General features: G+C 44.7%; 3 protein-coding genes and 1 long non-coding RNA gene across 4 annotated transcripts; 2 read left to right on the forward strand and 2 right to left on the reverse strand.

The window, feature by feature from the left end:
* Positions 1 to 786: 786 nt before the first annotated feature.
* On the reverse strand, positions 787 to 46677 carry USP10 (ubiquitin specific peptidase 10). The gene is made up of 14 exons (XM_064386318.1): positions 46513 to 46677; positions 27873 to 27941; positions 24790 to 24835; positions 19317 to 20342; positions 13895 to 13986; positions 12271 to 12380; positions 11773 to 11828; positions 10505 to 10608; positions 9699 to 9798; positions 8350 to 8530; positions 5744 to 5909; positions 4002 to 4146; positions 2870 to 2935; positions 787 to 1888 (listed from the first exon to the last, which is right to left on the reverse strand). The coding sequence occupies exons 1-14, from the start codon at positions 46666 to 46668 to the stop codon at positions 1701 to 1703; spliced, it is 2505 nt and encodes an 834-aa protein (XP_064242388.1). The 5' UTR covers positions 46669 to 46677; the 3' UTR covers positions 787 to 1700.
* Positions 46678 to 46724: 47 nt separating this feature from the next.
* Positions 46725 to 52007, forward strand: LOC135279540 (uncharacterized). Its single transcript, XR_010346761.1, has 4 exons — positions 46725 to 46829; positions 47892 to 48338; positions 50721 to 50850; positions 51147 to 52007. It is a non-coding gene; the product is annotated as an uncharacterized LOC135279540 (long non-coding RNA).
* A 532-nt stretch (positions 52008 to 52539) lies between these two features.
* Positions 52540 to 70820, reverse strand: KLHL36 (kelch like family member 36). Its single transcript, XM_064387166.1, has 5 exons — positions 70568 to 70820; positions 66414 to 66495; positions 61814 to 62887; positions 60794 to 60951; positions 52540 to 54540 (listed from the first exon to the last, which is right to left on the reverse strand). Exons 2-5 carry the CDS (start codon positions 66471 to 66473, stop codon positions 53985 to 53987), a joined length of 1848 nt encoding a protein of 615 aa, XP_064243236.1. The 5' UTR covers positions 66474 to 66495; positions 70568 to 70820; the 3' UTR covers positions 52540 to 53984.
* An 84-nt stretch (positions 70821 to 70904) lies between these two features.
* COTL1 (coactosin like F-actin binding protein 1) lies at positions 70905 to 91162 on the forward strand. The gene is made up of 4 exons (XM_064387167.1): positions 70905 to 71106; positions 71686 to 71768; positions 81518 to 81675; positions 89835 to 91162. Exons 1-4 carry the CDS (start codon positions 71030 to 71032, stop codon positions 89943 to 89945), a joined length of 429 nt encoding a protein of 142 aa, XP_064243237.1. The 5' UTR covers positions 70905 to 71029; the 3' UTR covers positions 89946 to 91162.
* Positions 91163 to 119440: the final 28278 nt, after the last annotated feature.

The following is a 119440-nucleotide window of genomic DNA, read 5'->3' on the forward strand; positions in this document are numbered from 1 at the left end:
CAGGCTCAGCTCCAGGAGCTGAGGCTCTCCCTGCAAACAGCCACAATGCAAGTGAGCTTTGCACAGAAAATTGTTTTGGAATTGGTGGAATGACACCAAAATCACAAGCAATCACCATCTGTAAATCAGAAAATCCTAATCAAGCATAAGCAGCAAAACCGTAACAATACATTTGGACATCCAAAACAATGCCAGAGCATCATTACACTAATTCAGCAGAGCAGGAGCAGCCCAAAGAGCCTCGGGGTTGGGATGCTCCCTCCTACAGCAGGAGCTCTGGGCAGGAGAGTCAGGACAAGCCAGGGAGCTTCCACCATCCCATGATGGAATAAGGACATAACACCACTATCAGCAAAGAATTAAATAATCTATAGGAGTTTTTAGAGAAAGCATCAGGAAGCTGATCAAGGAAATATTTTTACCAGAAGTTCTCCAGGGTAATGTCAGCTGGCTGAAAAAAAGACAAACAAAACATCATCTGCTGCAGAAACAACAGTGCAGGAGTTTCTAGGACACAGAAGGAATTCCATCCCCTCTCCTGGCTGCTCAGTGCTCAGCCCTGGGACCACCACATCCCTTCACCTCTCCCCTCCCATGTTCAGTTCCACCTGAATGCAAAACAGGAACACTTCTGAAGTTTCAGAAAGTTGTAAAAGCAAAGAAAAACCATCTCCACGTGATTTAGGGAAGGCTCCCTACACCTTGAGAAGTGCTACACAGAAACCTCTGGAGTTTCCAAGGGCAGGATTCACACCTGAGGAAAAACAAAACCCACACACACACACCTTAAACCAACTTTGTGACTTTTATTGATGGGCGACAACTTTATACTTCTAGGTATCACTAAACTGTGTACAATTAGGAACTCAACATTATAGGAGAGCAGACAGCAAAATTAAACAAAGCAGACTTAAAGAAATATCAATCTTAATTATTTTGCCCATTTTCTTAATTTCATGTACACAGAAGCATAAATGCAGTTTGAAATTTCTTAATAGCAATAAAGTTACAATCACCCATCTATATAGACTAACATCTCAACTCCAAATATTTGATCTGCAATGTGTACTTAAGCAGTTTCTCATCGCACAATTATTAAAATGTGTCTTCCTATCAGGAACCAGCAACTCTGCAGTTTGTACATGTTTTGAAGCACAAAGGACCATTTCCATCTCATACACATCGGCTCATATTTTACCACTTATCAAAAAACTATTGGGGAAGCAGAGAGAGCTTTTTATTTTTTTTTTAATTTTTTTTTCTTTTTTTACTGAAGTAAAGATAAAACATTTTCACAGAAATCTACAAGTTCTGTTGCTGGTGCAGGGTTTTCTTCTACTACGCAATTAGAAAGTGGGAATTCAACGCAAATCCCCTTTTTTATTATCTTAGGATTCAGCATTAACTCGGATGAACTTTATTTCTTTTTAATATTTTTTTTTTTGTGTGATTCACGAGGCTTCCAACCGAGCCACTTCATTCTGCAAAGTCAAAACTCAACACAAACTATGTTGTGCACAAACGACAGCTTCCTTTACCACTCCATCCCACAGTTGCAAGGGGACAAAAAAAAAAATTAATAAAAAGGAGGAGGAAAAAAAAATGAAAAAAAAAAAACAAAACAAAAAAAAAATTCACTCAGAAGAGCATTTACAGGAAAAAAAGTTAGTGATGTTGGCGTTCTACGGGGCGGGGCGGGGTCACAGCAGGTCCACCTGGCGGTAGTACAGGAGGTAGGCTGTGCGCTCCAGGGCCGCCTTGACCACCTGCGAGTGGTGGATGACCCTGACGGCCTGGTCGTCGATGCGCAGCCACCCGTTCAGCCCGATCTGGAACACGTCCGTCGTGTAGTGCCCGCCCGTCGCGCTGTTGCCGTGGTGGTACACAACTGTGGGGACACGCGGGGGGTCAGTGGGACATGGAGAGGGCAGCCACGGTGCTGCTGGGATGGGAGGACTCGGGGTTTAAGGGTTTTGCTGGATTTGGGGTGGGAGGTTCGTGCGCTGCCTTGGGACACCCCCAGCTCAAAGTCAAGGGAGCACGGAGCTCTCTAATCTATACAGCTCAATCTGCACACATCCATAGGTGGGACAGACACAGAATCATGGAATGGTCTGGGATTGTAAAGGATCTTAAAGCTCATCCCACCCCACCCTCTGCCATAGGACACCTGGCACTGTCCCAGGTTGTCCAAGCTCTGTCCAATCCGGCCTTGGACACTTTCAGCTTCTCTGGGAATCTGTGCCAGGGTCTCCCCAAGTCTCCATGTGTCCTAGGAGACAAATCTTCATCCCAGATATCCCCCCCCCTGGTGGTATTTCTGATGGTGACAGGGACTGGTTTGCCCATGGGGAAATGGAAAATGGGATTTTCCAGCTGCCTGCAGTCAAGGCCCATGTCAATCCCAATGGGATGACATCCAGAGGCAGGGGTGGGATGAACATCTTCGCTTTGTATGGCTCAATTCATGTTTAGATCTGGAAAAAGTGAAGGAAACTGGGACAGTGCCCTGGGATTTGGCTGTAAAACCAAGGAGGTGCTTTAGGTCCCTGTGTCCCACACCATCCTTATGGCAGGCAGCCCCCCATGCTCACAGGGAAGGATTTTTTCCAATATGCCACCTAACCCTGCCCTCTGGCACTGCTAAGTCATTCCCCTTGGCCTGGCACTCCCACCCCACGTCCAAATCAGTGCTTCTCCACCACACCAAATCTCCCAGTTCTAAACAAACCCCACTAAACACAAGAATTTCACACCCACGAGATACTTCAGGGCAATTTAAAAGAAAACACTTAATGTGCCCCAGTGTTTCTGTAATTCCATATGCAGAGTCTGCACTTGCAATAGAGGGACCACACAGATAAAATACCTGCAAAGAGCCGGTAGGTTCTTTGGCCTTTTGAAATTTTACTTTTCACACCAGGAGATAGTAGCTCTGGAGGAGGAAAAACAGCCACATATTAGAAATTCCATATCAAGAGGATCAATTATTTTTCAGAGAAATCAACACTATCACAAGGGAGAACATTTAATTGAAATTTCTTCTGCAGCATTTAAAGAATGGATCTTGGTTCTAATAACTGTTAATCAAGGGAGTGAATTTGCAGGTTTGCTGAACATTGTGGTTTAAGGAAGGTTTAAAAATACCACCAAAAATGAGAGGAAAAAAAGACATAGTAAAAGATCAGACTATTCCATTTTCCCCTTTCATTCCTGCTTTCAGAATGACAACATCAATTATCATTTTGAATTTGTCAATGAATGACAGACTCAATTTCAGATTCCAAGTCATGCTTACATTCCTAAAAGACAATTGCAAAATAAAATATTAAGTAAAACAAAAGGGCAATGCCTGCCAGATCTCAGTTGAGATATGAGTATACACTGATTTTATTTATTCCTATTTGAGTTACTGGCTGGCTAATAGTCCATTTGTCAGCTCAAAACAAAAGACATTCTTTTGGCAAGCTTCAGATGCTGGACAGTTTCCAATCTCACACTATTTCAAGTCAGTATCTCCTAGGATACTTGTTAAATAAAGGATCCTTGTTTAACCTCTGCACTATGGATTGTCTACCTTCAGGCTGCATTATCAATAAAACACCAGTTTCCTTCCACCTGCTACTCATTAATTAAATAATCTGACACTTCTGAATTAAATTTCTGGTAAAAATGTCCAATACTGGCAACAGTCTTGAACAGACAGGGACACAGATCCAAGGGGATCACTTCCCATATTTGCCCTCAGCTGCCTATATCCTTACTCTATAAATCCACAAGAAGTCCTCATTTGGCCAATCCATTGCCTAGGAAGTGCCAAAGACTTTAAGATCTTGCATCCTAAAAAAATCCCCACAAAATATTCACCCAAGTGACCAAACTTTCATACAACGATGAGGACAAAATCTTGTGTGGGAGAAAATTAAACCACAGACACTCGTAGGAAATACAACATGCTCTTTCCCATGAGGAGAGGGGAATTGTGTTCCTAAATCTTTTACCTTTGCTGATTTCCAGATCAACAGTGTACTCAATATTCTTGATCAGCTTCTGGCATCCTCCAGTCTTCTCATACACGAAGCGTTTGAGGTGTAAAACAAGAACAGGGGGCAGCTTTTCTAAGGTGAGTCTTCTACTGATCTCCACCTGAGAGCATTTAATTTTAAGTATTAAAATTAATAATAATTTTAAATTTAAGTATTGAATTTTAAATACACTAGCAGCAAACCCTCCAGATTTTTTATTATTGCAGTATTAATTTATGATAAACGCTCATTTGTGACTTAAAGCCCACTGGATCTTCAATCCTAACATTATTTCAAAGGAGAACTCAGTATTTCAAAGGAGAAGTCGAACATGTGAGTTATGACCAAAGTTTTCTTTACTAAATGTTGATTTTTATATAATTATAACCAAACAATCCACAAAATTTCTGCCTGGAAACCAGAAGCCAAGCTCAGAATCGTAGAACAAAAATGTTTTGCCTTCCTAGAAATGAAATATTTCTCAAAATAACTGCTTAAGGTTTTTTGCCATTTTTTAATCGAGAAAAATCTCTTTACTGGTAACCATGAGCATATTATTTTGCAATACATGGCTTGATTTCACTACAATTTTAATACAAAAACCAACTATTTCAATTTGAATTTCTTTTGAAAAAAGATTTGGAAGACACTGTGGGTGCCTGTATTTCCATCCAAATTCTGAAATATCATGAAGCACCTAACTCATTTCTTCCAACCTAGCACTGGGCTGTCAGTCAAAAATTTTAAAGCATTTGCAGGAAAAAAACAAAGAAAAGAATGGCAAGCAAAACAAGATCTTTGAGGTAAATCATAATCAGCTTGCAAATGTTTTCTTCACATGGCAAACAACTGGAGAAATATATGCTCTCAATATTCAAGGTAAACAAATTTCTGCTACTCATCTTTAGCTTTCCAAGGGAAATAAACCTTTCTTTATCTAATCCTGTTCTCACTTGGAGGATTTTGAAACCTTACAGACATAAATGCCAGAGGAACATCTACAATTCCAGAGTTACCAACAGTGCCCAGGTGATAATCCTGCACACCAGAGATGCCTTTAGTGCCCACCACAGGAAAAAAGGCAAGGCCTCAGTGAGGGAAATTTAATTATTATCCTCCATCACAAGTTCTCACACTGCCAAACCAAAGGCATGTTTTTCCTCGCTGTAAGTACTTTTCTACTGCAGTTATTACTATAATGCATTACAAGTAAAATATAAAGTATGTACTCTGAAGGACTGCTCCTTTACTAACAGGATCTGGCAATCCCCTGGAATTGGTAAATTATGATATTGAACATAACATTATGTATCTTTACCACAGGTCAGCCTATTAATAGTTACATTATTAATAGTAATGCTAATATTACTATATATATATAATCTATATAGTAATATATATTATATATATTATAATATAATATATATTATTTTATATATACTATATATTATAATATATATACTATAATATTAATATGGGGAATAGTATATTCTCCCTTAATATCCCAAACAAATGATTCCATTAATCAAACTCCAACTATTTACAGGCCTGGCTTTGTTTTAGAGCTGACATCCCACTGCTCCAGGACACTCTGAAAAGATTTGTACCTCTTTTGTTAAAGCGTGCTCCAACAACTCTGTAAAGCCAGAGCTCCATGAAAACCCTTTTAAATACAAAGTTTAGCAGCTGGCTGTGAAGAAGGGGTGAGCAGAACACACCTCTTGCTTGGTTTTTGTGGTGTAGCCCTGCACAGACTCCCTTGCCACCAAGCTTTCCAAGGCATCCTGCACGGTGCGGATCTTGTCCGACTGGATGTCCAGCTGCAGGGTGAAGAAAAGCTGCAGCGTGGCAGACTCCTTGGAGCTCTGCTGGTAAACAACAGATCTGTGGAGAAAAAAAGAAATCAAAATGAAATAAAGAGTGGTTTTTAACCAGACAGAACCTCCAAGGAAGAACAACTCGCTTAAGTAACTCAATTTATATTTAATTCAAGGCAACACATACAAATATAAAGGTTAAACATAAAGTTTTAACAACTTACCCCAATTTAAATGATTTCCATCTGAGTATTTTCAATGGGATTGTAACTGAATTATTTATGCAAAGTTATTGGATCCAAAGTTTAAAGAAAGACTGAAAATTTTGATAAGCATTTAAAAAAAATTCACCTCCTGGCTCTTTTTTTTAGTTTAATTTTCCATCAGCTCTTCACAAGTGCAAAGTGCCAGTGTTTATTTGTGTTCTACTGTAAAAAACACAGCTGATTCCAGATTCTCCAATAAAAATACACCATTTTTTCAGTCACTTCTCTAAGACCAATTTTATAGTGATTTTCAATGTTTGCTTAAATCTTGCCATAGAAAATATAAACTATGCTCCACTGAGGACTGGCCATTCATTTTCTTTCCATTATTTTCTGTATCCAGACTTTGTCCATGTATATCAATTATTCTGTTGTTACATATTGAAAGCAGAATTATAATTAACACAGCTCTGACCCATTTGGCCATACTGGAATATTTCCAGGTCAGGTAGGAAATGTTAATATTCAGATTAATTTTAATGCTCAGGATAATAAAAGAGCTCTTTTTTACTCAGGCAAAGCCCTGAAGCACCAACACAAAGCCAGTGCAGCTTAATACTGGCAAATATATATCCTTTAGAGGGAGAGAATGCATGAACCTTTGCAGCACCTTTGTTTTAAAAACCAGAAATTATATTGTAACACCTCTGCAGGATATTTTCTTCACAAGATATGCAGAAATTGATTTGACAGCAAAGCCTTCACTGAGCTATGATTTCTCTGTAACCATTCCCCTAATTAGAATAATTACAAATCTCAGATGGACATGGGAAAATGCATCATTTTCAATGAAAAATTACTCAAGCACTGCAAGAATTCCCAGGAAAACTTTGCACTTTCCCACTTAAGCTTGATGTTGCTTAGAAAGGCTTTATAGGCTGGGGTTTTTAAGTAATTAAGCCTAAATAGACATTTAATAGACTCAACCCTCTCAAGGACAGCGTAAAAACTCCCAAGCCTGAAGCTTCCTCAGCCCAAAGATGCCAATTTAAATCATCTTTTCCTCACTGCTTTTCCCATTGGATTTTTCCAGTTTCTGGAGCTTTCATTTAGTGGAATTCTACTGGCAGTTTTATATTCAGTCCTTCCTATCTCCACCCCTGAGGATGAAGTTTTCCAACATCCCAGGAGATGCTGTTTCTGTGGTGAGTTGTGCCCTGGTGTGAAGGATAAATAAAGTGGATGTGGTGCCAGATGTTGGATTGGATCCTGTGGATCTGCTGCTCTGTGAAAGGTTTTCCCTTTTTCCAGTGTTACCAGTGCTTTATATAATTTTTTGTGGACTTCTACAGAAAACTGCTATCTTCTCAGTATTTTTAATATAAAAACTGATGGAATAATGTAGATATCTAAACAATAGTGGCAAATTCTGGTAAATATACCTGGGGTATTAACAGCACCTTGGGTATGTGAACCATTGATGCAGGACTCCATCAATACCTACAAACATCTGTCTGCCAAATTCTATGGAAAATATCATTTTATTTACCAGCTGTCTGGCTCAAAACCCAGAAGAATAAATAATTTTAGAGCATTTCCAAGGCAGAAGGCACTAGCCCACATTATTCACACTTCCAGACTCAATATCTGGCAACACAGAGAGTCAAACACCAGCAATTAAGTGTCTGTCTCCAATTTAAAAATAATTCTTCGAGTCTAGCAGTTTTGTTTTGCTGTATGTTTTTAGCAAGTGTTTACTTTGCTTTCATTTTAAATTATACATCTCTCCAAACAAGTCAGGAGGCTTCCTTTCAAAAAAATATTCAGATTCTCCTTTCTGCCTTTGTCTGGTATCAAACCTGCATAGAAGTGATATGCCACATTCCTTTCATTCCAGTAACATCTTGTAGCAATTTACATTTTTCCAGACTTCTTTTGCCTTTAACGTTTCTTTACTATTAGACACAGCTTTCTCTGGGAAGCATGAAGGGTCTGAATAAGCTAAAATTCACAGTTTTATGTTTTAGTTCATTGTTTTACTGTCAAGATTCAACTCCGTGAATCTCATTCTCTCTCAGTATCCTTATTTATAACATGAGATAAGACTCCTCAGAGGTCATAAAAATTAGGCAGCTCTAAAATGCCTTGGAATTCTTAAGACAATATTCAAAGCATAAATATTCCAAACTCCTTTTGCATGTGCAATTCAGACCTTGGGATCTCAGAACAGTGAGTTCATTTAAGACATTTAAAAACATTCAACCACTGCAAGTCAAGAACTTGTAGGAAAAAGTACTGTACCTTATGTGACCACCAAAAATATCAGTGATTGGAGTCTGGACAAAGTCAGCCTGGCGAGTGACCGAGGATTTGTTGCGGGGTCCCACCTGCTCCCACTCATCCTCGCTGCCTTCCCCCTGCTCCTCCTGCTCCTCCTCCTTGGGAACACTCTGAGCCTCGGGGCCGTTGGACACCGACACTTCTTCAAGGGACCAAGGGAAAAAACATGTAAAACATCCAGCCAGACAAAGGATTTGAAAGGCAAAAAACCCAATAGAAATGACAAAAACCCCAATACAAAGAATTTTTTTCAGGATTTTCATGCATCATTTTTTTTAATTAATAAAATATTTTTTTTAATTTAAAAAAGAATATTCCAGGTTAGCTCCCTGCATGACACATCCATGTATTAACAGAAGGCAGCTCACTGATGACTGTATGTAAATAGCAAAGTTTGATATATTTTTAGCAGTAAATTTATGGGGTAGAAAATTAGAAAGTGAAGTGTTATTCTGGCAACAGAATTATGCCATTATTAAATACAACTCCTTTTCTGCACAGGTATTTTACAGGGAACCCAAGGCTTAGCAAATATTTTCCCAGCCTGTGCCAAATTCAGGTTATAAACTGCACACAGCTAAGAAACAAAATATGGTATGACTTTATATCCCAAAAACTTTACCCTACCGAAGAGAAATTGGGTAACTAGTGATCTGAATTCTTACTTGACTAAGGCTTGCAGGATTTTATTTATAAAGGGGTTCAAGCTAAAGATTCTATAAACTAAAATGACATTTTACTCTGCACACAAATTCTAGTAATTCTTTCAAAGCAAATTCTCCTCCAACTTTGTCAGTAAGATTTTCATATAATTTAGTATCTTGGTTTGTATTAGATAGAAAAAGAAAGATCTTAAGAGCTGGTTTACAGATCAGTGAAAAAGACACTGATGTACTTTTGAACTCCCATGGAGTCAAAAACCACTAACATTGCATGTGTTATAAATGACAAACAAGACTGATGAACTGGAGTTGGCCCCAAATAATGCTCAGTTGGCTCAAAAAAATGTGAATATTGAGTTTTGTTGTTTAGGAGAACCAGGGCTGTGATTTACTGTCATTCAGAGTACTGACAGAGCCATGAGGCCTTTCCAGAAACTCTTCAGCTCATTCATAAACTGGACAGAATGGACTCACTGTATCCAGATTTTACCAAAATATTATCTGCTTATGTCCCAGTCCCCTAAAACATGGCATTCTGTCCCTATCTCAACCTCCATTCTAAGCATTACTCTGTATTACGGAATCACCACACAAAAACAGTATTTGAAATTAATTGTCTGCAGTAAAAAAAAAAAAAAATCCACGAACTTTCATTATGTGGAGAGAGAAGTTTCTTGAGGGTCAGCATTTCTTCATGTAGTCCATTGAGGATAAATCCCAAGTATTCTTCAGCATCCTCTTGCCTGCCCTGAACAAAATTTTTTTTTTAATTAATTCTCTGATATTTTCATGGTTTCCTTTCAACAGAAGGTTCAAGACACTGAACAAATCCAGCATTCTCCTATTAATTTAGCAACTACTCAGTCTAAAGTTATGTCAAATAAAGTTTAAATTTTACTAGAAGACAAACTTTTTTAACCAGTTAAACCCATAGTGTTCTAAGCAGCATTAGCTCCACAAATGGCTACAAGAATTCTACATTTTTCTCAATACAATTTCCATTTTAATGTATGAGTTGGAATTTTTTTCTCCCAATTTCTTTTACAGCCACTATTAAAAGTTGCTGTCAAGCCAAGGCCAAATCAAAGGATGGTTTGAATTATTATCTTTTCTTTATATTGATATTAAACCTGACCTTTAATCAGTCTTAGCTGAATTCCTCATAAAAATGAACAACTGCTCATTTCTTAAATGTAAATCAATTGGTAACTCCATTATAAAAAGAGATGTTCCATTCCAACAGTAATTTTTCCATTATTCTGACATATCAAACTGCCAAACCTGTAATTAAGATTTTCCTGTAATTCAGGTCCCAAGACAGTCAAGCCTCATCACCATGAGCTCTCACTGAGCTGATTTTAGTGGCATTTGAGCAGAGCCTGAGGTTTGGCTTTGCAGAGTTTTAAGGAGTGCCCTGCAATGCAGCTGCACAAGTCAAGGATTTGAAGTCCCACCTTTTCTGACAGACTTGACTTTATAACCGTCAAGAGCCTGTAAATGTAGGTTGGTTCAAAGGCAGCTCCTGGTCGGATGTCTCTCACTATTTTATCACCTAAAGCTGCAGGGTGAAAGAGAATTAATGTAAGTAATAAGCAATAAAAGGGGTTTTTTTACAGTATACCTTAAAAGTCTCTTCACACATCACTAGTTTTGGAGTCCAGCACTTTTTTACTAATAGTTTAATTGTAATTTTGGGGTCTTGAGCTCAGAAGTTATAAGACACAACTCTTATTGCTTTAAAACGTATCACCCTGCATAAACTCACAGACAGTCAGGAAAAGTTCTAAGAAGATTAACAAGAATATCAACAGCCATCACAAAAGAACACTTTTAGTGGTATTTGCATTTTTGCATTCCTTTTGTACTCGAAGAAAACATCCTTAAACCTTCTGTGTATCTGCATTTCTAACAGATCACTTTTGCTTACTGCAGAATAAAAACTCTAAGAACAGCCTGACAAAATGTTCCACCTAATGGCAATACAAGGCCTCAGAACTGTACTTGAAAACTACACAAGGAAATGACCTACAAGTAAAATAAGTTGCATAAGCCAGTAGGATCTGTTTCACAGAAAGAAACCACAGAAATGTCTGAGCTGTTTGGAAATCACTGGAACAACCAGTCCTCCTGATATTTCCTTATCATGTTACATAAAGAATAGTTTCAGGAATGTGCTTGTTTCTACAAGTTTGCAATACAACAGACTAGGCTTAAAATTAAGATTAAACAACTGAAACCTTTAAGATCATTTATTTGCATCAATCATTCCATAATCATCACTGAGCCTAAATATGTATTGGGAGAAATCAGATATGTCTGAAGTTTTCCCACTGGAATCAGAAGCCAGGATAATACTCCTGCAGGCAATCTCCAACTGCTTAAGGGACCTGGCTTGGCCCCATTTTGTTCCAAATCAGTGAGTGTTCAGGATTTAAGGAGCAGAATTGAGCAATCTGATAAACAAACAGCTGGAACTAAGTAAGGCAGGAAGTGGAGGAAAAACAGGGAGTGTATCAACTGATTTTCTTAGAAAGGGCACATTCTTAGAAGGCATCTTCACAATTAAGTGAACCTTCAACAAAAACTGTTCTTATTGCACTTCTACACTTGGTCCACCAAACAGAAGGAAAAAATCCAAGGTGCAACACCTCTCCCCATGCAGATCTTTACCCCAAGGGCTCCTCCCCATCATTTTCTGCTTTGTGCCCCTGCTCCCACTCACCTTGCTTTGCTTTAGGAGGTACAGGCATATTAGTGAACTCATTCATTAAACGAACACTGAAACAGAAGGGAAGCAACTGGACATGAGCAGCAATTTAACACTTAGAAGAACAAATAATAAAATTAGAGCATTGTCATTCTGACTGCCAAAACAAAACAAAATCAAAGAATATCACAGAAATCTGGGTGAAGTTCAGACATAAAAATCCACCTGATCATTGCAGTGAAGCCCAGGTGTCGGGCTGGTCCTTGCACCTCTCACAGTTCATTTTTGCACATAAAATGCTACACAAAACAGATACTCCAAAAGCAAGAGGAATTATCTTCTTTGACCATCCAAGCACTTGTAAAACACCAAATTCATGACAAAAGTGTCACCCAAAAACACAGGAAAAACTTCTGGACACATATCAGCTTCTACCAACAGCCATTGTGAGGTATTTCTGTATGAGTTTAGCCAGATCCCAGAGTTTGATTCCTTTTTTCCCAAGCTACTTACAAACTGTCTAGCATTGGTGTGGAGGTGCACGGCCTCTGCGATTTGGAATACATTGGAATGGACTTCATTAAATGATACATTGGAGGGCAAGCAACCAAGGCTTGCAGGGTCTAGGCAGTGGCATTAAGGAAATTTGCAGAAAGTGGCATCTGTGTATTAACCAAATATTCAATCATATGCAAAACTATATTTAAAACAGAGCTGCATTTTTATGAGGTAGATCAATCCAAGAATTTAACTGGAAAAGAGGATGAAGCTTTATCACAATATTAACCAATAATGTACAGAAGTTGTATTAAAAAAAAAAAAAAACAAACAGCATCTTGTAACATGCAGTGATTTCACTGACATTTTAATCATGGCAAAAACTTTCATTCATGGGTAAGGAAACATTTTATCCAGAAGCTGGATGAAATGAACTTTCATAGGAAAAGAACTTTCATAGGAAAGACTTTAGAGAATCAACCATTTGACAACTGGCAGGAGATAACCTGGAACACATTTTCTGAGAAGAATGGAAGAAACCAGCTGAAACTTAAAGGTGCTGAGTCACCCCTGCAACCAAAGCAAAACCCGCTGAGATGTGAGATATTCTGCACTGCAAAGGGGCAGGAGCAACCTGGAAACTCCAGAGTACGCTGGAAGAATAATACTCTAAAAACATCACAGCTTGGTGAGAGCAGTGAACAGAAGAAATGCACTTAAAAACTGGAGGGAAAGGGAAATGACAAAATAAGGCATTGATCTCAACAGCTGAAGAGAGATTTGATCCCAACAGTGTGCAAAAACTGAGTCATAAATTCCAATGTAAAACTCCAAGATGAAAAAAATGGGAGCTAAGACATACAGTGTATATAACCAAATGAGTACAGAACTGGTTATATACAATAAAATCTTAATTTAAAGCACAATCATTGGCCTAGAAATAAGTTTATCAGGACCTGCCATGATCTGTCTTGAAATTGGTGTGAACATTTTTCACTAGCAGTACCAGCAGAAGCATCCCAAGTGTCACCTTGCTGACATGGGAGACAATTTTTATTAATTATTAATATTTTTATTAGGGGAGGCGCTTTCTGCTTCTCAGGGTAAAAGTTATTTTTGCAGGGAAATACAAATCCAATTCATTAAGAGTAAGCTCATCTTCCATATGTAAGATTGTAGCAGGATTAATTTAAATTAAATGCTACCTTACACAGATGAGACAACAGTGACAACCTGCTCAGCACAAACCCAAATGTTGCACTTAAAACTGCAAAACAAAGCCCAAGTGTGAGAACAGTTACTTCAAGTGCAAAAGAGAAATAACCATTTAAATGGATGGACAGAGTCATGGGGAAACACTGCTAGAAATCACAAGGGTTTCAGGCAGAAGTCACAGTTCTGAAATATTCTGACACAGGTAACAAACAGGACTGCAGGGGAACCCTGCACACCAGGTTCAATGATCCAAAATCCCCTGGATTTCTGGCTGCTACACTTCAACATTTTAACCACAGGAGCAGGATCTGGGAAAACAAAACACTTTTATAAAATACTTACCAGAACAATCCAAAAAAACTCTGACAGATATAATATAAAAATATCAACTTAAGAGCATTAATTTTTTCCCAGGGAAGGATACAGCATTGATGTAGCACCAGTTTCCTTTGTTGATCAGCCCTCGGGGTTGCAAAGACACTGGTTTATGTATTAGTCTTACATTTTCCAGTATTTCTGCAGAATGAGAAACAGTAAATTGAGCATCAACAAAACTCTTGTGGCCATCAAACAAATATCTGCTGCAGCATTATACAGTAAGTCAAATCCACGAACAAGATTCCCAGAACCTTCAGCAGATGATTTCCCCTCCATTTACCCACTGCTCACATTCCAAACCAGATGTTTTTCTTCCACTGAAGATCCCAGGATTCAGATCAGGAGAAGCTGATACAAAACTGATCACTGTCATTCCAAAGCAAGGCCTATTGATTTGGGTGTTTGTTTTCCTAAATCCAGATATTTTATTTATATTACTACATAGATACATACACAGATATAAAATGCCATTAGCTGGAATCACTTGTCACCAGTTTTATGAAGTATTTCCCACATTCTTCTGCTTTGAAGAGGGATGAAGCCAGGGCAGCAGTCTCAGTTCAGAAGTTTCACCATCCATTATCTTACAACAAAATCACCTCAGTGCAAACACAGACTGATGTGCTCTGCTCCTCAGAACACACTGTTTTATTTAACACTTCCAAAATCTACGAGATAACAGCCTTACATAACATAATTCCTACTCTTTCCTGCTTTCAAAACCCAAGTTTAAAACTTAGAAACCACTGCACATTAGTCTGTCCCAGTTATGAAACCAAGAGCAACAAAGGGAGCTTTTCCAGGAATCCTGACCTGTTATTTAAAAACCTAAATAAGAACTGTTTATATTGGAGCTCATATACTTTAAACTTGAAAAATTAGGTGTATACAAGACAAAACACAAATTGCAAGTAAATATAGCAATTGTGTACCAGTTGAGTTATTTATTTTTATAATAAATGTGAGGGGCTCTGCTATAAACTGAAAGAATTTGAGCTGTTCACTACAGGACTAAAAGATAAAATAACATGACATAGGTACAAGAGCAGAGGAGATGGCAGAACTGCAAACAAAATCCACATCCTTCTACTGCCAAGCTATCTCCCAATCTATAAGATTGTATTTAGAACAGATAACATCAGTTCTAAGCAAACAAAATTGACAAAAAAAAAAGAAGAATGTTTAGTTCAGTTGTCTATTGCATAAAAAACATGCCACCTGAAAGAGCAGACAGCAAAGAAATGTAAAATGAAAGATGAGGTAGCACAGATGCAGAATGAGATTATTTTCTAGTGAAGGCTAAAAGATGTTATTAAATTACTGCTAAAGCACTTCAGAATGTATTGTTAGAGCAGCGACATTTGAACTGTGCTCACACACAGTATTTCTGTTAACATCATTTATCATTGTTGAAAATAAGGATAAAAGTAACAGAAAAAGTTCCTATTGTTTCTGTCTATCAATAACTTTATACATTAACTCTTTTCTTCCCTATTTTTGCATCGTGCTCAGTAAAGCTGTTAAGAGGACCTTTAGCATCCTCTTGTGGTCACAAAGCTGCTTTGTGAGCAGGCTCCAGTGCAACTCCTGGGAGTTTTGCTTCTGTTAACAAAGGCTTGGGTTTGTGTACAGCAATTACATCCAACAGCACACAGGAACTAAAGAACTTACAGCTTACATCAAACACACAGGAACTAAAGAACTTTTACAAGTGTATCAGAAGAAAAACAGACTTACAACCATGAGAAAATTTTAAAATTTCAAAACCTGTTGGAAGGCTCATGTCATCATCCAGAAAACTTATTTCTTTTGGAGGGTACTGATTAGTGAAATGAGGAAATGGTTAGATATTTCTGTTGGTAAACAGAAAGCATTTTGCTGAAGTTCATTCACTGGGTTTTGTTATTACAAATTTTTTGAACAATGTGATTCCTAACAAAGTAAATCCAGAATTTAAGGCAGGAGAAGCCCTGTGGATATGGTGTCCATGCTGAAGAGATAAAGGTGGTTACAAGGCAGGAACTGAACACTTGGCTTAAAGCCCTGAGAATATTGTCTCAGTCACTCTGATCTTTCCTCAAATCTGGACAATGCCTAAAAAAAATCTCAGGACAACACTGCTGGATGACCCTAAACAAAAACATTTCTGTAAGAATGCAGTTTGAATGCACAAAAGGTTGCATTTCTGAAGTTTATAAACCCCTCAGACCCTGGATGTCTCCACAATTCCTTGCTCTAGCATTCACTGACCTTTACAATGAGAATAAAATCATCTACCACACAACACTGGAACACCTTTCTTACAATCTGAATTAATTTCATTTTATCACTAGGCAGAACTGTGAATCGCCATCTTCTTTATGAATTTGTTTTGTAAATTTGGATTTACACCCATGGTTGTGCCAACAATATCATCTGAGACAAATTAACTCTGAATATTTCATGTTTGCCCACATGGTTTTTACATCTTATTTCCATTTTTGCTGCTGCACCATGAAATTTTGCTTCTGAAGGAATGCCCAAAGACTGCCACTGCATCAAGTCCTCAACAGCAACAGCAGAATTAGTTGTTTTCCATGTAAATTGTTATTAACATACACTGGGGAAAAAAAACTTTGTCTCCTTCAGCTGCACCAAAGACACTCCTCAATTCCCTGCAACTTCCAGATCCTTTCCTCTAATACATCTACCATTAGTTCTTTACATTGTTCTCTCATTGGGTTCCTGTTCTGGTGCTTTCCATACTTGCACTTATTGGATCCACTAATTTAAAAGCTTATTTCCAACTTTATTTTATATATATTTTATATGTATGTATGTACATATATATATATATATATATATATAATTAGAAATACAATAATTTATCTTACTAGTAAATTTTAATATTTAATGATATTGAATATTATAAGTTATTACAATTAATTATAGCCTGACATTATTAATTACCAGGTTATAATGGTAGGGAACCAACTGTGAAATGTGGCAAGTAAAGCCTTGAAGAGTCATATTTTTTACCAATATAATTTATGACCTTACTATCCCTTAGATATTAATTATTAAACTGTTTGTCCTAGCACCTAAATTAGGCTGTGGGACATAATTACTGCACTTGTCCCTTTCTACACACTCAAGTGCAGCACCTGCATAGCAGATATAGCTTGGACACTTGCTAAAATTACCTCTTCTGTATTTGTTTCTCATCAAGATTAACATGAAATGTGTCTGTTCTATTTACTTTCCAGTCCTGATCATCTCCTCACCTCATGCAGCTTCTGTCTTTGAGGCTAAAGCAACCACAGATCTCTGCAGGTTGAATTAAGCAGCATTAAATTATCTTCAGGGTGCCTGTGAATCATTAACCTCCCATGTAATAACTGCTGAAATTGAAGTACAAACCAAAAATTTGTCCCTGGAAAAGCAACTCCTCGTGTGCTGAGCACCTGTTCTAAATAAAAACTGTGTAGAAGGGCCCCAGCACTCCAGCACTGGATTGTTTGTTAATTTGATTTGTTAATTTTGCCTGTTGACTCAAGATACTCCAGGTGTAGAGTTAAACTGTGTGCAGCACCCCTTGGTACTTGTGGTCAAACCTTCACTCCCACTGGCACGAGCTGAAGCTGCTGAATTCCCAGCAAATCCAGCAGGAGGATCTCAACTCAGCCACAGGGAAAACAAGGAACACACCTGATAAACACACACAGACCCTCACACAGTGATGATCACCGAGGCAGGAGATTTGAAATGAAATATCTACAGAACAGAGCCTGGAAAGCATGAACTGGAATTCTTGTAACACATTTTTGAGTGTGGGTGGATGAACAAAGCACTCAGGCACCTGCTTTCCAAACAGGACAGAGAACACTCAAGTACATATATAGAAAATAAAGAAAAATAACCTTTTTCCACAGAGCAGAGCACTGATCACATGGCATTCAGATCTCCAAGTAAACATTTTACACTGAAACCAGCAGTATCTGAATTACAGGAATTGCAGCAATAACTCCTATCTAAATCAGCTACAATGAGCAGATTAATTCCTTTTATCTATACTCAGATTATTCCTCTGCCCAAAGAGCAAGCTAACAGTGAAGGTGCAGAAGAAAACTGGGTAGAAGTTACATTTGTGTTTCACTACAGTGAAGACAGAATAAAAAGCTCTGCTCCCACCTGGTGGCAAAAAATAGTACAGAAACAGTGAAAGTCTAGAAAGTTAACTTACAGCTTGGACAAGAGAAAAAACCTTTTCCATTTATGGCAAGCAATCCTAGCTTTATGATGGTCACAAAATAGCTTTAAGTTAAAAATCATTACCAAATGAAAGCTGGAGATTTTAAGACAACATTCTCCATATGGGTTCATACAGACTGTAATCACCTGCTTTTATATATATATATGTTGTTTTAATACAGTGTTTGTGACACCTAAGTGGAATATACACTGAAATATAAATTATTCTGACAGCTTTTCTCTCAACAGACAATTCTGAGTAATGAAACCATTGCTGAATAAGGAGGGGAGGAGAGGCAGCACTCAATTCTGGGCACCCTGAACATCATCTCCAGGTCAGCTTCTGTTCAGAGTGGAAACCTGACTTGAAGCTGTCACTTTCAAAACAGCATTGTACCTGTAAATTAGCTTGTAGCATAAACAGCAGGACTCTGCACAAAGCCATCTCACACACTGACCACTTCACAGATTTAAAATAATTACTTTGGTTCCAACACTGGTGACTCGGCGACACAAAATGCACCCAAGCTGGGAGAACTTCACCATTTCTGGCTGAATCTGCACAACCAGCCTCCAGCAGTTTCTAGCCCTTCCCATTAGGACCACAAATATGACAGGACCAAGAGTCAAAGCTTTTGTATGTCCCCTCTGGACAGCTCCTTGGCTAGCACTGGTTATGGATAAAGCAATACTGTTTATAATGGTTAAAATGGAAGGACAGACCCCTCAAGAAGCATATTAGTAAATATGACATTTCCTGAATTGAAATTTCTGAAGCAAGACCTATGTAGCCATTACACTTCCACTCTTGCTTGGTGCCCAGGAATTTCAGCCACTTTGGTATAAATACAGCAATACTCTTCTTGTAATGGAATACTACAGAAGTGTAAATACTGGAGAATATAACACACCGTTTTCTGAACAAACCTAACATATTCTCCTTTTTGTAACAGCACACAGCCTATGTGAAACACAGATCACTTCCACAGACTGTCTGACACGTTGTTTGACAAGCAGCAATAGTTTCCCCGTATCTGGGATAATGACATGGCAATGCCTGGCTGGAATGTTTACTCAGGGGGATACAAACTGGCTAATTCCAATGACATCCTTCATGCAGTGTTTGAACAGTCAGCTCATTACCAGAGGAATGTTCTCTATCAATATTCCACACTCCTGTTTACAAGCAGAGCTAATACCCTTGCAGTGTAACATCCACTCGTGTGTATTAACTATACCTGCAATCTTTATGGCTACGGGATCCTCTGAAACTGGAACAGGTCCCTCTTTGACTTCAACCTGTTTTTCAGGGACCAGAGGAGATGTGGCAGGAGGGGTATACTTAGTCTCAACATAGACCACAGATGTGGAAGCAGAGGGCTTGGAATTGTGAAAAAGACTAGCCCACGACTTTGCAGGCTGATTAACAGGGACTGATCCTGCAAGCGGGACCGTTGCCTCAGTAGTAGGTGAAGCTTCCTCAGGCTTAGCTTGGTCTGAGTCAGTGCTTTCCACAGTGTGCAATTCTACCCCATTGGCAGCTGTGTCCTCACCAGAGGATTCAAGTGTTTGTCCATTAGTAACGCCAAGAGTTTCAGTAGTATCAGTACCAGCATAAGCCTGTACAACAGCTGTCCTTAGGGGGCTCTCTCTGACGGCCTCCGAGGGGAGGCAGAACTGTTCAGAATGAGCAAGGCGGCATACCTCGGGCTGCCCGGCAGTCCTGCCGGGGGCTGCGGCGCCGGGGCCGGGCTCGGCACACGCAGCTCCGGCCAGGAAGTCCACGGAGCTGGCGGGGCTGCTGCAAGTCCTCGGCGTGGCCAGGGAGGGGAGGTCTCCGGCCAGCTCCGTGTCCTCCGCGCTCAGGCTGTTGAGCCCCGCGGCCGAGGCGTGGCCGTTCACCAGCGCCTCCGGGGCAGCCACGCCGTCAGGGACATCTTCCAGGTAACTGTAGTATCCAGGGGGTCTTTTTTTCTTTTTCTTCCGTTCCCTCTGCCCAAGGCCCCCAGCCAAGGCGTCGTTTTCGGCGTTGGAGCCGCTGTCCAGAGCCAGGGTGGGGTCACTGAACTGGCAGTCAATGGAGTTGTAGTTTGTGTCGCTGAGAGCATCATCCGGGGTTTTCTGAGCTGGTGCACAGCTGAGAATGAATTCTGGAGCCTGAGGATTCAGAGTACTCGAAATACTGTAGTCGGTGTTATTTAGGACAGATGACTGAGTCTCGATAACTTCATTAACACCAAATTCAATTCTCTGATACTCTTCCCCTGGATAATAAAAAGCAGATCTCAGTTAGAGAATCACACGGAATCAAAAAGCTACAAAAGCAAGAAAAACACTCCCCTATTTACCTGTAACTCAGAAAACAAAGTACGCTCCCCCAGACAAAAGGAATTCTCATTCTCAACCATGATGACTTTCAAAAGATCATTTTCTTAAAGATAGCAGAGCACAATTCAGGTTTTCTTAACCACAGTTATGTAATTTCCAAATCACTGCAGAATCCTGCACATAATCCCAATTAAATTCCCCTCATAAGAAAACTATTAAAGTCCAAGGTCTATAGGAATAATGTGTATTAAATTAATTACTGGATAATTGCCTATAAGATATGGTGTAATACTTAATTCCACACTTTTTTCAAGCCAGTCTGTTCCACTGACAAATACAAAATCCAAGCCTTTCCCTTTTTAACTTTTCCATATGTGAAGTTTGCTTTTGGAGGGGCTGGGTTTGGTTCTTCTGGTGTGATTTATCATAACCAAACATTTACCATAATCCTTAATAAGTGAAAAATATATTTATTAATTGCATGGAACACTACAATTAAAGCTTTTGAGCCTCCAAGCTCATTTATATCTTCTTTAATTTTATCACAATTAAATGCATTACTATGTGAGAGTAATGATAAATGTGAATCCAGCATTTTATGACATACAATACAACACATTCCTCAATATAAATCAGTGTTCATCTTGTATATAGGAGCTGTACTGAAAAGTTATGAATGGGTTTTTTCCTTTTATTGATTTATTTATTTGCCCTGGAATTAAATATTCTCATGGCAGGCTGCAGTATCACTAAATATTTTCAGTCACCAAATTCTGCAATTTCCTGGAATTTATTTATTGGTGTAATGTATATGTACTAAGTGGTAACACTGAATAGTTCAGCTACAATTTCTGTAACTAGTGAGTAAAGATATAAAATTAATGAAAGTTTCAGGAATTTTGAAGGCAAGCTGACATTTGAAAGCTCTGCAGGTCCTTATGATATGTATGCTACTGTTCCAAAGACATTACATTTTAATATTTTGTGTCTCCTCAACAACTGGGGCTCAAACACACATTTCCAATTTTTAAGACTTACTACAGAACCAAACAACATTAGGTATTAATTCCAAAGGAATTAAGTGGATACAGCACTAAACTTTAAAGATTTTGTGCAACTTACATTATGCATGACAACAACAAATACATATTTTCAAGTACATCACAGATTCACTAAAAATGAGGTGGATTTTTTTAAACACAACAAAAAGCAACCAACAGTTCCCAGAAAAGAAATTATTCACACACCTCAGGAAATAATCCTCTGGGAAAACAAATCTCGTAGGGAATATTTTGATATGTGACTGTCAATATAAAAGTTCTGCAGTTCTGGGTATTTTCTAGAAAAATCTGCTAACGATTATTTTAGCTTTAAAAATGTGAAAGGAACAAGAGTCTGCATTTTTTAATATCAAATGAAGAGTAACAAACATACAATGTATGTTGAGGTCTCACTTATCCATGCAATACCAACATATTATGATTTAATGGAGAAATTATAAAGATGTTAATTGCTTTTCTGCATTGATCTATTAATCTGACTAAATGAGAAGCAAAGGTCATATATCAACTTCAACCTTGCTGCCAGTCAGACTAAAGGAGACTTTTTAGGAATAAAAACGAATAAAAATTCCACACACATCTGGTTTCTCTAAATCATCTTAGAGAGTGAATTTCAAATTTCTAATTTCTAAATTTCTAATTTTTTCCCCCTCCCCCTGTGAGAAAGCATTTTTAACACCCTGTCTGCCATTCACCAACACTTCTGCCATCACTGATGAGCCATCAGCACCCAGAAGAGAGGGCTGAAGTTCCTTTTTTAAAAAATCAGCAGCCTGGGGCCAGGGAGGGGCAGCTGTGCCCGATGGGCACCGGGAGAGCTCCGGCAGCACCTCCTGCTCCAGGGCTGGCTGTGACACACAGCCCCAAACTGCTTCATCTCAGTGCAAATGCAAAGTTTGTGGGTCTTCAAGGGATATAAATGCACAACAAAACCATTCCTCATTAGTTCATCTGTCTATGGTTCTTTCTGCCCTTTGTTACAACAGCACAAAGCACAGGCAACAATTGGTAACACCAAATATTCCTCCAGCCTTGAAACACATGAATTACTGGGCACATTTCAAGTCCCTACCAGCTCAAATAATTCATGACTACTTCTTTTCCAAAAGCCAAGTTAAAGAAAACAGCAATTGCTTCAAAATAAAGAATGTGGTTTCCCTCCATGGGTGAGTCAAGTCTATCAGAGGCCAAGGTAAAAGCTGTCACCTCTGTACCCCTGTCCTGCTCCTCTGTCCCCAGCAGCTCCCAGCACTTGTGTGACCCAGAGCTAACCCAGCAAAAAACATCATCTAAGGGAGCTTTTTTTCTAGTTTTGATGAATTTATCACTTTACTCTACACTAAACAATCACAAGAGCCCACTCAGGGCTAGTGGGGAGCAGAAAACAGAACACATCCCTTACAGAACATCATAGGCTGAAACCTTGCCAAGAGCAGAACTGATGTTGTAGCATTGAACACACAAATTAGGAAGTTACAGCTGAGTAATTGATCTTTGTACCTTACAGCAGGATTAGAATAATAAATACCAGTAGCCACTGTACAGTTAGTCTATGGAATGACTGGCAGAAGCTCATCTGCTGTAAGATTGTGTTAAGTTCATTTCAGAAAAATCAGATGTAATTTTTTTTCTTATTTGTTTTGACTTTCCACTTTGCTTCAGGGCATCTTTGTTTCAATCTAGTTCACAGCTCTATTTCTAAATGGACTGAAACAGATCTCTGTGCCATGAACAACATGGCACACATATTGAAACAAGCACCAACAGATGCTCCAAGGACAGTCTGTGTACAACCCCAAAATCTGTGAGTGCACAGTACTAATTAGTGGGAACAGAGTTCTGCATATTAGAGCTTAAGCCATGATTTGATTACTCCTAGTAGGTGTTAACAGATATTCTGACTCTGTAATAAAGTTAAACACTGAAGAGAAGTACAGAAAAAAATGAAGACCATGGGGAATGGTGACATGGTAAGTGTGTGCCATCATATATAAATACAAATATTCTGCATAACCAAGCATTCCAGTTTAGTTTGCACAGCTTCCTATGCAGCCATCACAGTGATAATGTGCATGCACAGTACGGTGCAAGCTTGTTAAAGACATTTTTCAAGCAAAACCTAATTTGCTGTCATTACCTAATCTCAGGGCTGGGAGGGGATCTCTCAAGGTCTAGGAATGATCTGAAAGACATTTGTACAAACCATCTTTCTGTATGGCTTGTGAACATTAAAATCCCAGTCTGAAAGAACAAAACTTACATCTAGTTAGACAAAGAAATAGATGACTGGATGCCCCTGTCACCAACAGACAATTCACACCATATGGTCTTTTTAAAGAACCTTTCCAACTCCTATTTAGAGCTACTCAGGGTCCTAAAGCTGGTCCTGTACTAAATCAAACTCCTGAATTGTCACAAGTGCTGCTGATCTGCTCTCAAATGAGACCTGTGGTTCTTCTTTCTGACTGCCTATCTTATCTGTAAAAGGAAGGCCCAAGTCTGTAAGCACAATGATCTAATGTGTAGTCTGGTCCTCTTTTGAGCACTTTTGAGAAATGTTCAGTCAGATACTTCCATGATTTTCTAAGGAGATCTGGAGTCATTTTCATATATATCTAAGTCTCAGCTTCTTTGCTCTCTGGTTCAGGGAATAAACCAAAAACTAATTTACCTGCTGCTTAAAATTCTGTGGAAGTTTGGTTAAAACTATTTAGAGTGAGGATCCCTGGGCAGCTCCCACCTACCTGTGCACTTCTTGCAATTCAAAGTAAAGTCAGGTTTTAAGAGGGGTGGGTTGAGGCAGAGGAGACCTGTGAGTGTTACAGCTTTAAAAGGGGAACTCTGTAATTTATTTTTAAATCAAGTCACACTTTCATCAAGAGATTAAAAAAACCAAACCAGGATTCTCCAGAAAAATAGCCAAGCCAGGCAGAAATGAGAGCCAAAGGGAGCACAGACCAGAGCACTGCTTGCAGAGCAGTCTTGCTGTAACTGTTAGCAAATACTCATGCTGTGGCTCTCCAGCCCCCCTCATTTTCACAGCCACATCCCACAGTTTCCACAGGACTCTGTCTGACTGTGTGACAACAAAGTGAAGGAGGAATAAGATGCCCACTGTAATTAGCTGAAGTTCAATGCAGGATTTTCAAAACTATCACCCAGTAAAGTTTAAAATCCAACCTGCCTAATATATGCCTGTGTAGGTGCTGAGCAAGTTGTAACAATTGTATTTAAAGAGAGGTTACAGTAAATCTCAGGAAAGTGTCACAACCTCGAAGTTAAAAAAAAAAAAATCTTGATTTCTTACCATCATGAAACTTACCTGTGGATTTAATACCACATGAAACTGTTTCATTGTATGGGGGGAGCTGTACAAAAAAGAAATGAAACTTATTTAAAGGCAAAGCAAATCTATGAACACTTCATATCAGTTTCATATGAAACATCCAAATCCTTTAAAAATAACATCGTAACTGAGATTTGATTTTCGGAGGATGCCTTGAACTCTTGCTGCTATATTTACCAAATCCCACACTGCAGCTCCAGGCGTCCTTGCAGATTACCACAAGTACTGAGAGATAAAGATTATCTTGGTTACACACTGCAGGCTCCCCAGCCTCTCAAACAATTCACCTCCCAGCATCTTTCTTCATCACCTCATTTCAGGATGAGGAACATATTCTCTTTTTAGACAAAAGCTGCAGACAAACCAAATTGGGACAGGATGAAACAAACCTCTGCACAGCCAACAGTCACACCTAAACCTTCTGACTCTCAACCTGCTCCAGGGTGGTCCTTGGAATGTTGCAGCTAAGGTGGATCCTTGAACACACTGTGAATAACTCTTGTACAAACTGCCATCATTTCAGGGATGCAGGGCTGCCAGAACCCTTGCCATGGTGTAAGCACAGGTGGGCAATTCCTAACCCCCCTCACCTGCCCCTAAACCTCCTGGGCAGCTGAAAGCTTCTCCTGTGCCTGCAGAACTGGCAGCCACTGCCACTGCATTCCAGCAGCTCCTGGAGAACACGGAACTGGTTCTGCAGTGGGAGGCACAACACTGAGGGGACAGAGCAGCTTTACAGTGCTACTCTAAATAACTGCAATGGTGTAACAAATAAAAGACTTCTTTATTGAAGTTTTCAATTCCCTAAGCTACAGATACTCACATATCACCTTTTTAATGCACTGCAGACACCAGTGCATCAGAAACAGCAAGGAAGATATTCCTGAAATTCCACTGCAAAAATATATTTAAAAAACCACACACTGTAAATCCATATATGAATCTCAATACATCTTAATATATCATCTTTTCAAACCAAAAATGAGAATCAATGGGTCAAGCTCCATATTAATTTTGAACACAGGTTCAATGTAATTTTACTTAGAGCCAAAAAAATTACTCTAAATGTCTATAACAGTTTATGACACACCTTGCAATTTTTGTTTTTATCCAAAGCAAAGACCTTCAGAGAATAAGATTTTTAAAAAGTAGTCAGCCTCTTGGTCCCCAACGTGTCAGATTAATCAACAGCACTTCTGCAAAGCTGACTTGTTCCATACATGTGGGTCACGTGAACCATCCCAGCCAACACGTATGACACAGAACGTGTGTCAAAAATATCACATGTAAAAGGGACATTTTAGACAACAGAATCACAAGGCTGGAAGAGACCTTCAAGATCGAGTCCAGCCCAGCCCCAACACCTCAACTCCACCCTGGCCCCCAGTGCCACATCCAGGCTTTGTTACACACACCCAGGGATGGGGACTGCACCACCTCCCCGGGCAGCCATTCCAGAACTTTATCACTCTTCCTGCAAAAATCTTTTCCCTAACACCCAACCTGTATTTCCCTTTAGTTTTAACTACTCCCTTGCCAGAGTCCCCCTTGGGTCTGTGGTTAAGGGACCTCAGAGGGGCAGCAGCACACGTGGGGACTGTCCCCAGCACGAAGTGTGTCAAACATCACTGCAGCATTATCATCTCTGGCTCGTCCTTCTTGGATTTCACCCTGCCTTTTTCAGACCAAATTTTTACACCAATTAGTGTAAAACTAATAAGCATCATTTTTATTTCATCATCCAGGTAATTAAAACATTGAAGTGAACCAGATCAAGGACAAACTTAAGGAACATTGTTCAACAGCTCTTTATTTTGACAGCTAACCAGTAAGTGGCACACTGAGAAAATGAAGTCACACTGGTGCTGGTGCTGCAGGTTCATACTTTGAGAACAGCTTTGCACAAGTTATGACATTTTCATCATCCCCAACGTAAGTGTTCAAAAAGCTGATGGGGACACTTCAGGTGACATTACATGGGATGAAAATGTCCCACTGCTGTGACTGCAATTATGGTGGGAGAACAGCAGGATCATCAGAGCTAACAGGAATTACCTAAAGATCTCTTGTGCTTCCCACAGGCCAGACAGCTTTCTCCCAAAAAAGAAGAAATGCTCTTTTTCCTTTCTGAACTTCCCTCACTCCCCACCCCACCCCATTCCCCTTGTGCCCTTTCATTGTTCAGCAGTTTACTACACTAATTATCCCTGGAAAATTAAGCTACAGGAAAGTAAGTCACATTAACAATGGTTTGTAAACTGTGACAAAAGGATTTCCCCATCTACAGCTCGAGTGTTTGTTTCCTTTATGTTGAGAGGGCAGGATGGAAGCACGACTGAAATGTCTGAATGGAAATGTCTGGAGGAAATACATGGAAATGGACCCAGAGGAAAATTATTTTTCAAGTCTGGAGATGAGGACAATGGGCTAAAACTCCTCCCTATAAAGGAAAATGGTTTCATGATTTTCTACCAAGAACTACAGAGAATAAGAGCCTACAATACCATGTGAGTGTGTAATGAACTCCAACACACAAAGACAACTGTTCCCACTCTGTGGCTCTCTCTGTCACTAATTAGTTCATTATTAATGCATTTCTCAGACCTCACACACAGCCTTCTCTGTGAGCACAGAACTCTGTCAGCAGTGCTCCACCTGGCAAAAAATATTAACAATCCCTGTGCTTCAAAAGCCTCCCAAGACTTAGAAGCCCACTTTACAACCAAGAACTCTGCTGGGAAAGTTCTCAGTATGCACCTCTTTAAAAAAACCATCAAAACAGAGGTACAGGGCTGGAAAATTCATCATCAACATCCAACCACTACTGTCAGCTAGTCCAGCTCTGAAAGATGACAAGCAGAAAGTGGAATCATTCATTTATGTCTAAAAATTTACTTTATATCCACATACATGGAAAGAAGACGACTGAATAAAATTTTCAGTTTGTAAATTAGCAAGCCAAGAGAATGACAAATATTTGTATTGTTGTATTTCAAATTCACACAAAGAGATGGAGCTTTCAAATGTTATTTCTAAAACAAGTTTAAAGTAGATCTTACCTCAACAGAGCATCGTGGAGTCACAAAGAACTGATTAAATTCATCAGGGCTGAACTCCCCAAAAATATACTAAAAATAAAAGAGAAGGATCTTTGTTAAAGAACTATTTATATTCAATGCAATTCATAAATTCATATCAAAATCCATTAGGTACTAGAATTCAAAAAGACCCATGTGCTGGGAGTCAGAAACTCTACCATGCATCCCAACTCCCTCTTGGTCCTTCCTACATCTTTAAGAAAGAACTTTAAGCTCTGAAACTGTAACCAAAGCATTTTCCTTCCAATTCCCACTGGAGATGATCACAAACTGCTCCTCATCCTGTGAGCAGTTTAAAACCACATTTGGGGTGCAGCTGCATCAGTTCATGCAAGCCCCAGGCAAAGGCTGGTTTGCCTTCTGAACCCACCCCTCTCCACATGAGAAAAAACCAAGAATTACTTCTCCAGAGCTGTGCTAAACTGAGGAGTTACACAACACTAAGTGTACCTGACAACACAAAGAAATCAAAGTGCTCAGGTGTAGGAAAACACACAAAAATCATCAATGCTGTTATTCCTGTGCCTGAAACTCTCCACAACAAACCTAAGATAAAACATCTTTCCCCAACATTATCTTCCTGCAGCTTTTCAGATACTTTGCATCTAGATACTCTCTGGAAAAAAGTACCTAATAAGACCACAAAGAAACTTACACTAATGAGAAATTTAATTTACAGCAAACAAAAGATTCCAAATAAAAAGGCCTGAGCTGTTGGCATTTCACAGCACCTGGAAGTTTCCATAAACTTCCACTCCAGCTGGAGTGGAATAATATAATTGACTGAATAACACCCAAACATTCAGGACAGAGATATCAGGACAGAAAGGAGTTAAACAAGGAGCTGCATAAACTGACAAAACAGACAAAGAGGACTGAAAAACACCACTCTGGGCATAAAAGCAGGTCAGTCTGGCCCAGTGCCCCACAGCCCCCACTCCAATTCATCTCCATGTTCTCCCAGGGCCATTCTGGACAATTCCCTGCTCTCCTCCAGCCTCCCACCAGAAAAGCTTTTTCAGCAGTGTTGAGTCTTGCTCTTGGTAAATCCTTAGCTTGGCTCTGTTGAGACACAACAAACCAGAGTGGGAGCTGAGCCAGAGAAAAGAATTCCTAAATCTGGGAAATCCTCTCTTCTGAAGTGCAGGCTGCTGCCACACGCTGCACACACAATAACCCAATCACAGGATTTTATTCCAGACTTTAGGTGGTTTATTCCAATGGAACTTGCTGTTTACATGACTCACAGCCATCTACATCCATAAATCCCAAAACTTCACTGAAAGCCAAATTCCACAGCAATTACAAACCATCGTTTTCTTACACAAAAAGTGATTTATACACACACCACTTTCACGAGTGGCAGAGTGTGCCCATTTTAATGGCCTTCAGGATTTTTAAAAACCTGGTAATGTAATCTGGTTTAGACTACAAACAACTCAAACAGCCAAAACAGACTGGAACATCTGTGATTCAAAGGGTGAAACACAGTTAAACATTTAATGCTTCAAAAACTCTTCCCTCAGCCAACTGCTGCCCACCAAGGGAGAATCCAAAACCCACACCCAACAGATCCCTAAATTGTACCCGAGTGCCTCCACAGCTCCTGGCACAGGACTCAGGCTTGGTTTATACTTTCAGTATATAAGCAAGGCATTTTTATTCAGCACATATGAGCTAGAATTTATCATAATCTAAAAACAAACCTAAGAAAATCACTTACACTCATCACTAAAATTATGTTTTAGGATATATTTTTGATGCTGTCATGCAACAGAACAAAACAATCATCTCAAGTGCAGTCTCTTAAAAGTTACATAAATCCAACCCTAATTTCTCCATCTAATAATATAATACAGTCATTTCATTAACCAGCATTTTTAAGCAAAGTATCACAGGCCTGGTACTTCTTTCTGAGCTTCTTTTTTAATGAGGAAACACAAGACAAAAATTGAACAAAGTGATCATTAATACTGTATTAATTAACTGTTTTAATGGTGTATTCATATAGAGAAATTTGTGTCTATGCAACTCTTCCTGTGGAATTTAAAAGAGGATTTTAAATATTTACCAACATCTCATCCTAGTCAGACTAAAGCTTAAAAACCCACCCTGTTTGGGCTTGAAATAAACAGAAATTGATCTGATTTGGTTTTATTTACCAATGCTTCACAGCAGCATTGTCACCAGCTGAAAGATCCCTGCAGGATAACTGAAATAATGTTTCCAAATAAACCTTAAATAAACATTAAACCTGCCCAGTTTAACCAACCTCCTCTGCCTCCAGTCAGCCTCATCTCTCCAGAAATAACTTCTGCAAGCTGGACAGGATTTTCTACCCTTTTTCATACACAACTACGCACTTGAGTGAAAAAGAACCGTGATATCACATCCCTTGGTAAGTATAACAACCCCTACCAAAAAAAGACAGGATTCAGAGGGGGGAAAATGTATTTTAAGTAGTTTGAAAGATGCTGTAACTCCCTGCCTGCTGTCCATCCATCCATCCCAAGGAATCAGTGTACCTGGCACTCTACAAGCTACCCGTGTAAGAAATTACTTGTTTAGTTTTAAAACAGCATCAGCATTGCTGCAGTACTTACCCCGTACCATTAATTCAAATTTTGAATTTTTTACAGCATCTTAAATGCCCAAGTAAGAAGAAATTTTAAGCGAGAGCAGACTAAGATCTCATAAAAAGTAGCACACCCTTACAAGAATAACCTCATTATCAGCATGAGCTTTTGGGGTCCTAGCTTATTTGTACCCTCAAAACTACTCCACCTAACCTCAGAAGTCTCAAAGTTGCCTTCCTTTCCAAACTGACAAAATCTAAGGCTTGGAACATCAAACATTTAATTAAAGTACTTACACAAGCCACTCATGATCAGCATTAATTTCTCCCCCACTCTATAAATAACACTTTAACACATGCCAGAGATACATCAGCACATGTTAAAAGCTTGGCCAAACTCGTTTCAGATGGTTTCAATTCCAATTTTAGTATTTTCAAGCGTGTAAGAAACACACACCCATTACAGCTGCATCAGACTGATGCTTTAATGCCATTTAATGCTTTAATGGGGCAGCTAACCTGCCCTGTGCTGTCCCAGTCTCTGGTCCTGAATGTCACAACACTTCAAGGTCCTGGCTGGGGATAACAGTGGGAGGCAGACACAGACAGCTCAGGGTCAGCCCTGGAGCAGGTGAGAGATTGTGCTGTGCTGGAGATAAGCTGCTTGTGCTGCCCCATCACTGCTGTGCCACAGCAGCAGCACCTCTCACCTGCACCAAGAACTGCACAGCCCCGAGTGCAGCTCGGGCACTGCACGGAGCACCGAGCTCAGCTGGCCCAGGCAGCAACAGCCAGGCCTCTTCCCATCAGTGACACCAACTCGGGGGGGCTGGCAACATCAAAACCCAAAATATTTAAAAATATCACCCGTGAAAAGCTGAGGTTTAATTAATAGCTCTACACAGATTTTAAGACAAAAAAAAAAAATCTCTAACACTCTTTAGCATTCAATTCCTGATTTCAAAAACTGATTTATAGCCTCAGACAAAAATGCAGCTGCTTGAAAATCATGTTAAACAGCAGTCAGTGGTGTCAGCATTCACTCGCAGGAGCACATGGATAAAGTTTAGGAGTTCCAGTCTTACACCAAGACTGAATGTGGAACATAACAACCACACTGGGAGAAAGTTCTGAAAATTTCCAACTGTAACAATATCCCCAGACTTACTTTTAAAGATACCTAATCCCTAAGAGGCTTAATTCAGTCCCATCTGCCCTCCCTCTCCTTTCAAAGCCTCTCCACAGCCTCTCTCAGAGCTGTCTGTCTGTCCTGGCTCCTGGGAAGGACTCTCTGGTGCTTTTGGGAGCAGGAATTTCAGTGCTCCCTCTCCCTGGCTGACTGAACTCTGCAGAGCCACCACTGAGCCTGCACTGAGTGTGCCCAAGGGTCCCTCAGCCCGGGAACTTCATTGCTGCCACAGGTTAAAAGCAGTATCTAAACAGTATCAAACAGACCCCAGTGACCTTCCACTTGCAACTGTATAAAAAACCAGCTGGGAAATGAAAACCTCCTCTGGGGGGAGGCCGGGCTGTGTGGGAACAATGGGGCTCTGTGGAATTCCTGCAAAGAGGGGATGATAGAAACACAGGACAGCTCTACCTCTGCTGCCTTTCCAATTCCCCATCAAAGCTACCAAACGTCTCCTCTGGGATGGATGAACAATCTAAACCCAAAACATACTGCTGGATCTATTGCATTCTGCAATTCTCAGCAGTAACCCAATCTGACCATCTACCAGAAATGTACAGTGCTAAAAAACACACTGAACTGCCCACGATTTACCTAATGTGAGCAAACATTCACCAACATAAGAGAATGCTTTGCTTACACTGCACAATCAAGTATTTATGCATTTCTTAAAAGTGTAGCATTTTTGAAATATTTTTTTCTATAATACAAGTTAGGAACACTGAATGGATGAGACTATTAAAGCTGGAACAGTGTTTCCAGCTCACTCCTGAGCCTCTGGCACCAATTTCCATGCTCAGTCTGACATGCTGCAAGGAATCAAGTTGCCTGTTATTGAATCCCTGCCTCCCAACATTAATTCTCTTCAGAAAAATACTCATGTTAAACACCTTCCTTAGAGCAAATCCCAAATCCTGCTGATTGTCAGTCGCTGGTGTTTCCAGTCACAACAAAACTGGAATCAGTTTCTAACCTAATCTCTTCAATGTGATTACAGCAGTGTAACATCCAGCTGCACTCCAGGAGATTCTACAGCACTTGGAACAAATCATTTCATCAATAACATTCCCTTTACATCTTCAAGATATTATCTGCAGCTAGATTTTAACATAAATTACAAAAAAAATGAATTAAACAAATCTATCCAGGAAGATTTATTTTCTACCACTCAGGAATGAAAGTAATATATTTGGGTAATAACTCTGATCACCAGGCAACATCTCAACTATGCAGATAAAAGCAGCAGCAACAAAACTAATTCCAAGGAGTGGGGAAAAGACCCCAAAGGGTAAAATACCTGACCTGCAAGCTCTGCCCATGCTGACTGGTTTTTGCTGTGGTGCCCCAACCACTTGAAAAAGGAATGCTAATGTTAGCCCACTGCCTGTAATGAAATCTCCACTGGTGTTCCTGCCTAGCAGCACGAAGGCTGTCCTGGAGGAATAAAAGGAGGGTGAGTACGTGTTCCACAGCTGCTTGTCCTAGAAAAATAGGTAGAAATAGCACTGCTGCTGCATCATCATCCTGGGATCACCTGTGCTACAAGAAAGCCAGGGAAATGAAGTGTCAACTTTGGCTTTCAAAAAGCATTAACGCGGCTTTCATCTACCACCCAACAGCTTCAGATCTTCACTCAAATTAGTTTAAGCTGCAAATACTCCCACTTCAACTGCTTTTCCATAAAAGAGTTAAAAATACAGCTTTTACAGCTGGATTATTCCTTGCCACCACTAAATGTCTCAGCAGAAGGCCAAACAAGTCAAACTAGTTCACAATTGAACTGAAATGATGAAACAGCTGATGTACACCCAAAGCTGTACTTATATATACATTATATATCTAATCTTGGCCACCAAGTTACTCCTCCAAAGTGGATTTACTCTTACAGCTCTGGGATAGGCTGCAGCAGAGCAGGAAAAGGAAACATTCACAGAACTGTGTTTTCTGGCAAGGAAAAAAGGGCACATGCATATGACTGCACTTGGGGTTTATTAGCAGAGAAAACACTGTGCCATTAGTCATCCCTGCAGCAAACAAGGCTTTGCTTCCTCACCCTTTACTTCTCTCCCAATTTCTCAAGGCTTTTTTATGGAAAATGTAGGAAAAAGCAGCTTCCCCACAGGTTGTCCTTTCCTCTGAGCTGAAATTCATCAAGTCTTACTACACACACGATTACTTAACTGGAGACAAGGTTCTACAAACTAACAAATCTCAAGGAACTTATTGCCGAAATGCTTAAAAAAGCATGGACAAAATTGTGAAACTGAAAAACAGCTTTGCTGTTTGGGCTTTTTATTGATTTTAAATTTGCTCCCAGAATCCCATAACCAGGAGCTATGAAAACCACTGGCCATGTATTTACAGCTGTACCACAGCCTCAACAGCATTCCAGGCAAAGCATATGTCAATATTAAAAATAAAATCAACTTTTATAGACACAAACGTATGTAAATGAAGGCACACTTGAAGGTGGAGCAGTTGCATATTAAAACTTTTAACAGCTGAAAATGCAACAAATCACAAGCAAACTCTCAGTGAAGCCGCCAGTCCTTTATCATTAGCCTGCAGCTCAAAACTAGAACATTAACACGTCTCCATAGTGCCTGCAGAAAGATCAGAGCTAGGTAAATGTAGGTCACCTAAGCCCATGAGTCAGTGCAACTCCTGCCCACCATTTAAGCTATCAAAGGCTCAAAAATACAGTGCATGACAAAACCTTTCATTTTTTTTTTTTCTCCCCAATTCAGGGTTTTTTGGGATGCTATTATTGAATTCTTATACTGAAGAAAGTTACAGATTTTCTACACGTCTCACATTAAATAATCTAAAAGGTTTTATTCCTTCATTAAAAAAAGAATTATCATCCTCAAAAAGTCATTTTCTGGTCAGAGGAAAAGGCAGATCTCTGGCTTTTGTGACTGTCACATTACTGGAAGGACAGGTTTCATGACCAAATGACCCCTTTACAGCCTGATGTAATTAAGGGAGCACAATGTGGATCTCAGCAGTTTATCCTGAATATTGTAACTCAAATACTCACAAAAGCAGAGCAGGTTGTACTTTTTTTATCAATTATATAACGTACTTCAAATCAAAGCAACAAACTGAACAATAACCATAGAAAATGCTGCCAAAAGACCAGCCAATTTCTTACACCCAAACAAGTTCTGTTTATGCATGCTCCTCATTCTATTTCAAATAATGAGGTGCCTGTTGGCACTCCTCTATTTCAAACAGCAGCTGCCACAAAGTGCATCCAGCCCAAGGAAACTGTCTAAGAAGTGGTCAGTGTAGTGAGCAGGGGAGAGAAAAAGGGAGTGCAAGAATAAAAACCAACCCATGTCACACAGACACCACTGCATTTCTGAGAGAGCTGCTCCAAAAAGACTCCTTATCTTCCCCTGTCCAGGACTGCACCAGCAGAAAACCTCTGCTGCTTCACATTTCAGATTTGCCCCAGCTGATAGATTTGTGTTCCGCAAAACAACAAAGCAAAAGCCCACCAAAACAGGCGTGATCTTATTTTGTAAATAATGACAGTAGAAGGAGAGCAGTGCAACTGCAGCACTCGTACAAGACCACAGAGCAACGGCCCCTGACAGGGGAACTGCACCCACATTTTATACACAACTTTTAATCTGCATCCTGTGGCACACCGTGGAATATTCTTGATGAGAAAACACCTTCCCTGCACCTTCCCCTGGCACCCAGGAACACACGTTATAAACAAGAGCTGCCATGAAGAGCAGGCATTTGGGGGCAGCAATACCTGCAAAGGGCATTCCAGGCAAGAGAGAGGGAGGCAACTGAATTGTGAGAGGTGATTACATCAACTCTTGGCTCTTTGGAGAGCAAAAGAAGGAATTTCTGACACCTTTCCACCACCACTACAAACCCACAGAACATCTGCCTGTGATAAAGAGAAGTAGTAACATTTTCCTATCTGTTTTCTTGCTATGTTAAAACTAAATACAAGCCAAACAAAAATACTTTCCTATCATAATCTCCAAGCTGGCAGTCCTCACACATATCAAATGAAAAATAAATACTTCCCAAATGGGGAGACTGGTCCTTCCTCAGCTCTGAATTCAAGCACAGTGGTTGGTAAAAAACCTCTGGCCAAGGCTCTATCTCTTCACACCCTCTAAAAGTTTGGAAACACCAGCTCCAGGCTGGCTGCTCATAACTCAGCAAACACATTTACTTCAAGCTCTGCAGGCTCCTCTTGCACTGAACTAGCTATTGAGTCTATGTGCAAATTGGAAACTCTCCCTATAATGAAGAACAAAATAATTAAGACTTGCATTATTCTGATTTACCACTGCATGATAAGCTCTGAGGAGAGAGAAGCTGGAACACGAAGTTCCTCAAGAACACAGCCAGTTTAACTACTCTTTTATTACAGGTGGAGCAGGCAAAACAATCCCTTAGTAATTTCATCTAATACTTCCCAGCAGAAAACTCTTAGTGCTGGCCTTTTTTTTTTTTCTCTGCCAAACTAAAATGGTTAGAGCTGCAGCCTTCAGTGCCAGATAGCTTCAGTGGGATGAAGTTCTAAGAACACACTGATAAAATCAGTTCTGCATCTGGAGAACACTGCTTGGGCCACATTACATAGCAAAGTGCCTTGCAACACCTCACAGCTGTCCACTCAAGTTCCAGGCACGCCCCATAAATCCACCTTTTTCTGTGGTTTACAAAATCTTTATTTAGCAGCTAAGATCCTGAAGGATTGTTTTCCACAAGCTTCTCTCAGTTCCTCAGGGTGGAAAAGCAGCCCATGCATCTTCCCTGGCATCCCCAGAGCCTGCAGCACCCAGGAGCCAGCACATTCCTGCCCTGGGCAGGCAGGATGCTCCGGGCTGCAGGAACAAAGCCCGGCTTCCCTGGAATGGCTTCCAGCTCAGCAACTGCAGCGCTGCTTGGCACTGCCCTGCCACTGCAAAGCCTTTCTTCTCTTCTTACTGTGTCTGAGTTTACCTCACAGGCTGCTTTCATCCTTCAAATCCATGGTTTAAAGAAGTAAAACCAACAGATCTAGACTTGGATGAGGCTATTAACGAGAAAAAAATCAGAAGTAGAGCTTTAGGAGTAAAAAGTGCAAGAATGTGACTTTTGAGAAATGAAACAGATTAAATATGGGCACATTGTAAGTAGTTCAAAAATATTACAACTGCTTGATGAGGCCAAGGATGAGGAACAAGAGTTAGGTGAAGAGCTGACAGAGGATCTGAAGTTATTGGTAAAGACAGCAAAGGAGAAAAAAAAGAAATTGAGAATGAGTTTTGTGCTTGCCAGACCACTCTCCCTTCCAAAACCTGAACTATCACCCAAAATTTTGGAGTCACATAACCCCTCTGCTGTTGTGAGGAATCTCTTGAGTTCAGTTCCAGCAGTTTATCTCACAGTCCCTCTCTTGTGAGCTGCTCCATGTGCCTGGACAGCAGGTGCCCTCTCCATGCAGGTGAAGGTGCCAACCTTGCAGATACAGCAGCCAATACTCAGGATGGCACCTTGTTATTTTAAATATGGAAATTACACTAAAATTTATGCTGCTAAAATACAGCAATCAAAAGCAAAGCTGTAAAATTCAGACTGCTTGTATCTTCATTAGATTCCCACTAGTTTGTGTATGTTTGATATTTGCTTTGCTTATTTCCACTACTCTCAACGTCACAGAGGACAAACACCTCAAAGGATCTAAACAGACCCATCCAAGAGATCCATTCCACCCTGGGCAGTGGGGAGATTGCTGCTCCTGTTTGTCAAGCAAGCTGGAAAACACAGTGGAATATAAAGAAAATTGGGAAAAGAATGCATAGCCCCTGAACTACTGCAGCTAAATTCTGTGGAAAACTAAAATCTCTGTCAAACAGCCCCTCAGCAAACGAGTCACCCACACAATGCTTTTCACAAGCAATTACTCAGGGCAGGATTTAGGATGGCTAAGATTAGGTGAGGCAGAAATTAGCTATCTGGACTCCATCCTGACCAGGAACACAGATTAACACTTTTGGAAAGCAGCTAAGCCCACCTGCCCAGGACTCATATGCCTCTTTTGATGGCCTAACTTCACACCTCAACCATAAAGTTTTGAAGAGCTGAATGCTTAGAACCTTTTGCTGGATTGACAATCTCATCTCTTCTCTGCAGGCTGAATGATCAGCGAGGTGATTACGGTCAAATTGAGAAAAAATTATCCAGATGATCTTTTATTTCTTTTTTCCACTAGCGGAAGGAGCGTTAAGGAACTGAGGAGCCAGTGTCAAGCAGAATATACAAGTGGCCAGGAACAAGGAAGAATGACTTTCCCCTCTGCAAGTTGTGACCTGCCAAAAATGGGTTATCTCATAAAGAAACAGACAAAAATAAACCAGAGAATATGTGAAAAACACAATGGTTGGTAAATGACTCATGGGGATCACAGAAACAAAACACGACTACCACTACAGAATAAAGGCTCCAATATTTAAAGTTCTGTATCAGCTGAGTTTGAGTTCCAGCTCTGCTGAGGTTCTTGTGTTTTCTCCTGAAGGAACTCCAGCCCCTTCCAGGACTCCAGCAGATGACACACATGGATGTGGGATGTGCCATGAGGACACCATGCCATGTTCTGATTCCCAAGACATTCTCAGCCATCCACCTCCATCAGCCCAACACCTGGCAGGTGCAAACCTGCAAGGATCTGGCAAAGCCTGCGACAGCAACTTTGTATTTTGAAGGGGTTTGCAAGTTAAAATGAAAATTGGGACACCACACATATGCCATCGCCTCCTGAGACAGTTTTAGAGCTTAAGTATCTGCAACAATTTTATGTAGATGCAACATAGCTGTTAAAACAAATGCACAGATTAATACACTGCTGCCACCAAGCCCCAAACAGCAAGCAGACTAAACTCTCGTATTTTTAAGTGACAGCATTAAAAATTGGGTATGAATAAGGCAGTCTGTATACTGCAAGAAAGAAAAAGTCTTAAAATGGTCAAAGCTCATTTCAAAAGATTACCACTGATAATGCTGCTACTTTATGTCTTTCCTTGTACATCTTCTGTCAGCATTCAGAATTCTTTTGCACATATGAATGAACAGAATGCACAAAACAGCACTCCAGATATTTCCCAGCACATTTACACTCTCAAAGATATTGAAATTCTTTTGCTTTCTGAAGGTAAGAAAGTGATTAAACCAGAATATCCTGACAAACTGATGAAGCCCCCAGTGCTCAGAGAGCAGAGCACACTCACAGCTCCCTGTGCACCCTCCATGCAGGCAGTTGAGTCACCACTTGCCTGGCCTGCTCACCCAGGCAGCTCAGGAGGGAATGCGGACACCAGCAGGAGCACAGGCAGCTCTGCTCTGGCCTTCAGCTGCCCCCGCGCAGGGACAGAGGCAGGAGCAGCTCTGTCTGCAGCGTCCCTGCTCCCACCCACAGCTCCACCAGCTCATCTGCAGCTCCAGCACCTCCTGCTCTCCTCTCCCTCATCCATCCATGGCTTGGGAGACCCCACAGAAGTTCTATCAAATTGTCATCTGGCCCAATGCAAGCAAGGCTGAGCAAGGATGATGAAACCAGACCCTCAATCCTGACACTTCTGCACACCCTGAACCTGTGAGACTTTCCACTTTCAAACAACAGCAACTTAGAACATGCTTCTCATGGGTTTGTTCATTACCTCCGTTGGTCCCAAATCTAATTAAGAGATCTTGCAAATCATAATGACATTCGGTAAAGCAATAAGTTACACAATTTTTCAAAATTGCTGTTTTGCAAATAAGGCAGAAAACACAAACTGAACTAGCAAATACAAACTGATTTAAGTTTCGTATTAGTGATGTCCACCATTCTCAAATGCTGCTGGCTACTCAGTAAACACAGAGTGCTGGACACTCAGACCTGCCAATAAGCAGTTGTTCACTAATTATAAGCATTTTTTATTTCAAGCTGTCACAAAATAAATAAATTTAGAGCACACACACTTAAAATTGGTTTAGCAAACGGCTAAAAAACACCTTTGCTCTTAGCTTGTGTCTTTTCTAACTATAAAAATCCATGAGAAATTCAGACCAATTTTGAAGTCACACCACCAGGAAAACACAAAGGCTGCACAGCTCAGCCCCAGTGGAGCACTGCTGAGCCCTGGTACCCACCACTGCCAGCAGCACACAGCCAAGGGGGAAAATGTGCACAGCTGCCCTCCCACAGCACTGCAGGCTCCACGCTGATGAGAACTTGGGGAAATCTCTAATTCAAGGATGTGATCACATCAAATCAGAAAATCATACCAGCCTTCATGTGACAATCATTAGTGCCAAGTGTAATACACCTCCATTGCCCTTACTCTCTCCAAATCAGGAAACTCAGCTCTGGCAACACCTGGAACACCATGGCAGCATCTGCCACCTGCACTCACAGCAACAGCAATGACCACCACAACCCAGTGGCCACCACAACCCAGTGGCCACCTCAATTCTGCACTATGTCTGCACTACGGTGAAGTTCAAGAGACTGAGACCACAAACCTGTTGACAGGAACAAATTCAACAGCTTTATTTCTTCTGCTCTGAAAGCTGACTGCTCCTCTTTCACACTTCTGACTCTGCTGCACTTTCTGTCACTTGCAATGCCAGGATGACAATTCCATGTATCTCATTCTTGCCTGCTCTGAAAGCACACTAAATGCATAAACTCTTTTTTCATTGTTGTTGTTCCAAGTTCTGTTAGGGAGTTCTCACTTTGTGTGATGAAATGTGGAAGCCTAAACTTCTTAAGGGCAATGGTCTATGGTCACAGCCCTTAAGTGAGAAGAAAGTAATACTGCCTAAGTAAGTGGAAATTGCCTCAATAAGTTGTCTTCGACTTTTTTCCAACTTTGTATCAATTAAACACAGCGCTCCACAGACAATTTCAAACGGCTGTGGTTTTGGTTTTGTATCCCAAAGGCAGCAGCAGAACAGAGAGTGAGGTTTTCCATGCTGTAAGGACATCAGAGTGCTATTTCTTACTTTCTTTGGTCAGCCAGCTATTATTAGAACCCATAAGATTTAATGGATAGACTAAGTACAGTGGAACTCAAAAGAACTTGATTCTTTTTGCAATTCAGCTGTTACCTGTGCTGACAATGACTCTTTTCCTTTCTGCTTGACTTCCCTCTCCTTTTTACCCTATCTACTCATATTTAAAATGACAAGGCCACCCCACACTACGTACCAGCCTCATTTTGAATGAAATACCCTCCCTAAGTAACATGGTCCAAAACCATTATTTGATTACAACTAATCTAATTGTCTGCCTCTACCATTAAACAATTAACTGAACTTTTTCCACTTCCCTCTCCATCCAGCCTAATGCTTGCACCAAGAATTCAAGGGATTATCAGTATCTTACCTATTTTAACAGGTTGCTACAGTACCTAAAAGACATCCCACTCCAACAAGACAAAACATTCTCAGATCAGAAGCCTTCACTTCTTTGTATGAATGACACACGACTTCTGCATTTTGAGTTACAGTGGCAAATCCATTGCCAGCCTGCAACATTCACAGGGAAAACGAGGCAGGAAATCTGTGAACCATTACAGCAGGCTCTAAATGTTGTATGAAAACACACGCCCAGTGCACTGGGGGAATAACTCAGCTGTTTCTGCTGGTCTGCCCAGTGGGGTTCAAACAAAATAAGAAGTCTTTCATACACCGAATTCTTTGAAGAAAACCTACTTTCCTGCATGTTTTTTTTTAAATGCATCTTTTCGCACAACCTTTAGAGACATGCTCTTCTTTACAGCTTCTTACAGATCGTGCATTTTTCTCTGAGCCTTACTTGGGGTATTTACTTTTTTAACAAAGTAAAACAACTTCAGATCCCCTAAGTGGTTTTCCAGTTTGTGTTAACATTACCCTCGACGGCAGCTCATCTATGTCCCTTTCTTTCCTACTATAATTCCAATGCAAATAACACACAGTGCTGCTTTTAAAGCTCCCATCCATGAGATGAATTCACATACAATACTACAAGCAGCAAATTCCCCCAAGTGCTCCTGCACATTTCTTTCCTAGGGCACTGACACTGGTGGCTACCACAGAATCTCAACAAGCCTTTCTTGATTTGAAGAACAGATGTTTTTTCACAAGGTGTATGATTCAAAGAAGCCTTACACAAACACTTTGTTAGGACTACTGTGATTTAATCTTCCTCCTGCCTAACTACAGGTGAAGAAAAACAGACCTTGTAGCACACACTGAAGATCAATAAATTGTATGCTGTCAACCAAGGAGAAAAAGTTCTTACACGTATTTAAAATATCAGGAATATCTGGAAATAAATTAGGCATCAGAAAGTCAAACACAAAATGAAAAGACTAATGTACCTCAAAGTTTTACTCTGTTAAAGCATTAATGAATATATTAACATGAGTACTAACAAAACAGAATCCTTTAAAGTGTTTTAAAAATAACCAACACAGTCCCATTTTTGGAAATACTTAAAACACAGTCTTAAATACCTATGTTACAATTTCATAAAACAAAAATAGGGTTCAGAACCCCGGTTTTAAAATATCAGACTATTCTCTTACGGAATGTCTGAATATACAAACACACACACACATGTACACACACACACTTTTTCACCATGAAGCATAACCCTTTGTTCCCTAATCCCCAGTTGTATGTTTAATGATCACACATAAAACACTTCCATCAAAAAGAAAAACCGCAGTTCCAGCATGTTTAATTCTTTGGAAATGAACATCTACATTGCTGAAATGGCATTAGAGTGACAAATGACTATAATCCAATGGCCCAAGGCCAGCAGATTCTATTAGAACAGATTTGGCAGTTTTGTACGACACAGCATGTTGTGTGTCGATCACTGAACAGAAATGAGACTGCTCAGTTTACCTACAAACAAAACCCCATTTAACTTTACAAGTATTTTAACAGCTACATGAATGGAAAGACCAGTACGTCTGAGCAACTGCCTACAGAAACTGGATTTATTAATAGGTAAATGGCTGGAGCCATTCTAAGAAGTCTCCAGATCAGTGCTGTAGTCTAGAATGCACAGAATAAATAGCAGTGATTCACAAAACCTGTGGGTTTTAGCCTATTTGCATGCTGCCATATAGTTCCAAATTTAAGTTCTATGTCAGTTTTCCCAGACTTCCTTTTTTTAAGTCAACCAACCCACATTCACCCACTTTACTCAGTGTGGATTCACCATTCACATTTTAGAAAGGCAAATGATCCCTTCTGGCTACCGAAACTCCCAGCTTCAGCTGCAGCCTGAATTCCCAAGATCACAGAAGCTGGGAATAACTGCTCACTCCAGGGGCAAAAGATGAGACCAGACCCTTCTGAGCAATGAAAATGAAGTGGGGAGAGACAAATCCAGCTTCTTCAGCCCTTTAAAACACAGGACAGCAACTGAGCAGCAGCAGCAGCAAGATGGGGACTCGCACACCTCCCTCCAATTCCACTCCCCAGCAGCCCTTTCCCACGGCCACCTTTCATTTTGTGTTCAGGGTGTCCCCAATATCTTCAGTGGATTTCACAAAGCTGACAGAATCCAACTGCCCCATCCCCAAACGTCTCTTTCTGCCCGTGAGGACACTCCACCGTTACACATATGTGCACAAGAAACTCATCCAGCTGCATAACAACCATTTTTTGGACATTATTTTCGAGACATCGATTTCCTAATCACCACAAACATCAGGCAAGACACTGCAAAGGCAGCACAGCACAAATGCCTGCAGGCTGCTGCTGCCTTTTTTTTTTCTTTTTTTTTTTGTCTTCTAGAAGGAGTCCTGGCTTAAGGAAACACCAAACTACACCCTGCCAGGGAGCAGCCCTCCAAGGCGGCCATAAAAGAGGCAGTTTGCAGTGCAGTGTTTCAGGGAGTCAGGTTGCACGCCATGTTCCGAGTTCCAGTTCTTCTGGTTGCCAGGCCAGACACAACCTGGGTGAGGATGAGCAGCTTAGGAGCTTGTTCAGCTTTTTTTCTCAGCTCAAACCTGCCAGGTTTTCACTTGAGCTGGGTTTGGGGCCAACGTGGTACATTTAAAATGGCACCGAGTTCATCTGACACCACAGTAATGGTGGAAGAACAAAACAAGCATAAATGATTCATTCTGCTATGGGATCCTTTCTTCTGCTTAACTTGTTTTCACAGGATTTACAAATGATGCCTCTGTATTAATTCTTTCTATGAAAAACAATAGAATAAGTGGCTAAAACAACTGTTTATACAGTTCCTACAGAGTTTTAGTCTTTCCAAACAGGGAAATAGTTTCTAAGCTGTCTTTTTTTTTTTTTAAGAGATTTTTAGATGCCCTTGATGACAAGTGGTTTTAACTAGATCAGCTTAACATCTTTAGTGCCATGGAGCAGTACAGCAGGTTTACTTGTAGCTCACCTTAAAAAAAAGAACAGATTGTGAACACAGTCAGCACACACCCAGCAGACCCACACAACACTTAACCCTCTCATGAGATGATTATGAAATAGCGACATGGAATAGAGGTACAAACACCAGCAACAGCTGAACTGTGCTACCAAACACTTCTGTGCTGCCTGAGCTGGCCACCCAAAATCAATGGAAATATTCGATATGATGGGGTTTCAGGAGTCATTTGTCACAATGTGCAAACTGACTGATGAAATATTTCCGCCCACTATTCCATGAATCCATCCACTGGCAGAAATCTGACTCTGCATTTTAGCTGCAGGAGCAGCAGGATTTTCTTGAAGATGTTTTTTCCCCATGTGACAAAAAATGCCCCAGTGATGGGGAAGAAGAACACACTTTTGTCTACTTCTGCAACATGACATGAACTCAATAATCTAATTTATCTTGTACTCAGAACAGGCAACTTTTATCACAACTTTCTTATTTTTTCTACTGATCTGTAACACCACCATCCTAAAACAAAAAGGAAACACCTTACACATGTAAAATTGCATCCCTGAACGTATCTTCAGGCTTTTCATCCCAAAGGCTCCAAAACATTGTCACCTTAATTCAGCATTACAGCACTGTTCTGGAAGATGTACTCACATAAATCCCAGACAGCATCTCAATAAACTGGTTAAATTTTAAAAAAACCCAAGCCAGGTTGTGTTTAGTAACATGAACAAAGCATTATTTAAACAATATCTTACAAATGTGTTTCCAAAATTTGTATGTTCCACATAATATGCAAACTACCTAATACAAACAATATATTATAACTTGAGCAGCAACCTCATGAGACCTAAAATCCACCTTTACCTACAGAGGGGGATGATTTAAAATAGTCTGTGCTCAAGCTGCTATTAAAGATGAATTTACAGCCCAGTTTTAATTTCAGCAATAGAGCACTTCACCATAAACTAAATTATCAGCCTAACCTTTTTTTGTTTTAAAGTACACCAACACAATTATGTACAGACCAAATCATGAAATAAGCTGCATTTTAAACACCAAACTCCTCAAACTGACCACATGCATGGCTGAGGGGGAGAAAGCAGGGAGTGAAACAGCTCTTGCATTGGACACTGAATCCTTCTGATGTATCTGCATTCCAAAAATCATTCACTGCGATAGTAAAAAAAGGAAGTGAGTTTCCTTCACTCTGAAATAAAACTAGAATGACACAAAATTTTAAAATTAGTCGTGAATTTGAAACAAACCCCAGACACTGCAGCTGCCTTAGGAACACCCACATTAACAAAAGCACTCACGTTTTTCTCTCAAACATAAATAAATCAAGCTAGGCAAGAAATGTCGGTATAACTTTCACCAATTACAAACTTTTTAAAATAAAAATACTAGTGCCACTAGGGCACGTCTTCATTTGATGTGTAACTTAACTTCATTGAGGAAAAAAGCCCAAAACGCACAGAACTTATAATAAAGCATCACCCTGTTCACAATGACTTACATTTTATGAAACGTGCTTTCTATGACAGAAGACGCGGATCCTTAACAAAATTACCTTTAACGCCACCACACTTTTCTAAACTTTATTATTTGCTAAACAACAAAGTTGCTCTAAGTCTTGCAAATAAAACGCTCCAGAGCTCCACACGCTTTTCCTGACCTTCCTGCTTTCAAGCTCTTTGGGAGAAAAACCTTAAGGGAAAGAAACAGCGAAGCGAACCCATTCAATCATTCGCTCTAAGCACACACTGGATTAGCCCAAGAACCGAGCTGTAAACTTCCAGCGAAAAACCACCACGACTGCAGTTTTTTTTTCCTTTTTTTTTTCCACTCGGTGCACAAATCTCCGGGCTGGTTGGGCCAGTGGGATCCGGGGAATCCGCACACGCATCCCCGTGCACGGCGATCTTGCAACACTCAGCCCTTTGCACCCCGATGCGCCGGGGTTTATCGAGTGTTTGGGCGGGGGGGAGGGGGGAGGATTAGTTTACAAATCTCCTTATTCCCTTCTCGTTATAGAATCCTTTCTGCCTCTCCCCCCGCCCCAAAAAAAAAAAAAAAAAAAAGAGCAGCGGGAGCGATGGGCTCTGTCCGAGCCACCCTCGGGCGGGGGCTCAGCACCGACACCCCCCGCCCCGGGCCCCGGCGTGGAGACACCGACACCGGCGCGGGGCCGACCCCCCGCACTCCGGAGCCCTCCGGGATGGGAATTCCGCCCCGGGAGCGCCGGATCCGCCGTCCCCGCGGGCAGCGAGGCCGCCCCACCGCCCTCGGCACATTCAATGAACGTGCACAATCACCCTGGGCCTACTCCCGGCCACCACGCTCCCCCCCCCCCATCCCGGGGCCCGCCCGCCGCCGGGAGCGCGGCGGGGTCCGGGCGCGGTGCCGCAAGGGTGCCCGCGGTCCCGGGCGGTACCTGCGCGCCGTGCAGGGCCATGGCGCCCCGCGTCCCCGGGGAGCTCGGCGGTCCCGGCCCCTCCCGGCCCCTCACGCCGCCGCCCCCGCCGCCGCCATCTTCTCCCTCGCACGCACCAGCCGGGCCGGGCGGGCGGGCGCGCGCCGCACCGCGCATGCGCCGTCCCCGCCCGCCCGCTGCGCGCGCACGGGGCGGGAGCTGAGGGCGCCCAGGGAAAAGGGCGGGAGGCGGCTCCGCCTCCCTGAGGGGAGCCGGGCGGGAAGGCGGGCGAGGAGCCCGGGGAGCTTCCCTGGAACACCCCCGCGGGCATCTCGCCTGTGAGAGGCTGAGGGAGCGGAGAGGGTTTGGCCTGGGGAAGATGAGGCTGAGAGGGGATCGCGTTAATGCGTGTAAAATATCGCCAGGGTGGGTGCCAGAAGGATCACAGAATCATGGGATGGGTTAGAGCTTAAAGATGATCCAGTGCCACCCCTGCCATGGGCAGAGACACCTTCCACTGTCCAAGGGTGCTCCAAGCCCCAGTGTCCAACCTGGCCTTGGACACTGCCAGAGATCACAGCTTCTCTGGGCACCTGTGCCAGCCTGGTGCCAGACCTCTTTCCGTGGTGCTCAACAAGCAGCAGTCGCCATAAACTAAACCACGAGAAGTTTCAGCTCAGCGTGAGAGGGAATTTCTGTTCGTGTCAGGCGGCAGAGCTCTGGAATAGCCGCCCAAGGAGGGTGTGGAGTCTCTTCTGAGGGAGGCATTCCGACCCCACCTGGCCGCGTTCCTGTGTCACCTGCTCCAGATGTCCCTGCCTTGGCAAAGCCACTGGGCTGGGTGATCCCGAGATCCGTCCCAGCCCAAATAATTCTGTGATTCCTTGATTAAGTTGGAAAAGCCTTCCAAGACCATCGAGTCCAACCTGTGACCAATCCCTACCTGGTCAGCCAGCCCAGAGCACTGAGTGCCACATCCAGGCATTCCTTGGACACCTCCAGGGATGGTGACTCCACCACCTCCCTGGACAGCCCATTGCAATGTTTAATCATCCTTTTTGTGAATAAATTCCTCCTAATGTCCAAATCTCATCTGTAAGAGGGCACGTGCTGAGGGTCACTCTGGCAGGTGACAGGTAAGGCTGCGTGCCCAGATGGTGCCAGAGTGAAGCTGTCCCACCTCTGTCCCAAATAACCGGGGTGGGAAAGGGTTCAGGGTTTGTATCTAGGAAAAAAAATAAAATAAAAAAGGGAATGACTAAGCCAATCTCATGATTTTCAGAGGATTGAGTCATAACAATACAGAAACCCCCAGGCAAGAATCCATCAAATTAATCGCTAATTTGCTCCATACTTTTTTTCTTTTTGTTTTTTTTTTTTTCCTGAAACAAACTACCAAGTCCTGCAAAAATCTAATTCGGCTGGGCAGCGAGTGATAGAGACAACTTTATATCAGTGGGAAAGCTGAATAGAAGAAGAGGAAGAGCACACAAGAACTTTGTGTCTTTGGCTGTTCACGGAGAGTGGGCAGAAGATTCCTGCCCGTCTCCACGACGAGGACACGTCCCTCCTGTTTTGTGAAGAGCAACACTTACCGTGTGCTAATGACAGTAAATGATTTTCTCTATCAGCCTTCACCCTTCCAGCTGACACACCCAGCTGCCGCTCCCTCGCTTTTGTCTTTTGCGAGTGTTGCTGTGCTGTCCTGGGGCTGAGAACCAGCAGTGAAAATGGCTGGTTAATATTAAAAGGGAGAAACAAAAAAGGGAGACAAATGTTCAGGCTTTTTGCATACAGCATTTCAAACGTCTGAAAGCCCCTCTCCCCTCGGGAGTCTAATTTACAAGGTAAATAATGGAGTGAAAACCCTTACGTAGCTAGTCTGGTTGAAGGCAAAATTCCCTTCTGCCCACAATGCTGCCTAAGTAAACTGGCTGTTTCAAAATACAAATGAGCGCAGTGTCTTCAGCCTGGAAAGCAGAAATTCAAATACCAAAACTGCTGAAACCCAGAGCTGAGGGTGAAAACTGAGAAAGGATGTCACTGTTTCATTCAGCAACATTTTCAACACGTTGAATTTTATCCCATCTTAGTATAGTTTAATTATAAAGTCTGTTAACATTTTACCACAATATTTCCTAATAATCTAAGGGGATTTTTTTGTAATACCTTGCTTTGATGAAACTTACCTGCTACAAAGTTTCCACCTCAGTTCTGTTTTATTAATTTTGGCCGGTTATTTCATTACTGCTTTCATTGCATAAACCAGTTGTATTTTCTTACATCCTTTATGCCAGTGGCTGTGAATTATCCCTCCAAATCAACAAGCTGCTTTTCCAAATTAAAAAAACCAACCAGTGTTGGATTTTTCTTTCTGCATATGCACATTCTTAAGATTCATGGAGCAATGTTCCTACCAACATGTGGATTTATCAAAACCAAACGAGGTCCATGGCTGTGGAAATAAAGGATTGTCTGACAGCAGCCGGGGAGCGGGACAAACCACTCCCAGGGTATCTGGCTCCAGGTGCTGCTGTAATTGCTCTTATCCTGCTGGAAATGCAAAGTGCTGGGGACTCCGTGGGACTTCACAAGGTCATGAGACCTGTGCTGGTGACAGTGCCAGGAGATGTGTACACGTGGCTCCTGGGCGCTTCTGAGGATGGCTTTGGGGGAGCTGAAGCACTCAGGACCCTCACGCTCACTTTTTCAGGGACAGAGGGAATACTGTAGCACTTCAGGAGGTTTAGTGCTGTCCTTGTACAGCTCCATCCTGGTGCCAAGAACTTCAGGAGCTCCCAGGACCTTTTTTTTTTTTTTTTTCAGAGATGCAGAACCTTTATCCCAACAGTTTCTAGGTCCAATAAGGGCTTTGCCTATAAAAAGTATTTGCAAACCCTGGCTGGATCTCAGTTGGCTCATATTAAAAACAGGATATTTAAGTTTTCAATAAAGAACCAGCCAGCTCTAGGTCAGCATCAAAAATTGTACAATTATCAGCCTTGGAAATATTTTTTAACTTTCTGAGCCCTAAATGTCCCAGGCACTGGGAGAGGGCAAGGAGAACCTGAGGGCAGAAGGGCAGGAATGGTTCTGCAGGTGGAAGACTCTAGACAGGTAACACAGGCAAACAGCAGCTATTTAGTTCCAAAAAGGGGTTAATGCAAACCTGACTTCAAATTCCATTGGCTGTTCATGGAAAGTGGGAATTCCTAAATTTTCTGGGCACTTGTAAAAGATTTGCTAATGTAAAAAGCTCAAGCATGGACTAGGTCAAGCAGAAACACATTTGAAGTGTGGACAAGCCTTTAGCAGATCATGTGGATGCTTGACTCAGTGTTTCCATTATCTATGCTGAACTTCTGGCTAATTAATTGTGACTGATTCATCCTTATCTTAAATATAAGTCCTCCCTCTTCTCATTAAATCATCTCTGTCAGTTTTGGAGCATCAAAAGAACCAGCAAGTCTCCATCTCACCTTCCCTTCGTGTTCTGTCACCAAACCCATCATCAGAAAACAAAGATATATTTTTTCCCTAAACTACTCCGAGTTCCAGGAGGAACTAAAAAATGTGTGCAGCACCAGCCACCCCATGACTGGGCTGTGTCCTCCCAGTGTGGAGTTCTCAGGAAGGAGGAGGAAGCTGTGAGTAGCTGAGCTGTGCTCTGACTCTCACAGCGTGGTGACAGAACCTCTCCATCTGCCCTGACCTGATCCCTGAGACACCCCAAAGCCATAAGTTCATGAAGGAATAATTAGCATCTCACTCATTATTACATTCATGAGAACTAAAATAGCTCAAGAAGCTGAAATAAAATAATATTTAAAGCCTGTCATTCCAGCTTTTTTTTTTTTTTTTGGTCTTACTGGTCAGAACTTTGCTAAGACATATCAGCAAGGGAAGAATCACAATTCAAATCTGGGCTTGTTTTCTGCAAGTTAAATTGCTCTCAGAAAGAGCACTGAAGATTAAATTATTTCTTTACATTCCCTAGACACACAACCCCTTTTTTTGCTGTCATGCAAGAATCCAGAATCCTAAACAGCGCCCAGAAAATCAGCAGTTTTTGGAAGAAACCACTGAAAGCAGTCAGATCTCTTACAAAGAAAGACACTTACACATTTTTCTCAATTTAAAATTTCAACTCAAGAACAAAAATATTTTCATCTTCTTTCTCAAGCCTTCAAAACAACTGCATCTCACAGCAGGCTGTGATTTTTCCTCAGGGTACCTCGAGGGATTTGTTATCCAACGTCAGAGTTACAGCAGCAGCTCCTTGACATGCCAATGCCACGATAGAGGCATGGAAGTGTGGGAAGAACAAACCTGAGGGTTTTGGTAGCTGCTTTGTTCCAGGTAAAACGAGCTTTCCTCAGAATCTGGCAATGGAAACCTTTTTAGAAATGAGCTAGAGCAGTAGTTATTTTTCCCTGGGGCAGGAAGAAAGAGCTGTGCTTCCTGGCAAGAGTAAAACGCTTCACAGAGCTTGGGGATGAAGGCAGTGGGATCTGCAGGTTCAGGAGCCAGGCCAAAGCCAGAGAATACACCTTTCCTCTGCCAACCCTAATTCCTCACCAAGAGGACTGCTCAGACCTCAAAAACCAGAGCACAAATCCACTGGTGTCACACAAATTCCCCCTTTCATTTTTCAGAAATTCCAGCACACCAATTCCCCAAAGCCGTGCAGCGCTGGGTGATCTCCAAGCTTCCTGTGCTCTCTGCTCACACTTCCCCAGGGGTGATCAGCCACATCTGGACCCACAACATCCCAAATCCAGAGGGGATCAGCCACATCTGGACCCACAACATCCCAAATCCAGAGGGGATCAGCCACATCTGGATCCACAACGTCCCAAATCCAGAGGTGATCAGCCACATCTGGATCCACAACATCCCAAATCCAGAGGTGATCAGCCACATCTGGATCCACAACGTCCCAAATCCAGAGGTGATCAGCCACATCTGGATCCACAACATCCCAAATCCAGAGGTGATCAGCCACATCTGGATCCACCACACCCCAAATCCAGAGATGATCAGCCACATCTGGACCCACAACATCCCAAATCCAGAGGTGATCAGCCACATCTGGATCCACCACACCCCAAATCCAGAGGTGATCAGCCACATCTGGACCCACAACATCCCAAATCCAGAGGGGATCAGCCACATCTGGATCCACCACACCCCAAATCCAGGGGCACTCTGCCAGACCTTGCCTTTAGGAGTGCTCCCTGCCATGGGCTTGGAGGTGCAAATGGGGATCACTTTTTCCTTTAGTAATGGAAAAATGCTTCTGGCAGCAATAGGTAGGATCCCCCAGTGACCTCTAATGACACAGGACATGTCCCACACTCCCTCACAGCCTCTGGCTTTGGTGTTTTCCCCAACACACAGACCAGAGGAAAGAAAGCTTGCTTTGATGAGCACTGAAGCTGCCTTTTGTTCATGCAATGAAGTTTAACGTTAGGAAATTGTAAATTGTTTATCTACGCTCCATTAAATACTGTGTTTGAAACCACCCTACAAACTGGATTGGATCTTTTGTCAGACCTGCAAAAATGTGAAAAGGAATTTCATAGAATTACAGAATGGTTTGGCTTGAAGGGATCTCACAACTCATCTTGTTTCACCCCCTGCCATGGCAGGGACACCTTCCACTGTCCCAGGGTGCTCCAAGCCCTGTCCAACCTGGCCTTGGACATTTCCAGGGATCCAGGGGCAGCCACAGCTGCTCTGGGCACCCTGTGCCAGCACCTCCCCACTCTCACAGGGGAGAATTTCTTCCCAATGTCCCAACTAAATCTGCCCTCTGGCAGTGGGGAGCCATTCCCCCTTTTCTCTTCTGACTGTCTGGAGCAGAAAAATGCAGAAAAAATTAATTCTCTAAGTAAGTTATATTTCTACTTCATATTGTTAAATTTACCTTCCTACTAAAATGTTTCCACTATTATGAATTTCACTGAAAAATGATTATAGGATTATTTTTTTTCCAATTAATCAAAAAGGAAAACCTCAATGAAATCAATACACAAGACATCAGGCTGTGATGAATAGTATATTCTAAACTGGATTTATTGTTCCCAGACATTAATGTGATACATAAACACGTTAGAAGAGGGGATATAGTAACAAGCAACCCAGTAACAGAAAAAAAGCAAGTCTTTGAAATTTTTGTTCTATACTTACACATGAAAATGTTCCCAAAAAGTTAAGTAGTTGTCAGTCAACATAGCAAGGATTTCAGATATTTAAAAAAGAACCCCAAAAACTTGTCAATGAGTTTGTCATAACCAAAATGTTTCATTTGGGTTTTTTTTGGTTTTGTTTGAAATTTATTTTTAGTCTAAAAAAGAATAACCATTACCTCATGCAGTACACAAAGGCTTTAAAATAAATCCATTAATGCAAATGAAAGACTGGCTCCTGAGGCTTTTTTTTTAAATTAAAAAAAAAAAAAAACCAGAAAAACCCCTCAGAGTTTCAGAAAATTAATTCCAACTACTTTTCTTAGCATTGAAGAAACAACCTATAACCTCCTTGCACTCCAGAAATTTATTGTTACCTCTTTCGATACACACGTGCTTGTAGTAGGTCTTTCATTTACCAGAGTTTCAAATGAAATTAAGTGCAAAAATGTTTTCTTAGTGTTTTCCAATTATTGAGGTAAATAGTTTGAGTGGGGAAAAAAAAGACAAAAGAATGAGGGTAGCAGGATATCACCTGCACATACACCAGGTGGGAGAAAAGGCAAATCTGAAATTCATGGAAAGGGAGATGGGAGAGGAGGACTGAGGAAAAAATAACAGCTGAACTTTAAACCAAAGCCCTTGAAATCCACTCAGCAGATCAGCAGTCACTGAAATAAAGGGTGTTTATGGGCATGGCTGGCGAGCTGGGCTCCGGGGGAGCTGGAATTGTGACAATAGTCCCAACTCCAGCTGACTGCCCGACAATGCTGGGAATGCCAGCGCTGCTCCAACAGCTGCACCGCGTCCTGGCCGAGCCACACAGGGACCAAAGGTCACCACACGAGGATCCTGACACCAACAACGGGGTCACGAGCACGGAGCAGCAGCTTCCACAGTCAACAAGGTAATATATGGCAAACGAGAGACTGAGTTAGCAAAATGTGGTATAAAAAAGTATAAAAGTTGTTTTTAAAAACTCCTCAAAACGTCGATATAATACGATGTATGTGGAAATGCCATGAACCACAGAAGGAGAAGCCTAAGCCTTGACATTCAGGAGAGCAGCAGAACCTCTCTGGCCACATCACCCTTTGTATAGCAGGAAGGGGAGTTTTTGGTTTCTTTTGTTGTTTTTACCTTAAACATGAGTTTAATCCAAAAACCACATTCAAGTGTACATTTTCTGAGGCTTCAGAAGATGCCCTCCCCACCCTGTTTAAAAAGAAAAAAGAATAAAGGTTAGATAGAAATGTCTAAATACAAGGAGCCCACCATCCAAGGGTGGCTATCCAGGAGTGGTCATCTTCCTCGATCTTGATGCTTTTTTGTTTTTATCTTTTTCTTTTTGTCCTCTGTTTTGGGTTTCAGGGCGCAGACACACGCGGACACTCCGGCGATCGCTTTGGGCAAGTCCGTCCCTTTGCACCACTTATTTTTCTCCTTATCATAGACCTGGACTGTTTTGGAGAAGACGGCCTCCTCCCAGCTGTAGCCTCCCAGGATGTAAATCTTGCCTTCCCAAACTGCCACCCCCGACTCGCTGTTGGCTTGCAGCAGAGGGGCCACTCTGGTCCACTGGTTGCACTGGGGGCTGTAGGACTCCACGCTGAGGATGTCAAAGCGAGCCATGGTCTCGATGTTGTCGTCGCTGCCGCCGATGGAGTAGATGTTGTCCTGCAGGGTGCACATGCTGTGCCAGCCCCTGGCAGTGATCATGGGCCTCTTCTCCTCCCACACGTCCGTGCGGTAGTCGTAGCACAGCAGGTTCTTTCTGTAGGGGCCGATCTGGTAGTCGTGGCCCCCCGAAATGTACACGAATTCCTTGTAGACGGTGCCGGCGTGGCCGTAGGTAAACCTGGGGCAGGCAAACAGGGACAGTCCTTATGGGTTTTATCAAGGCACGCAGGCATGCAGCTAAAGCAGCAAATAAACAGTAACTAAAGGCAGAAGAATCCCAGATCTGGCGGTTACCCAGTAACTCCTCTCATTCCCAGGGCCTCACCCTGCACTGCAGAGTGCACAGCCTGACAACCACTTTTAAATCACCCTTTCCATAGCTGCTTGCTGCACAGCACTAAGGTATGACAATCACTTTTTAATGCATCCTCTAGAGTGTGTCACACAACAGAAATAGCCCATCCTGCTCTACTGGCATGACCTTCACTCCCATATTTCTGCTCCAGTGCTTGGCTTGCATCAGTCTGAGAGGGAAAGAAATCCACATGTCAGTAAGGGTTTCTGTGATAGAATGGGGAAATAATCATGACACCTCTCAGACTTACCAGTGGGGACAAACCAAGAGAAACCAAGAAGAAAATTGCTGCTGCCTTGCCCTTGCACAGCTCAAGGATCACTGGATACATTTCTCACCATGCTCTCTGCCTGGTTCACCAGCAGTCCCAGCACAGGCAGTGTCCTTTTCATGAGCCATCTGTCTGCTCTACCACCTCTGCCCCACAGCTGGGAACTTCTCTGGTCACCGCAGGACAAGGCAGCAGACCCCAGCCCACCAGAGATCATGGTAAGAGAAAATGAGATGGTAGAAGCTGCACCACGCATGCTGCATGCACAGGGCAGAGGGAAACCCCCTTTGATCATCTGTAATAAACCCACTACAAACCTAAATCTCCAGGCTGTTCTTAACTTCACTCTAGGCTATTCCTGACCAAACCCCTCTGAGCCAAGGTGACGAACAGCATCAGCTGCTTTGGCTTTGAACACATCATTCCTATATATGTTTTTTCCCCTCTTTTGGGGGACTTGGGTGTCAAAAGATGCAGCAGCAGCCACAGCAAATTGGCTGTCACCAGGAGCCTGAACAATTCAGTCCCCACAGGGCACAGAGCAGTGTACTCATCAGGCTGCACTCAGGAGCCTCTACCACCATCCTTTGTAGTCAGGCACCAGAGACCACGCAACCTCCACGGCAGGCAAAGCTCTGTTAGCTCTGCTGTAGCCTTTGAACCGTGCCTGAACACGCTGGAGCTCCGTGTGGAGAGAACCTTGAGCTGTTTTTACTTTGCAGGCTGATGGTTTCTCTGAGCCACACAAATGCTATCGGAACATCTTCCACGCACCTGAGTGCCAGCACTTCTGTGCCAAGGGAGAAGATGGACTAGGAAAGAAACCCCACATTTACCCTGAAAGCACAATGCTTCTGAGACAAGCTAAAAGGTGGTTATTATCCGAGATGCCTACCAAAACCTCTGATCCCTGTCTGAATCAGATATTTTAATAGGTTCCTGCTACAAGAAGCAGAAAAATCCCTGACATGCTTGGGCTGACAGTGCTGAGTGACCAGGACAGTCTGTTCAACTATGGGGGCTGCAGCTCCAGCCCTGGAGATCGTGCAGAGATGACTTCACAGCTGTTCTGCTTCTTGGCCTCTCAGTGAAAAGACAGGAAGAAAAAAAGGAGAGAGCTTTGGTACAGTTATGGACTTTATCCAAAAAGGCAACTCAGAATTTCCACAGCTCACAATGTGCCTCATGATGGAAGCAGTTAATTCACACTCAGTGCTTCTGGTGGACACAATGTACCTTGAGCACGTGAACCCCTGGCTTTCACCCTGACAGAAACACCAGGCAGCTGAAGTGCCCAGAGATGCTGCTCCTTGGTTAAGGTCTCTTCCAGACAAGAACAGGGACTGTCCCTCTCCAGTGGCTCCTGGGCTGCTTGGCAGAGCCTGTGTTTCTCTGCATACACAGGAGTAGGTTTAAAATGCTCAGTCTGGGGATGGGATGGACAGCTTGAGGTCAGTTCATTTCAAACTGCAGCAGATTTTAAACCCACATGAAACCAAGCTGCCTGGAGGCTGTGCTGTACCAGGGAGTTTGGAGGAGTCAGGAAGAGGACAGTGTGAGGACGTGGAATGCACCCCAGAGCCCTGCACTGCTGATGGCAATCACACTGCATTCACCGTTCAGGGAAAAATTACCCTGAGTTAATAAAAACCTGCACGGCCTTTGGAGAAGTAGGTTAAATATTCTCCTGCTCTGGAGCTCTGTGCAGGTAAGCAAGCAATAGCCATTGTCTCTCAAGCACAGGCATGCAGCCCAGCACAGGCAGCTGCAGAAAAAGCACTGCTCTGGTTCTTTTGCCTCAGTCAGTGGCTGTGTCCAGGGAACAGCAACAGCTAGAGAGTGCTCTGACAGAAACCGTCAGATCTGAAGCACCAAATCGACCATCAATTTGTTATTGTCCAGTATAGGACAATTACCCACTGAAAGGCACCAGAGGTGTTTCACTTTGAAACTTTCACTTCTGAAAGCTCATCCAAAATAGCATCACTTTCCTAGGAACTGCATGAAATAGATGCATAAATTGAAACCAATCAATACAAATCCTTTCTACAAGCCCTGTGATTGAGAGAGGGGCATTTCTAAATGGGCAACAGGACAGGCACATCAATAGAGTGGGTCTAGACATCCTCCAACAGAGAACATTGAGCATTTTGGCAGCATTATCTGCAAGAGTGGCCAGAAAAAAGCAGAGGCATTAAGAGAAAGGAGATTTGATTTCAACATCTGCTGGAGCCTGGTGCTGATTTTGAATGCCTTAACCCAGATACAGTGCTGAAAAATTAGTTCCTGACCCAGTAACACCATTCAAATGCCAGAAAACCTACCATTTACTGCCCAAGACAGAAGAGCACATAACTCAATAAAGCTTTGGGAATCCCCTACTCCAACCAAAGTCCAGGTGAGCTGTGGTTGCTCTCAATCTTGGTGTCCACCTGTCGTAGCCCTGCGAGATCGTTCATGACCCAACTGGCAGAGCAGATACCATCTCTCCCCAGCCTGTTCCAACACAGCTCCTCACACAGCAGCTTTCAGTTGTTCTGCCAAACTTTAACCTAGGGCCACTCAATTAATTTCGCTGCTGTCTGCAGCAGGCCTTTTCATGGTCTGTTCAGGATGAGAACACGCTGCCCCACCTCCTGCTCTGCCCAGCCACCGCTGCTCCCTGCCGGGCTAGAAACTATGACAGAAACTGCTCCCAGTTTCTGGGAAAAGGGGAAAAAAATATAGGACTGCTCTGAAGAAAGGGAAAGGTATTCCACAACCAAAGATCCTAATGAGCATCAGGCAAATTGAACTCCTTTGTAGCAGGCTTGGACCAGGTCCACCCTTTAGAAAACTTGGCTGAAGTTTTCCTCCCAAAGCATCTGCCCCAAGAGGCTGTTTGCTTCTCCAGCAAGACAGCCTAAATTCAGTCAAAACAGCTCAGCTCCTTCCAAGAGAGTGCTTAGGGAAAACAACGTGTTGTTTTGACCTTATGGGGTGGGAAGGAGAGCGGGGTAAGAGGAGATAAAGAAGAGCCTGTAAAGCTCTTCCTTGGAGGAGTGAGACTGCGAACAGCAGCACGGACACGGGATTTGGTGCTGGCATGTGTGCTCAAGGACACAAGCACTGCCTTTCCCTGCAAATCTCCACACACGTGGCAAGCTCTGCCCCTTGGGAAGCAACAAAACAAACCCATTTTCGGGATGTTCAGCATAGAAGCTTTAACAAACAACCTCTGAGAGTCCCACCCCACGCAACCCGAGTTGATCAACACAAGCCCACACCCCAGAATGACCTCAACACGAGCCCGTCACTCCAGGGAACAGGATTCCAGGCAGTTGCTGGCTTGGGGCAGTCAGGAATGGCACCAAAAAGCCTGCTGCTGGTGGTCATGCTCCCAAGAGAACGAAAGCACCTGCAGATGCTCTCTTCAGAGGGAAGAAGACAGAAAAACATGGGAAAAGAAGAGGTTTTGTTGGGATAACATGCCTGATCAGGCAGTCAGGAAGCAGAGGACTGGAGCTTCTGGTTTCCTCTACATGAGAACTCTTGCTGCTGGAAGAGGACTAGGGGAGATGTTGAGTGAAACAAGAACTTAATCTGTTTAAGGAACAAAACCATGTGGTGAGGAGGAACACAGACATCAGACGAGGAGTGTGTTGAAGGGAAGAGTGGAGCAGGCTGGAGGAACTGTAGCTGGAATGCTTTTAGCCTTGAATGGATCACAGAATTCTCTCTCATCCTTCCTCCATTGCCAGTAAATCACAGACTCACAGGGATGGGGCAGCCACAGCTTCTCTGGGCAACCAGAGAAGGGCCTCACCATCTCACAGCTAAGATTTTTTTTCTAAAATCTGATCTAACCCTGCCCTCTGCCCGTGGGAAGCCATTCCCCCTTGTCCTGGCATTCCAGGCCCTTGTGAAGTCTCTCTCCATCATTCCTGTGGGCTCCCTTCAGGCACTGGAGTGCCACAGTCAGGTCACCCTGAAGCTTCTCTTCTCCAGACTGAACAATCCCAGCTCTCTCAGCCTTTCCTCTTAGGAGAGCTGTTGCATCCCTCTGATCATCTTGGTGCCTCCTCTGGACTTGCTCCAACAGCTCCACCTGTAGTATCTCAAGGAGGGGCTGCCCAGACCATTTTCAGCAGCCCCAAATCTGCCAGAGCCACTCAGCTCAAGCAGTGGAGGTGTGTCAGAAAGGTTCCTGTCCTCACCCCTGAGTCTGGCCTTTTGCAACCTGCATAAAGTTCTTTTTGCCTTATTCCTTCTGTGCAGAAACAATTCAAACTCAATTCACTGCCCAGCACCAAATGGAACAAAAGGGCTGAAAAGACAAAAAATCCAAAGGGGCCAAGAGTCCACGAAGATCTAACTGAAGACACTTAAACGTGCAAAACAGCAACTGCATGGAAAAGTGAGGAGCTGTCACCACACAGCTGAGCTGACACAAGGACAGAGCAACAGGAAGAGAGGATGCAGAATCATTTATTTGGATGCAGGAATAATTCATCCTAAGAGGGGTCTGTCCGATAAGAGGGGACTTTTCCCTTGTTCAAGCAGACCAGCCAGGCAATCTAATAAAAAATTAACACCCACAAGTCAAAGTTCACTTTAAATGCTGCAGCTGCAGAATTCCCAAAGCCAGCACACAGGCAGGAGTTGGAACATGCAGACAAACTGCTCCTTTTTGGAGAGTCTGTGTGGATTAAACCAACTGTGTGAACTTCCCCAGGATCATTTATGAGTAAAAATACCCACACAGGATACACCTCACAGGTGACCCCAGTTTACAGAAGGATTTAGGACCTGAAGATATTCTCCTACACAGCTTCCCAGGAAGGGCTGTGGTGTTTAGCCCCAGCTGCTGGATCTGCCTAAGCGAGCAGAAATAAGAAAGCATCCTGCTTGTGAAGAGCCCTCGAGCCCAGCTGTTAGCCTGGATCAGCCTTGCATTGCAGCACCTGCCCAAAATAGAACTGGTTAACAGGCTTCTGTGCCTTCACTGGCTGCCTCTGCCTCTGCAGCTCTGCAGCTCAGGGAGCAGGGAAAAACCTGAGCTCTCGAACCAAACTGCAGGAACCTGCTCTGTGATGGCACTGCTGGGAAAGCCAGCACTGCTGCTGAGGCTTCAGACATCATGGAAACACCATCCATACAGCCAACATCCCTGTGATTCCACAAAGGTGAAACAGCACTAAATCTGAGGCACTGTCAGCAAATGAAATGCTGTCCTGCTGTCCTTACAAAGTCACTGCTCTGACGCTGATTCAAGACACAGCAATGTCCTGTCTGCTACCACAAGAGCTGCAGGGCTTAAACCTCTCACAAGAGAACAGCCAAGTGTTAACTCAGACAGAGAGAGAGAGCTCACATTTGTCAGGGTTCTGTATTTCCAATACAGGTGAATGTGTTTGGCTGTGACAGCCAGCCTGAGCAGCCCAACACAAACACCCTACAAGGAAAATCATCACACCAAGGTGACAAAGTAAGGCCAAAGAAATGACCAAGGTGTGAAAAGTGCTTCTGAAAACATTCAACTCCAAGTGGCCTCAGGAAAAGCTTTGTAAGAATTGTAGAATGAAATGATCAGAGTTCTCCCTCCCATCCTCCAGATGCACCTTGGGATGAAAATTAAAACCCTGCTGACACAAGGCACGCTGCCTGCTCAGCTCCCAGCTGCTGCTGTGCTTGGTATGGCTGATGCCACACTGGTTTTACATCCCCTTCCCTCCCCTCCAGGGTTCCCTCCATCAGCTAAAGCCACACAAGCTCCATTTCCTACCACTCTTCAAACACAGGGGAGCTCCCAGGCAGCTCAGTTACCTGGGCAGTCCTGCTATGTAGGTCCAGGAGTCCTTCTGAGGGCTGTAGGTCTCAACTGAAGACAGGGCCCCGTTTTCATTCCTGCCACCAACAGCCACCAGCATGTCAGTGATGGCTCCCAGGTAGAAATCCACCCGTCGCTGTCTCATGGAGGCAACCTGGCAAAGAAAATGACCTGCTGGCATCTTCCAGTGTCTGCTAAGCAAGGGATTTAAGGGCTATTCACGTCTGAGGGTGGGGAAGTTGCTCCTTCCTCTTTATTTGGTAAGGAGAGATTCTGGTTTTGACCATTATATTCATAAAACATTTCTGTTTTTCTGCAGTAGCATCCATTTCAAACAAGGGGAAAACACGAAACCTCTAAGAGACAGGTTACTTTAGAAACATTTGTGTTTATAGGAACTCCTTCCCAACTCTGCAAGAAACAGGTATTGGAATCACTGAAAACCACAAGTGAACCATCCAGGATGGCTGATCCATAGAGGAATCATGATTGGTTCATATGGAAACCATAACTGGTCCATACAGGAACAAGGAGTGGCTGATACAGTGGCCCATGCAGATGAAGGGTTTTGTGGCAGCACTGGGAGCAAAGAGCTCGTCCTAAGGGACATTTAGCACAGAGACACTTGACAATTGCCAGAGACATTTCCTTTCTATATCACACCTATTTCTGATTTATATGTTCTACTGCTTGAGGAAGATGAACCAAGCAATCAACTCCAAGTCCATTCCACAATTATTCCAGAAGTAATCTAAAGAATTGTGGGTGGATTATAACCAGGAATTTCTCAGATGAGATGCCCAAATCCCAAATGAAGCTGAATATCTGCCTTTGTGTAATTTAAGCATTCCCACAAAGGACTCAAGCAGCTCCTCTGACTTAACTAACTTGACTTTTCATTTGCAAGTGCTGCCATGTTGACTACGCCAACAAGCCCTGTCCTTCCATCAGCAAAGGAGAAAACACTGTAAACATAAAGCACTTTGAACAGAGAAATAATACAGCTCAAGCCTCACCTTTATCCACTGGTTACAGCGGGGATCATACCTATATAGGAGATTTGACGCCGCATCCCCTCCATTGTCCCGGGAAAAGCTGCCCCCGGCTATGAAGATGAATCCTCCCAGGACCGCCACGCAGTGGTGACTCCGCCGGGCCGGCAGAGGCGTTTCTGCCACCCACTGCCCCTTCCTGGTGTCCAGGAAGCAGGTGTCATCGCAGAGCTCCAGGCAGCGCTCCGACACCTCGCCGCCCACGAAGAGCAGGCGCTCCTCGCAGGTGCGCAGCGCCGTGCGCTTGGTCTGCAGCACCGGCTGCGCCGCCACGCTGTTGTGGTAGTTCACGGCCTCCTCGATGAAGCCCTCGCAGTTGGCTTCCTTGGGCAGCAGCGAGCACACGGCGGGCTTCACCCGGTGCAGGAGGTCGCTCTTGGGGATCAGCGGGAAGTGGATGTTGTCCAGCACTTGGTAGGCCTCGTTCTCCCGCTCCGGGTACTGCGTGAGCCACTGCAGCGCGGCCTGCAGCAGGTCGTGCTCGCACTCCTGCTGCACGTCGCTGCTGTCCAGGTACTGGCACAGCTTCTGCAGGGAGATGTTCTGCAGGAAGTCCGGCGTGAAGGACAGCGTGCCGAAGTTCTGCAGGATGAAGGAATCGATGTAGGAGTCAAGGCGCTTCAGGTTGTAGATGGAGGCCAGCTCCTGCAGGTACAGGTAATTCTCCTCGCTGACTTCATTCTCCAGGTACTCGCAGCAGAAGTCCACCACCTTCCAGATCTGCAGCAGGTGAGCTGTCTCCAGCACGTAGTCGATGTTCCCTCCATCCAGAGACAGCTCGCTGCCGTACAGGAAATCCACCACGGCCTTGAGACCGATGTAGGAGGCTCCAAAAAGCTCCACCTCCTTCTGGTGGGCCTCCCTCATGCCGATGGTGAACATGGAGTTGAAGTAGTCACTGCACACAGCCAGGAGGTTCCGGTGGGCCGGGACTCTCTGCTCGTCCACCACCAGCACGATGTCACAGAAGAGGCCTCGGTGCCTCTGCTCGTTCAGGCTCTGCAGAACCAGACTGGAGTGGTCATCCCACCTGTACACCTGGAAAGCACAGACAGCATCAGGCAGGTGGCACCTCCACCACGATCAGCTGCACAGTGAAATGTGATTTATGTGTTTTCCCACTAAGTGCAGTCACACATAAGTCAGAGACAGCTTTTTTGTGTTGTACATTCACATTTATAATAAATTCTGACATGAAGTAGTTGGCAAGTGACACAGTACGAGCCTGAGCTCCTCACCTTCACTTTGAAAGGTCTATGGAGACTTTTACTGCTTCCTACTCCCCTTTTTTTATAAAATTTACTCTTCCTTCCCCCACAGTGCTGCATTGAAACCTCCTCCCTGATGAGTTATACAGGCACAATTTTCTGAAACTCTTCCACTCATTGTCTCAGAGACATCTTGCTGACATTTCCTTTCTTCCTTGTCCCCCAAATGACTCCTTGCAGAGTTCTCCCAGCTAAGCTACTCACAGAGCATTTAGAGTGGGAAGCAGCAGAACTCTGAATTTTCATTCAGCCCATGTATTGTTTGGGTTACTGCTTGCTTGACAGCTACCCCCTCTTAAATCTTTCCAGAACTCTGCATTTCTAAGCTTGTTAGGGTGAAATCCCTCTCTTTCTTCCCACATTATTCCAGGCACACACACTGCACTCGGGAGTAATAGCTGTTTATTTATGTGCAAAGCCACACATGTGGAGAACTGATTCCCACAAGGCTTCTCCTCGCTTCCAGAAGCTGAGCTCGGTTTTGTTTAAATGAATAGGAGCAGATATTTTTCTTTTAAAGGAAAGGGAAAATGCCCTCAGGACACATCCATTAAGTGCCCTTCTGGGATCCCTCTGGTGCTCACATTCTAAGCAGCAGCTCTGGATGTGTCACCAAGCTTTTCAGGCCACCAGCATTTGCCCCTTTTCCCACAGACTCACATCAGCAGCCTTAGGATGAACCAAGATGGAAACATTTAGTTACCCCTCAAATGTCCTGCAGAACATGAACTGAACACTGCTGGTCAGTCCAGATTGTCAAGTGAAGTTTTAGGACCACCCTCTGGGGTAATTAAATGTGTGATGGCACAGTCAGGTACCTTGTGAGGCCCCTTAATAAAAGCCAGGTTAAGGTAAATGCAAATACCAAACACTTTAATTGCCAAATCCAAACCAGGCAGAGCCTGTAAGAACTTGTAAGAGCAGGGAAAAGGGGTGGAAGGGAAGCACATCCCTGTGTCCTACCTAGGGCAGCTCTGAACAGTCCTGGCTGTCTCAGTCTTGCCCAGTCCTGAACCCCCAGGCTGCCTTCCCAGAGGTGACACCTGCAAAGGTCACACAGGTGACCTGAGCTCCCAGACACTCCCCCTTCCCTTCCCCACCAAAATGTTGTTTCTCCTGAAATCCTCATGACCTGTGGCTCTCCTGGCTGCCCAAGCAGAGCACAGCAGTCTGGAAAAGCCTTTGCTGGGCTGGTTAAACCACAGTGGGACCCTCTCTAGCCCAAGAGGGCTTTTTGGGACCCAAATTAACAACCAAATGTGCTGCTCTTACTGTGACATCCCAGCAGATTCTCTTTATTTCCTTATGTTCTTTTCTAAACAATGGAGCCCAAGCTGCCAAAAATCCTGCTGTTGGAATGGCTCTGAACACTCAAGTGTGCAGAGTTAAACCAGTCTAAGGGAAGAGGCTTCAATAATTAAAAGGTTTCTGGATCAGAACTCTTTAATTTGCCTTCTGCTAATGAACACACCTCTGAATTTAAAAAGGGATCTATGACTTATGGCTTCCACTGAGGAATAAAATTGCCAGAGATTTGTAACAGAAAAAAATGGTGTTTAAGGACTGTAAAGCTTTTTATCTGAATTTTCCTGAGGCTGAGAAAAGCTGATGTTGTACAGGAGCCTAAGCAGAAACCAGGGGGTGGAGAGGAGGGGCAGAAGAATAAAAATGGCAAAGGATAAACCACACTTCTGTGGCAGCTGTAATCAGGGGTAGTTGATAGTGGCAGATGAACAGACAAGAAATAACAACTCGCAGCACCCTCTCCCAAATCTGACTGGGATAGGGGGATAGGATTGATCCAAACCCTTGGACTGAACCAAACCCATCCTCCCCCTCATCCCTGGGAGCTGGCTGATCATTTCTCTCTAACATTCCCTAATACCACCATCATGCATAACGAGATTACAGCAGAATATGAGATTTGCCAGAGATCCCTCTCTGCTGAGCTGGATGTTGAGGCAGCAGCGTAATCCTGCCCTCAGATCCGCCTGGCAACTCGCTCTCCTGAAATCCTTGTTGCCATGTGGGACTGCTGCTGCTCCAGGAATCAGGCACCAGCCCATTCCACACTGCACTGGAGGCACTCACAGCACAGCAGCTCAGAATTTCAGCCACTTGGAGACTTCATTTGTTCAGGGAGCAAGAAACAGGAGCTGAGAGCTGCACATTTCAGAACCAAGACTAATTTCATACTGAACTTGAACATCTTCCTCAAGCTATTTATATTCTGTAGAGCAGCCTTCGCATTATCCAGCCATTCTAAGTTTAACAGATAGTGACAGCTGCTGTCTAAGCAAGCAAATAAAACAATGCTGTCAAGTTAATTAATTTTTAATGTGATGAATTATCATTACATTCAGACTAAACCATTTAAGTGGCAGACAGGATCAGCACTGAGGGAAAGATTATATTGGTGGGGATGCATTTAAAAATTAGTCCTATTTATCTTTCATCAATTGTGTTAGAGCAGAATTTCAGCTTCTCTTGGATTCAAAGATCTAATTTCTCTCAGACTGTTAATGCAGCACTGCTGCTCATCAATGGTGCAAAAGAAAATGAGATCTGGCTCATTCAGCTTTGGTAAGGAGGCACTGAAAAGTTTCTTTTTCCTGCTTTTTTTTTCCTGGTATTACAAGGTACCTGTTCTGCAGCTCCTGTAACTACAGCACAAAAGCAGCTTGCACTGGCATGAAACAAAGTGAACAAAATAATTACAGCTGTTATTAACATTTTATAAGTCATCCTGAGGACCTGCATAAGGAGCTGCCTGAGATGGATTTCCGAGAATTCACAAATAAAAACAATGTATTTGTGCACACAGAGCTCTGATACAAAGAACCCCACAAACTTAAGAAAGCAACCCAGGTTCTGTGAGTTCACTGGGCTAAGCACAGTTTGCAGAATCAAGGCTCCCATTTTGTACAAAACCAAGGCTGAGCCTAAAGAGCAATCCCAGCTTTGCTTTTGTAACAAGCTTGGATCTTACGAGATGGATCAGTTTAAAAAACAAACACACCGCATTTCATAACAGAATTTTTAGTATAGAGAAACTACTGTGCTGCAATGATGTGGGTTTCTAAGTTATGAGTCATGATGAGCAGATGCCCATTTGCTGCTGCTTTTCCTTTTTTTCCCCTTAATCACTAGGCAGCAACTTCTACCAAAAATACTCGAGCAGGTAAACCACCATTTCCACCCCTCTTTTTAAAAGCTCAGCATTCTCACATTCCCCCCAAAGGAGACCCTCTACCCCCAGCGGGATTTTTTTGGTGGCTGCCACAAACCGTACGAACCTTCGAGGATTCACTTATCTTGTGCGGGCGGCAGATCCTGCTCTGCCGGGTTCCCTCCATGACCGCCCGTTCCGCAGCACTTCTGCAACAAAGGCACAGGAAGATGTTCAGCAGCTCGCCAGCCCCTCCTGAGCGCTCGCACGCATCTTGGGCTGAGCCGGGAATGCGATTCCCAGCCCGGCTGATCCGGGATTGCAATTCCCAGCACGGCTGATCCGCCCCTTGGAAATGCCCGGGTTAAAAAATATTAATTTTCCCTCCTCGCTGCTGTTGTCGAAGGTCGGTTGTGTCAACAAGTTGGGCACAGCCCAGCCCAGCCGCGGCGCCGAGCGCTGCCCGGGGCCGGCCGGAGCCCCCCGGCCGCGGTGACCGAGCGGCCCCGGCCCCGCTCCGGCCGCTACATGGGCCGCGGGGACGGAATCCGGGCGGAAAACAGCGGGGAAAACAAAGCGGTGACAAATTCCTGCAGGCTGCAGCCGCCCCTCGCCCCGCGGCCGGGGCAGGAAACGCCGGCGGGGCGGGAGCGGGGCGGGAGCGGGGCCGGGAACGGGGCGGGAGCGGAGCGGGGCCGGGAGCGGCGGGGGAGGCGCCGGGGCGGGTCGGGTCGGGGCGGGGATCCCCCGCGGGAGAGGGCGAGAGCCGGGCCGGGATGCTCGGACACAGCCCGGGAGCTCCAGGCTGTTCCCTGCCCCGGGATGCTCGGACACAGCCCGGGAGATCGGGGCTGTTCCGTGCCCCGGGATGCTCGGACACAGCCCGGGAGATCGGGGCTGTTCCCTGGCCTGGAATGCTCGGACACAGCCCGGGAGATCGGGGCTGTTCCCTGGCCTGGAATGCTCGGACACAGCCCGGGAGCTCCAGGCTGTTCCCTGCCCCAGGACGCTCGGACACATTCGGGAGATCGGGGCTTTTCTCTGCCCCGGGATGCTCGGACACAGCCCGGGAGATCGGGGCTGTTCCCTGGCCTGGAATGCTCGGACATATCCCGGGAGCTCCAGGCTGTTCCCTGCCCCGGGATGCTCGGACATATCCCGGGAGCTCCAGGCTGTTCCTGCCTGGAGGGCCTGAGGCAAGGCGGACACGGATAGCAGTGCCAGGGGCATTGGCTGCAGGGAATGTGGGTTTTTTGTGTTTTGTTTGTACAATGATGATAAACTGTGCAGTGGCTGCGGGAGGTGCAGCCCGAAACCCCACCACCATCTCCTCCTGCTTACCTGGCATGGCACTACCTGACCTCAGAAATTCACCTCCGCAGTGGGGCTTTCCCTGCTTCTCTGGGACTTTCCCTCATTCATTACGGCCCAGGAGGCTCAAAGTTAAGAACCTCCCCCTGGTGAGCAGCAGGCTGAAAATTCCCTGCCTCGGGGGGGAAATAAGAAGCAAAGACACTACACAGACACCCCGGATCCAGGTTCAGTGCAGTGGTCCCCCCAAGGAGAAAAGCCCTTTGCTAACCCAGCACCCCGGGCATCCTCCAGAGGTGACCGTGGGGACAGCAGAAGGCTGGGGCTGTGTCCAGGCCAAGGACAGCCCAGCTTGGACACACGTCCTGGGTGCTGAGGGGCTGCAGAGGGTGATGTGCGCAGCGTGTGGCACCAGGGGAGTGTGCCATAGCTGCCTGGTGCCAGCACCACCCCTGCCCCAGCCTCTGCACCCTCCAGGGCTGGGGCAGCAGCAGCCAGCCAGCTCCAAGGACACGCCAGGAAACCGGAGGGGATGATGGGCTTGTACTCATCTGTTGATTATTGAGTCTGGAGATCAGAGTGGTTTTTGCCAGCTTTGGTCTCTCCTGTAGCCCGTGTGACCATGAGGAGATGGGTAAAGACCCTCGATGGTCTGAGTGAAATCCCTCTGCTGCCAGCCCCAGTGCTAACTGTGACCTGAAAACTGACAACCCCAATAATGTGACCTGGAAATGGACAGACCCAGTGCTAACTGTGGCCTGAAAACTGACAACCCCAATGCTAACTGTGACCCGAAAATTAACAACTCCAATGCTGTGACCTGAAAACTGACAACCCCAATAATGTGACCTGGAAATGGACAACCCCAATGCTAACTGTGACCTGAAAACTGACAGCCCCAATACTAACTGTGATCTATAAATTGACAACCCCAATGTTAACTGTAACTGGAAAATTCAAGGCAGCCTCTTCCTGAAGGAGAGCATTGTTCTCTCCATTCCTTCCTCTGCTTCTGCACAGAAAAGACAGGGATGGAGAAGCAGGATTGGGGACAGACATATTGTCTTCTTGGAGAAGAAGCAAAAAGTGGGGGAGATGGCAAAGAGACACAGGGACAAGGCACTGTCAGGGGTGTATTTTAAGATAAAGATAATGTTCCTGGGGGCTCATGGCTGTGCAGAGCCATCCTGTTAGCTCAGCTCCCTCCAAATATTCTGAGACCCTTCCTGAACCTCATGACATATTCTAGACAGCTGAAGGTCACTCCAGACTCCCAGGACTCCATGCCTGCTGGAGATGTTTTCTTGAGGAGGTCCATAAGTCCTCACTTTCTCTTGTGCTTCCTCTCCAAGGACTTCTGTGGCATGGACAGGTATTTCTGCAAGGCCAGTGACATCCTCCTCACAGGATGAAAAGCCCCATGTTCTGGAGGTCTCCGAATTGCTACATAAAAATCACATCAGAGCTCACTAAAGTAAAAAAAGTAGGTAATTTCCTCACTGCAGTTGCAGCCTGGTGAAACTGAGCCCAATACTTATCCCTCCGTGCATTAAAAAAAAAAAAAAATCCATGGAAAAGTGAGAAAAGACAAGGAAGAGAAGCAAAGAGAAGAGGTTTGGTCCCACAAGGAAGATGTGCATTTGTGATGTTTGGATCTGGCACTGAAAAGTGTGAGGCATGAAATCCCTAATTAAGAGAATTAACGCTCCAGCCACTGGGTCACAGAGACCTGCACAAGGATGAGGTTCTTTCCTCCTAAGGGGATGACATTGGAGTCACCCACCTCGGCCCTAGGAAACATCAGGGACAAGGGATTGCAGGGACAAGGACAAGGACAAGCGGCAGTGTTACAGGTACAAACAGCAGCAAGTGCCAATGGATGATAAACGCAGACTACAAAAAACAGATTCATGAGCAGATAATGCTCAGCATAAAGGCTTTAGAAAAAAAAAAAAAAGAAAACGTTCCTAAAAGCAAAGAAAATCAATATAAACCCAGAAGTATTAATGTGTGATTACATTATCCTCCAGAGGCTGCAGCCTGCAGAGAGCGAGTGTGATTCACCCGGTGTCCTACACTTGCACCGACTTCAGAAACATTCCCTGTTCCCTATGACCTCATCGGCTCAGAGATGCACTGCAGCAGGGCCCGTGCTGGCCTCACGTCATGCAGGGACGGGGATGCAGCTGGGAGGAGCTGCGGGCAGGCCTGGTGGCACTAAAGGGTCCCTGGCACTCAGGGCTGGCTCTGGAGCTCTTGTCCCTCGTGTGTGACAGCACTCAGTGACACTGGTAATGACACTCCCACTGCTCAGCCTTCACAGGGACGGCACTGATGTGAAACAAGCAATGGTCATCCCCTGCAAACTTTAAAAGAAACAAAATGTGATACTTTTTATCAAGGAATGCAGTGTTTTTATTAAATGGCAAATCCAGCCCTAAAAAAGTGGGTTCGTTTTAATGGGTTTTGAAACTCACTAAAATGCCGAAGGACTGGCTAATAAAACTCCAGTCCTTGGGCACGACATCACCTGGTGCTGTTTATTCCCAGCCGGGTTCTGCAAAGCAGAGACCTGTCTCTGTTTCCATGGGACTGAAACGCAGCCCCACAGGCAGCCTCAGCCTCTCAGCCCGCATCCCCCTGGAGTGCAGGGATCTCGGGGATGCGGGATGGCTCCTGGGCAGCGCCGGGAGCCCGGCAGGGGGAGATCGCTGCATTGGAACGGAGCGAGCCGCTCAACACAGACACGGACACACACACAGACAGACACCCGGACAGACACCCGGACAGACACACAGCCCCCCGCACACGCCTGGCCCAGCAGCGGCTGTCACCACCCAAAGCCACCCCGGAGCCGCCGCTCGAGGCCGGGGCCGCCCCGAGCGCTGGGGCCGGCATGCGGGTGATGCTCAGCCCCGGCCGCTCCGCACCCCCCCGGGCCCCCATCCCCACCCCCGGTTCCCCGCTCACCTGCTCCGCTCCGCGCTACCTCCCGCGCTCCCGGCCCGGCCCCCGGCCCCGCCGCGCCGCCGCCGGCTGCTCCATCCCGGGCGCCGCCTCCGCCGCCCTCCTCCTCCCGGCGCTCAGCGGCTGCCGAAGCATCGGGGCGCTGCCAGCACGGCGGCGGCCGGGAAAACCATCCCCGCGGCGGGTCCGTGCCGTGCCGAGCCGTTCCGGGCCGGGCCGAGCCCCGCGCCCCCGCGCCCGGGCTATTGCATCACCGCGGTGCCCCCGCCGGGCCGGGCGGGGCCGGGCCAGGCCCCGCGGAGCCATTGGCGGCGGCGGCGGCGGGGGCGGGACGGCCGCGCTTGGCGGGGCTCGGCTCGGCTCGGCTCGGCTCGGCGCGGCTCGCTCAGCGCGGTGCGGCAGCAGCGGCGGCCGCGGCCACCCCAGCTCCGCGCCGCTCCGCGCTGCCCCCCTCCCTTCGCCCCCATGGCCACCAAAATCGACAAGGAGGCGTGCAGGGAGGCGTACAACCTCGTCAGGGACGATGCCACCGAGGTGAACTGGTAGGTGGCCCCCCGGCGTCCCCGCTCCCCAAAGGGTGGCTTCTGCAGACCTTGTCCCCTTGTCCCCTTCCCCTCTTCCTAAAGGATGGGGTTTCCCACAGCCTGTTCTTCCCCATCTCCTCCTTTCCCTTCCTAAAGACTGTGACTGTTCGATGTATTCTTCGCCTTCCCCTCCCCAAAGGGTGGCTTCTGCAGACCTTGTCCCCTTGTCCCCTTCCCCTCTTCCTAAAGGATGGGGTTTCCCACAGCCTGTTCTTCCCCATCTCCTCCTTTCCCTTCCTAAAGACTGTGACTGTTCGATGTATTCTTCGCCTTCCCCTCCCCAAAGGGTGGCTTCTGCAGACCTTGTCCCCTTGTCCCCTTCCCCTCTTCCTAAAGGATGGGGTTTTCCACAGCCTGTTCTTCCCCATCTCCTCCTTTCCCTTCCTAAAGACTGACTGTTCGATGTATTCTTCGCCTTCCCTTCCCCCTTTCCAAAGGGTGACTTTTAAACGTGTTATTCCCCTTTCTTTTCCTTTCCCCCATCCCGAAAGGTGACTTTTAACTGTATTATTCCCCTCGTCCTTTCCCTCCCCGAAGGGTGACGTTTAAGTACAATGGCTCTACGATCGTCCCTGGGGACCAAGGGGTAGACTATGAAACCTTCAAGAGGAAGTGCACAGGTAAGCTCCGTCTCGGTGCTTTGGCCCCTTTCCTCCCTTCCTGCTGCCCGCGGCGAGGGGGAAAGGACGGGGAAAAGGAAATTTGGGGGGACTGGGATCAGTGCTGCTGCTTCCCCGTGCCCGCCCGTCCTGCGGGATCGCCTTCCCAGCTCCGCAGCGTGCAGCTCCCCCAAGTCCATAGTCCAGCGGCTCCTTTGTCTCACCCTTAGACTTCCCGTCCTCTGGGCTCTTTCTCCCCTCTTTGCACAATCTTTCACTGCTCCTCGGTCATAAACCAGATAAAACGCCTGATAAGCAACGGCCGCCTTGTTTGGCAATGCAATTTCGGGGCGAAACCGACTCAGTTGTCGTGGCTAGAAAGATGCGGTCGTGCAGATCGTTGAGAACGAAATACTTATGAAACCCTTCTGGAAATCATGGCACGAAAGTGACTGCAGTTGGAAGGCTTGCTGGGATTTCTTAAAGACACGAAACCTGAGGGTGGTCGTGCAAAGCTGGGCTGAACAATACAGCCCTGCAAACAATCCAGCAATCGCAGATGTGGCGTTGCACAACCGCAACTGTTGCGGCTCCAGGTTTAAACGTGGCAGCGGATTGCTGAGCTGCCGGCTGTGCGACGTGCAGGGCAGGAACAAAGCCTGGGGAAAATGAAGATAAATTCAGCAGTGTTTAACTGCGGCTGATCGTGACTTTTGATGAGTTTCACAAAAGCGGGTTTTGATTTTTTAGTCTCAGTTTTCCTCCTCTCTTGGCTGCTAAGTTAACAAAGTCACCAAGCGAGGTGGGATATGGAGTATTTTTTACTAATACTGGATTATGACAAAGACTTACTCGCTCAGCCAGTTCTTGTACAATCCAGTGCTGGGATTCACCTGTATTTTCAGAATTCTGTGTCTGAGCTGTGGAGGAATTGTGTTGAGCAGTCTCTGCCCTCCCAAGGTGGGGCAGTTCATGGGGACACCGCGGGGCTGGGAGTCCCAGGGCTTGGCTGGGCTTTACTGAGTGGGAAGGGAGAACTCCCAGGAAAGTAACTGAGGGCAGGACAGCTCTGATCAATCACAGGAGAAAAGTGTATTTTAGTCCTTGGAAAGGAGCCCTGAAATGAAGATGGTTTAGGCTGCTCTGCTACGATGTTGGCAGTGGGGTCTCACTGAGATTAATGCAGCCACTTGTTTCCAGCTGCTCCTGAGAACCTGCAGGGAAAATTCTCAGAACTAGGAAAGGTCCTGTTGTGGTTGGTGTCAGAAGAGCTGATCCTGCACTGCAGGAACTCCTTCCCACTCAACTCTTTTTCAGTGGGCAACAGAAGAGAAAAGCAATTACCTGGAACCCAGGGAGTCCCGGGGCTCAGCCCTTTGGAAGTTCATGGCAGTGGTTAATTGTTCCCTTGGGAGGTCAATGACTTCAGGGTCTGAGTTCTCTGTCTCCTCTCCTGGACAACTTAACTGAGCATCTCTGGTGTCTCCAGACACCTGAGGCTCGCAGGGGAGCCTTCCCCTCTGTTTTCTCTCCTTGCCTTTGTGGAGTCCCTGTCTTTCTTTTTGTCTGAGCGGATTTTTAATGTTTTTCTGGAAGGGAGCCCCGTAAGAACTTCCTCTCCTCCATTGTGTGGCAAAGGGAATCCTTTTCTGGAGTGGCTGAGCAGGCAGAGGGGCTTTGGCAGAGCACAGGCAGGGGCTGGGTTGGGTAGGATGAGGATGACAAATAGTGGAGGCACACACTGCACTCTGGAGTGTGGCCACATCTGTGTTCTTTACAGGCTTGTGAACAGGGTGCTCAAACCAAGCTGGCCCCAAGACAGAAAATAGGAAATGTTTAATATTTTATAAATAAGCTCAGTAAGGAAAGAGTTAAATATAGGGCACTTGTGGGGTATTGTTAGCCTTTAACGGGGAGTTAAATCCCTTAGAGCTGCTGCCTTGCTCCCTGTTCCTCCTTTCCCTTTCCCTTGGCATGCACCTGCTGAGGGCTGCTCCCTGCCAGACCAGGGCCAAGAAGTTGTCCTCAAACCCACCTCTGGAGCACAGCTGGTGGAGGCTTTTAAAAAAGGCAAATTGAGGTGCCAGGTCCTTGGCTGAGAGCTGAAAGGATCTTCCTCCACCCACGAATTTCAGTGCTGCAGTTGGGGAAGGAAGAGATGCAAGTTTTGGAGGCTCCATCTGTGCAGCAAACCTTCACCTGGCCCGCTAGACATAGTCAGAATCAGACCTTGTGCCAGCAGTGAAGCTGGAGCTTTCCTTCCCATCTGGAAGAGAGTGGAAGTAGAGTTGGTTGGAATATTTCTACTGAAACAAAGTCAGTAAAAAAGAGTAGCAAGGGATGGGGAAAGCTGTTGAATATTATTTCTTCTTGTTGCTACATCTCTTTTCTCCTGGTCTCTTCCATCTCCTTTTATGTTTCATTGGAGGGGAGAAGAGATGCTATCAATGCAAAGAGCTTCCAAAATGCGATTAAAAATTTAAAAAACCCTGGTATCAGAACAAACTTCTTTGTTTTGAATTCCTGCTGTGTGAGAAACACTGTCCTGAAAGCCACAAAGTGCTGCAGCTGCCTCTGGTAGAAGCCGAGCATCGTTTGGTGGTTGGAGGTGAGAGCAGGAGCTGGGGCTGCGAATCTCGGCGTGCAAAGAGTCACCGTCAGAGCTCGCCCTGCTCCACTTTGTGCAGCAGCCCTTTCAGCGCCCTTCCGAGCTGCAAACACCGTGTCCCCGCTGTCTTTAAGAGCCATTCTTATGGAAAGCACCTTGGTACAGGCTGCTGCCCTGCCGGGCCCTGGGCGGGTCGCTGTGCGCTGGCTCCTGTGGCTCTGGGACCAGGAGGGGCTTTGCACCAGTTTGGAATCGCTGTGCCTGTGGTGGATGTCCTGCCTTGTGCAGTGGCAGAGGTCAGGGGGTTGGAAGGGGCTGTAGGGTAACAAGGCTGTATTTTTGGGTATTTCCCCCCTATCCATAACCCTTTCCATGCCCATCACTGCCTCTGCCAACCTGCTTGGGGAACCAGAGTGGCTGGGGACAAAGAGAAAGGAGAGAAACTGAAATTGCTGCTTTCAGAGGAAGTAGCAGCTGGGGGAGGCTGTGTCAGAAACCAGCTCTGCACACCTCCAGCCCCGCTCTGGGGCTGCTGGGGGATGTGACAGAGGCGCTGAGCTGGGCCAGGGAGGCCCATGCTCTGAGCCAGGAGCTGCTGCTGGCCCTGCTGTGGGTTCTTTCCTCTGCTGTGCTCTCAGATACACTCCCACAACAGACCTGCATCTTACAGATCCTGGCAGGGGGGCCTTTTCTTCCTTCCATCTTCACTAAGCTTTGAGTAGGAACAGAAAGGTTGAACAAACAGCATCATTAACCTATCCCATTTTCCCCATCCCCGTTTGGGGACAGCAGTTGCCACTCCTAGAGGAAGGAAACGTGGAAAGAAGAGCTCCTTCAGTGCCCTCTTGTTCAGGGTCCTGGGGTGATGCTGCAAACACAGCCTGACCCTGGACTTCTGCGTGTCAGTCGCTGTCATGTCAAGGTCTGTTTGTCTCAGACAACTCAAACACTGCCTGGGAGGCAGCAGACCCTGCTTTAGAGCCAGGCATTCATCTTCCCTGGCCTCAAAGGCAGCCCCATGTGTGAGACCTCTCCTCCAGCCCATCCCAAAGCAAAGCCAAGGAGGTTGGTTTAGTCAATGGAGGTAGGTTTAAGCCAAGGAGGTTGGTTTAGGCCAAGGAGGTTGATTTAAGCCACTGGCACATCCTTGGGTGATTTGGAGGTGGCTCCTGGGGGCTCTTCCTCTTGCCTGATGGCCAATGTCCTGCCTGATGGCCAGTGTCCTGCCTGATGGCCAATGTCCTGCCTGTGCTGGCCCTGGTGTGACCCACAGACTCAGGAGACCAAAGCTGAGGACATTCACTGTGTCAGGGTCACTGAACACTCCGTGTAGACCCTGCTGTGTCTTCTGACTTAGGACTGTTGTTTTGGTTGGGTTTAACAGCACAGATTACCTCTGCATTAAACAAGGACTTGATTCAAGGCTTTTCATCCATTTTACTTCCCAGTTCCAGCTCTTGCCTCTGCAGATGGCCTGGCTCCAGAGGAAGCATTAATTTGCTGGTTATTATTCTACGTGCCATCAGTACACTTTGAAAAAAAGCAGCTGAGCTGGTGCATTTGGAGCCAGAAAGAGATAAGAGTTGAAGGTTATTGTATGGAAGGATGTGACAGCTCTTAGGATTTTTTTTTGGATGTTTTTAATTTCAAAGTCAGCTGGTGATGCTGTTGCTGAGAAGAGCAGAATGAGTTACAAGTGAAATGACATCCTGTGGAACTTTTGTGTGTGTCTGTTGTACCTGACTGCCCTGGACATTGCCTCAGTGTCTGTATTATGAAGCAGCAGAGCATCACATTGGCTCTGTCTGTGGTTTAATTTAATTTCTTTTTTAGAGTGTATTCTGCCATTCTGCCATTAAAAAAATGGAGTGGTCAGAAGGCTGGGTTTCCCCCTGCCTCCCCCCCTTGCCATATGTGAACAGCTGTTTTCAATGCATCTCTGACAAAAGAAATAATGAGCCTTTTATTTGGAAAGCCTCAGTGCAGATAAATAATTGCAATGACAGCATGAAATGGGATAGTTATTCATGTGTCTGAAAAGATCAGCCCAAAACCACACTGGGCATTCAGCAGCAGGAAGAACAGAAAATCTTTGGAAGAACAGAAAATAAATACCCTATAAAATCATTTGGGGTTGACATAAAATATTAGAAAATAGAAATAGAATTGGCTCCTAATAAAAATACAAGTTTTCTGGTGTTTAGATCAATTGTCCCAGAAAGCCTGGGCTGCACATTAAAGACACAAGAGCTGAGTTGAGAGATCACCAAGGTTACGTTGGCACCTGAGGTTGTAGGAAAGATTTGTAAAAACACACGAGGACATATAATGAGATAGGTGCTTATCTGCATTTGGCTGCATCTTAAGTTGCTAAAATGGGCCTTGTAAATCAATCTCCTACTGCTTTTGTTTTTCCTCTTCAGTTCATCTCTCCTGCTTTCCCTTCCTGGCTATTTCAGGGGAGACCTGGGGCCATGGGTGGCTTATGGAGTTTGTCACCCTGCCCCTGTGCCCTCCCTGCCTGTGTGGACGTGCTCTTGGCAGAGTCACAGCGACCTCCTGGCTGCCAGCTGCAGCCCAGGCTCAGCCTGGCCCTGCTGTGGACAGGATTTAGGGAATATTCTCACTGATTTTTGTGGGAGTAACTCATCAGGTCAAGGCCTGCAGTGATGGTAACTCTTGGTTTTTTTTGGTAACTCTTGGTAACTCTTTGATTTTGTGACAATAACTGATGGTAACTCTTTGGTTTTTGATGGTAACTCTTGGTAACTCTTGTTTTTTTGGGTAACTCTTGGTAACTCTTGTTTTTTTGGGTAACTCTTGGTAACTCTGGTTTTGTGACGGTAACTGATGGCAACTCGGTTTTGGGATGGTAATGATGGTAACTCTTGGTTTTTTTGGTAACTCTTGGTAACTCTTTGGTTTTTGATGGTAACTCTTGGTAATTCTTTGGTTTTGTGATGGTAACTGATGGTAACTCTTGGTTTTTTTGGTAACTCTTGGTAACTCTTTGGCTTTGTGATGGTAACTGATGGTAACTTTGGTTTTGTGATGGTAACTGATGGCAACTTTGGTTTTGTGATGGTAACTGATGGTAACTCTTGGTTTTGTGATGTTTAATTAAAATGTCGTGGCTGTGGGTCTGCCTTTGCCATGCCGTGGTGGGCACAGGAGCAGGGAAGGAAGAGCTTTGTACCTTTTGCCTGCCCTTTGTTTTGGGGCCTGCCTGGCCCTTCTGGCCAACCAACAGCACCATTCCTTCCTTCAGGGAAGAGCTGGGTCCCCTTGTGCTCCCGCTCTGCCCTCAGTATCCCCCAGGTCAGGAGAGGAGCCGTGACTGTCACTGGGGTAGCAGCAGAGAAGCCACTGTGGGGTCATTGTCCCCGGGCACTTGCGTCCCTGCCCTCACATTGAATCACCTGGAGAAGGTTTGGTGCCCCAGCAAAGCCCTGTGGTGGGCTCAGACAAGTCTGAGATGATTTAATGAACGCGTTGGGGTGGAGTGAGGCAGCCCTGCACGAGAGGGCTGTGGGCTTAGTGCAGGGTTTAAGAGGAAAAAACAGTGTAGGAGAGGTAAGGAATATTTCTGTCTGCACTTGTAGCCACGTGACCACAGGGCTGACTGAAGAGGTGGAAAATTGACAAATTAATCCAAAATTAATCCAATTGAAGCAAACAAATTAAATCTTCATGGAACCTCTCATGCACTGTGGTAATTCATGTTGGACAGAACACAAAAGCAGGTCAGTCCATCACCTGCATTGCTGCCTGTGACCTTGATTCAGCAGGCAGGTGAGGCTGGGAGCAGTGTTTTTATCGTGGCACATCTCTGGCTTGGCCACTCAGAGTCCTCAGCCTGAGAACCATGATGGTTTGGCAGTGCATTTCTTTCCTGCAGCTATTATCTTTTACTGATGACTCACTGCATTTTAATCTCATGGAGAATTTTTCAGTACAGCTGAACCAAAGCACTTGAGTGGATGTAGAAAAAGGGAAGGATACCATGAAGGAAATCTCTGTAGTTTGGCATCAAGCTTTGTTGACGGCCAAGGGCAGCTTAATCAGAATATTTGGAAAATCCTGCCTTAGTGATAAATAAAGAGTTTGGAGAGAAATACCAAATGATGCTCGCTAAGGCATTCATTGTGCTGCTCATTGTTTGTCCAGCCATTGTGAAGGGATCGTGGTATTAATTGAATAAACATTGCTAATTTCTGCTGTTTGGATCCTGTGTGATCTCAAGTAAAGCTGCTATTTCCGTTCTCCCCAGATCATTTATTCACTTCTCTCTGCCCTGAAATTCACGTCTGGGTGGCTGGGAAGGGGGTGGCACAGCTCTAGGCAGGATTTCCTCTTTCAGGGGAAATCTGTGCTCTCTCTGGGATTTGTTCTGCTCCCCTCACTCCCAGCAAATTCCCAAAACCTTTTGTGTGAGCAGGGGCTGGTGGATGTTAATGCCCTGAGATTTCTTGGGGAATTGGCACTGATGACTTCCAGCGTGGGGAGCTGATGTGGCAGGGCAGAACCCATTAACTGAGAAAGAGGAAAGCTGGGAGCAGGGCAGAACTCGCGTTCTGATCCCCTTATCACCCCGAACACGCTGCAGACTAATTGTGAAACTCAGCCACTTCTGCTCAGGGATTTTGACCTGCACTTGGAGAGGCTTATACCCAGGCTGAGCTAGTGCTGAAAACCTCTCCTTCCGTCCCTGATGCCCTTTTAGGAACCGAGACATGTTAATTGCTCAGGGCTCCGATTCCCATTCCCTCTCAGCTTTGTGTGCTAAGGCATCATTTGTGCTGAACATCCCGTGGCAGCTGGAGAGCCTGCTGTGCCTCCAGTGGGGATCTAAACCCTTGGGGAGGCAGGAGGAGACAGCACCCAGCTGGGCTGTGAGCCCTTCAAGCCCCCACAAGTGAAGCAGCCCCAGGAAAATCTGCCCAAGGTGACTCAGAGCCCCAGTCCAAGCTCATTAAACTTGCTGGGACTGAGCACGGTGGAGCCAGGGTTGTTCATGCTCAGGTGATCTCATGGATAAAAGCTTGGCTCTCCTCAGTGTCATGGAGCTGCTTTCAGCCAGGATGGGCAAACACTGAAAGTTCTGCTGAGAAGCAAATCCTGCTGCTGCCAGTGAGCTGTGGGTTAATGTCAATGGAAGTTATTCTGACAGAGAAATTCATAGAATCCCAGAATGGTTTGTGTTGGAAGGGCCTTAAAGATCATTTTATTCCAGCCCCATCATAAGCAGGGACACCTTCCACTGTCCCAGGTTGCTCCAAGCCCCATCCTTGGACACTGCCAGGGATGGGGCATCCCTGGAACTCCCTCTCTGTGCTGCTATGAAAAAGCACTGGGTTTTCACATTCATTATTTTTTCCCCACTATCTTTATTACAAAGGGCATGCTGCAGTGTTCTGGGCAGAGCTGGGGAAGCAAGGCTGGCTCCTGGATCTGTTAATTGTGACATTGGGGGATTTGCTGTCTCGCTTCACCTCGGGTATTTCCTGGCTGTCGCTTCATTTGTGGTTCTAATCAATCTTGGGAAGAGGATTTACTGTCAGAACCAGCAGTCTCCACGTGCATTTCTTACACTCACCAGTAGCAGGGCAACTGAGAGAGAAGTTTTGTTTGCCTGCACTGACTCTTTCTCTCCTTCCAAAGATCCATCTGGATTTTTCCTCTGAATAAGATCTTTCTTTTTGTTTCTATTTTGAAATCTTCAGAGGAGTTTGTTTTGAACATTGTACTGGCTCACACACCCCCCTACATCCATTCTCCAGTTTGCCCAGTATTACTCAGTCAGTGACAAAAAAATAAAAAAGAACAAAGAGAATAAAACAGGGAGAGCAGAGGTGGATTTTTTTCAGACTTAAAAAAGTCTTCTCTTTTATCAAGGAGAATTTGTCTTTGTCCATACTTTGGCAAATCAAAGTGTTAAAGAAGCTCTGAGATCTGTTAGCTTGCAGAGAATATCCCAATATTTTTTTAGCATTGATTTCTAGCAGCTGAATTTCTGGGGATGAGCAATTTAGATCTGCTTCTCCCCTGTCTCCAGAGCTCCTGGGAGCTGCTCATGGAGCCTGCTGGGGATGTTGGCAGTCATTCCCACACCTGGAGCCTACATTTTCACCTGGCAATTAGTCAACCCAGCAAATCCCTCTAAGGCATGTTGAACTGGCCACAGCAAGTGTGCCAGCATTACCAGGACCCCTCTCAGACAGCAGGTCTGTTCTTCTGGTTTGAGTCACCTCCTTTAAAAGGCCTCGAGTGACCTCTGAGAGATGAAGAAGCCATGATTAGAAATATCCCACAGTTGCACAAGTGTCCATCTGCTCTGCTTTCTGCCCTCCTGGTGGAAGGCTCCAGCATCCCTTGGAGCCTGGGATGCAGGGGGATGGTGCTCCTGATCAGGGAGCTTCCAACTGCTCCATGAGTCACAGGAGGAGGAAGGAGCTCTTTGAGATAAGAGTCTGCAAGGTTGTCACACATATGGCCAGACTAAATTAGTCTGGTGTGATGTAGCACAAACCAGCTGTGAAACAAGGCTCAGCACAGCTCTAAAGTCCAGGACTTTTCCCTCCAGGGCTTTGGAAGGAGTAGAAAAACACACCTGGGCAAGTAATTGCAGATTTTTCTTTTCCTCCTTCTTCTCCCCTCCTTCTTGTAAACTCATACTACGAGTGAGCCAGAAATGGATGGAAGGAGGGAGAAAGATCAGACTTGCACAATGGCCAGTTTCTGGTAATGTTATAAAACGTGACCCTAATCCTGCTATTCTGTAAGAGAGACACCAGGATATCACTGCCTTCCCTTCTTCACCAGAGCTGCAGATGAATCATTGGGCTGAACGTGTAACTGGGGTTAGCCCTGTGCTCTTGAGCTGCCTGCTGACTGTATTTTAGCCATTTCCACTGTGCTGTGGGGTGTCCAGCACAGCCAGTTTCCTCCCAGTAACCCAGGGAACCCAGAAGGGTCAGAGCACACCTTGCAAGCACAGGGCATATCAGCAGAGCCCTGAAATGCCCCAATTCCCAAATGCTGGCACTGAAGCACGGGATCAGTGCCTTGCCTTGGTGTTTGAGAGCAGCAGGCTCACCCTGGAGAAGGGGAAGGCAGGGGCGTTGCTGGCTTTAATCCCTTTGTCCCTTTTTTGCCTCCGCAGATGATGTGCGATTGTTCGGCTTTGTCCGATTCACCACCGGCGATGCCATGAGCAAGAGAGTCAAGTTTGCCCTCATCACCTGGATTGGAGAGGATGTCAGTGGCCTGCAGAGAGCCAAAACTGGGACTGACAAGACTCTGGTCAAGGAAGTAGTACAGGTAAGCTCTTCCTTGTGCTCCTAACCAGCAGCTCCCATCGCTGTTCTCTGTACCAACACCAGCAGGAGGGAGAGGGAGGGAAGGGTTGGCTCATCCTCCAACTTGGGAGCTAATCCCTTAAACAGAAGACAGTTTCCTATTGCCTGTCTTCCTCCTAGGAAGGATTGACATCTGCCCTTTGAGCACTCAGGCATAAAGAAGCATCTTTTGAGCTTAAGGCTGCCTTAGCTCTTTCATGAGGAGGGAATTTATGCACTCCCCTCCTGGTCACCACTGGGATGTTTCCCATCCCCTTCCTTGACATGGAAATAATTCACTATTGAATGGTCATGAGCAGTATTAAGTTAAGCAGGTAGAATTAAACAGGAAACCCCACACCCTTGTTTAAACTTCTCCAGAGGCCTTTTGCCTTTGCGCAGTGGATTTGTGGAGCTAATCACCCAAAGTCTGAAGTCCCTGTGGCACCAATTAACTAACAGCTCTTAATGGCTAACTAGATGTGAACAGGCTTTGTTTGGCCTTGGGCGTAGCAGGGGAAAGAGAAATGTGCTCAGTCCAAGGGAGAACAAGCAACAGCCAGGAGAGAAGTGACTGGCGCAGGCACAGCTGAGACCTGGCTGTGATGGAGAGGATGCTGATGTTTGGAATGTTTCTTCTGGAGGGGTATTTAAAGCAGGATTAGCTCTTCCAAGGAAACATAGAACCAGCTCACCAGAGCCTGATAAATGGTTTTGTTTATGCTCTTGGAGAATGGGCTGATGATTAAATTAATCTCCCTCAATAAGTGAGCTCTTGCCAGTGTAAAGAAACCTCCCAAGAGGACACTGTGGAGGGTGAGAATGAAGCCCCCTCAACTCTTTGGTAGTTTATATGATACAGAAGATCGCATTTAGATAAGGAGAATGAAAAAGACAATACATTCCTGTCCTTCCAGAGGATAAACTCTGGTGCTAAATGTTTCAGAATGACGACTCAGAGGGGCCTGTTCTCCAAAGAAACTTCCACAATGACACCTGAGAGACAGGAAAGCAAGTTCCTGCTCATGGGAAGCAGCTGAAACTGTAATTGTAGCTGAAGATGAAATTATAGAGTACTAACGAATGACTCTTATATGAGTCACTAAGCCCAAGATTTTCTTAAAAATCTGTTTAGACAATGTATTCCTGTTGAATTGAATAGCATTCCTGAGCTCTGTGCTCAGATCTGTCCCTAGGTCTGTTACATATAATTTGCAATTTCACTTGTTTCATCTTTGATTAGTAGTCTGTACAAGTTAATAATCTGGTGGAGCTTTAACCATTCTTGGCTGTTGCTTAAAAGCTTTCATATTCCAATTAGTCTGTACTAAAAGATAAAAACAATACAACTGGTGCTTGATACACTTTTACTGAGCAACCTCGTCTATAAACCCCTGCAAAAGCATTTCTGAATGTCACAGCAATGGTGATCTCCTGTCCAGAAGAAATTATCTTGACAAGTATTTTGAATAGTTCTTGATCTGCAACTGAATCCCTCTGAGTGCAGTGAGATAAAAGCAGAACTATTTTCTTCTTTTTATGCCTGTGACCTTGCAGGTAATCTGTCAGAATAAACAAGGACAAGTAAATCCAACTGAAATTTAATGGAGGGAGTTTATCCCAGAGCTATTTCACTCTTAGCAGTTCCCTTGACCTTCAGGTACATTCTCAGTGTTCTGTTTTTTACAGAGATTATTGGAGATGTGAGTTATACATAGAAGAATACATTACAGAAAAAAGAATACCCTTTTCTGTAATGATGGGGCTTTTTTTCTGGTTCATTATTTGGAATAAGCAGTACCCTAAGGTGGGAGTTTTGTGGTCTGAATGGGTGCAGGTGCATTTGGGCCCACAGGTGTGGAAGGGTTGGCACAAGGAGGCTTTTTGTACAGCTTTGAGCCACACAAGGGACAGCCTGGGATTCCACAAGAGCACTCTTCACACTCTGAGAAGCCCTCAGCAAAACCTGAAGGGCTCTCACAATCTTGTGCTATTTGCCAAAGCACCTGTGGGTCTTTATTTAAGACCCAAGTGTGAGGGGATTCCTGCTTTATGTGCTGTGCTGTATTGATGAGCTCTGCTCAGGGCTGAGCAAACACCAATAAATGTTGCTGTTCCTGAGACCAAGTGAAAGCCAGTCAGCTCAGGCACCTCCTGCCAGCCCAGCCCAGCCCTGGGATAAAGAAAATCCCACCCAGGGATGTTCCTGGGCTCCCAGAAGCACCTGCCATAAGGAAAACACAAGGGACATGACCTGGTGAGGAGGATTAGGGGCTGGGAACAAAGGGATGAACATTTACAAAACACGGGGAGGAACTGGGCTGCCCTGGCTCTTGTGTTCCTCCCTTGGAAGGAGGAGCAGGGGCTGTGAAATCCGTGGGGAGGTGGCTGGGGAAGCAGTGCTGATGGTGAGTGCAGGAGGTTGCCAGAAAACCTCTCAGGAAGAAAGGACAATTGATTTTTAGCTGTAATAACTGTAAAATGACAGGGGTGGATCTCATCTGCTACAAATAGCTGTAGTTCTTCTGATCTGTGCTAGATGAGAGCCAGGTTCTTCTGGCCCTACTTGGACCTGTGCTCATTACCTCTTTAATGTTGTTGGAAAATGGGTTTTGAATTTATTGTATTTCTTTTGGATTGTAGAAAAATCTATTTAAGGAACTATTAGGAGCTTTATTTTTTTCCCACAGCCATTTATTTTTCCATCCTTTCCTCCTTAACTCAGCTGGAAATCTTGGCTCCAGCCTGCAGCCTGTTCCAAGCAGTTCAGCTGGGAGCAGATTTAGAAGTAAGGCCAGGATGGGGTATTTATCTGTATTTACAAGTATTTATCTGTATAAATGGGTCTAGCTAAGTCCTACTGTGTGAGACTGCTGTGAAATGGAGGCAGGGAGCAGGGGGATGCACAATCCCACCTTGTACCCACTGGCTCCTCTCCATGCCAAGGCCAGGTCTAATGGGGGAAGAGTGGCACAGAATTTCCCATTGCAGGTGGCTGCTTGAGATGGTTGGGAGATAATTTCTGGGGCAGAGTCTAAACCTGCCCCTAGAACAACCTGAACACCAGAGAACTTCATGGAGCAGTGACTCCTGCCTCTGTTTGGCAGCAGCCATGCGTCACCTTGTGCCCAGGCTGAGCTGGCAGCTGTGTTCAGAGAGCCACCCCACAGCACTGGTGTCCCCTGTCAGCTGCACTTTGGTCACCCCACAGCCAGGACGAGCCCAGGCACAGGGGCTGTGGCACTGGGATGGGCACAGGGGCTGTGGCACTGGGAGTGGCACCCAGTGCTGCAATGGGGTGGTTTTGATGTAAACACCAAAGAAATGGAGTCAAGGCTTGGTTTCCCTCTGAGTGTCCCTTCCTCTCTGTGAACTCATGTCCCTTTTTGATTGCATTTCCTACCAGGAGATTTTAACTCTTCCTCAGGCAGCCTTGGGGTCTTTTTCCTGACAGGGCTGAATTTGTGTCCTGCAGGACTCTCCCAGCAAAGGGACTGACCAATCTTTGCCAGTTTGTCAGATTTTCCATGGATTTTGACTCCTTTCTGTTTTCATCAGCACTCCTTCCCCCACAAAGTCATGTGCTCTGTTATTTCCCTAATTCATATTCAGGGTAAAACAGCTCAGTTTCTGTGAGCAAATATTCTAGGCATTTTATTCATCATTATTTTTGGTGAGGAATTCATCTGGCTTTCATGATGTCAACAGCTCTACTGCGTTCCTGTTTTGCAGCTCACACCAGATCTATTTTTTTTGCTCACCTTTCCCTTTTCCTCTGGATTTCTCACTGCACTGATGAGGTGTCCCATGAGGGAGCACCCACTGATGGGGTCCTGTCCCTGATCTTGGGATCACACAGAATTCCCTGTATGTGCTTTGGTTTTCTCATATCAGTACAGAGTCCTGACCAGAAGATGAACTAGCTAAATTACAGCAGAAGGTTTAAAGCTTTGTTAGAGGCAGGCAATCAAACTCCCAGGGAACAGCTATGTCATGGTGACTTTGAGAGTTACTCATGAGGGTGAGTGAGATCCTGCTGGGAGGACAAACCAAATTCTGCTTTTGGGCTGTTTTTCCTGTTCTGGTTTACTGTAATGACCATACCAAATGGATATGGATTTACAAGAACTCCCAGTCTAGAGAAGAGGGTCAGAATCAGCAGCTCCTCTTCTCCCTCTGTCTGACACACAGACTTGTGACTCTTCCAGTGGGATGAAGCACAGCAGGGAGAATTTGCAGAGCAGCTGAAATGCAGCTCCCATTGCTGAGACAAGTGTTTGCCAGAGGTTTGGACTGGCTTCTCTCAGAGTCTGGAACTGGTCCACGTAAAATTGGCAGGGAGTAGGTTTGAAGAGAGGGTTTTTGCTGAGCTTGGAGTCTGACAGCTGAGTGCAGGAGCAGGTTTGCTGTAGGCCAGGGACTCAGACCATGCTGGAGAAGAAACCTGGGAGATGCCATCTCCTCTGCACTGAGGATGAGGTGACCAGTGCCTGGGAGTGGTGACACTCAGCACAGTAGAACTGAGGATTCTGAACATCAGCAGAAGCTGCTGGAAGCCCCAGTAAAAACAAAATAAATAAAGAATGGCAAGAAGCTGCTCAGCTACCTGGCACCATCTGTAACTGCTGGGAAGTGTCTGTAGACTATCCAAGGATTTTACTTCTGGCTTCAGGCTTCCCAAGCTGGGATTTTAAGGGCCTCTGCAGACCTAGTTTGGTACAATATCTGCAGCACACGGATTTTCCCTTGGGCAATTTAGGGAAATTTTATAGCCCATATGCTAAACATTCAAGGCTTGGAAGAGAGGAAGAAAATCTACTCCACCCTTTTTTCCCCCCTTTAAGTTGGCTGGAAGAGAAGGATTGAGCTTTCTGCACAAATTCCATGCTTCCCAGGGAGGAATGCAGGCTCCTTCTTTGCTCCTGCATCCTTGGAGCCCTTTCAGTGCCTGGTGTGGCTGGCACGGGGGATGGCATTCCAAAATTGTGACCCTCAGGCACAGGGAGGTGCACTGGAGACCCAGGGGTGAACCTCAGTATTTGTGTGTGCTGTTCTCTGAACTGAGAGGCAAAGCAAAGAGGCCGTGGCCACTGTTGTGTTGTGAGAGTGATAAAGACAAATGGCATCATTGTTTTTGTTATCTGGAGGCTGCTGCTGGCTGGGGTGAAGACAAAGGCTGCAATTCACTGGCAGGGCTTGCTGTGGTTGTAGAAAGCCTGGGGCTGGGGGGAGGAGAAGGGAAAAGGAAGTGGAGGATGTAAGATGAAGACACATGTCAGCAAAGCAAGGGCCCAAGCATCAGAGTTATGCGCTTGCATCCTGAACAAAAGCCCAGCCCCAGAGAGCTCAGACACTAAATTCAGGGTGATGAGGGAGGCTGTGGCTGGAGAAGGTCAAGCAGGATGTTAAAATCAGAAATTCCAGGCACCAAACTCCCCAAAAGCATCATTCCTCCTTGGAGCCAGGCTTGAGGAGACACCGTGGTGGGTTAGAGCTGTGTGAGGAACCAAGGGGGACCCTGAGAGAACAGAATAAAGCAGAGTTATTAATAGCAGTGACCCAGATTGCACTCTGAGGGTACAAATCTGGCACAAGAGGTGGCCCAGTCAGCTAAGAGGATATTTAAGAGTGGCTGGGAGCAGAACCCATCTGGCCACTGCTAGGGGGATACTGCTCATTCCTTGCAAGTGTCTTGGTGGTGCTGATGTGAAATGGTGGCTGATGCCCACAGATCATCACCCAGGAGTCATCTGGATGAGTGTCTACTTGAGAAGGCATCTGAGTCATTATATTTACTTTGTGGCACATGTAATTAGTTGTCCTCTGTTTGGGCATGAGTGCACTTGCAGTTTCAATTTCAGAATCAGCTGGATTCTGCAGAGTGGGCATTGAAGAAAACCCTCTCCACACTTATAAAATACACTTTTCATGGAATCCCTCTCAGGAATGGTTTTATGGCCTCAGTTCTTGTGAAAGCAGGGCAAAGAATCACCCTGAAATCGGGTAGTCCTGGATAATCTGCTCCCAAGGTGAGGAAAATTTATCAAAGCTAGTACCATAGAAAAGGAATTGAAAAGGCTCAGCTCAAAACTCACACAGGAGCATCAAATAGCTGAAAATCCTGGGGCTGGTCTTAGCAAGAGCTGAGCTTTGCCGAGATGTCACCCTGGAGACCTGGAAGTAGGACACTCGTGAGCATGACTAAATCTGATGGTTTGGGCAGTTTGCCTCTTTATTTCTATCTTAAAAAAACAAAAAAAAAAGAAAAGGATTTGTTTTTCTCTACAAAGCAATGTCTTTGCCATTTTCCCTGGACTCTGCCAAGGCGTGGATGAGTGCCTGAGCTGTCCACAGGGCCAGAACAGCCCAGCACTGCAGGCAGGGCAGCAGGGCTGTCACCCTGGGCACGCTGTGGAGCTGCCCTTCAGGCAGAGCAGAGCAGACACGGCTCCCCAGCTGCTCCCAGGATTTCCTACAGTGTGAAACAGGATCAGCCCCAGCCCGCCGGGGGAGGAGGGAGCTGTTTTCCTCTCCTTTCCATTTCTCCCAGGCATGAAAGAGGTGCTGAGGCTCTTTCAGGCTGCATCCTCCTCCACCCCCTCCTTTATCTGGCTCTGATCCCAAACTGAGACCCTTGAGATGCTGCCAAATAAAGAGCTCTCCCATGGCTTAGAGGCTGAAACCAATTAGAAGCCCCCCTTCCCGTTGTGCCAGGGCTGTGCCAGTGCCAGGCAGACCCACACGAGATACCCAAAGCGTTCCCTCCTTCTCCATCACCTTTTGGGGAACTCACTGCCCAGGGATCTGGGCACTGCGGGTTCCCTGAGATGCCACAGCAAAGCTGTTGGGATTTTAATCCATATTTTTGCTGGAGTGCAGTGGATGCTTGTGTTTGTCATGTCTGTGGGGTGGGGGAAGGGAGACTCACGCAGTGCTCTCAGTTGTGGTTAGGAAGGGGAGGAAAATGCTAAAGCAAGCAGCAAAGAGGCTGTTTGCTGAGATGGCTGTGCTCACACATGGATGCCATGCCAGCCCTGCTGGGAGGCAGGAAGGACAGCCCCCAACAAGGGAAAAGATCCCCGAGCTGCCACTGCTCTGACCAGAGCACTAAAGGCACCCTGGGATCCCATTCTGCTCCCAGCCAGGTTTTCTGTGTCCCCAGCCTCTCATCCCAGCGCTGCCCGGGGCTTGCCCTGATTTTTTAAGATTTTCTAAGCCTTCTGATGTTTACATTCTTGTAGCAAACTCTCTCACACACTTTCTGTAAATAACTTATTGTTTTGCATTCTTTTATGGAAGAGGAGAAATGTGATGGACTGCTGGTTTGTCCAGTGTCATTGGAGAGGTGGCACTTTCACCCTCCAGGCCACTGTCACCTTTGGAAATCTATAAATGTTGGGGGCAGAAAATCAACTTCCCTTTTTTACCTTGAGAGCAGCAGCATGTTTGTGCTGTTTTTTCTTGTCCTATAACAACATTGTCCAGCTCCCAGGGGCTGCACAGAGCTCTCCAGAGGGAGGAAGCTGCCCTGCAGCACACAAGTGCATCCATCCAGGAGCTCCCTTGGGGCACAAAGCACAGGGCACAGCCTGTCTGGGGCAGTGTCTGGCTTTGGCCAGGGTGTGGAGATGAGGGCAGGAGGCACTAACTCCGCTGAAGGAGCTGTGTTTGCTCCTGGGACCATCCTGTGCTGCTCAGTCCTTCTCAGGTGTGACACTGCAGTGTACTCTGGCGTGGTGCTGTTCTTTTTTTAGGAGATGGGGCCCTAAAAAGGGCACAGAGAGGATTAGTGACTTGGCCAAGATTATGCTGAGGGTCAGTGGTGGTCAGTAGGTCAATAATTTTGAGGGTTTCAGTTCACAACCTGCTTAGGGACCTTGGCCTAACCTGGCCTGTGCATCTCCAGGAAGAGCTGCACCCCTGCATTGGGTGTGCAGTAGAAGTAGATACATGACATTTTTCCAGGTTAAACATTGGGTTTTGCCTTCACCAGCCCTCTGTCTCATCCACAGCTTTCTGTTTATCATCCCAGCCACAGGAGATCAGGGTGTGCAGCTCAGACACCCAGGGAAGAACCCATCTTCATTCAGCTACTTTAAAATATCCCCCTTTGCTAACAGGCTTTTTCTTTATCTCTTGCAGAACTTTGCCAAAGAATTTGTGATCAGTGACCACAAAGAACTGGATGAGGATTACATCAAGAACGAGCTGAAGAAAGCAGGGGGGGCTAATTATGATGCACAGACTGAGTAAAGGCAGGAACCTCCTGGCACCATCACCTGGATCTCCAAGGGAGGGCAAAGGCACAACAAACTAACACACCTGAGAGATGAGGCAACTGAACTCCCCAGCTTTCTGTGGCTGCACCTAAGAACTCCCTTTTTTGCATTCAGAGGACTTTTATTTTCCATTCTCTCTCATGAAACATTCCTCTCTGGGGCTCTGTTTTTCTTTTTTCCCCCTTTTTTTACTCATAACTCTGTCTTACACCTGTGGAATTTAGGTTTGGCTCTGCTTTGGTCCCATTCAGCCCTGTGTTTTTAGAGGCTTGCCACTGTGTCCTTCTTCATGTCCGTGTGTTTTACTTGGGCTCAGCCTGGTCTCTGAGGGAAGAAAGTTTTAGGGGAGTTCTGAACATCGATTACTTTAATTTTGGAAAAATTTGTTCTGACTGATATTCTTGGGAATAACATTATTTGCTGTTCTAGGCTCAGATCAGCTTGAGATGACTTCCCTCAAACTTTGATTAAATGATCTAAGCAGAAATGTCCAGCTGAGATGTTATCTAACAGCTTCAACAACAAAGCCAACAAACAAAAAAGTCTTTGAGTCCTGATAAATGGGAATAAATTTGCCTTAAACATTGCTTGACAGTTGCTATGCTCTGTGCTGCATCTCTGTCCCTCCCTGTTAAAAATAAGATCCACCACAATCCTAAAGTGGCTTTTGTTGCTTTTTGGAGGTGTCACAGCACAGTAAACTGAGGGGCTTAGAAATGTCTGGACGCTTGGTCACTATTTTGTGTACGTTGGTCTCTGGGTTTGTATCTGACTTTGCTAATGCTGGGGCTCAGGAGGTGAAACTGAAATGCATAGATTTCCTTTTTCAATGATGTCTGAAAAAAATAGCAGCTGCTGAATCCTTCCCTGCCCCTGTCCCCACTGGTTATTCTGCAGTTAAACACAAGATCTTTGGTTCCTTGGGGCCTTTGGCAGTGAACATCCTCCAGCTGGGACCAAGGGATGGGGCAGGGCAGCTCCATCCCAGCTGGGGTAAATATTCAACAGCAGAGGCCCACTGAGAACCTGGGCTCACTTTGGTACCAAGCTGTTTGTTTGTGGGAGATTCTTTGTGTGGCTTTTGTTGTTCCATCCGAGGTAACTGTCCCCAGAATGACATGTTGGGAGAGGCTGTGGGGTTTGGAGTCAGCGCTATAAATCCATTCCAGAAATAAATGTTTTTCAAGAACAGTTCTCAGCGACTCTGTTGTTCTTTTACCTTCCCTGCAACAAACCCATATTAGGAGGTTTCTTAATCCTTGGTGTGAAGCTTTGAGCCCCTGCAATCTTGGGGCTATTGGGAGAATTAAACACTGGCTTAGATGTAAAATGATCCCAGTGCCTGCAGCCCTTGCCTGCCCCTCTCTGCTCCGAGAGGCAGAGGTGACCACAGTGCACCTGACACACTTTTTGTTCAGCAGCTCTGCTTCTCCATTTCCAGTGCCAAAACACCAAGTGGGAATTGTAATTAGGTCAAAGAGAATTTCACAGCCACGGAAAATAAATGTAGAGAGGTCAGGAATAGATTTGGGAATAAGAACAACACTTTCAGACAAGTTTTTAAGCTTCCTGCACGGGGTTACATGGGACATTGCAGTTCTGGACAGGACTTCCTAAACCTTGCCCTGAAAGAAGAGAAATGGTTGTTTTTTGCAGGACTGACAGGCATAGCTAATGGGAAGGAGCTTTGCAGAGAGCTTGTGATGGTCTGAGGCTTTGCCTTACTGGTTCAGTGACCACGATAAACTCGAATTAGACACCCTGTGGCACAAATCTCTGCCTGGTTGTGAAGCCTGGCAGCACCATCACAAGAAATTCATCAGCACCAGCTGTGGTGGGGGCTCAACAAAGAGCTCAGCAGAGGCAAATTAGCTTTCCCAGCCTTCAAAGGCATCTCAGCAAGACAAATGGAGCAACTTGTGTTGCCTTTGGCAAGCTGGGTCTAGGGATGGAGGAAGAGGAGGCATCACCCTGGCTCTGGTTGCTTTGCTATCCTTAATCCAGTCCTTAGAACATGGAAAATCCCACATTCCCTCTTTGAATAACCTCTGTGATGTACTGGCATGTGGACTCATGCTGAGCACAGGAATATCAAGTTTGCATGCATTGTATGGTAACACATGAGAAAAATGAGAAGGAATTACTGATTTGTAAAATGAGGATAAATCCTTGTGGGGAAAAAAAAATAGTAGCTTAATGGATGAGAGTAATAACAGAGAACCAGTGTGGCTGGGTTTTTTCCAACCTCAATTTCATCTTTTAGGGCAGGCTCTGTAGGGATAGCACCCTGGTGATGTTGTGGAGAACCTTGTGGGGAAAATCTGGGGTGAGATGCACGGGAGCATTGCTGCTGCTCTGCCCTGGCCTCGCTGGGTCAGTGCTGAAAACCCCCAGGGAGCTCCTGTTTGAACAGTCCTGTCCCTCTGGCAGCACTGCAACAGCCAAGTGAATCAAGTCCCTGCTTGTCAAAGCCTCAGTCAAACAGGAGATTATCTTGGTCACAAAGAATGTCCTGCAAACACACCCAGCCCAAGCTAATGAATGCACATCCCAGGGGATGCCTGGGAGTGTTTGGGGCAAAATGTGCTTCCAGAATGAAATGTTTCATTTTCTCTTTACTTCTCATTCCTGAGGAGTAATCTGAATTAGCCATTAAATGGCTTTGTTTCTAGGATGTTGATTATATTTTAGTGTAGGAATGGTTTTTATTTCCCTCAGGAGAGTGACTCTACTGGTGTTATGTCAAACCCTTACACTGGTGGTAGGAGCAGCTCAGCTGGTCCAGGGGCTGCACAAGCCTGGCCTAACTCACAATCTGTCCTGCAGCCCAAACCTCATCTCTGGGGTCTGCACACACTTGGCTGGAAAGGTATTGACCCCACAGTGTTTGCAGGAATTCTCCTTCTGTGCTTACAATTAATAATGCAAGGAACAACTGGAAAAAATGCAGCAGCAGAAAGGCTGGGATGTGAAGAGCAAAAGCTTGAGATCAATTATTTGTGCTGTGTTTGGGGTCTCATGCTTGGCATATCACAAGAGCACAAAACAAATTGGAATTTGTCTCTGTTCTGAGAGCCCAGGGGAGCTGAGTGTCTGTGAGTGGCTGCTCTGATCTGATGCACCAGGGGCTCTGCTGTGGGCTGTGTTTCCACCCACAGTGGTGGAGACAAAGAAGGAATTAATAATGTCTATTTTTGCTGTAACACTGCTCATCAGGAGTTCCCAGAGTATTTCAGGAAGATTGGAATCACTGAATCATTAAGGATGGAAAAGACTTCCAAGATCATCAGATCCAGGCTTTGGCCCAATAATACCAAGTTACCCAAACCAGAGCACTGAGTGCCACCTCCAGTTGTTCATTGAACAATTCCAGGCGTGGTGACTCCATCACTTCCAGTGCCTGACAATCCTTTCAGTGAAGAAATTCCTCCTGAAAATTGTATTTTTGCTTATTGATATAAACCAGACTGCACTAGTGCTCCTCCTGGAGCACAATATCCTTGTTCAGGAAGGGCCTTTCACCATGGAACTGGAGCAGGAATAGCAGCCTCTGTGTTCCAGGGAATTCAGGCTCTGGGTGTGTGCACTCCTCCCCTTATCACAGCAATGCTGATAATGCTGCATCCCAGGATTGATGCTAGCGACCACATGAGGCAGGCACTCCCTTTTCTTCATTTTTAGGGCATTTTTTGGAGAGTCAGGTGCCCTGGTTTTTGTCCATTTAGCATCAAAGCCTGGCTTTGCCTTATCAGCCCTTTCCTCAGGCAATGCTGAGGCTCGAGGGCTGTGTCCTGTGGTGTCCCTCGTGGTGTGGCTCAGTGTGGGGACCCGGGGCTGGCACACCCTGCTGTGCCTCCCCCGGGGCTGGGACAGTGCCAGCAGTGCCAGCAGGGCTCTGGGGGCTGTGTCTGGCAAGGAGCAGATGGAAAAGGATCAATGGCTGCTTTATATTTGGATTTGCTATCCTTCCCCATGGGGAGTGAGGCAGATCCGAGGCAGAACCCAATTTTAGCAGGGAGGAAGCAACAGAGCCGAGTGAAATAGCCTCCAAAAATCTTGATGAATACAGAGGCACAGAGCAGATGAGTTCCAGCCAGCCCTGACTGGGGGGTCTGTGTAGGGCAGGCAGATGGTGGGAAGGAGGGGATGAGTGGGGGACACCCCAGGATATGTTTAGCACACCAGGGCAGCCCTCAGGCAGGGAAAGGTTTGGTACCCAGGGGCAAAGTCAGATTGGAGCGTGGAGAAAACCAGGCTGCAGTGAGTCAGAGCAGCAAATTCCCACTGGGAGGAGGAAGGAGGCCTTTGGAGATGAGGAAATCTCTGAGGCAGGCAGCGCTGGCCCCTGGAAACTGTCACCACATTTCTCTTCACAGAGAAAAGCAAGGCACAGTTCTTCCCAAGAATATTTCTGAGATTCACATTCTCTGAACCTCAGAGAAAGGAAAAACAGTTCTTATCATTTGCTGTGCCTGTGTTTGTGCCAAAGTAGGATGCAATCTGGAGATTGTTTACCCAAAGTGATGGTGTTCTGTTTCCTTGGCCTGTCAGGGCCAGGTGTGTGTGTGTCAGGACTGTGGGCTGGCAGTCACGAGATGAGGGCAGTGGGATGCAGTTGTGAGCAGAGCTGAGTGCTTGGCAGATTCAGTTTAGATGTAATGTGTCACCATGATATTTTATGGAAATCCCTTTGCCAGGATTTTTTCTCCTGAGAAGCCTCAGAGGAAAAGAAAAACAATAATTATCTGCTGCTGTGGAATGCAACAGGTGCCTCTTTGATTGGTCCATGTAGATTGTTTCTACTTCATGACCAACCATGGTCAAGCACTGTGGACTCTGAGAATCACAGGTTTTTGTTATTCATTCCATTCCTTTCTAGCTTTCCAATGGATCCTTTCTCTCTATTCTTATTAGTATAGTTTTAGTATAGCATTATAATATAATATCATATAATAATATAATAAAACAGCCTTCTGAAACATGGAGTCAAGATTCTCATCTCTTCCCTCATCCTGAGGACCCTCAAACACAACTACAGTAATATAATATGGAATAATATAGTATAATAAAGTAATTAATTAGCCTTCTTGATAAGATGGAGTTCTCCTCATCATTCCTCCCTTGTTGGGGGTGAAAATATCATTGATAGAAACCCCCAGGGTTTTACAGCCTGCTGTTCCCAAGGATGTGCAATGCCAGATTAGCCCAGGCTTTAAGGAGGCTCTGCCTGGGCATCCTGGGGGGATCTGATCTCTCCAGCTCGAGGTGGTGCTGTGGTTAAAACAGGGCACAAGGAGAGGGGTCTGCAGAGGGGAGAAGGGACACGTGAGATATTTGGGGAGTTACAGGATGGCACTGGCTTATAATTACCAATGCAAGAAGCAACTGGCCAAAATGGAGCAGAAGAAAGGCTGGGACACGAAGAGCAAAAGCTTGAGATCAATTATGTGTGGTGTGTTTGGGATCTCATGCTTGGTGTATCACAACAGCACAACATAAATTAGAATTTGTCTCACTTCAGCTCAGTTTAATGCTGTACCACGCAGCACAAACAGGGATATGTTGTTTCAAGGTGTAAACTCAGCTCCAGTCAGGGCATGGGCTATAAGCTCAGCTCCAGTCAGGGCATGGGCTATAAGCTCAGCTCCAGTCAGGGCATGGGCTATAAGCTCAGCTCAGTCAGGCCAGAGGCTCTAAGCTCAGCTCAGTCAGGACACAGGCTCTACCCTGGCAGTGCCCAAGGCCAGGTTGGACAGCACTTGGAGCACCCTGGGACACTGGAAAGTGTCCCTGCCATGGCAGGGGTGGCACTGGATGAGCTTTAAGGTCCCTCCCAATCCCAGTCCAGTCTGGGATTCAGTGATCTCAGGCATGGCTTTATGGCCCAGTGAGCCAAAACAGCAGAGGAGGTTTAACTGCAGCCTGTCTATGGCTTGGTGGGAATGAGGGCAGTAAATGACATTCACAGCCCACTCAGGCCTTCATCCCTGCTCTCTTCATCTTTCCCAGACATCTGTTCCTGGCCTGGAGTTGCTCACTCTGCTTGTCTTTCAAGAGCTGGTTGATTTGTGTAAGTTTATCTGGGCTGGGAAACAAAGAGAAACCTTCCAAGATATTCCACCTTTCTCCCTCTCTCCACCATCAAAATGTCCAATAAAGTTTTTCATTAACCTTACGACTTCTTCAGAATGAGAGCAAATTCCCGTGGAAATGAAGCTGAAGGGAACAAACAGCATCTGCTGTGCAAATATTAAATGCAGGCAGGAGATGAATAGACTTATCTCCTTTATCATGATTAGCCACATTTCGGCCTTGTAATTTTGGCCTATCACTCAAAAGAAGCTGTAATCAGGATGTAATACATCCTATTGGCAAATTACAGCCATGCAGCTGTTGGAGGCAGCAGCTGAGCCCTTCAGCAATTTAAACTTGCTTTTATTACACCAGGGCAAGGCTCCAATAAGTATATTAGTGACATGATTTAAAAATAATAAGAGTTGAATCTTGTCCCACTGAGGAATGTAGAGTGATGTTGGTTTTCGTGGGAAGAAGTGTTTTGCCAAAATCAGGAATCCAGGAGCTCTCAGGGGTGTCCTCAGCAGGGTGAGACTGTGAGAGCAAAGGAGCTGTGGTGAGATCAGCCCCAGCAAAGGTGTGAGCTCCTCACCGGGATTTCTGGGTTACTACGAGCCAAGAAACGTTCCATGTGAGGAAAGTTAGATGAAATCTGACTACAGAATACAGGGCTCAGACAAGATTTAAAGTGTGCTGTGGCAAAGTGTGAATTTTCAGCTCTCTTCTTGAACGCAGCAGTGAAGGGTGTGTTACCATAACAAAGAGCACCAGAAATGTGCTTAACTTCAAATGTCAGTGTTTCAGTTTTGCCGAGTTCCAGACCAAGATAAAATAAAAGCTGTTACAATTCTTGAGAGCAAGAATCCTACAAAAGTCCCTAAAGTACTATGCAAAAATTCACAGTATTTTTTCAGGCAAGAACCATAACTCTTGGTCCTAAACAGATTCCTGTTACAAAATCACAAATTATTCTGTGGGCTATTAGACACACGTGGTAAGAGTAAGAGAAAAACTGCTCTCTTTTCTAGATGCAAAGTGACTCCTGTCTATTTTGCAGTGGCCATATCTATGTGTCAATATTCCCTGCACCACCCAGACTAGCAGCTGTTTTCCATATCCATGTGCTGGCTGCCACCAGACACCATATTCTGGTTGAGAATTATTTGCCTTTTTTTCCCCTAATACTTTTACTTCAGTTGGAGTGACAGAGTTGATGAAAAACTCTTTGGGCTGAATCACAAAACTAGTTTTTAAGTAAGAAATCAGCACTTTCCTCCTCTTTTAAGCTGTTTTCCAGGAAGCATCTTGCATCTGGCTGTATCTTCTTTCTAAAACACAAAGTTCCTGGGCAATCCCACTTCTGGATTCTCACTTAATGTGAGAATATTATATTAGCTAATGTGGATACAGCTATGGAGTGATTTGATAGGGAATCTCAGTTGTGATCTGTAGAGAGCAGTCAGCTTATCTCACATCAGAGCTGTAAATCAGATATGCTACAACATTTATTATATTTATCTCCCTCATTTCAGAGCTCAAACCTGTCAGATGAAACCATAAATCTGCTCTTGCATCAAGCCTCTTAATATTCCAGTTGATGTTTGTTTCCAAAAACTCTCTGCCAATATTTCATTTTCCTCTCATACTGACACTTAATGCCTTAAGTGCTTGGAAAGATAAACACTGGCTTTGAGCAGTACAATCTCATGATCAGTTTATCTGAGGATTATCACACGGGTGCACAGAGGAGTCAGTCATAAATTGAGCACTTTTTGCCCTGGCTGCTGATTTAATTGAGTGAATGGGGGGAATATTCTGAGACTCACTGACCTGGGACCTAGAGGAGATTCAACTTAAATTTTACCCAATTAAACCCTGCTGGGGTGGGACACCAGGCTGTAATTGGGACCCAGGCTGGGGGTGAGGAGAGGAGATGAATTTTACTGGGGGCTGAACTGGTGTCTTGCAGCTGAGCACAGCAGGGCAGACCAAGAACCATTGGCAAAAGGCTGAAGACAGATTAAGTGAAACATCAAAGCAGACACAAACATTTTATAAGGGAAGGTGATTAACCTCTGGAAGAAATAAAACAATTGACTGATTCACCTTTTCACTGCTACACAAAGCAAGAACTCTCTTCAGAAGATGCTTGAATGAAACACCAACAATTGGATTTAGCAAATGGGAAATACAATTGTCTGCAGTGCACAGATGATTAGATTTGATCTCAGCTCCCTTATGAACTTTAAACATCTTCCCTGTCTCAGGTACAATAACACAAAAGATGATTCAAAGTGGATTTTCACAGAGCTCAGATGCATTCTCAGTGGCAAGGCAAAAGTGAGGCAGCTCTGCTGCAGACTGGGCAAACAGCTGAAATAAAAATATCTTAAACTGTTAGAGGGCTCCAAGGGCAAAACTCATCCCTCAGAGCCATGGGATTCTCAGCCTTAAACAAGGACACACAAGCTTTTGTTTGCTGTAGTGCTCTTTTTCCTTTCCAGCCTCATTTTGAATAGATTAATTTTTTTCCAGCAGGGTTTATGGCTTATACCAAATGCTACTTTCAGCACAGCCAGAAAAGCTGGAGTCTTCCAGTGGAAAAAGTATTTTAGACCTGATGTTGTATTAAAATAAACCAGCACAAGCTCATCCCCTTAAATGTAAACCAGGCAAGAAACCAAGACAGTTTGATTTTAGTGCGTGTTGGACCGAAATGTAGAAAAGAGTCTGCAAGATGTGCTGGAAATATATTAAAACAAGGTATGGAACTGGTCAGCTCTGCCCTCCTGACACCCCAGACAAACAGCTCAGAACCTGCCTGCACATCACTGAGTGCTTCTCTCAGCACAGGAATAGAAATTGAAAGTCTCTGATCAGGATAAACAGCAAAAAACGACAAATCTTTCACTTAAGAGAGGCACAAACCAGAGCAGCCACTCCAGGGTCTGTAGAGCTGGTGAGGGGTTCTTGCCACACTCCTGCTCCAGACACCACAACTAGGACACTTCACTCAAGGCAGGAGGGCACGTTGCTCATAAACTGAAGTAAAAGCAGTGAAATATTTGCTAATTTTTCTGAATTTTCCATTCAAGGCTTTAAAGTGCTCCCAGCAAGTTGATCTCTGCAGAAAGAAGGAGAGTTTCTTACCCATCCCCCGGGCAGCACAGCAGGGCAGGGAGCAGGTTACTCTGCATGGCAAATCCTGTGCAAAATGATAATGGATAAATGTCAAACCAAGCTCAGAAGGGTCCAGTTAGGGCAACTGCCAATTAAATATCGCCCTGGTAATGCAACTATCCCCAATATCAGTGCACAGCTCTCAGCTTTCCATCCCACAAGGATATTTTTTGGTGAGTTTAAAACCTGCTTAGTGGAGCAAGTCCCTGTTCTGCTTTCACCAGCTTGCAGTCACCCCACACAGGCCAAAATCCTCCTGGATTTTTGATTGGGAATGTAAATCCCAACAAACAACAAAACAGTTTTCACTATAAACTTCCTTTCCAGGCTTAACTGCTCCCAGGGTTGCTCCTGGTGACACTCCCATGCCAGTCTGACATTTCTTTTTTTTATTCAGCTGCAACTTGTAAATCTGACCTGCAAGAGTGATCCAGCAATAATCACAGTGTTCCTTTCTGCTGGCTTCAGTATTTGAGCTAAGTGCAGCTCTGCCTGCATGAGCAAGATGTCAGAATCACCACCCAGTTACAACTCTTCTCAAATATACACAAATAATTCTTCCAAATTCCCATTTTACTACATTATTTATACCAACAGATGTCAAGGCAAGAACACACTGGATTGCTTTCTGAAAACTGGCACTGATTTCAGTTTGGGAGTGCATTCTCCTAATGAAAAACATGTTAGAGACAAGGATGTTTTCAAAGCAACTGATTCTGGCATGTTAGAGGTTGAAAATAAAGATATGCTTTTCTGTATCCTAAAAGAATTCCACAAAATTCACACATACTTGGGAAAACAAAAGATCTTTTTGTATGTGTGTGAATATTGACCCATTTCTGGAGCAAGAAATTCAAGTTAACAAAAAAATCTGCAATGAGGACAGATAATTTTGGGACTTCTTTACTGTGTAGATTCTTGGACCAGTCATAGCAGTGATTTTTGAAATTCTTTGCTTTTGAAAGGTTCTTTGTGAGGGAAATGTGTTCTAGATGGAATCAGGGCTTTGGGAGCTGGAATAGAAACAGAATCTACTTTCTCATTAAACAGAGCACTTTTCATGTTCTAAGCATGGCAGACCAACACAAATCACAGACAGGCCTGAAATTCAGTGTTTGAACCCACAGGCAGATCTGCCTTTGCACTGTTCCAAGGGAAAGGAGGAAAAGACATCTCCAGTTTGTGTTCCCTGAACACTGAGGGGACTGAGAGCTCCCTGATTCAGCAGCCTGATGTGTGAGGCTGACTGGGGCATGAGATGGATTTGGGGTAAACCTCCATGGAACCCTGAAAATTCTCCTCCTGAGGGATTTGGGAGTACCCAGATTCTCCCAGGGACATCTGGCATTTTCCAGGAGAGAAGTGGAGAGCTCTTGTCTGTCTCCTCACACACTCACAGCTTCCTTGTGCCTGGAAACACTAATTAATGTGCCTCTGCCAATTACTTCATGCAAGGAAATTACAGCCACATCTCCTCTGCTGGCATCATCTGAGATAAACTCTGCTGGACTGAAATTGTGCCTCACTCTCCTTTCCTACAGAACAACAACCTTTTACTCCTGCAGGCTTTCCAGTCCAGGTTATGTTTCAACAGTTACAAGTGTGGTGTGGTGAAAGCATCACCAAAGAAAATATCTCATAAATAGCAACAGGGTGCTGTGTTACCCTCTCACTCTTCCAGAGTGAAAGATTATTTCATTTCAGCAAAGAAGTGCAGAAGAAATGGTAAATATCTTTTATTACACGTCATCTGCTCCATCTCTCTGTTCCTGTTGATTAAGCAGGCAGGAAAGTAACAGACTCAGAACTGTGATTTTTTTATTTTATTGTGCATTCACAGCTTTATGTTGGATTCGAGAACATGAATTATTACTGAGCTACATCTGTTAGAGAACACTGTCCAGGTAAAATCAGCTTCCACTGGCTCCTGTTCAGATGAAATCAATAGGCTTTCTGCCATCATTTTTATAGGCCCAGATCTTGCTGTAAAACGTAAGGGTAAAATATTTGAACAGGCAGACACATATGATGTGTCTGTGCAAAGTGAAGCCAAAGCTTTTCAGCCTCCAGCGAGATTTGTGTTTTAATTAAGTATAAAGAGGAAGGATAATTTGATTCAGGAATAACATTATCTTTCCTGCAGCTCCCCTCACACCAGAAGGTGCATTTGGTGTCACCATCATTAATAAAAGCCCAAAGCACCAAAGATCCATGGCAGTGCCTCAGAGCTCCTCTGCTGTGCTGGCTAAAAACAACCTCTGATTAGTTTGGAACACAGGCCAGGGGTCCTGAACTGGTTTGCAAGCAGTGAGAGCTGCAGAAGGGGAAGCTGGAGGTTGGGGAGCAACCTGGGGATCTGTTAAAAGGAAATGGTGTTTCTCTGCAGGGCCAGGATGTCTGAGTTGGTGAACTCTGGAAGAAATGATCCCTGAAAGGGAAGGAATGATCCCTAAAAGGGAAGAAATGATCCCTGAAAGGGGAAAAATGATCCCTGAAAGGGGAGAAATAATCCCTGAAAGGGAAGAAATGATCCCTAAAAATGATCCCTAAAAGGGATGTATTCTGCTCTGGCACTGGCAGCTTCATCACTGCAGTGTGGTTGCATTTTTACCCCTCTTTTCTGTGTGACTGTTGTAGATTAACTTCAGGCTTAGCACTGACAAGGGGCCATCCCCACTGGTGGGATTGCTCTGTAGATGCAATCTCCTCTTTGATGCAGCTCCTTGAGCAGAATCCTCCATGAGAAAATTGTTTTTGAGGTTAACTGAAGAATGTAGAATGATGATGGGTTTTGTTTTCTTCAGTCATCAATCTTTGCCTGAGAAAGGCTTTAAAGAAATCAGTATTTTCTGTATTTGCTGGCTGCCCAGTGATAAAGGGAAGGACATCCAGAATTCCTGTACTTCCTCAACACTTGGACATCCCAGTGTAGCAGAGGACAAACGATGGCACAGGCTGGATCACCTTCCTGCCCAGCTTTTATTCCCTATGGCTCACACTTGGATCTGTGGGGAGAGGCAGCTGAATTCAGAGGACACAATCAGAGCCTCTAAATTAGCATTAAGCTCTTGTCTGGGTGCTTGTGATAATCCCTTTGGACACTGACATGGTTAGGGATCCCCAAGCTTGAACACACATGAAAATAGAAGTTCTCAACACAGTTCCTCAAAGTGAACTCCTCATTCAGGAGCTCGTTCATACCTGGAGATTCCTCCACAAGCAGTGTGTGTTTTCAGTGAAGACACAGCAATGGTTCCATGTGAGGCAGCCTGGCAAAGAAAGAAACTAAGAAAGAAAAACTGACCCCAAAAGCAAAGATGATAAAGCAGAAGATGAAAAGAAAGTTGGTTTCAAAGATAAAATCTTTAGAAGGCTTTTGGAAATACAGGTGAGGAGAGGAGACTATTTGGAGTTGACCAGAATGTTTTTAGTGAGAAAATGAATTCAATAGCCAGAATTCTCTGTGTCTCCAACACACTGGGACATTTCACATTAACGTTTATGGGCAGACATATATTTTCTCTCCCATTGAAGCATTTTCCCTCTTCTATTTTCAGAGCCCTCTGGAGTGCTCAGATAACGCCTCTCTGTAAGTCAATCCCAGCTGGAGACTATTTAATAAGACTCTTTTTAAGATAAAATATTTCTACAAAGGTAGAAATAATGCTATACCTACAGTCCTTTTCAAAGGACGCAGAACAAGAGAATTTTGCTGTGGAAAACCCCTTTTTGATCACCCCAGTCCCTGTCTCTTTGCTGCAGGACACAGCAGTGACAGAGCTTTGTGATTTATGATTATGGCAATCACTGAGGCTCATCTGGAGACCCTGAATTTCATTATTCAGTTCCACACCATTCCCACTGACCCTGCAGTGTCCTTGTACCTGCTCTGACCCATCTGAGGGTGCTGTCAACTTCATTTGGTTGCTAAAGGACCTGAACAAGAGCTGGAGCCTGTGCTACAGCTCCTCTGTTTGCCCTCCTGCACCTCTCAAAGGCAATGAAGGGGTAAGGAACAGAGGAACCTGCTTTGTGTGTTCCAGTTTAACAGAAAATCCTCTCTTGGTGTCCCAATGCACTCCTCTCCTGAGTGGGCCTGAATGCAAAATAAATAAAATGCAAAATATAAAATCCCATTCTGGTAGGGGCTTTAATTTCCTTCTGTACCATGGAGAGCTGTCCATGTTCATGTAAGGCACTTGGGTAATTGAGCTGTTCATTTGTTTGTCATGTTGGTTTTGGGCATGTTCTCTCCAGCTTTCAGAATTTGTTTTCTTAAAAGGAAGAAACATTTGGACAGCTCCCCTCAGCAGGGGTTCATTTCTGGCCTTTGAGTGGTCTGAGCACCCAGCTCCTGGAAACCAGGGCTGCTGGGCTCTCCTGAGAGCTGCTTCTGCTCCTCTCCCTCCAGCTGGGCTTTACAGCGAGGAGAAACCTCAGCCCCCCTCAGATGAGCAGTCTGGGCCAGCCAGGAAATCTTCAGGGGCAGGAAAATCAACAAAGAGGAAAATGCTCAAGGTCTCATGTACTGCCCAACAGCCCAAAGTACCAGAAAACAGGAACTGGAAGTCTTTTCAGTTTATTCATCAGTCCTGCTCTCTCTGCCCTATGCACCCACAAGATAAAAGGACAATAGACATATATTCTGTATTGACTATACATTCTATATTGACTATACATTCTATATTGACTATTCTTTTTTGACTATATTTCAAAAGATGAAAGTTTTTAAACACAGACAAAACTTTAGAAAATACTCATTGTTTAGAGGAAAAATAAAAATAAAAAAAAACAAAAACAAAAAGTTGTGATGCTTACAAGAAACTAAAATATTTTTTACACAACCAAACCATTTTGTGTTGATTTTTATACACTGCTTGAATATGTATAAGATATTTTGTCTTACCAATGACATTTCTTTCTTTGCAAATTTTTCAAAGATTAACAATAACAAGTATTATAAAAAAATGTAAACTATTCAACTTATCTTTTTTTCTTCCCTGCTAAACTGAATTGATGCATTCCCAGGAAAGGTTTTAGTTCTGCAAAATCAGCACGTCCCACAGAATTTCTGTTCCATAGGGAAAAATTTTATCTACCTGCATCCGGTAATTGTTCTATTTTTCACCTCCAAAAGACCTCAGTTGGATCAGGTCAGCTTTCCTATTCTGGTTTACATTTATTTCCAACAGGAAGCCATGTCTGTCAACAGCTGAGCATTCTGCCAGCAATCAGAATCCCATCCAACACGTGCACACTGCAAGAGTGGAGAAAGGGCATTTTGGATGAATTAGAGGTATTAACATGAATGTGTGTCACACACTAGGCATTGTTGATTTGCCATGACAATATCTCCATGGAGATTTCTAAAATACCTATCCCTGGTTAATGTTTGTACTATTGATCAGAGACTCATTCTCCAAAATTTGGGGTTACTATGGGTATCCTAAGGGTTCCAAAGGAAGTACAATTAGTTTGGATGCAATTTTCAGAGAGTCACAGAATATCCTGAGTTGGAACGGACCCACAGGGATCATCCAGTGCAGCTCCTGGCCCTGCACAGACCCCAACAATCCCAGCCTGGGCATCCCTGGAGTGCTGTCCAAACTCTCCTGGAGCTCTGGCAGCCTCAGGAATGTTCTCATTCCCTGGGGAGCCTGGGCAGTGCCCAGCACCCTCAGGGGAAGAGCCTTTCCTGATCTGCACCCTAAACCTGCCCTGGCACAGGTCTAGAGAGAAGAGATCAGTGGCTGCCCTTCCCCTTAGGAGGAAGCTGCAGACTGCAATGAGATCTTGACCACCCCAGTATTTCTGTAATCCCCCTTCCCTTCCCTTCCCTTCCCTTCCCTTCCCTTCCCTTCCCTTCCCTTCCCTTCCCTTCCCTTCCCTTCCCTTCCCTTCCCTTCCCTTCCCTTCCCTTCCCTTCCCTTCCCTTCCCTTCCCTTCCCTTCCCTTCCCTTCCCTTCCCTTCCCTTCCCTTCCCTTCCCTTCCCTTCCCTTCCCTATAAATATTGATTGTGATTATTTTACATGCTCAGGTATCATTCTCTCTTTTTTAATTGCCTCTCTGATTTTCCTTTATTACCAGGAATCCATCCACTCCAGGAGCTCTGCTATTTTGATTGACTCTAAGAAATTGAACTACTGTCTTTCATTACACGATTTAATTCTGTTTGCTTTTGGAAAGGTTTTAGGATAATCTGCCTGCTGACCTTGGCTAGAGCAGAACAAAACAGCCTGTGTGCTCCAGGGGGTCAGTGCTATGGCATGGGAAAGCTCCTCTCTGGAGCTCTCCTCCAGTGGGCAAAGTCTTGGGGCTGCACTAAGCTGTGTGCTCTGCACACAAACTGTGCAAGAAAACAATGAGCATTATCACTAATGAATTCATCTCCATTTTTTCCCTTTCAGCACAGATTATATTTAACAGCTATAAAGCCAAAACAGCTGTAGGCGAAAAACAGCAGAGCTCAGAATGGACTCTGGCCCTAAAAATGTCACTCAAAGCCTTCAGATCTGCCAAGCCCCTTGCTCACTGTCCATCAGGCAGGGCTGCCACAAACTGCTCCAGTTCTCTGGGCTCAGGGTGCACTGAGCTCACTGTGAAATGGCTTTCTGGGAAGCCTCTCCCTTGTTTTTTGCAATTCCTTGTTTTCTGGAAGAGGCCCTGGGATTGTTCTGGCTATTGTGAATGTGACCTCAGATATCTTTCTTAGTTGTTCTTTCTCTCACTGGGAGGATTTAGCAGCATGGTTCAGGGGCCAGCAAAGAATGTTCCCACTTAGTGTGAAATGTTCACCTGGTGCCTGTGTCAAAGTGCCCAGATGGAAATTAATAATAAAATTCATGACAAAAGAACACAACTCACAGAGAAAAAGTATTGAAATAGTAAAGGCAAATGTGTGATGGTTTCAGGTCACCAAAAAAAATTCCAAAAACTCAAGCAAATTTGCTATCAGGGATCCATCCTGTTTCCTAAAAGGAGCTCAGTCTGGAACTTCTAACAATGAATCTCCAGGATTTGCTGAGCTTCTTGATGGGACAAGGAATTTAAGCCATTTCAGTCCTGACTTCAGGCATTTACTACCAGGGCATGTTTGGCAGGGGCCAGCTGAGGGAATTCTCATGGGATGGCCTGGGGAGGGACAGCTCCCTGCTCCACCACAGCTGGAATGTCTCACAGCTCCTCTCCCTTTTGGTGATATCTCACTGCACTCCTGAGTCTCTCTGTGCTTCAGGAAGAATTCTGTGCACTGATTTGCCCTTTGCTGACTTCCCTGATGGAAGGAGCAGGAGAAATGAGTGCCCTGATGTTCTCCGAGTGCCTCTGTGAAAGCACTGCTGCTTTTTCCAAGCATTTTCCAGGCTGCTGGGGCAAGGCCCTGGCTCTGGGATCATTGGTAGCAGAGCTCTGAAATAATCAGAGCCAGAAATACCCACTGGATGTGGATCAGCCATTGGGATTGTGCTTCTGGTGAAGTGCTGAGTGCAGGACACAGCATTCACTGTCACTTTCCCTGCCTAGAAGAGGACAGACCATTTCTGATAGAGGAAAAATTCTGCAGCAGTAGCTGCAGGACATGCCTCATCAGGACAGAGACTTCTGGTCCAACATAAACTTTTCATTACCTTTTAATACATTCAAACAGGCCAGTTTGCTTGCTCGGGATCAGTGTGATGTGATTCTGTGTCATGACTTTTCTGAGCTGGCACAAGGAGCCCTTAAGCTGGATTTATTGTTTTGTTGAATCATGACCTCAGGGATTTGTGAGAGAAATGAACTGCAGCCAAGTGCTGGAGATTTCAAGGCAGTTTACAAGTGGAACCTCGGTCAGGCTGAAGTCAAATCTCCATATTCTGTTTTGGAACAAGCCCTGATCTCTGAAACGTGAACTTTCTGTGACAACATATGGACCGGGTTTGGTGTGGCTTGAATTTCTGGCCTGAGGCTTCAAGCAGAGGATGTTCATTCTCTGAGAATGATGGAGAGGCCATCCCACCTCCTTTGGGGTGGGGGCTGGAGCAGGCTCACTCCAGGATCCTGAGCATCCTAAGCTTTCCCTCCCCCTTCTCTGCCAAAGCCACTCTGCAGTGTTTCTGCTCCTGATGATGCTCCCACATCTACCCCGCTTCAAGGACAAGGCAGGAAACACTAAAATGATCCTGGTTTTGGAAAAGGATCTTTAATCCTCCTGTGTCTGCCACTGGTGTCCTTCCAGCCAGTGACTAAGTAGTCAGAGCTGGATAAAAGCCACGTCTCCCATCTCTCCCCCAGATTCTTTTCCAAGAGAATTTGAAAGGCCTTTCTACTGCAGTATGGAATATTTTGGAAGATGAAATATAATGTGGCTTATATAAAACTGAAGGATGTAGAACACAACCCCATTCAGATCCAATCAAAACTTCCTTGAATATTGACATCCTTTGGAAATTTTCAATTTTTTCACCAAAATTTCAGAATTACTAAACCAGCTGAATTATTTTTTAATGTTAATTTGATTAAAATATTAATTTTCTTTCAAGCAATAAATTATCTTAGCCAGCAAATAATTTGCATTAGTTGAGCATATGGGTTGACTCAAAGACAAGTTAATTACAGAACACAGTGCAGAGAGCCTTTGCCTACTTGAAGGAGACTGCTACAAAAAGGAAAAATGAAATAGGTGTTATCTCTTTTTAAATTAAATTGTCTGTTACAGAGGATGTACTTATTCAACATGAAACAGAGTCTAGATGAAATGAGGAAGGAAAAGAGAAAATGAGATTGAGAAAGCATTAGGAAAAAAATAAGAAAGAACACCTAAATAAAAGGCTGAAGGAGAGAATTAGGGGGTTTTTTTCTGTATTTTTCAAAAGGTCCCAAAGGAACTCAGATAACACTGAGACATGCAAGATGGAAGAGAACAGGACTGAACCCACACTCTGCTGGGTTAAGGGAATTTCTGCTGCAGTTGCTGCAGCTAAGTCAGAGCTGGGCTCTGATTAACACCAAGAAAAGCAAGTTTTTAACCCAAACAATTCCTGCCCACATAGCACAGACTCCCTGTAATTGTCCTTGGGAGCAGGACAAAGCCAAGCCACAGCTGACACACCAGGCTGAGCCTTGCTGTCAGCTCAGGATATCTTCATGCACAACGTATAATTTCAAAAGGCAGCTTTAAACACTGGGATGACACAATTCTGCTCTCTGTGATTCCTTCCAGATGATATATGTGGATATTAACTATGTAAATAAATTTATCATTCATGTGGTGATGAATATAAATATGGGAGTCATGCCAAAGGCCAGGGAGAGGCTCTGCTGGATTTCAGAACCAGACCTGCTGGTCCCATTTCAGGCTCTCTGATAAGATCAGAGAAGTCTTGGTGCACGTCAGAGCTACATGTTCCAGTCTGAGACCATCCAGAACTGGGAAGCATTTCCAGGCTTGACTTCCAGGCTGGACACACTTCCAGGTGTGAAAATGGAATTCTCCCAGAGAAGAAAAGATGAAAAATGCAAGGTAACTTCTCCCCAGCCACGTGTGCAATGCAGGCTTGCAAAGAGCCCAGTAATTTTCAGGGTCATTCTCTTTAATCTCAGTGGACAATCCATCTCCAAAAACCTACAGGATCTGAAATGGTTGGTGCATGAATTCAGATCAATATAATGAATACCAGGTTGTCATCTGTGTTTCCTGACATTGCTTGTGCAGGATAGAAGATTATAACATCAGAGCTATAATTATCTTACCAAAAGCCTTGGATTTAGTGAGTTAGTTGGGTACCTGCAATTGACTCTCTTATTGATCATTCCTCATTGAACTGTTTATTTATCCCATATCTGGAAAATGCAGAGCACATGGACCAAACACCAGCTCACATCTGATCTCCCTCCAAAAGCTTTGTTTGATTGATTTTTGAGTATACCTTCAGCTCTGGGTCACACCAACTGTGGCAATGACAGCTCTTTAGAGTCATTTCAGTATCTCATAAAAAGGGATTTAAGTCCCTGCTCCTCACAGTACATCAGTTTTATTGTCTGTGCGAAAGGTTTGGCCATGGCAGGGAGCAGCCAGCCCTGCTCTAAAGCACTGTTTGATCATAGGTAAGGAAAGGAAACTGTTCCTGTAAATATCTGGAGATTTATGGAGGTCCAGGAGTGCAGTGGATGTGTTTTATACAGTGAATCAGTACATGGTTTATGGCCCAATCACAGACACAGCACTGTTAAAGCCTTTCCAAGGCATTCCACACATTTAGATTGTCTTGAGCTCCAAGAGAAAACCTAAACACTAATTTCCACATGTTTTCATGGCTCTAAAAGATTAATATATCATCCTATAACCCAGGTTTTGGATGACACCTGTAGATGCACTTTCCTACTTAAGCTCCACAACTCGAGAATGTCTTCATAATCAATTCTTTGGACAGAATCAACTGCTTCATAGATGTCATTAAGGGCATAATTTAGTGTAATGAACCATCATTACAAGATAAAACACAACCTGGGTCAGAAATATTCCCAATTTGAGTCTAGAGTTTCCTGGGGTCTGTATTGGCAAGGCAGTGTGGGTATGGGTTTGGGACAATATGGGGAGACCTCTGTGGGCAAGGGCAGGACTGAGCTCTGCACCAAGGGTGCAGTGGTACTGAGGCTTTCAAAAGGACCCTGACCTGTGCCACAAGGATAGAGGGAACTTTAGATGTGGAAAGCTTGAGGAGCCATGCAGGAACTTTGTTATTTTCTTTTTTTTTTTTAGTCCATCTTGTTCTAAAAGAATTCTGAACACGAGCAGAATTCTGAACACTCAGCATCTAAGGACTCCAACCTAAAGCAGGGACATCCCTCACCCAAACAGATGTTTAATATAGAGAGTGACTCACTAAAAATCTATTCAAGAGCAGGTGACAAAAAGGGTTTTCCAAGCCAGTGTCAAACTGGGATGTGCTGGCCAGGCAGACCCAAACCCAGTGATGCCAAACTCTCAGTGCTCACAGCAGTGCAGGCTGCTGGGGTGGATCTGATGCCTGCCTTGTTCACGTGCTCCCCTCACTGCTCTCCCTGCTCAGCAAGCAGCTTTGCACAATGCCTTTGGGATTTCTCATGTCTGAGCAGTGCCAGAGAAAAGCAGAATTGGGGAGGTATGGTACAACATCAAAGTCAGAGCAGGGCTGAGGAAACAGAGCACTTTAACCCTAATTTGACACATTATTAAATTCAAAAAGGACAGAGGGAAAAACATCCTGGTGAAAGGGGACCATGAGGAGCCTTTTTCCCCCCCACAACTTGCCAACCCTAAATTAGTATTCCGTGCTCTCTGAAGGAGGAATGCTTTTTTTGTGCTGTACTACTTCAAAATGGCCCTTCAGAAAGTGTTTCTCAGCATGCAGGGAACAGCTGAAGGTCTTGAAAGAAAAGAGTGCATTCAAACCAGCACTTGGCACTTGCAAAGATTTTGGCTTTCTATGACCCCAGTCCTCCCATTCTTCTACAACTACTATCCAAAAAGAAATATTTTCATCCAGCTGGCTTCCCCTGTAACAAAATAAGCCAGAATCTTTGTGTTAATTTGCAAACTGGGCACTTCTCTGGGATTTGGGCACTCCCAGCTGTAATTTATTCCTTCATGTGACATTTATTCCCAGCACAGTGACACTGGCAAGGGCTGCAGCAGGCTCTGGCCAGGGCAATGTGGGCACTTGCCAAGAGAGCCACGAGCTCCTGCCCCACTGGAAGGGCTCAAATGGCCACTGCAAGGGGCTGGAGGGAGAGAATTCTCTGCTCTTGCAAGCCCACCATCCTGCTGGCCATGGAGCCATGAGCCCTTTCCCCCAGGGATATCAGCTCAGCTCTTTGTGCAATTCTTTCTTTCTTCTGCCCTTTCACCAGACAAGGGACTCCACACCCAGACCAAATGCACAGAGTGGATACCAGAACCTTGGATGGATACAAGTTCCAGCTCATTTCCATTGCTTTGATTTAATTTGACATCAGGTCTTTAATTTGTCATAACCTTTAAGTTCTTTTAAAAAATTAAATCATTCTCTTATCTGTTACTGATCATTTTCTTATGTTCCTTCCCTGGGAGATGAAGTGAGATAGTATCTGTAAACACTTTGAAGATGTTCAAGTGCTTATTACTGGATTTGAAAAGTCAACAGAACCATAAAGTTACAGGGTAAAAATATATATTAAAAAAGAATAAATCCCAGACACCACTCCTGACTCATCAACACAGCTGGATGCTGAGTCCTTCTGACCCTGGATCATGTGCTGCTCTTTATCCCACTGTCCAAATCCCACTGACTGCCCAGGCGAGGAGAAAAAGGGGCATCATCTAATTCAAATTCCCAGTTTCATCCTGAAGAAATCCCCTGGGATCCAAAGCTTGCTTTTCTCTGAGCAGAAAGGGAATTTTACATCACCAGTTTCTGGCCTTGCGTACGTAGGCAGACAGCTCTGGTTTCACAACTTCAACATCCTGGGCTACAAATTACAGCCTGATTCAGATGCTGCTTCATCTGTGGCTCATCTGTGCCTTCTGCCAGCCCATGAACTGCTGGGAGTTAGGCAGGGCAGGGCCTGGAGCTTCAATTTAATCTCTTAGTGCCTGGCAGCCGATGCCCCGAGGGAATGGGAAGGAGGTGCAAAGTGCAGCCCTTCCAAATTCAGGTCAGGAAGAGCCATAAGGACACAGAGCTCTGACAGATGGATTTCCCTGTTCTCCAGTCTGCAGTAATTGAAGAATTATTGTGCAATTAGTGGCAAAGTAATACAGAGCAGGAAATGGATTCAGGGTAGATGTTAACATCAGGGAGGGGATGTTGAAGGTGGTACCACGATGTCACTTGGTTTATGTCCCTTTATCTCCTGGACAGAATCAATCCTGGGGAAAGGAATACACTCTGGAATGGGGGTTTTGCCTTCACTCAGCAGTTTTTGCAGCCAGGCCTTTGAAGGCTCCTGTAATATGAATCCTCCATCACCTGCAACTGCACTGACCTCCCTGTGTATTTTAAAAACTTATTTTCTTCTCAGAAGTCTCCGTCTTTGCTTCTCCAGAGCTTCTCTTCAGTCTTGCCATCTTGGAAAGACTTCAGTCAAACCCATCAGAGGCAGATTTGGTTTTCATTGCTCCCATGTGACGTGCCTTGCTGACCTTTTGGTGCATTTGTTAACCCTGGTCACCGTGACAGTTGAATTTCCCCAAAGCGAAAGGAGGAATGAAAACCAAAGGGTTTCATCTTCAAAGCTTCCACCTCTGAACTCCATAAAACAATGTTTAAATTGAAGGAGTTAATAAGTATCAGAAGCCTGTTTTAGACCTCAGAGAAGTGCAGAGAATACAGCAAAGGAACAGCAATGTCTTCAGAACTGTGATTCAGATTTCTTGTACCTTCTTTAGAGCTCACAGAACTTTTCTTGGGTATTAGTTCTGTCCCTTGTGCTTTGTGCTTCTCTGACCCTGAGCCAAGCCTGCTCAGCTAATGCTTTTACAACTCAAAGAACCTATTTTATCTCATTATTTTTCAGCCACTTGAAATTAGGGTTTGAAACTCCTCTTACAAAGAGCCATCTGAACTGATGAGAATGGGAAAAAATAGCTCAAGTGCCCATCAGAGAAATATCCTGACTGTCAGCTACTTCTGGGGAAGAAACCACTGCACTGAGCTACAGGAGGAAGCCCCAAGAGCTCTTTGGCCCCCTTTTTGCTTCTGAACAGGAAATTGTGAGAGCGTGGTTTGAGGAACAAGGTGGGGAGAGCTGAGGTGTGAACTCTGCTGAACCACAGAGCTGGTGGCACTGAGTCTGCATTTCAGCAGCTGGGAGGAAAATGCACAGAAGGGGCTTTTCATTGATCCCAAACACAAGGATAGAACCAGCAACTCAGCACCTTGTCTGTGTGCACCCAAAGGGAAAAGAGCAGGAAAGGTGTTGTGCCTAATTCTCCACCACTGGTAGGAATAAGGAAACCAGCAATGTTAATGTGCTGTCTCTATGGGAACTGAGCAACAGGGATCTCTCTGCATGGATTTGCTCACTGCTTTTTGCACTGCACAGGAAATAAATACCTGTACCTTCTGTAGGAACTCCAGCACCTGTCGATTTTACTGACTTCTGAGCAGATGTACAAAATAAATTGTCTTATTTCAGATTTCAGTTTTGGAGCTAGACTGACAAAAACACTAAAAATGAACCAGGTTTTTATCAGTGGGAAAACAATGAACAGGAGAGAAAAAATCCCTCCAGTGAAAAGGTCTTTTGTGGGCAGGGGAAGAATTTTCTTTTTTTTTTTTTTTTTAATGTGTACTAGACCTGTGTCTCAAGCATGGATTTAAGGAGGTGTAGATTTTGTTTCTCTGAATGATGATTTCTTCTGGCCGTTATCCAAAGGCAGGGTGTCTTTGTCGCCAGCTGGTCATATTCATATTTGAGTTTTCACTGGATCTTTTTGGAATTAGTGGGACTCATCTGGGCTTCTGTAGATCTGGTCCCAAGGAAAAGTTTTGGATCTGCAGATATTTCAGCTCCTCAGCAGTTCAGCTCTTTTTCCTGACACAAGAGTGGTATTTCACATCCATTTCAGAGTGCAGAGGTGGAAGGAGAGGGGGATGGCAAAATCACAGATTGAAAGCAGTGATACAGATGGACAAAAGTTCCACCCCACACTAACAGTGGCTCAACACTGGCCTTTTGACCATGCTTTGGTTACTGCTTCAGTTTCCACTTCCCCTTGGAGACAGAGCCTCTCCTCTTTCTCAGTTCCTCTCAGAAGCTGCTCCTATCCCAGGCTGCCTCGATCATTTCCACTCTGTGCTTACACAGGAAAAGGGGCTCAGCCCAACATGAATCCTGGGAGGTCAGGAGTCATCCAGCTCTAATAACTTCCCAAGAGTGAAACATGAAAGTAGCCCAAAAACAAGAGTGAAAAGGAGAAAAAATGATTGTGCTAAGAAGCACTGAGTTCATGGCAGATTCATTTGCAAGGGGGTTTCCTACCTTTCTTTCCATTGAAATACAAGGAAATAAAAATCCCCAGTTAATCTGCTTAATTTATTCACATCCTGAAACCATTAATAAAACCATTTGGGAAGCCAGTTGAAAGTGATGTTGTAGTCTCTTTTTAATTCTTGTAACATCTCTGGAAAACATCACAGTGGGCTCTGCTCTGGGTTCAGGCACCCACAGAGTGGCTGCAGCAACACAGCACAGTAACACCAAGTCCTCCCTGAAATCCCAGGAATGCTTTAAAAGATCCTGAGCTGAAGTCTGCAATTATTCTTGTGCTTATCACAAAGAGTTTTACATGTATAATGTCCTTTTTCTGAGGAATTGGTGGCCTCAGATGGCTCCAGCATTTATAACTCACGTTTTTGCTAGCAACAGAGGGAAGTTAATGCAATTTTAAAAGATTTTAGGTCAAGTTCATCCATGTTTAATGAATTGGGGGATGATCTGGCCCATTCTGTGCATCTCAATATGTCTTACTGCTTAAAACAGCAACTGTGCCTGTGTCCAAGGAAAGAACAGGACTTGCATGCTCAGTTATACATATTTTGTGGATTTTACTGAACAATGAAAATGCAATGGCTTTGTGGCTGTGCCCTGATGCAAACCAATGGGGTTTCACTGGGAATGGCTGGAGCTCACTGGCAGGAGTCAGAGGGAATGTCAGCATGGCTGGGCTGCTGAGGACTCTGGAATTTTGCCTGGTTCCTCTGAGTAGGGGCTTTGTGCTATTTCCTGTTCCCAGTCCCAGGCTTTGTCCTTCCTACTGGTGCCTCCATCCTCACCCACTGACACTCCACCTTTCCACTTCCTGCTTTTTCCTGCTCTGCTGACACATCCTTTAACAGCAGCAGCAGCTTTGCTCTTCCTTCCAGGCACCCTCCTACTTCCTGTCCCATCCTTCCTCACATCTGGGGGTTTGACCCCAGTTTCCCTTCTGATCCCCTCCTACACACATTTCTTATTTCCTGAAATGTTGGTTCTGCTTTGCTGTTTTTCTGTTCTTTCTGATTGAAGGGATCCTGTCCAGGAATGTCCCAGGAGCTCAGACCATGTGAAAAATGTGACAATGGTGAAAGAGTGCAGACAAGGCCCAAGCAAAAGATGAGGATGAGTAAAATAGTTTTGATAAAAAAACAGACTAGATAAGTGACAGCAGTGAAGTATTTCACACTCAGAGCAGACTGAAATCAAGATGGGGAAGAAAGTCTGGTAAATTTAGCTAATGTTGACTCAGCTGATGTCCCCAGGGTGATCCACTAGATCTGCTTTAGTTTCCTCAGGCTGCTGCCTCGTATTTGTCTTTATTAAAAAAAAAGCTTTCAACCAACCAAAAAAAACCCCAACACCCCCCCAACTGCTGCTTTCCCCCTCAAAAAAAACTCCAGAGGGTTTATCTGCAAGTGTTCTTTAGCCTGTGCTCTGTGCTGAGCCTTCCTGGAGGAGATGTGGCTCCAGGAACCACTGATCTGTTTCAGGTACTGCTGACCAGCTGGAGCTGGGAAGAACAAGCTGGAAATGCTCAGTTGAAATCCTCATTACTGAGTGTTTGGCAGAATTATGAGCATTCATTCTTTGAAGCCAGTGATAAATGCCAAGAAAGGCTGAATTTCTAGGACTGCCTGTTAAAGAGCCTCCAATGCCCACATCCCAGAGTGTGTATGCATGCCAAAATATCTGATTTAATTACTACATCTGATATATATCAACCAAAACATTTTAAAGTAGATGCTGTAAATTGTAAATGAAATACATGAAATCCTCTCCCACTTTACTCCTACAAAGGGTTTTTAAATTCTACAAACCTCCCACAGTGTCCCTCAGACAGGCTGTGTGTCCAGTGAGACACAGCTCACTCAGGTGGAACACAGAGTTCCTTTAGAGTGCACAAAGCAGCAACTGCTTGTTAAGGATATCAGCCCAAGAATAGCATCCATCTGAAACACCAAGGAGAATTTAGGTCAGGAGAACATAATTATCCAAGTTGGAGTTTGTCCAGGTTACCTGGATTACCACTGCTATAAAAAGCAGAGTGGGACCATCAGTGAGTGATTAGGAGCTGTGTTTAGCAAGGCTTTGGAAGATCCTCATGTGAATTAGTGTTCCATTCCAACGAACTTTTGGTACGAGTTGTGCATCCATTTCATTAAAATCTCCCCTTTATGCCACAGCATTCAGCTGCTGCTTTCTGGCCAGTCACAACTTACTTTCTTCTAAAGTTTCAGTGCAAAAAAAATTACATAGCATTAAAGTCTTCTGTATTAGATAAATAATAAAAACTACTAAATGTTAAAACACTGGCAATTAGTCATCTCTTATGTTTTATTTTTGGGTTCTTTGTGGTCTCAGCCCTACAAGGAGCCTCCAGGATTATCCTTTCTATGAGCCCTAAATTGGTATCTCCAGCTGTAAATCTATTAAAAAGGCAATCAGTTCCCCCAAACCTACTGCAACATGCACCTGTAGAGCACAGTGAATTTCCAGATGTAGGTTCATAGCTGGGTAGAAGCCTTTGCCTGGAGGGTGATTTGGGAGAAGCCCTCTGTGCAGAACTCACCTCTGTGCTGGTGCCAGCTGGGGCAGCCTGACCTGCTCCATCACAATCTGTCACTTCTTACTGCCTTCCCTGACTTTGCTTTCAAAGAAATTAAAAATAAGTCTCTCATTCGCAGAACAATAGTTATTGCTAAAGGAAATGGAGGCAGACTGGGGCATGCTCAAGGTTGAGTAATCCCTGACAGTTTTCCCTTCTGTGCTGGCCTGTCCCTTGCAGACCTATTTGCTCTCTTTGCTGACTCACAAATCCACGTGGCAGACTTAAAGGACTTTATTATAAATACTCCAATAATCTGAGCTGTCACTCCTGCGAGCCGCTAAGCTTCTGCTTGGGGCAGGGGTAATAATGAGTTCTTCTATTCCTTTATTTTCCATGAGGGAGAGCTTTGCATGGATTTGTTATCAGACATCTGCCCTGTGGGATTCTACAGCAACTTATTCCTACTTCCACATTCTGGGGAAGGATGGATTCCCTTGGTTATTTTGCTTGTGAGCAGAGCAATAAAAAGAGCAGCAAATGCTCCTTCCTTTGTCTGTGTGAATTGTGGCATTCAGCAGTTCCTGGAGGGCTGTGGTGCTCCACACAAGGGCTGAGGGAGCACAGATCCATGACTGTGTTTAGCAAAGCCTGGATGTGGCACTGGGTGCCAGGGTTTAGCCGAGGTGCTGGGGCTGGGTTGGATTCGATGATCTGGAAGGTCTCTTCCACCCTGTGATTCTGTGACTCCACAGCACACTGAAAAGCAGAGCAGTCATGGACGGGACTGCACAAGGTTCTGAGAGAGACCACGACTGCAGGAAGGAGGCTGTGACTGGAGCTTTGCCATCAACAAGGCAAAGGGAAGTCATGCTAAGCCTCCAGTGAGCAAAAGTTCATTACCAGCTATTCCGCCCTCAAGGTTTTGCTGCCCACCCTCAGCCTCTCTGTCTGCACCTTCCAGTTCCTCAGTAGAATAGCTCCCCTATTCACATTTTTATTCTGTGATGTTAATCAAGTAGGCTAATTATATATACACCAGGGTTGACATTGGCAGGAATCATGGAACTGGAACCACCTCCCACCTCCTCACACTCCCCTTCTGTTCAGACCTGGGGTGTTATTAATCCCCTAACACCAAATCACTTCCATTCTGTTCTTCCAGTTGTGGCAAATGCATGTGCCAATTAGACTTTTGCCCCTAATTTGCATGTGCCCCTGAGTTTTGAACAGAATGCCTCAAGAAAATGGGTCAAAATTCAATGAAAAAATATTCTACCACCACTGCTTCTACAAAACCTCTGCCTTCCTTGAGAACATGTTGATTTTCACATGTTGGCACAAAAAAACCTCCCTCCAAACACAAAGCACTTCAATGCAGTTAAATTATTCTGCTTTGGCTTTGTGCCCAGGAAATATTTTTGGGGTTTGTACATAGAGTTCTCTCGTGCGTTTCCATTCAGAAGCAATAGGATTGAAACTGTAGTGATTGCTGTGCTCTGCAAACATTTGCTGTGTTGTCTGCAGGAGACAGAGAGGGGGTAATCACTCATGAACTATTTCTGTGGGAGAGCCCTCCTGCTGCACCAGCCATTTCAGATGCACTGCAATTTATTCAGTGTCAGAACTGGCACTGGAGAGGCTGCAGCTGCTGGGATCAGACCTGGGATCCAAGCAAACAGGAATTCTTGCCACAGTGGGCACCAAGGGCACTGCTGAACCAACCTCACTGTTCAACCAATACATTTATCAAGCACAATCCTGTAAGGTTATGATTAAATACTGCAGATTCTGTCTTTACAATAATAAAACCCCTCACAGTCCTTGTACTTTCTTTTAGCATTTTGCAATTCCTCAGATTGTTCCTATTCACTTTTGGCCATGTTCATCTGCCACCTCTTAAAAATAAAATTAAAAAAAATCCCCCAAGATCTCTTCATTATATCAAGTAAAAGGCAATCAAAGCCAGATTTCTGTGGGAGCTCACCAAGACATGTTCTTTAGAGAAATAAAAAGGTCTTTTTGGTTCAATTTTCCCTAGTCCCCATTTCAGCTGCTGTGATCCAGGAGCTCCCCCCAGACACAGAGCTCATTTCCCTCTCAGCCAAAGGATGCAGGTACAAATGTGTTGCTCTAAGTTTTGCACACTACATTCATTTGTGTAAAATCTCAGCTAGACTCAGACTCATTTCAGCAAATGGTCAGAACAAGTCAAGAAAAATCAAGGAAATTTGTGTTCATACCTAGAAAGGTCCTCCAGTTTCTGCTTTCTGATAATCCTGTGGCAAATTCTAGGCAGGCAGTAGGATCAAGAATTGTGTAACCACACAGCCACAGATAACATCCAGTGTGACTCAGAGCAAATAAAGAAATTTTTCCTCAGAAGCAGAGAAAATATCACCTCTGTAGGAATTCCTGCTCCACCTGAGGCAAGGACATGAAGGTCAGTGGGTGGAGCAGAATTGCTTTTCAGATTTCAGTTTGGGAGAGGAAGATGGTTCTGAAATGCATTCAGCATCTAGAGAATAAAATATAATAAGAGATCCCCTGAGGTACTTTGCTTCATTGTGGGCACACCAAGGAATTCCACAAATCTCCTGCTCATCACAAAGTTCATCTGATGGACAGAGCTTTGTGTGCACATTATAAGCATAAGTAGGACAAGGACAGAAAAAATAAAGTTTTATTTATA

This window comes from Passer domesticus, chromosome 12 (assembly GCF_036417665.1).
Source record: "Passer domesticus isolate bPasDom1 chromosome 12, bPasDom1.hap1, whole genome shotgun sequence".
NCBI classification, from domain to species: domain Eukaryota; kingdom Metazoa; phylum Chordata; class Aves; order Passeriformes; family Passeridae; genus Passer; species Passer domesticus.

Bases quoted from the DNA above. Each gene is read 5' to 3' on its own strand.
- USP10 (XM_064386318.1), bottom strand. From the start codon at position 46,668: ATGCGCGGTGCGGCGCGCGCCCGCCCGCCCGGCCCGGCTGGTGCGTGC. The intron at 13,987-19,316 runs GTATAGTTAATA...CTCATTCTGCAG, and splicing joins CGTAGCCATAAAGATTGCAG to AAATACTGGAAAATGTAAGA. The intron at 10,609-11,772 runs GTGAGTGGGAGC...TTCACCCTGCAG, and splicing joins ACCTCCTAAAGCAAAGCAAG to CTTTAGGTGATAAAATAGTG.
- KLHL36 (XM_064387166.1), bottom strand. From the start codon at position 66,473: ATGGAGGGAACCCGGCAGAGCAGGATCTGCCGCCCGCACAAGATAAGT. The intron at 62,888-66,413 runs GTTCGTACGGTT...TGTGCTTTCCAG, and splicing joins AGATAAGTGAATCCTCGAAG to GTGTACAGGTGGGATGACCA. The intron at 60,952-61,813 runs GTGAGGCTTGAG...TTTCTTTGCCAG, and splicing joins GCTGTAACCAGTGGATAAAG to GTTGCCTCCATGAGACAGCG.
- COTL1 (XM_064387167.1), top strand. From the start codon at position 71,030: ATGGCCACCAAAATCGACAAGGAGGCGTGCAGGGAGGCGTACAACCTC. The intron at 71,107-71,685 runs GTAGGTGGCCCC...CCCTCCCCGAAG, and splicing joins GATGCCACCGAGGTGAACTG to GGTGACGTTTAAGTACAATG. The intron at 81,676-89,834 runs GTAAGCTCTTCC...TATCTCTTGCAG, and splicing joins TGGTCAAGGAAGTAGTACAG to AACTTTGCCAAAGAATTTGT.